Source organism: Rana temporaria, chromosome 1 (genome assembly GCF_905171775.1).
Source record: "Rana temporaria chromosome 1, aRanTem1.1, whole genome shotgun sequence".
Classification (NCBI taxonomy): domain Eukaryota; kingdom Metazoa; phylum Chordata; class Amphibia; order Anura; family Ranidae; genus Rana; species Rana temporaria.
In genome coordinates, this window is record NC_053489.1 from 483,521,282 (window position 1) to 483,665,460 (window position 144,179).

The 144,179-nt window shown below is 43.1% G+C and overlaps 1 protein-coding gene across 2 annotated transcripts; it reads left to right on the forward strand.

Moving 5' to 3' along the window:
* The first annotated feature begins 28,111 nt into the window (after nt 1–28,111).
* Nucleotides 28,112–118,520, forward strand: LOC120918390 (NACHT, LRR and PYD domains-containing protein 3-like). 2 transcript variants are annotated; one of them, XR_005744370.1, is made up of 8 exons: nt 28,112–28,370; nt 52,859–53,127; nt 56,983–58,672; nt 60,279–60,365; nt 94,162–94,245; nt 105,061–105,144; nt 117,621–117,691; nt 117,889–117,978. XR_005744370.1 is itself a non-coding variant. In XM_040329938.1 (7 exons), the coding sequence occupies exons 1-7, from the start codon at nt 28,306–28,308 to the stop codon at nt 118,244–118,246; spliced, it is 2,637 nt and encodes an 878-aa protein (XP_040185872.1). In that variant the 5' UTR covers nt 28,114–28,305; the 3' UTR covers nt 118,247–118,520. The 2 variants fall into 2 exon arrangements, 1 of the variants encoding a protein (XP_040185872.1); XM_040329938.1 differs by lacking the exon at nt 117,621–117,691 and having other exon boundaries at nt 28,114–28,370; nt 117,889–118,520.
* Nucleotides 118,521–144,179: the final 25,659 nt, after the last annotated feature.

Consider the following 144,179-nt stretch of genomic DNA (forward strand, 5'->3'; position numbering starts at 1 on the left):
CTATGTAAATAAAAATAAGGCCTATACTTTTTAAAATCAAATAATATGCCGCATACACACGATCGGACATTCCGACATCAAAACCGTGGATTTTTTTTCCGACGGATTGTTGGCTCAAACTTGTCTTGCATACACACGGTCACACAAATGTCGTCGGAAATTCTGAACGTCAAGAACGCGGTCACGTACAACACTACGACGAGGCGAGAAATTGCATCAAATTGATTCCGACACCAGCTATCAAACATTTGATGTCGGAAATTCCAATTGTCCAATGGAGCATACTGTAGGTGAGCGTGATATTGTGTCAATCTCGCTCCCTTTCTCGGCGAGATTGACCACCTACGAGCCCCGTCGCGGGAGCCAGCGCCGAGCCGCGATGGGGAAAAAGCCGTCATAGAAGCAATGGGGATCCGACTTGGATTCCCGCCAATTCTAGCCAAGGCGTTTTATATGAGTCATGAGGGGGAACTCCACGCCAAATTTTAAATAAAAAACCGGCATGGGTTCCCCCCCAGGGGCATACCAGGCCCTTAGGTCTGGTATGGATTGTAAGAAGAAACCCCTACGGCGAAAAAACGGCGTGGGGGTCCCCCCAAAATCCATACCAGACCCGTATCCAAGCACGCCGCCCGGCCGCTCAGGAAAGGAGTGGGGACGAGCAAACGCCCCCCCCTCCTGAGCCGTACCAGGCCGCATGCCCTCAACATAGGGGGGTTGGGTGCTCTGGTGTAGGGGGGCGCCCTGCGGCCCCACCACCCCAAAGTACCCTGTCCCCATGTTGATAAGGACAGGGCCTCTTCCCGACAACCCTGGCCGTTGGTTATCGAGGTCTGCGGGCGGGGGCTTATCGGAATCTGGGAGCTCCCTTTAATAAGGGGGCCCCCAGATACCGGCCCCCCAACCTAGGTGAATGAATATGGGGTACATCGTACACCAACGTCACTTCCTGCTAACGCTGGCTCTGAGTATTGCCGAGGTGGAACGCACGCTCCACAGAGGAAAGCGGCATACAGCGGGCAACTTTCGACACATAATCCTACGTGACATAGCCTCAGTGGCGGGTCCAAGGCACTTTTTACGGTAGGCGGCCACTTGGCTCCCTCTACTTAAAGTTTTTATATCTGCAATAAACGTATTACACTATTTTTGGCACCGTTCTATCTTTCATGCAACCACTGGGATATCCATGACTGTTACAAGCATTACAGCTAGGACGCAGCCGACTCTACAGGTGACCCTGTCACAAGCATTAAATGTCCCCTTCTTTGATACCAAATTAAGGGGCACATTTATTTGGTAAGGAGGCATTTCACTTATCCACTTTGGGTGTCTATTCTCATGGTGAAGGTGGATCGCATCGGAAGCACATATTTTTATTTCAACCTGAGGATATACTTTGGGACTTTTTATTTTATTTTATTGTTTTTTCTCTCAACTTCACATACATATAGGACTGGTTCATTTGAGCCCAGTTCTTGTAAATTGTTTGGCACAAAGTATCTGAGCTAAACCACTTAGCTCTGTTCACATGGACTTTCTTACTAGATCATCTAGTACCCAATAGGTGTTTCACTAATTCATATACTGTATCTGTTTATTTCACTATATTATATATGTATTGTTAATGTAGCGCACCCATCCTCCCACATATTCTTACTACATCGTACCCCTACCCATTCACCTGGAGGCAAAGTGTCAATAAAATAAACACACAACACAGGGTTTTAAAATAATTTATTAGTCAGTTCCGGTGGGTTTTCTCCGCTCTCCGGGGGGGTCTTCTCCACTCTCCGGGGGTCTTCTTCACTCTCCGGGGGTCTTCTTCCATCTTCTCCGCTGTTGTCTCGGCGCTTCCCGGTTCTTCTCCCGCTCACTCTCCGGTGCCTTCTTCGGGGGTTGGCCGCCGCTATCTTCTTTTTAGCTCTCTTACTAGCGGCAGCGCAGCCCGCTCTTCTTTGCCGTCTTCTTCCTTCTTCTTTTCTTTTTATGTTGACGCAAAAGCACATTGCATTACAGGTTGAGGAGGCAACCACTTAAGAGTAATTTATAATGTTTTTGCATCAGTATACGTTTACCTTTTTTATTTTTTAAGGCTTGTAAGTTTTTATCCAGTTTTATTTCTATTTTGCTATATAGGGAAGGTTTCTATTAGTATGCCACCTGCTCTTACTTCCCTTTCCCCGTCTGCTGCCACTTTCCTCCTTCTCGTTTGCAAATTTAGGACTACATTAGGTTACATCAGGGTAGATAACTGGAAAAGATCAGTAAATTAAGTGGTAGAGAACTGGTGGCACCAGTCTACTTAGGGGGTTCTGTGATCTACATTGGCTGAAAGCAGAGATGGCATCAATAAACTTAAAGGAGTTGTAAAGGAAAAAAAATGTTTTGCTGAAATGACTGTTTACAGGGTATGGAGACATAATAGTTAACTGATTCCTTTTAAAATTGATTAAAAATAGATAAAAAACAATCATATAATGTACCTCTAGTTTCGTTTTTGCATCTAGTTTAGTTTTTGCATGTTATCCTGCCTCTGTGCTACCGCGTTTCCCCGAAAATAAGCCCTACCCCGAAAGTAAGACCTAGCGTGATTATCAGGGCGGGCTGCAATATAAGACCTACCCCGAAAATAAGCCCTAGTAAATTTCATTAAAAATCCTATAATCCGTTTTGTAAAACTGTGGCAGTGTCTCTGATTGTTGCTGTATTGAAAATCTCATGTTTACACCCATCACTGACCCACCGAAGGTCCTCTTCTCTCCTCCTGGCTGACATCTGCTGCCCCTTCTTCTGTGCATGGAGCAGGCTCATGTCAGCGGCGAGCTCGGCTCTTTGCTTTCCCCCCTCCTCCCCGCTGATGTTGGCCGCCCCTCCCTCTTCAGTTCACGGAGCGGGCTGACAGCAGAGGGGATCTCAGCTCTTCTATTTCCTCCCTGCTGTCGCCCGCCCCTCCCTCTTCAGTTCACGGAGCGGGCTGATGGCAGAGGGAATCTTGGCTCTTCTATTTCCTCCCTGCTGATGTTGCCCGCCCCTCCCTCTTCAGTTCACGGAGAAGGCTGATGTCAGCGACACTCTCGGCTCATCTCTTTTCTCCTCTCCTCAGACTCAGAGAAGACGAGGGAGCTGTTACAAAGGTGTTATAAAAGGTACTTTAGATACTTTCTCCTGACATGACAATGAGGGGGGAGGGGGAGGCAGGGAAGGAGAAGACATAGGACATTTTTATAAAGATATTTTATTGATTTATTTCATGCTTTAAAGGGACAGGATTTTTTAAGGGTTACAGCCACTTTAAGACTGTCATCCAGGCAGACTTGAGACTTATTGCACACTTTATGCGTATACAATATTAATACAGTAAATCAATAAGCCCTACCCCGAAAATAAGTCCTAGTGTGTTTTTTGTAGCCAAAATTAATATAAGACCCAGTCTTATTTTCGGGGAAACAAGGTAGACATAGCCATAGAGCAGTGATGGTTTGGAAAATGAAACTAGAATCTCCCAGTACTGTGGTCATCAGGAAACAGAAAACCAGAAAGTGTGGAGATCAGAGAAGAATTACAGCAACATCAGAGCAAAAACGAACAATGAGGACATGAAACCAGGACTGCAGGAAGGTAAAGGAAGCTATTTAGCTAAAAAAAAAATCCTTTAGTGACCCTTTAAGTTAGCAAAGTCTTAGCACTTTTATTTATTGCTAATTTTAAAGTTTATATTTTATTTCTGTGTGCTAAAAAATTGTGGGGCATAAGATGTTTTTTTTAAAAATAAAGAACTACCTGATTACAGTTTTTACTACTTTGAAGTTTTTCTAAACCCAGTACCATTCACTATATCTGGTCTCCCACAGTACACATAACTTGGAAATGCAATTATTATAGAAAATATAAACTGCTAAATACCTTTTCTCATCAGCAGTATATATCAGTCTTGTGACTTCTATCAGTGTCTGCCCAAGCACTAGTTAAAGTTTGTAGGAGGAGTTTTCATTCCCCTCTAACTGTCCTGTAAGGCTGCAAGATCAGTGTTGATTAGCCCTGTGCTGACCACATGCACCCTCCCCCCCAAAAAAACTCTCTAGCAATGCACACGAAACTGAGCATGTGCAGAGTGCCTCCTAGGGCTTTGTTCTATCAGCAGATGGATTGTGGGCAGTAAAAGAAGGCAAGGATCAGAGAAGACAGGATCAAACAGCTGTTTGACACAATGCAAAGGATTAACCACTTAGGTACCACAGTGAGTAAAACAAGCATACTTTACTGCATATACGATTTTACTGTTGTAACACTTTAGTTCCACTTTAAGGAACAGATACTTACCCTCAAAAACAGTTGTGCAAATACAGCAATAAATAAATCATGCAAACCATTACCTCATTTCATATACAGTTAGATACATATATATATTTTGACACAGGTACAATTTTTTGGAAGATATTTTTAGGTATCTACCAAAAATTATTCAAGCTATAGTTATAAAATGGGTATGGGCTAAAAGTGCACACTCTCAGGTATGTACATCTAAATCAGAGGAAGGGTTTAGGAATTACAGCTCTTAAGAATAGTCACCATCCCCTTTTTCAAGGGAGCAAAAGTAATTGGACAATTGAATCAAAAGCTGTTTCATGGCCAAGTGTGGGCCACTCCTTTATTATTTCTTCATCCATTAGGCAGGTAAAAGGTCTGGAGTTGATTCTAAGTATGGTATTTGCATTTGGGATCTATTGCTGTGAACCTACAGCATGCATTCAAAGGAGCTGTCCATGCAAGTGAAACAGGCCATTTTAAGGCCTCGTACACACAACCGAACATGTCTTGTTTCAGCAGACGTGTTCCGTCGTGTGTACGGCCGACCGGACAGGTTTCCAGTGGACATTTGTCCAGCCGACCGTTTGTAGCGGACAAATGTTTCTTAGCATGCTAAGAAACATGTCCGCTGGAAGCCTGTCCGTCGGACATGTTCGGTCGTCTGTACAGACTCACCGTACATGTCCGATCGGCCACCATCCCTCGCATGCGTCAAAGTGATTCGACGCATGCGTGGAAGCTTTGAACTTCCAGGGCCGCGCACGTTGCCGCGTCATCGTCGCGGCGACGGCGCGGCCACGTCACCGCGGATCGTGTACGCGCCGATTTCTGGATATGTCTCCGGCCGGACATATCCTCTGAAAACGGTCCGGCGGACCGTTTTCAGAGGACTGTCCGGTCGTCTGTACAAGGCCTAAGGCTTCAAAAACAAAACAAATTAATCTGAGAGATAGCAGCAACATTAGGAGTGGCCAAGTCAACAGTTTGGTATATTTTGAGGAAAGAAGAATGCACTGGTGAGCTCAGAAACATAAAAAGGCCTGGATGACCACGGAAGACAACAGTGGTGGATGATTGCAGAATCATCTCTATGGTAAAGAAAAAACAATTCACAACATCCGGACAAGTGAAGGACACTCTCCAGGAGGTGGACGTATCATTGTTAAAGTTTACAATCAAGAGAAGACTTCACAAGAGCAAATACAGGGGGTTCACCACAAGGTGCTAACATTCATAAGCCCGAAGAATAGAAAAGGCAGATTAGATTTTGCCAAAAAAAACATCTAAAAAAGCCAGACAAGTTCTTTGGGCGGATGAAACTAAGATTGATCTGTACCAGAATGACGGAAAGAATAAAAGTGTGGTGAAAGCTTGGAACAGCTCATGAACCAATCCACATAGCGTCATCTGTAAAACACGTTGGAGGCAATGTGATGGCATGGGCATGCATGGCTTCCAGTGGCACTGGGTCATTGGTGTTTATTGATGATGTGACAGAAGACAGAAGCAGCCGGATGAATTGTGTATTGTTTAGAGATATACTGTCAGCCCAGATTCAGCCAAGGGCAGCAAAGTTGTTTGGATGGTGCATAAGTGAAAATAAGTGAAAGATTCTGCAATGGCTGTGTCAATCATCTGATCTCAACTCAATTGAGCATGCATTTCACGTGCTGAAGGCAAAACTAAAGGCAGAAAGACCCACAAACAAAGAACAGCTGACGACAGCTTCAGTTAGAGCCAGGCAAAGCATCAGAAATGAGGAAACCCTAATGTACATGGGATCAGGATTCTCAACTAAATATTAAAAATTAACATTTTATTTATAATTATTTTCATTTGTCTATTTACCGTATTTTTCGCACCATAAGACGCACTCCCCCCCCATAGAGGGGGGAAAATGTCCCTGCGTCTTATGGAGGGAATACTGAGCAGGCTCCACCCCCCCCCACTGCCGCCATGTCAGAATATCAGCGCTCGGCTTCTCTGTGGAGGAGTGAGGACAGGATGTGAGGCGAATCCTTGCAGGGGCATACCAAGGGGGAGTGGGGGGAGGTGATCTGTCCCAGGTGCCAAAACATGGTGGGTGTCAGTGTCATTGCTATAGTGGTGCACTCCGCACCCAGGTCAGTTGACACCCGCCAGATGTGACACCATCCCGAAAGCAGCAAGAGCCCTGGCTGTTTTTTCCAACCGGCGCCGTGGTCTTATCCAGTCTCACTTCCTACCTCTTTCCACCGGCCGCTGCTGCTGCAAACTATGTCCCCAGTCCTCCTTCCTAGCTGCTGCCCAGGTGCATCTGAGGCTGAGAGCCAGCCAGCCAGAAGGAGTTGTGCATTGTAATGGCAGTGTCCTCCACTGCTTGAATTGAGCTGGTGATAAGGGGGTGGGAGGTGTGGGCTGGCATGGTATCCACTGCCCAGTCACCTGAGCTATTGTGATAGAAGAGGCTGAAGGGATGTTTGTGTCTGCCCTGTCACCCTGAGCTGATCTGGGGAGGGGGGGTTGCTATGTCCACCCCACCACCTAGGTATAGTGTAGCTGAACTGATTTGATAGGGGGTGGTATTGCTGTGTCCACCAACCACCTATAGTAGTAGTATAATATTAAATATTTTAGTACACCATTTGGTTCAGATTTTTTTTTCTTGTTTTCCTCCTCTAAAACCTAGGTGCGTCTCATGCTCAGATGCGTCTTATGGAGCAAAAAATACGTTAAATTTTGAGCCCCTGAAAATGGGGGGACTGTGTATAAATATGGTTACAGTTCTTAAAATTTGTACTTGATATTTATGGTCAACCCCTTGAATTAATGCCTAAAGGCTGCACTTCAAATTAATTTGGATTGTTTTGTTTTCATTTTATTCTGGGGGCATACAGAGCCAAAAGTATGAAAATTGTGCCAGTGTCCAAATATACAGTGCATCTGGAAAGTATTCACAGCGCTTCACTTTTTCCACATTTTATTATGTTACAGCCTTATTCCAAAATGGATTCAATTCATTATTTTCCTCAAAATTCTACAACAATCCCCCGTAATTGACAACATGAAAGACGTTTGTTTGAAATTTTTGCAAATTTATTAAAAATAAAAAAGGAAAAAATATGGACTATATATACAGTACATGAGGTGAAACATCCTTAAAACCAATTAATGTTTCTTCCTTCAATTAATGTACAAATAAACAATAAATCAACTTCAATATTTGATATTCAAGTTCATATAGATGAAAAAAGTCAGGGAAAAGGAAATGTAGAGAAATACTCCCATGGGGTAGTATATTTAAAAATAGGGCATGTTTATTAAATGAAAAATTTGCACTTACATTTTTACAACTTGTACAAAGCATAAAATCCACTGAGAACGGATTACACTTCCTTGTACGTCACTTCCAGTTTCCCATCTGCCTCCGCTCACGCCCTACGCGTTATGTCACCGTCGCGTGACATCAGGGGATAGCAGCAGCCATAATTGACGTCTTTAAATGCCTTTCATATAGCTGAATGGCACGACGGTTATTTTGTTGAAGAACATGGTGTTAATGAATGGCGGCCATTTTATCTAAGATATAAACCCAGTTCCTGTTGCCATTTTTTTTAAGAAAAGCTGATAGCAGTCATGATTTTGGTTAGACAAAGTTTAGAATTGTAAACAACTAGTATCAATCGCACAGATTGCTGAGTGTATGTGTTCTAAGGTGACCAGAAGTACTACACACGGCATACCCTGCAGCTTCACAATGTCATTCCAGAACATGATATTCCCGTAAATTGTGTGTTACTATCCGTTATTAAAAATCTATTAGATGACAAATCGATCTATCTTTAATATTCATTAAAATTGATACAGATATATAAAATATAATATATATATATAAAATATACAGGTATGTACATCAAAAAATATGTAAATAAAAAAGTGTATTAAAATTATGTATGTTACAATAGTGAATGGAGCTTCAGGGTCTATATGTGGGGTAAAATATTTAAGAGGTGCAGGGGATGCATCTATGTTCTGGCTAAACTTAATGACAATTTAGTATAACATCAGTTTTTTTCTCTTAGCTGCCCATCTTATTCTATTTGATTAATATAGCAGTTGAGACAAAATTCTACATTCAAGCCATGGGAGTTAGGGTATTCATATTAAAAATCCATTTAGATTCTGCTTGGCTTAATGCCCTAATTTTGTGGCTACCGCACCAATGTTTTTCATTGGGTTCTATGCCCTTGACCTTGGCGAAGTGTTTTGATACGCTTAAAGTGGAGGTTCACCCAAAAAAATAAATTTTTAACATTAGATTGGGCCTAATTACGGGAAGCAGAATCGGGTGTTTTGTTTAAAATCACTGCAGTACTTACCGTTTTAGAGATAGATGTTCTCCGTGGCTTCCGGGTATGGGCTGCGGGACTGGGCGTTCCTATTTGATTGACAGCTATCCGACCGTCGTATACAGCGCGTCACCAGTTTCCGAAAGTAGCCGAACGTCGGGGGCGCAGGCGCCGTATAGAGCCGCACCAACGGTCGGCAACTCGTAACGCGCTGTATGCGACCGTCGGAAGGCTGTCAATCAAATAGGAACGCCCAGTCCCGAAGACCATACCCGGAAGCGGCGGAGAACATCTATCTCTAAAACGGTAAGTACTGCATTGATTTTAAACAAAACACCCGATTCTGCTTCCCGTAATTAGGCCCAATCTAATGTTAAAAAATGTTTTCGGGTGAACTCCCGCTTTAAGGCTATGTTATACGTGTTCTTTAATCCTTAGGCCTCGTACACACGGACGGACTGTCCGCCCGGAGATTTCTGTCTGATGGTTGTACACACCATCAGACAGAAATCCGCGCGTACACGATACGCAGTGACGTGGCCGCGACGATGACGCGGCGACGTGCGCGGCTCTGGAAGTTCAATGCTTCCACGCATGTGTCGAATCACTTCGACGCATGCGAGGGATGGCGGCCGATCGGACATGTACGGTGAGTCTGTACAGACGACCGAACATGTCCGACGGACAGGCTTCCAGCGGACATGTTTCTTAGCATGCTAAGAAACATTTTTCCGCTGGAAAACGGTCGGCTGGACAAATGTCCGCTGTAAACCTGTCCGGTCGGCCGTACACACGACCGAACATGTCTGCTGAAACTGGTCCGCGGACCAGTTTCAGCAGACATGTTCGGTCGTGTGTACGAGGCCTTACTTTCAGGGGTCTTTTTGTGCTTCCTATGTATTGCAATTCATGCATACATTCCTGTGCCCTATGTAGGGTGCAGCATATGAAATCTTAAATATTGTATATGGTTTTTGTGCTGGAAGAACTGACACTAAACTTTTTTTTATTTGTTTTTTTTTGGCGAGTTCAGATGCGTAGCACCTTCTGCAAGGGTAAAAGCCTTTGCCTGTAAACAAAATTGTAATTCTTCCTTCTTCTAACCACTTTATTTGTCCATCAGGGGGGAAAGTGCCCTGTATTGAAGTGGTTAATATTCTGCTAAAACTTTTGTGAATCGTACTGCTTGGACCTTAATGAAGGGGATATACCCCGAAAGCTTGTCCTGAAAAATTGTATGTTAGTGCAAATAAAAAAAGTATCATGGACAGTACTCAATTGTCTCTGTCACATTTGCACTAATACATCTACAATCGCCTCAAGCATTTCCAAGTCTAGAAACATTATTTTCTTTTTGCTGATGTCCCGAGAGAATTTAATATTTCTGTAAACTTGGCTCCCATCGCCACTTCAGTTTTCTGCTGGTAGAAGGTTTGGTTATACCAGAAGTAGTTATTCTTAAAGGGGTTGTAAACCTTCGTGTTTTTTCACCTTAATGCATCCTATGCATTAAGGTGAAAAAACACCTTGCAGTCACTGCCCCCCCAAGCCCCTGTTTTACTTACCTGAGCCCCGATTCTCAGTGGGCGTGATCCCGCGTTGCTTTCCCCAGCGCTTGATGGCTCTTTTTTGGATGATTGATAGCAGCGCAGCCATTGGCTCCCGAGTCATACAATTGGCTGCTATGGACACAGATTGTATGGCACAGGACCTTGCCCGCAAGCTAACCCCCTTGGGAGAGTGCTTCTCAGAGGGGGTTAGCTTTAGCGGGGAGGAGCTGAGACAGCCGCCATGGGATTCCAAAAGAGGATGATCAGGGGCCACTCTGTGCAAAACGAACTGCACAATTGGAGGTGAGTATGACATTTTTTTTTTTTTTTTAATAATCTGCGAACCTTTACAACCCCTTTAAGACTGCAGGCCTCAACATACAGTTGAAACTCGAAAAATTTGAATATTGTGCAAAAGTTCATTTGTTTTACTAATGCAACTTAAAAGGTGAAACTAATATATGAGATAGACTCATTACATGCAAAGCAAGATAGTTCAAGCCATGATTTGTCACAATTGTGAGGATTATGGCTTATAGCTCATGAAACCCCCAAATCCACAATTTTAGAAAATTTGAATATTGTGAAAAAGTGCAATATTCTAGGCTCAAAGTGTCCCACTCTAATCAGATAATTAAGCAATAACACCTGCAAAGGGTTCCTGAGCCTTTAAATGGTCTCTCAGTCTGGTTCAGTAGGAATCACAATCATGAGAAAGACTGCTGACCTGACAGTAGTGCAGAAAACCATCATTAACACCCTCCATAAGGAGGGAAAGCCTCAAAAAGGAAATTGCAAAAGAAGTTGGATGTTACCAAAGTGCTGTATCAAAGCACATTAATAGAAAGTTATGTGGAAGGGAAAGGTGTGGAAGAAAAAGGTGCACAAGCAGCAGGGATGACAGCAGCCTGGAGAGGATTGTCAGGAAAAGGCCATTCAAAAGTGTTGGGGACTTTCACAAGGAGTGGAATGAGGCTGGAGTCAGTGCATCAAGAGCCACCACACACAGACGGATCCTGGACATGGGCTTCAAATGTCGTATTCCTCTTGTCAAGCCATTCCTGAACAACAAACAACGTCAGAAGCGTCTTACCTGGGCTAAAGAAAAACAGACCTGGGCCCGGATTCAGAAAGATTTGTGTATCTTTAGGCGGGCGTAGCGCATCTCATATGTGCTACGCCGCCGTAACTTAGTCAGGCAAGTAGTGTATTCAGAAAGAACTTGCGCCCGAAGTTACGGCGGTGTAGCGTATATGGGCCGGCGTAAGCCCGCGTAATTCAAATAATCCAGGCAGTGGGCGTGTTGTATTGAATTGAGCCGTGACCCTGTGCAAATGAATAGGCAATCGAACGGCGCATGCGCGCGCATGATCAGAGTCACGTCGCAAATACTCCCCAAGATACGTCGGCTCAATGCTTTGTCGACGTGAACGTAACCTACGCCCAGCCCCATTCACGTACGACTTACGCAAACAACGTAAAATACAACGCTGTTCGTACGTTTCCGACATCCATACCTTAACATAACTTACCCCTGCTTTATGAGGGGTAAAGTTACGCCGGACCGACGCCTTACGTAAACGGCGTATATAGATGCGCCGGACGGAACTACGTTTGTGAATCGGCGTATCTAGGTCATTTGCATATTCAACGCGTAAATCAACGGAAGCGCCCCTAGCGGCCAGCGTAAATATGCACCCAAGATACGACGGCGTACTAAGACTTACGTCGGTCGGTTGAAGCCAGATTTCAGGCCTATCTAGCTTCAAGAATACCACGCAGAGATACGACGGCGCATCTTTAAACTTGCGCGGCGTATCAATAGATACGCCAGCGTAAAAGCTTTCTGAATCCGGGCCATGGTCTGTTGCTCAGTGGTCCAAATTCCTCTTTTCTGATAAGAGCAAATTTTGCATCTCATTTGGAAACCAATGACGCAGAGTATGGAGGAAGAACGAAGACGCACACACTGCAAGATGCTTAAAGTCCAGTGTTGTTTTGGGGAGCCATGTCATCTGCTGGTGTTGGTCAACTGTGCTTCATTAAGTCCAGGGTCAACGCAGCTGTCTACCAGGAGATTTTGGAGCACTTCATGCTTCCTTCTGCAGACAAGCTTTATGGGATGCTGACTTCATTTTCCAGCAGGACTTGGCACCTGCCCACACTGCCAAAAGCACCGAAAAGCTGGTTCAATGACCGTGGAATTACTGTGGTTGATTGGCCAGCAAACTCGCCTGACCTTAACCCCATAGAGAATCTATGGGGCATTGCCAAGAGAAAGATGAGAGACATGAGACCGAACAATGCAGAAGAGCTGAAGGCCGCTATTGAAGAATCCTGGTCTTCCATAACACCTCAGCAGTGTCACAGGCTGATATCTTCCATGCCACTCCGCATTGAGGCAGTATTTGCTGCAAAACGGGCTCAAACCAAGTATTGAGTACATGTTTATACTTTTCAGAGGTCTGATATTGTTCTATGTACAATCCTCGTTTTATTGATTGCATGTAATATTCAAATTTTCTGAGATTGTGGATTTGGGGTTTTCATGAGCTGTAAGCCATAATCATCGCAATTATGACAAATCACGGCTTGAACTATCTTGCTTTGCATGTAATAAATCTATCTCATATATTAGTTTCACCTTTTAAGTTGCATTAGTGAAATAAATGAACTTTTGCACGATATTCAAATTTTTCGAGTTTCACCTATATTTATGTAAGGTAGAGGAAAAAGCGTACAGCTACTTTTTAAGCCACCACTTTGTTCAGCAAGTCGAAACTTTCACTCTTAAATTGAAAAAAAGCCTGAAACTCCCCAGTTTCAGGCTTTTTTTATGTTTATTAAAGGTCAACAGCTACAAAAAGTGTAGCTGCTGGCTTTAAATAAACAGACACTCACCTGCTCCACGAGAGCTCCGCTCCTCTCCCCCCCTCTCCGGACGGTGCCTCCATTCCTAGTGTAGGCACCCGGCCATGACAGCTTTCAGCTTCATGGCCGGGCACTCACTGCGCATGCGCGAACGGCGCTGCGCTCTATGAGTGGTCAGGCGATCGCCGGGGACCTGTCAAGTGTCTCAGACGATTGACGTATCGCCTAAGCGGTCCCTGGGTGGGAGGAGGAAGTGGGACAGGAAGTCCCACTCCTACTGAAGCCCCCACCCCCCCCAAAAAAAATTACATACCAAATGTGGCATGTAAGGGGGCAAGGAGTGGTTTAAGCGGAAGTTCCACTTTTGGGTGAAACTCCACTTTAAATGGGGGTGGGGGGAGGCAGAGGACAGCAGATTAAAATGGCAGGAAGGCAATTGGAGGTAGGCGTGTGTACCTTTTTGGCAATACAATAAAATTTCCCCACCTAGCACACATGATTTCCCCCACTTAAAATCACCCCTCCCAGCACAAAGTCTCCCCTAATCCCCCATCCTAGCAGAAATCATTTTCCTCTGACCCCCCTCCCAACACAAATCATCACTCTTAGAACCCCCTCTCCAAAATGTCCCCTCCTAGAACAATACTTATCCCCTGCCACCTCCCAAATCCCCTCTTCCAATACAAATCCCCTCCACACCAATCTCCTTGTGGCACCCCTCCTCACCTTACATGATACCACAGTGCCCAGGGCAACCGTCCCTCCTGCCCACCCCTTGTCCCGGCCCTGGTACAAAGTTCAGTTACAGTACATACAGAGTGCAGGGTTCAGGGCACAGTGCATACAAAATGAAGGGTTCAGGGCGTAGTACATACAGAATGCAGGTTTTGGATGCAGTACATACAGAGTACAGGCTTCAGGGTGCAGTACATACATTTTTCAGGTCACAGTACATGCAGAGGGCAGGGTATGGTTCTCTTCCACCACCCCTTTCCACTGCGTTCTTAGGCTGAGGGGGCGTGTTTTATGATAATTTGCTTTGACCTGACGTGATTGACGTTTTTTTGGAACGGCACATGTGCCGTCCACCTACATTTCCCAGTGTGCATTGCGGCTAAGTACGCCGCACGGTCCTATTGATTTCGACGTGGACGTAAATGACGTAAATCCCTATTCACGGACGACTTACGAAAACAACGTAAAATTTTCGAATTTCGAAGCGGGAACGGCGGCCATACTTTAACATTGGCTAAGCCACCTAGGGGGCATCTTTATCTTTAGGGTGCCTATCTCTTACGGAAACGGCGTATCTGTACTGCGTCTGCTGGGCGTACGTTTGTGAATAGGCATATCTAGTGATTTACATATTCTACGCCGACCACAATGGAAGCGCCACCTAGTGGCCAGCCTAAATATTGCACCCTAAGATAGGACGGCGCAAGCCGTCGTATCTTAGATAGGTTTAAGTGTATCTCTGTTTGAGAATACACTTAAACTTAGGTCGGCGCAGATTCCGAGTTAGGTCGGCATATCTACTGATACGCCGACCTAACTCTATATGAATCTAGCTAATGCACTTTAATGGTATCAACAATTTATATTAATATTTTACTATGCCAAATGTATTCATTAATTGAATTATAGAACAGTGCCATATCTACTACTTCTACTCTACTACTATTTTTCTTCATACGCTTTTACTTAATTTAGGTGACAGTAACACGTAGAGGCTGTAGTTCTCTCTTTTTTCAACTCCTGCCAATTTACAACTCCTGCCAATTTAAAATATCCATAGCGCGGAATCACATGTTAACTCATTTTTCTATGAGAAGTGACCAGTTCATACCTAGAAAGTATATCAAATGGATCCATGGTGTTGAGGCAATCCAAACTATGTTGTCGGTATTCTTACAAATTATTTTTTTATGATTCATGCAACTCGTGATTTTATTAACTTCCTGAAATGTAAGATTTTGATACCGTATATCCAGGCTTGTGCAATAATGCCCATCTAGTGTGTGTTAAAATGTAAATAACTACTTTAACAATGTTGCTCTTTTATTGAGAACTGGAGACGTCACGCCACACCATACTAAGCTATATCATCCTGTTCTCGCCGTTCTCGCCATTCTCGCCATTCTGGGGGTTCAAGGATTTGAGCATCAGGTTTTTTACCCTTTATCTCTCCACTGTGGCTGTCTCGTTTCTTTTTTGGCAAGAACACAGCTTGACATCATGCCTTTGCGTTATTATATTTTTTAGATTCCCTTTGGCAGCCACCATTGGTTCAACAGTTCAACATGTTGTTTCCCCTTGAACATCAGCAATTCATGTTCCTGTGTCTGGGGGGAGGGCTTTGTTGGTGCACCCCGCCGGAGTGCGGCTATGGATCACCTCAGCTCCCATGACGGACCAATTTTTTGGTCAGGGCTCCATACTTACCACACCCACTCTACCACACCCACTGCCCAGATTCCATGTAAGTACCCAAGGTGGACCTTTGTGTCCCATCATTTATGTTTCTCTGGCCAGTAATTAGACCATGTAATTATACCTTATTATATTGTATATCCTTTAGATGTCCTGAGCATCAGCCCCTGATGAGTGTAACTATACACGAAACGCGTCGGGCTTCAGAGATGCAGTCATATGCCCTCAACATATCAACTCTGTTGACAACACAACTATCTACCTCCTTATAGTTTTACTGTTTTTTTATATCTTTATTTAGTGTTTTTTAGCGCTTGCTGCCATGTGACATCTGTATATATGTAAATTCATTGAATGTATCCATTTATCCTTACGGATCACTATGTGGCACCTGGTTACACACTGATGTACCTTGCTGTCTATATTGTACATGCTCATATTTTATGTGTGTGTGACTTTAGGGAATCACATTTACTAGAATGTTGTTTCTCCCATGTGATTTTTTGTTTGGAGATCTGTCATGTGTTACAATGAATAAATATGTACCCTTCTTTACCTACACCAAGTCTGCAGTCTGACTCAAAGTCCCAAACTCCTGCTTTATTTTCTTCAATTAGGGATGGAGGTGTACCACATATTCACCACATCCAAAGTCCGAAACCCCCCTTCCTTGTGTCTTTTATTGAGAACGGTTTTCTGTAAGTTTTAACTTATCGTTGAATTGTGCTTATTGGATTACTGACTGCAAACCAAGCTACTATAGTCCATTCTACTAAATATGCTGCATGGTGCCTATGAAAAGACACCTCCTGAAACATCTGAGGAAGTAAACTGTTATGCACACAATCAGGATTGTGCAGGTTGTGGAGCCTTTAAAGGAAGGGGGGAGAAGATGAAGGCAGTAGAGGGGGTGTGAACATGGGTCAGAGCTGAGGAGGGGTGGATGGGGGATCATGTGGAGAATACAGTACTTGCCTCTCTGACTTAAGGCGGCGTAGCGTAAATACGATACGCTACGCCGCCTTAAAGTTGCGCGGGGCTACCTGAATCTAGCTACATGTGTGTCTGTGTGCAATAGTGGAAAGTGCCCAATGTTGCAATAAATAATTTGTGCAAATAAACAAAGTGCAAATAGTGCAATCAAATATAGACCACTCATGTGATCATATAAAAATCCATGTGGCAGATAATCACAGAATCTGAATATTCCCACTCCTGCTGAGTGATATAATACATGCAAGTAAACAAAGTGCAAACAAATGTGCAATCAAATATAGACCACTGTTGTGATCATATACCAGTCCATATGGCAAATAATCACAGAAAATATTCCCACTCCTGCTGAGTGATATGATGCGTGCTGGGTGCCTTGTGAAAGATAACACTCTGCCTTCAATAGGTGAACACTGCAATCCGTGTCCCTGCAAAGCCCGCACTCACCGGATTTTCACCCCCTATGGGGTATGTAAGCCTTCACAGTGTGTGCCACTGTGTAGCACTGTGGCGATCAAATAACGTCCCTTGTTCCGCTGGTGTTAGCCCAGTATGGCTCATGTACAGGAAAAAAGAAGCCCCAAATAGTGTCTTATCATTTACAAACACATTTATTGTTAAAACTTAAAATGGGTACTAACAATTTTTCGAGTTAAAAAAGGCATGAAATGCTAGCAGTTAGAAGTCTGGCGTTCTGCTATCTGTGCTCGACCGGTTTCGTCTTGTGACATCATCTGGAGCATTTAGGTTTTGTTTCACACATCACTCTAAAGTTATTAGTCCACAGTTTTACAAGGTAAAGGTTGGTAACCACATGTAGCAAATTTAAAGCTGGAGATCGCCCTAAAACATTTTTTTAACCTTAGATTGATGCTCATTTTGTCTAGTTTTTTTAAAATCGAAGCTGTACTTACCGTTTTAGAGAGCGATCTTCTCCGCCACTTCCGGGTATGGTCTTCGGGACTGGGCGTTCCTATTTGATTGACAGTCTTCCGACAGGCGCATCCATCGGGTCACGAGTAGTCGAAAGAAGCCGAACGTCGGTGCGGCTCTATACGGCGCCTGCGCACCGACGTTCGGGTACTTTCGGAAAATCGTGACGCGATGGATGCGACCGTCGGAAGCCTGTCGGAAGACTGTCAATCAAATAGGAATGCCCAGTCCCGCAGCCCATACCCGGAAGCGGCGGAGAAGATCGCTCTCTAAAATGGTAAGTACAGCTTCGATTTTAAAAAAACTAGCCGATTCCCCTAGACAAAATGAGCATGAATCTAATGCCGCGTACACACCATCACTTTATGTGATGAAAAAAAATGACGTTTTTAAAAACGTCACTTTAATTGACCGTGTGTGGGGGAAAACGTCGTTTTATGTTTTCTAAAAAACGACCCAAAAAAATTGAAGCATGCTTCAATTTTATGTGTCGTTTTTCAAAACGTCAACTTTTACTTCACAGAAATTGACCGTGTGTAGTAAAAAACGTCATTTAAAACGACGTTTTTTCACCCGCGCATGCCCAGAAGCTACTTATGAAGCAAGCTTCAATGGAAAAACGTGGTGGAACGTAACCTCGCTTTGCTAGAACATTGTGAGAAAAACGATGGTGTGTAGGCAACTTCGTCTTTGAAAATTGAAGTTTCAAAAACTTCGTTTTTTACTTCACAGAAAATGTCGTTTTTTTTCATCACATAAAGTGATGGTGTGTACGGGGCATTAGGTTAAAAATTGTCATTTCCGGGTGAACCTCCACTTTAAGTGGATTTTTAAAAGATTTTGATTTGGTATATTTGAGTTTATTTTATGTCTTTGTTGAGAACTCTGCATCAACCCAACTATATTTGTACTGCTTTACTATTTTCCATTTGGAAATAGGAGATGTACAGCAGTTTACAACATTCTATTTTTCACATTATTTTCAGAGTCGCAGAGGTTCATTGCATTATATTAAGTATGGGGCAGCTGCCTGGTGCAGTGTGTGCATACACGGGAAGGCGGGCATTAACCACTTCCATACAGGGCACTTTTACACCATCCTGCCCATACAAATTTTCAGCTTTTAGCGCTATTGCACTTTGAATGACAATTGCGTGATCATGCTACACTATACCTAAACTAAAGTTGTATTATTTTGTTCCCACAAATAGAGCTTTCTTTTGATGGCATTTGATCACCTCTGGGATTTTAATTTTCTGCTAAAAAAATAAAAAAATTAACCAAAATTTAGAAAAAAAAATAAATAAATTGGTTTCAGTTACAAAACATTGTAAATAAGTACGTTTACTCCTTCACTGATGGACATTGATGATACTGCACTGATGGGCACTGATAAGGTGGCACTGATGGGCACCGATGAGGTGGCACTGATGAGGTGGCATTGATGGGCACTGATAAAAGGCACTAATATGCGGCACTGATAGGTGGCACGGATAGGCACTGATAGGCAGCATGGATGGGCACGGATAGGCGACATGGATGGGCACGGATAGGCAGCATGGATGGGCACTGATAGGTGGCATGGATGGGCACTGATAGGTGGCATGGATGGGCATGGATGGGCACTGATAGGTGGCACTAATGTACTGTAATGTGTTGTACTAATTTATGCCAATCAGTGCCAAACAATAATGCCTGCCAATCAGTGATGCCCATTGTGGGCACTGATTGGCATCCATTGTGGGCACTGATTGGCATCCATTAGGCATCCATTATTAATTTCTGATTGGCATCCCTGGTGGTCTAGTGGCATCCCTGGTGGTCCAGTGTGGGCATCCTCGGGGGGGCTACGCTGATAATCGATCAGCACAAACCCCCCCTGTCAGAGGAGCAGCCGATCGGCTCTCCTCTACTCGCGTCTAACAGACGCGAGTGAGGAAAAGCTAAATACCAGCTTTTTCTGTTTACATTGTGATCAGCCGTGATTGAACACGGCTGATCACGTGATAAAGAGTCTCCGTCAGAGACTCTTTACCTAGATCTGTGTTGCAGGGTGTCAGACTGACACCCCGCAACAATGATCGCTGCGATGCGCGCCCCCGCAGCGGCTCAATATCCTGAAGACGTCATATGACGTCTGGTCAGGATATTGAAACCACTTTGCCGCCGTCATTTTGTAATAGGGCGGGCGGCAAGTGGTTAAAACACTCTATTTTTCACAATATTTCCAGAGGCGCAGAGGTTCATTGCATTATATTAAGGGCAGGCCCCATACACACTATTTTTTGCAGATTTTTGTCTTCAGATTTATCAAAACCATGTCGTGCAAGGGCCTGCCTGATGGCATACAAATTGAAATGTTTGACCTCATATTACATGGTTTTGGTAAATCTGAAGACAAAAATTTGCAGAAAATCTAACAGTGTTTATGGGGCTTAAGGAAGAGACAGCTGCCTGGGTGCAGTGTGTGCATACACAGGAAGCTGGGCATCACTGCAGCCTGGTGCCTGGATGCCAACGCCCCCACCCAATGATCTTGCCACAGCTGCTTGCCAATGGTGGGTGAAGCAAGCTGTGAAAAGACTAGAGCTGAAATGGCTGCTGAGAGGTGCAAAGGATGAAATAGACCAGATAGCAAGGATAACCTGCCACACATTTGTGGCAGTGTTGAATTGTCTGTTGAAGTCTGTTAACTTGCTGCACATTTCCACAGGCAAGTTGTATACTTGCAGAGCACTTGAAGCACAAGTTCTAGTTGCCACTTTTCCTATTTGTAGCAAATGTGCGTCTCTAGCAAGAGCAAAGTTGCAGTGGTTAGTCTACAATAGGGATGAGCCGAACATACTCACGTTCGGTTCGCACCAGAACTTTCAAAACGGACCGAACGTTCGCACGAACATTTAGAACCCCATTGAAGTCTATGGGACTCGAACGTTCGAATTCAAAAGTGCTAATTTTAAAGCCCAATATTCAAGTTATTGTTGGAAAACGTCTTTGAGAACCCGGGTCTTGCCCCAGGGAACATGTATCAATGGAAAAAAAAGTTTTAAAAACTGTAGTTTTTTCTGGAGCAGCGATTTTAATGATGCTTAAAGTGAAAAAAACAGAACAAAAATTCCTTTAAATATCGTACCTGCTGGGTGTCTATAGTAGTGGCACGTGTTTAGAAATGTCCCTGCACAACATGACATTACTATAAGAAAAAAGAAATTAAATACTGCTTGCGGCTTTAATGTAATGTTTGGTCCCTGCAATATGGATAAAAATCATTGAAAAAAATAGCATGAGTTTCCCCGCCACCACTCCCCCCAGGTCATTACATGACACAGTGCCGATGCTGACCTCCCTGGGGCCCTAAGCAAAATGACATGGCACAATAAAAATGAGAAGCGGGGGGCGCTGATGACAGTGACATGTCACATTAAAGAAAGTTGAGAAGTGGGGCGGGGGGGGGGGTGTTTTGCTGCCGTAAATGACTCAGCCAGCGAGTTTAGAAGCGGGGTGAGGGTGCGAAAATGACTTCTCACCAGGTGGGGTCTCTAGTAATTTGGGGGGACCTTTTCAGCTTTGCGGGGCCCCTAAGCGGCTTGCATAGTGAGCCTTTAGGGAGGATCGGCCCTGACAAGACCCTTTGGCCCTATATACTTTGAACAGCAGTATACAGGCGGTGCAAACAAGACAAGGGCTGTAGGTTTGTTAAGTAGAATCTGAACCATGTCATACTTTGCTGCTGCATATTGCACAATTTCCTAAAGAGACCCTCAACAAACTACATGACACTTGTGCCTGGTGATGAGGCCATTGATGTTCCAGTGGTGGCCCGTGAGCCTGTGGCCATACAGGCTTGGCCTCCCAAAGCGAACGTGCTGTGTGGCAACAATATGTCGATTATTTTAGGGGTGGGGGGGCCATTACAATGCCAGATCTTGGCTTAATAAATAATTTTTTTGGGAAAGAAAAATTCTAGAAAAAAGGGGGGTTGTCATCCGGGGCCCCCTTTGAACAAATTCTGTGAAGAACTCCTGTTCTCTGAAGGCCTCCATTATTTCTGCAAGTCAAAATATAGCAAATTTGGGCAAATAAACAGGAACATGTGCAGTAAGAGCAACTGCGTTTATGGGCAAATAAATAGCACACGTGCAGTAAGAGCAACTGCGTTTATGTGCAATTAAACAGCACACGTGCAGTAAGAGCAACTGCGTTTATGGGCAAACAAACAGCACACTTGCAGTAAGAGCGACTGCGTTTATGGGCAAATAAATAGCACACGTGCAGTAAGAGTGACTGCGTTTATGGGCAAATAAATAGCACACGTGCAGTAAGAGCGACTGCATTTATGGGCAAATAAATAGCACACGTGCAGTAAGAGCAACTTTGTTTATGTGCAATTAAACAGCACACATGCAGTAAGAGCAACTGCGTTTATAGGCAAATAAACAACACGCGTGCAGTAAGAGCGACTGCATTTATGGGCAAATAAATAGCACACGTGCAGTAAGAGCGACTGTGTTTATGTGCAAATAAATAGCACACATGCAGTAACAGCAACTGCGTTTATGTGCAATTAAATAGCACACGTGCAGTAACAGCAACTGCGTTTATGTGCAATTAAATAGCACACGTGCAGTAACAGTAACTGCGTTTATGTGAAATTAAATAGCACACGTGCACTAACAGCAACTGCGTTTATGTGCAATTAAATAGCACACGTACACTAACAGCAACTGCGTTTATGTGCAATTAAATAGCACACGTGCACTAACAGCAACTGCCTTTATGTGCAATTAAACAGCACACGTGCACTAACACCAAGTACGTTTAGGTGTAAACTAAACAGCATACAGGCAATACAACACGTTAGAGCACTGCAGCTAGCACAATCTACTGCCTAACAAATAGGAATAGCTGATCTAGCTGATCTATACAATGTATAAATATATGTACAACTCCTAGGATGTATATATATCCTCTACACACTGTAAATTTAACTAAACTGACTAGCCTGCCTGCTCTATCTATCTATCTATCTATCTATCTATCTATCTATCTATCTATCTATCTATCTGGTAGAAAAGACACTGGGCCAGATTCATGTAGCACTTACGTTTTTTTGGGAGATGCGCGGCGTAAGTGCAGATTTGCGCCGGCGGATCGCTGCGCCGTACCCAGAGAACCAGATTACGCCTTCAAATCGACTTTTTCGCCTCGGTGTAACATTTCCACGCCGGCGCGGCGTTGGCGCAGATTTACGCTGGTCGGATCTGGCGCGGCCATGTTTTTTGTGTTTTAAATATGCAAATTAGGTTTTTGGGCCGATTCATCAACCTAAGCTTGTCCAGCGCAGGCTACTCCCGGTGAGCGGAAGAGAAAATTCCGGCGCCAATTTACCCCTCATAAAAGCAGGGGTAGCTTTGCACCAGACTTGCACAGGTCAGCTGGAGAGCAGCTAAAGCAGCAGCGTTACACACGACCTGAGCAACAACACTTGCTGGACAACACATCTGTGTGCCAACATGCCAGGGGCAGCCGTGGTCCTTGCACTATTGCGTCGACGGGCATGTAGGAGGGCACGGGAGAGAGTATTCCGCACGCGCATTGACGTCTTTGACATGGGGGAATTGGAGGTGTTTCGCATCTACAGATTCAGCCGTGAAGTCATCCTGGAAATAACCAGAACCCTGCAGGATGATATCACCAGCAAGACACACCGCACACAAGCAGTGCAGCCACTGGTGAAGGTCCTGGCAACACTGCATTTCCTGGCCACTGGATCTTTTCAAAGAACAAGTGGATTGTCGGCTGGGATGTCACAATCCACCATGAGCAGATGTGTGCACCAGGTTATCCCTGCAATCCTGAGACGCATGGCCAACCAAATCATAAAACCCACCCAGGAGGTCCAGCGGATGAAGACAATGACAGATTTTTTCCAAATTGCCAGATTCCCACGCACCATCGGGGCCATTGATTGCACCCATGCCCCCCCGTGACATGGAGCACATATACTGCAATCGCAAGCATTGGCATTCAATCAATGTCCAGGTGATTGCCGATGCCCAATGCCTCATATGGCACGTCCGTGCCAAACACCCAGGATCCAGCCATGACAGCTTCATCTACCGGCAAAGCAACATCCCTACAGAATTTGAACAGAACGTGTACGGGAACAGCTGGCTGGTTGGTGAGTGACATGGGTGTCAGGTATGACTGTCCCCCCCCATGATGCAGACATCACTGGGTCCCCATATGCTGACTCCATTCCGGAATCCCCAAACACCAGGAGAGAGAAGATACAATGAGGCACACGCACGCACCCGTGGAGTGGTGGAATGCACATTTGGCCTCCTGAAGTCCCGTTTCAGATGCCTGGATAAGTCTGGGGGTACCCTGTTGTATTCCCCAGACTTTGTGTGCCAGATCATCGGGGCATGTTGCATGCTGCACAACCTCGCAGTGAGAAGGGGCCTGGAGATTGACATACGTGATGACCTGACCCCCCAACCACATAATCCCCCCCTGCCAGAGGCTATCCCGTCTGCTGATGGAAGAGCCGTCAGGACACGCCTCGTGGAACGCTTCTTTTCTCGTTAAACACACACATTAATCATGGCACAATGAGAATGCACGCATGCACACCACTGTGGTCCCTAGCACACACACCCCACATCCACAATGAATTGGATTAGACCGAAGTACCCCCCATGGTACTAGGGAGCAGCAACGCCGCGCCAAGGCTCCAATTATGTTGCTGTCCATTCATACACCTTTCACACGGGTCGTGGGGATCACTTCTCCCCAACGACTGAGGGTGACAAACCTTAATGGCAGGATTGTCACCCCCCCACATTCACACACCATTCACACTGAAGCCTGCACTACTCCCCTTGTGCAGGGAAATAAATAAAAAAGACTCCTAACCTGAGTATCAAACAAATAAATAAGACTCATAACCTGAGTGCACAAAAAATAAATAAAAAAATCAACGTCCCTTGGTGGGCTCTTTCTTGTCCCTAAGGTTTTGGGCCGCTGTTGCCTGGTGCGAGCCGGGGCTGGGGGGGCTGGTGGAGCTGGGGGGGCTGGTGGAGCTGGGGGGGCTGGTGGTGGAACCTCCCCCAGTCTCTCCATAGCTGCCTGCCTGCCCTCCATTGCCACGGCTAGCCGGTGGAGGTAGCTATTCGTGGCAGCCTGCATCCGCAGCCGGCGGGTGATATTGCTGCGCTGCTGGCGCCTTGTCAGCCTCCCCTCCTCTCTGACAGCACCTGCCAGGCTCCGGACCTCAGTAATCAGCTCGGATGTGGTGTCCTGCAGGTCACCCATACAGGACAAAAGGGCTGCCCCGTTACCCACAACATTCTGCAGGCTCTCGTTTAGGAGCCGACTGTCCACAGCCTGCGCTGCATAACGGCCTCCTTCAATGCCACAGTGCAGGCAGCATGGCTCTCGGCAGAGGATGCCAGGCTACCTGCCACCCGGGTCAGATCCCCCGCAAGAGTCCCAATGTGGCGGGTCTGCCTGCTTTGGTCCCTTGCAAGACTTAACTCCAGCAGGGACTCCCCTCGTTTTTTTAATGACTTCCTCTGGGCAGGAGCGGCTTGAGGCCGGGTGGAAGGGCTGGCCCTGGAGGGGCTGGTGTCCCGTGAGGGGCTGGCCCTGGAGGGGCTGGGGTCCCGTGAGGGGCTGGCCCTGGAGGGGCTGGGGTCCCGTGAGGGGCTGGCCCTGGAGGGGCTGGGGTCCCATGAGGGGCTGGCCCTGGAGGGGCTGGGGTCCCGTGAGGGGGAATCCCTGATAGCGATAGCAAGCCCTGAGGGGGTAAGTCTAATGAGGGGAGAGGTTTGGGAGGGGCCAGCAATGGGGGTCTCCAACAATAAATAAACAGTCTCCTCCTCTAACATGACCTGCTCCTCCTCCACTTCCTCCATCACAGATGTAGGGGCAGTCTCCACCCTGGATGTGGTGGGTCGGTCTGCAGCCGATGATGGCCCAGCTCCATCCTGCACATCTGTGGAGGACACAAAACATTCAGATGTTGGTGGTCCCACACACTTGACACTTGTTCTCCCTCCCCCACACACACACATGCAACACACCCGAAAGAAGATGAAACACACTTACCTCTCCTCTAGGGCTGATCCCCAGAATCAAAGCCCTCCAGGCCCTCCACCAGCTCCCTAGCCAGGAACCTGGCCACAACAAGGTCCTCCGCTGTCAGGGTGATCTTTTTGGCTGGTCCTCCTCCAGTTCCACTGGCATGTTTTCTTTTTGCCACCAATTTCTCTTTGACTAAGCGACGCAAGTCATTAATTTTCTTCCAGATATGCTTGGGCTCCCTGTCCGCCACCCCCAAAGCATTCACCTGTGCTGTGATCTCCGCAAAAATTCTCACTTTGTCAGCCTTGCCAGTGTAGGCACTCTGTGGCCCATAGAGGCGGTCCCCATGTTGGGAGAGGCCCTCAATAATCACAGCCCTCTCCTCAGGGCTGAAGTTGGTCATTCGCCCACCTGATTCCTCATCAGCCATAACTGACCAACACACTGCAAACGACCTAGCTTTGAAAAAAAAAGCTTCAGTACATTTGCACCTGTAGGGCGGAAGTCTGGGCTGATTTATGGACTGGGCATTGGTAGTGGGCCGGCGGAGCTCAGGGCTCACGCCGGGGCGCAGTTCTGAGCATGTGCAGATTGGGGCATTTACCCCTGGATGTCACGGAGCATGTGTGGTCTAAAATGCACCCCGGCGTGACCCCTGCGCCACCGTCGGCACTTCATTAGCATAGGTTGACTCCCATTTGGCCTTACCCCGCCTTACGCCGTCTAAAATCCGCCCCGCTGGGGCATCGTAGACAAAAAATGTTTCTTGAATCACCTAACTGCCGCTCCGCGCTGGACCGGTGTAGTCTAAAAATGATGCACCACGCCGGTGCAAATCTGCACCATTGTACATGAATCTGGCCCACTGTGTCTCTCTCTATCTCTCTCTCTCTAACTGACTGACTGTCTGATCTATAACAACGCCGGAACACACTACACGCGGCCGCCTTGTAGGCGGCCTTATATAGTGTGGGGCGTGTACTAAACCCCCTGAGCCATAATTAGCCAAAGCCACCCTGGCTTTGGCCAATTATTGTTCTCCGTTTTTTGCGCGCTGTGATTGGCCAAGCATGCAGGGTCATAGTGCATGCTTGACCAATCATCAGCGTGCAATGCCGCAGTGAATTATGGGCCGTTGCGCGTCACTCGAATTTGGCGCGAACGACCCATTTTGTTCGAAATTCGTAGAACGTACGAACATTCGTTTAAATCGAACACAAAGCTCATCCCTCGTCTACAACAAGAGCTTTGCAAGTCTACAGCATGAAAATTCAGCCACAATGCCCCCTGTGGTGGGAGGATTATTGCACAACATAACTGAACCAGAACTTAGCGGTAGACTTGCAGAATGTTTGCAAAGAAAGTTGATCTGGAGTAATGTATGTAATGCTACTTTGCTATAAACCTGTGAAGCCAGGCAAGTCTAACGATAGATTAGCAAGTCATTTTCAAACTTGCAGCACAATTGCTTGCCATTTGGAAGGTCTATCTGCTTGATTACTGTGGCCCATGCCACTCGAGATGACTTCCCAGAAAGTATATTTTTCTCCATTCAAAAGGAGAACGAACACAGGGGTGGGCTGTACATTGACTGATCACCCTCATACCCAATCACAAACTATCGCAGTGATCATGCGATCAAGAGCTGGTCCTCCTGGCTAAGGTGACCAGATTTTTAAAATGAAATCAGGGGACATATTTTTTTTTTACTAGTAATAACGGCAATCAGTGACTCTCTGCCCGCCACTGCCCCCCTCACAGCCTGTCAAGTCTCACTCTCCGGGCCCCAGCTACTACTGGGTGGGGAGCGGAGGAAGATCAATCCGCCAGGGAAGGCAAGGAGATAAACAGGCAGGTGGCTGGCCGAGACGTGAGCCAAGGCAGAAGAACATGCGAGCGGAGATGAATTGGCATGCACCCGAAACTGAAGAAATATTCACTCCATTCTGACCAGCACATGATCATCAGAAAGGGGCACAGATAATGGAAAAAATACACATCCTTTAAGCTACTAGGCGCGGCGGAGCGGGGGTGTGTAATTCCGATTTATTTTTTAATTCTGCACTGACTGTCTTTGAAATTGCCCCAGCCCCTGTTCAAATCCAATCCGGGGAAAAAACTGGGGACAGACTTTGTCTGGGGACAGTGTCCTCAATCCGGGGACTGTCCCCTGAAACCGGGGATGTCTGGTCACCCTACTCCTGGCCCCAGATAATTAGCATAGGACCAGAGGCTGTCAGTGACAGCTCAGTCTCCACATTGGAACTTCTCTGCGCACTCTCTGTACAAACACATGTACATACATATGCGGGCCCACGTAAGAAGACCCACCTCTGTGAGGCCGCTTGTACATACTGTAGGACATATATGCGTACACACTGTGGGAAGGTGTAAATAGTAAGGATTTCTGTTAGACATAGTACTTCTAGAACCAAGAGGAAAGGAACCTGTTAGTGCTCACAAAGTAAACTAACAAAAGCTAAATTCACCTCAACCCATAAGCAAAGATATATGTAGCTGTCTCCTTATCTGGAAAGTTATGTGAAGCAGTTCATACTGCATTCCTTTATGATCTAAATCGAGTCACTGTGGCAGCTCTGGGTGTGTCAGGTGGACAACAAATGAGCCTGTCACATGATTTGAGTGAGGTGTTAGAAAAGAGGAAAGCATAGTTTCACACTGATGATTTCTTTTTTCTCTCCTGCGTTCTGAACTTAGGAAACTAGGACGATCCTATCTGGACACAAAAGCCTGGTTGCCACCATCATCAACCGATCAGACTTCCATTTCCAGCACAATATATGGGTGAAGAACTGCCAGGCAGTGGAGGGAAGGACACTGTATTAAACAGTTGGCACAACAGAGGGTAAGCATCATGTGATATGTCATGTTAGAAAATAATTAAGTTTACATTCGAGACTCGAGTGTCGCAATGTTTGCTCTCTTGAGAGCCAAAATTCTACATCACCAGACATAGTGACTTCAATGGAATTTCTTTAAAATGTATATTCAAATTTGTAAATGAAAACTTGACTAGGAGTACTGCATTTGTTTACAGTAGGGTTTCAGAAACCTTTGTTGTTCGGCTGAATAATTAGACTAAGGAAAGCGTGATTGCAGGTTTTAGCAGTAGGAAAGGGAAGTTATGATTCCTTTCTCACTGACTAGTTTGTTTAGAGAGCTCAAATAAAAATGCATGCTACTGTTTTATGAGGGTGATGTAAAAAATGATTAACTGACTTGTATTCACAGAAAGCCAGGGGTAGTTAGGTCAATTTTTTTTGTGACCAGATAGTCTCCAAATTCCTCAAAAGTCCAGAGTCTACAATAAAAACTGTACTATTCACCAAGAGTAACAAATACATGTTTTAAACCATGTGTATGTTTCTAAATTCTCCAAAAATGTGTGTAAAAAAAATAATGATGCCAGAGCCTTCCATTCCTTTATTTCAGTGGCGGCTGGTGGTATTTTGTTTGGGGGGTGGCAAACAGTACACAGGCCGAATACCCACCCCCTGGTCAGGTCACCTGCACACCCGGTCGGTCGCTCATTCGGCCGCAGCAATTACCCTGGGCGACCGACTTCCCTGAGTCTCCTCTCCTCGTGTCTCCTCCTCCCGGCGGCCAGCATAGCTTCTCCTCGTGCTTCCCTCTGGGCGACTGATGGGCAGCTGACTAGCTTCCCCTTTGTCTTCTCGTGTCTCCTCCCGGCTGCCAGCATAGCTTCTCCTCGCGTTTTCTCCCTCCTCCTCCCAGTGTCCAGCATATCTTCTCTTTGGGCTTCTCTCTGGGCGATGGATGGGCAGTCAGCTAGCTTCCCCTGTGTCTCCTTGTGTCTCCTCCCTCCACCTCCTCCTCCCGGTGGCCAGCATAGCTTCTCCTTTTGGCAAACCAGGAAACGGGTCCCAGGCCAGCTTTCTGATTGGCTGGGATGAGAATTAGTGTGACACTAGCGAATATTCATGCGCTAGTGTCACACAACTGGGTGGGCTTGGGGCGCAGTGCTCTGCGCCCCAAGCCCACCCTAATTTGCAGGCTATTAGAGCCTCTAGCTCTAATCCTGTGCTTAAAAAAAAACACCCCCCCCCCATTGGAATCCATGTGTCCGGTGCCCTGCATGTAGATTAGAGGCCGGATGCATGGATAGGAGGTATTGGCGCTCGGGCGTCCCTTATGGATGGGCCGCCACTGCTTTATTGTATGCAAATAATTATAGATGCATTGGGGAATTACATCCCGTTTTACATCTATCTATCTATCTATCTATCTATCTATCTATCTATCTATCTATCTATCTATCTATCTATCTATCTATCTATCTACAGTATATATACATACATACACACACATACAAACACACACATCCAATGAATCTAGACCCCTATTCCTGGGTATGTGATTGGAAAACAAGCAAAGAAAAGCAGTCCCATTCTGTGGCCACATTATACATATGCTAATGTCTGTATAATTGCTGATCTTGTATGCTAACTCTTTACATAAGCTGTCAGCTGCAGCTTCGCTGTGGACGCGGGTTCTTCTTTACAGGGCTAGATAGGTTAGTATAATGCCCCGTACATACGACCGGATTTTCGGTCGGAAAACAGTTGGATGGTTTTTCCGACGGAATTCCACTCAAGTTTGTCTTGCATACACATGGTCACACTAAATTCTCTAAACTTAGGAACGCGGGGGACGTACAACACAAAGACGAGGCGAGAAAAAGAAGTTCAATGCTTCCGAGCATGCGTCGAATTGTTTCCGAGCATGCATGTTTTTTTTCCCGTCAGAATTCCATACAGACGAACGTTTTTTCCGCTAGGATTTTTTTCCGTCGGAAAAATAGAGAACTGCTCTCTATCTTTTTCCGGCAGTTTCCCTGTTGAAAAAAGTCAGATGGAGCATACACACGGTCGGGATTCCTGACCAAAAGCTCTCATCAGACTTTTTCCAACGGGAAAACCGATCGTGTGTACGGGGCATTAGATCGTGGATGTCTGTAGATGTAGATGTTTTAGTGTTAAGGTGGACTTACACTTTATTGCAGCCCTCAAATTTTCCACTCGCCTACTCACATTTTGCGAGTGTAAAATGAGGGCTGGCGAGGAGCTGAGCTGCCTGGGAGTGGGGGGGCAGGCTCCACCAGCGGGCGGGGATGATCGGGAGCTGAGTGACTGGAGATAGAGAAGAGCCGCGGAATCACCGACCGGTAAAAAAGGCTGTAACAGCATTACAATGAAATTGTCTCTGCTCTGCTCTGATCTTACACAGCCCCACCTCCTCCTAACCCCACGCCTGTGATAGACAGAATACATCCCAGCATTGGACCCGCGTTCTGTCTATCACAGGTGCGGGGTTAAGGAGGCGGGGAAGTGTGAGATCAGTGAGCAGAGCGGAGACAATTTCAATGTAATGCCGTTACAGCTTTTTTTTACCACTCGGTGATTCCGTGGCTCTCCTCTAACTCCGGCCACCCCTTCCACTTCCTCCGTCCTGGCAAGGCTGCAATGGGGGAAATGCGAGACTGCAATGCGAGGCCGCAGTGGGGGGGGCAATGTGAGGCCGCAGTTGGGGGGCAATGCGAGGCCGCAGTGGGGGGGCAATGCGAGGCAGCATTGGAGGCCAATGCGAGGCCGCAATGGAGGCCAATGCGAGGCCGCAATGGAGGCCAATGCGAGGCCGCAATGGGGGGCCAATGCGAGGCCACAATGTGGGGCACGGTGAGGCCACAATGATAGGGCACGGTGAAACCACAATGATGGGCACAGGTCACGATGCATTGATAGTCACAGGTCACTCTGCATTGATGGGCACAGGTCACGCTGCATTGATGGGCACAGGTCACGCTGCATTGATGGGCACAGGTCAGGCTGTGCTGAGGGGAACTGATAAAGTTGTTGTTAATATTTATTTTTGTAACTTAATTTTGCATAAAACATTTAATTGTCATTTCATGAAATAATTTATGATGGCGTGAATAGGGACGGGATTGGGTAAGGGTTGGTGGCGAGTAACCCTTGAGACCTGGCTAGTAGCTCAGGACTTGAAATTTTGAGCCCTGCTTTATTGTATTATCTGTATTCCTTACTCAGCTGTATTCTGACCCTATATTTTTGATAACGGAGCATGTTGTCTTTAACTGGAGGTCCAGGGAAAACTTTTTTTTGTGCACCTGTAAATCAGTGGGTAAATCCAAATGCAAACAAAACATTTATTTATTTTAGTACATTTTCAGCACTTTTTTAAACTCTAGTAACTATAAAAAAAAATGGATACTTTTTGAAGACCCCCATGTATAACTATTTATTACTGATTGTATTCCTGTTGAGATGCTTTTTCCTTCACCATCTTTCTCAGAGAGTGCACAGAGAGGAGAAATCTCTCTAAAATATGGGGAAATCCCTTCAATTTGAGGGGTTGCTCTTTACCATCTGTAAAGAATTTTGGAATTTTCTCATTTACTCTCTTAGTGACAACAGTCCTGAGGCCAAACAGTGAAAGTGAATGCCCAACATGTCACAGGTAGCAATAAAACCTGAAATGTTCTACTCTTTCTATTCTTATTTTAATTAACATTAGAAAAAAAAAAGTTTTGTCTGGGGTTTCACTTGCAATCCCAATATACAGTATAATAAAAAATATTATTTTAACACACACTAAATTGAACACAATCACTATATTTAGACTAAATGTAAGAACTTTATGCATACATTCCAACTTTCTAAGATGGGAACAAGGCACACCTATTAGCAAAAGTATGTAGACATAGGACACACCCCCTACTACGCCCCATTGAAGGAGAATTATACAAAAAAAAATTATTAGTTAAACCCACAACTGCTTTTTTTTTACCACTGCTATTCTTTTATCCTTGCTTTTGAAATTGACAAATGCAGCAATTTAGAATTTGGATGAAAGGTTTAGCACCGTGAAACACTATTAGAAAGTTAAAAAGTGCATTTTTTATACAACTATGTAGATCAGACCATAATGAGGGACAAATGAAGGACAGTCCCTCGAAATCAGGGACAGTTGGCAGCTATGCTTTATATTTCTCTTGTGTAAGTTCATGCATTGGCACAATAAACACAAAAATCTACTGGAATCTTTTTCAAATAAGTTTAAGGATCTATTCACACTGCGACCTGAAAGTCACGTGACTTATGGTGCACCTTTGGCAGGCGACTTCCTGGCGACTTGAGACTGCATTTACACTTAGGCGTTTTGAATTGTGGGCAGATTTGCCATGATTCTTCCAGTGATTTCAAAGGACTAATGTGTGAATGACAAATCGCGGGACTCACATTTGAGACACCTAAAATCGCGGTGTGGGTCTGCCACGATTGTTGCGCTGCAATCGCGGCAACCTGCATCATGTGAAGCATGTCACCCAAAGTAGCTGAGCAATTTAAAAACTGCGCAACTCAGTAGCTCCTGAGCAACACAAAAGTGAGTCCCCCCATTTGTCATTCACACATCGGCGCTTTGAAATCATGGGCAGAATCACTGAAAATGTGCCCACGATTCAAAACACTGAAGTGTGACTGTAGTCTGAGTACTAGTTTAATGCGACTTGATACGACTTTAGAAGCAACTTTTGGGAAAGCCTGGGTAATCTTCCTGTAATGTTGGATCCAAATCACATCAATATAGACAAGGAATCCAACTTGAAGGCAACTTCTTTTAGGGTCTATGGGCACAAGTCAGATAGAAGTCGCCGTGAAGTAGTACAGGAACCTTTTCTAAAGTCAGAGCGACTTCAATAGTGCTAATTAAGACAGCTGTGTTTGACTAACATGAGATTTCACATGACACGTGACTTAAGCCCTGTACACACCGGTCAGAATCTCGTCAGGAAAAAAATATAATTTTTCCTGACGAGATTCTTGGCAAGAATCTCTTGCCGCCCGAGTGTACAGACACTCCTTTCAAAAGAACCGCGGTTCTTTTGGAAGGCAAGAACGCAGTGATGTCATCTCGTACGACGAGAATGCACTCGTCACATTCGATGCCGTCGCCGCCTTCTTGCTGCACCCTACCTATGCCTAGGAAGCTACCGCGCATGCGTCAAAGTCGTTTCGAGCATGCGCGGGTTTCCACGGCGACAGGTAAGTATACACACTCTCGGGTTTCTCAGCAGGAAAACACTGCAGAGAATCACGACGAGAAAATAGAGAACATGTTCTCTATTTTTCTCGTCGAGATTTTAGGCAGTTTTCTTGACGAGAAACCTGAAAGCCTCGTACACACGCTCCGTATACTCTTGCTGGCTCTTGCAGAGAAAACAGAGTGTGTGTACAAGGCTTCAGCGTCTCACAAGGTGGATCCCAAGTCGCGGCAGTGTGAACCGAGCCTAATGCCTTGACTTTCTTTGTGTTGTGATCATGCAATAAAACATCCGTTTGGACGCTATTTACGTCGTTCCATGGTGTGCTGGCAAATATTTCTACCCTAATGCCTTGTACACATGATTGGAATTTCCAATGAAAAAAGTCAGACGGAATTTTTTCATCGGATATTCCGAAATGTGTGGGCCCCATCCGTCTGGGTTTAGAAATAGAACATGTTTTATTTTTTTCCGATGGGAAGAAAATCCTATCCGAAATTCCGATCATCTGTGTGGCACTCCGACGGACAAAAAAACATGCATAATCAGAATCAAGTCGACGCATGCTCGGAATCATTGAACTTCATTTTTCTCGGTTCGTCATAGTGTTATACATCACCGCCTTTTGGACGATTGGAATTTGGTCTGACATTGTGTATGCAAGACAGCTTGAATGGAATTCCGACGGAAAATTCCATTGGATTTTATCCCATCGGAATTTCCGATCGTGTGTACAAGACATAAGACTTTGTTACCAGTCATACTATTGGCCCTGTCTCCCTTAGGCCCTGTACACACGATCAGTCCAAACTGATGAAAACTGATGAAAACTGATGAAAACGGACTGAAATTCAGTTAACCGATGAAGCTGACTGATGGTCTGATGTGCCTACACACCACCAGTTCAAAAACCGATCGAGTTCAACGCGGTGACGTAAAACACAACGACGTGCTGAGAAAAATGAAGTTCAATGCTTCCAAGCATGCGTCGACTTGATTCTGAGCATGCCGGGTTTGGAACCGATGCTTTTGCGTACTAACCATCGGTTTTGACCTATCGGTTACCAGTCCATCAGTTCAATTTTAAAGCAAGTTCTAAATTTCTGGACCGAAGGATAACGGACTGATGGGCCATACACACGGTCGGTTTGGACAGATGAAACTGAACTTCAGTCCGTTTTCATCAGTTTGGACTGATCGTGTGTACAGGGCCTTAGAGTTTGGTTACTACATGGTTTTTAATTGATATGTTTTGTATTTGGTATTGTTACCTTTACAATTATGCTTACATGAGATAAGTATACTACTTTACAAAAAAAAGTAAAGTGTAAATAGGTTACACTAGCCAGGTAAATGTCTCATTTAGACTTACAGGCAATGTGACAGCTGTCTGTCCTTGACCCGTCTCCTTATATAGATAAAGGGATAGATAAAGGGAAACCTGTTTGTTTGCAAGCAAAAGTAAAGCAAGCCAAATGCTGGCCTCGCAGTTTTGGTGCAGTTTGTTTTTACTATGAAATCACACATGGGGTTGTGAAAAAAGCAGAACTACTTAATGACTGCCAACCGCTCTTATACCTCCTTCTGAAAGTAGTATATCGTTAAATGCTTTTTAGACAGTGGTAAGCTTTGTCAGTTGCCTAAAAGAATAGGCAGTCTTAGTGCAGTTTTTTTGCCACAAAATCACCCTTGGGATTGAAAAAAATCTGAAAAAAATCTGATCCTGACACCCCCTTCTGAAAGTGGTATAACATTAAATGCTTTTTAGAGGGTGGTAAGCATTGCCACTTGCCTAAAAGAAGTGGCAGTTATAGTACAGTTTTTTGCCACAAAATCACCCCTGAGACTGAAAAAAAAATCAGATCCTGCCAACTGCCAACCGCTGCTATACTGCCTTACTGTATCATCTGTATCCCTTATTCAGCTGTATTCTGACCCTCTATTTGTGACAAATTTGCCGCGTCGTATCTTTAGTTTTAATCCTCAAACCAAGATATGACGGCTTTTGGCTTCGATCCGACAGGCGTACGGCTTCGTACGCCTTCGGATCGTAGGTGTAATACTTCGGCGCCCGCTGGGTGGAGTTTGGGTAGTTTTCCGTGTTGGGTATGCTAATTAGCATTTTCCATCGATCCAGGAAGGTACGCGCGGCCGTCGCATTCTCTTACGTCGTCGCTAGTCGGCTTTTCCCGGCATATAGTTAGAGCTGCTATTTTGTGGCCTATATTTAGACCTGCCATGTTAAAGTATGGCCGTCGTTCCCGCGTTAAATTTAGAATTTTTATTTTTTTTGCGTAAGTCGTCCGTGAATAGGAAAGGACGTAACTCACGTCGACGTTCAAAAAATGACGTCGGTGCGACGTCATTTTGCGCAAAGCACGGCGGGAAATTTCAAAACGGAGCATGCGCAGTACGTTCGGCGCGGGAACGCGCCTAATTGAAATGATCCACGCCCCCTACCCGGATCATTTGAATTAGGCGGGCTTGCGCCGGAGGGATTTACGTTACGCCGCCGCAACTTTACAGGCAAGTGCTTTGTGAATCAAGCACTTGCCCGTAAAACTTGCGGCGGTGTAACATAAATGCAATACGTTACGCCGCCGTAAATGTACCTGAATCTGGCCCATAGTTTTTTTTTTTCAAAATTGTCAGTCTTTTTTTGTTTATAGCGCAAAAAAATTAAAACTCAGTGGTGATCAAATACTACCATCAGGGGGGTACAGGCATTACACCTGTAAGGGGCCCTAATGTTCCCAGGGGTTCGGCCGCCCCCCTTATATACTCTCGCGGCCGAGAGGATAGGAGGTACGGCCGCCTCAGCTTCTCAATTCGCGGCAGGACCCCCCCCCGGTTCTCAAAAAAGCTCTATTTGTGGGAAAAAATTGCATACATTTTATTTGGGTACAGCATCACACGACCGTGCAATTGTCAGTTAAAGTAACACAATGCCAGAACCCAACGGATATGGGAGGCGTCTCCCTTCCGGACCTCCATGAGTATTACTTGGCCTTGTAGCTCTCTCACCTATTTCACTTCAACACATCGGAACTTCAACGCTATAGGTCTTTGGTTTGCGACAAACCCGGGCACCCGGCACATACACCCCTTCAGGCAATCCTCCGTGGGAAACAAACACAAAAACAGGCCTTGAGGTATAACTCAGGGATGTTACAGCATCACCAACAGATTTGGGAAATATCCCTTAAAAAACGGAATATTGGTAAATTTTACAATAGCCGTTACTATGGCCTGGGAACGGGACGTAGGCCCAATAGAGGGTGCAGACTGGGATGAAATACTTGAGGGGACCAAGGCTGCATCACCTAAACTGTCAGATAGACTGACGCAACTTTACATTGTTCACAGAGCCTACCTGACACCTCTGAGACTGGCCAAGTTCCAACGCACACCCGATCCGACCTGTCTTCTGTGTCAGTCCACAAGTGGCACATTTTACCATCTCATTTGGAGTTGTCCAAATATTCAGACTTACTGGACGCAGGTTGTCCGCTTTCTGCATGACAATATGGGTTCCCCTGTGGTACTTGACCCTAAGCTGTGTATTCTGGGGCTGCTGCCTGACGTAGAGGTGGATAAATATCACACAATTTTCATTTTGGAAACCTTATTCTTAGCTCGAAAAGTAATTGCTCAGAGATGGATGCAGGACCTGCCCCCCCACGCTACCGATGTGGAAAAAGGCTATTAATGACACTTTGCCATTTAAGAAGCTGATTTACACACACAGGGGCGCCACACAAAAGTATTCCAAGGTTTGGGATAGATGGCTGGAGGATGGGCAGGCGTGTGTCTGATCATGACTTGCCCGGAGGTTGTTCCATATTAAAATGTTCCTTTGCCCTGGTGACCATGTGATACTATGACTAGAGGTATATGAGTGAACAAGATGAACATGCATTTCACCGTATGACACTGTATTTTTATTGACAAATGTGTTTGACCTGCTTTGTATTATGTGCTTTGACTGAATAAAGTTGGTTTTTCCAAGTAAAAAAAAAAGTAACACAATGCCGTATTGCAAAAAATGGCCTAGTCATGAAGGGTAAATCTTCCAGAGGTCAAGTGATTAGGTTCACCCCAAGCCTGTTATTTATAGGAATTTGGGATTTTTAATGTTTCATTGTAAGTTTTTTAGCATTTTTTTTCTTGGTACATGTTCCCCAGTGCCATTCGTTTGGCAATCTCTTGCCTATTAGCCAAGTCCAAAACAGATTTTTAACATTTGGTCCCATTAACTTTAATGAGGTTTGAATTCAGCACCCAAACTCCTATATTTTTTGTCAAATCGGCTTCATTTTCAATGTGGCCTCAGGATTTTTTTTTAAATAATGGGACCATGTCCATACCTGGTTTCTTTCTCTCAACAAGATTGTGGTTCTGGAAAAGGGAGAGAGAGGGCAAAATTGTAAACATGAGATATTACACAGGAGATGATTGTGCTTAGACACTGTGGCTTGAGCCTTATAGCTGAATATCTACAGTATGAGTCTATGAGAGGCTGTTTGAGACTGTGGCTCATGAGAGATGGAGTGATATTTGGTGATGTCACCACTGTACTGCTCACAGTTGCTAAAAAAGAAAGCTGCAGTACAAGGACCTCCTTGCTCCTACTTCATTCTGGGGATCAGTGCTTTCTGCACTTATCCTGTTACTTCTCCTATTGGCCATCAAAGGAATGATAAGTCAGGAATGAGGAAAATGTGCGCTGCTAAGAGTCCAAGGACAATAATGGTGACTAGTCCTTTGCCTTTTGTTGCCCTTTTTGGCAACAGATTCTACAGTCAAGGTTCTTATTAAATGACTTGGGTGAAAAAAGGAGAACATAGACAGTGGTGATCACTGAAAAGGTACTGGAGAGGTGGGGCAGCTATAATCTTGGGATTAATCATTTTTAAAAAAACAGATTTTTACATACTGTCCCTAGTTTTTCTGAGGCTGGCAACCCTGATGGGGCCCCCTAGTGGCATGGGGCCCTCAGGCAGTGCCCAAGTGACCAAATGGTCAGTCTGCCCCTGATTGGCGCTAAGAAGCAAGAGTGGGCAGAAAAGAAAGACACTCGTGACATTGGGGAAAAAAGAGCATAGAATGCAAAAGAGGGAGGCACTTATGACACTTAGGCCCCGTACACACGAGGAGACATGTCCGATATAAACGGTCCGCGGACCGTTTTCATCGGACATGTCTCCTGGGAGCTTTTGGTCTGATGTGTGTACACACCATCAGACCAAAACCCCCGTGGACAGAGAACGCGGTGACGTAGAAGACACCGACGTTCTCAAACATGGAAGTGCAATGCTTCCACGCATGCGTCGAATCAATTCGACGCATGCACAGGATTTCGGGACGCTGGTTACACGTCATAACCAGCGGACATGTCCGATTAGGTGTACTAACCATCGGACATGTCCGACGGACATGTTTCCAGCGGACAAGTTTCTTAGCATGCTAAGAAACTTTTGTCCGCTGGAAACCTGTCCGCTAGGCCATACACACGGTAGGACATGTCCACGAAAACTGGTCCGCAGACCAGTTTCAGCGGACATGTTCGACCGTGTGTATGCCACCTAAGAGGAAATAAAAAGCAGGGAGTGTAGAAGAGGGAGACACTGATGACTATGGGGAGAAGGAGCAGATAGAAGGAGGGAGACTGATGCAAAAGTGGGAGACACTGATGACTTTGAGGAGAAGGAGGAAGACTGATGCAGAAGTGGGGGGCACTGATGACTATGATGAGAAGGAGCAGATAGGAGGGAGACTGATGCAGAAGTGGGGGGCACTGATGACTATGGGGAGAAAGAGCAGATAGGAGGGAGATTGATGCAGAAGTGGGGGGCATTAATGACTATGATGAGAAGGAGGGAGACTGATGCAGAAGTGGGGGACACTGATGACACTGGGAAGAAGCAGATAGGAGGAGGGAGATTGATGAGGGGGGGGGGGGGGTTGTGAATGAAGCAAGGAGGAAAAGGAGCAGAATGTGCAGAAGAGACAGACAGATGACTTCACATAAAAATAAAAAAAACAGAGTGTACCTATCTCGGTCCCGACATATTTTTTAAGAATAATGCAGTGTAAATTAACAACCTTTGCTTGGGGCTCTTCAAAACTTTACCTACCTAAGCATACATTATATCTTCCAAAACTTAAAGGTAGTCTCGGATTTCCTAACTCATTTGGCACAAATACCTAAATTCCATGCGACTACTGTAATTCCACTTTGGGTGGCTCTGGAATCTATAGATTGTGACCCATTATCAATATCCAATTTTTTGTGGTTACAACTAAGGATGAGCTGCAGGGTGTTTGCATAGTACACGTGCAGAGCCTGCCAGGAAGTCTGCACGGCGCTGCGCTAATCACAGCCTGGGAGACATTGTCCCGATGCTCGGCTGCAGAGATCGGGAAATGTCTCCCTGCCTGTGATTAGCGCAGCGCCGTGAAGACTTCCTGGCGGGCTCTGCACGTGTACTATGTGAACATGCTGGAGCTCATCCTTAGTTACAACCCTCCTGCTGAAAAAAAATTACAAATCTGATAAAGAAACAATCCCTCGTAATATGGGACAATTTTTAATTGTTCTGTGGCTTACAATCTCCTCATAATCCACTCTTATCGTTCCTTAAAAATCCTCTCTTTTATCCTGCCTGGAAATTTCCTAAAACCTTTAAAGCATGGACCGCCTCGAAATTTACCCAATTACATGATCTTACTTCCTCTAATTCCTTTTTTAACATTCTCTGATTTAGGTAACAGTCATGAACTTCCAAACTCAGAAATTTTCCGATATCTTCAGATTAAATTTTCTTTATATGCCTAAAATCCGAGAAAGACTTGCACTCGATAAATTATCATACTTTGAAAATATATGTAAACATGACCCCCATGCAAAAGGACTTATTTCGAACATATATGCCCAACTCATTTCTAAATCAGATTCTAGTCTGCCCACATATGTAGCTAAGTGGGAATCTGATCTTGGATTCTCATTGGAAATAGAGGTATGGGATAAGATTTTGATTACTACAAATTCTTCCTCTCAAAATATAGCTGCTTTAGAAACTAACTACAAAGTACTTACACGTTGGTACTTGGTTCCTACCAGAATTGTGAGATTTTCCCCCAATTACTCCTCCTCTTGTTTTCGAGGCTGCACTGAACCTTGAATCACATTTCCATATTAGGTGGACCTGTCCAATTGTCAAAAGATTTTGGGAAGACATATTCCGCATGAGCTAGACACTATTTTCAATGTCCATCCTTCCTGATCCTTTGATTGCGCTTTTGAATTTAAAACTGACAACTCTCTCTAATAATCAGTTCAAGCTTCTGCTACAGATCACTACAGCCGCGAAACAATTGCTAAAGCCTGGAAAACTCATACCCTGATATTAACTGACACTAATTGTAAAATTAATCAAGCCATGCTTCATGCCAAAACAGAGGCTGTAACACATGACAAAATTCCTAAATTCAAAAATATATGGCTTCCTTTGGACGACACGTTACCTGTCTTCTAATTTCGATGCAACCCTATTGATGCCTGGGTAAATTTCTCACGCATTTTCATTTTCTCATATTGAATATATGATTGGAAACACACGAGACAACTTTATTTGTAGTCATATTATAATGTTATACTGTACCTTACTATTGTATATACCAGTATCGCTTTTGAACCTGTTCCCTGACTTGTGGAATTTCAATAAACAAATATGACAAAGAAAAAACAGAGTGCGTGCAGATGAAGAGATCAGTGATAGTAAGATGAGAAGATATGACTGAGAACCTGAATAATGAGCAGGAACAAAGTATGGGAGGGAGTACATTGAGGAAAACACCTGAAGAATAGGCTCAGAAAGTTGGAGCAGACAGACAGGATAAGCGAGTCTGGGGAGCCACAGTAAAGGGAAGTGCAATTCTGAACATAAGAAACAGCTGGGGAATCTGAATGCATATGAGAATCCTCTGCCAACATTAACAGGAAGTAGAAAAGATCTATTATTTATTTATTTTTTTGCCCTTTTTTTTATGGTTGTGGTTTTTCGTAGAAAGTTCTGTGAAACACAGCAAGATGACTGTGGCTATATGCCCATTACTCCTTTCTTGTTTCACTTGTTCTTTGATTTTTTTTCCGTTTCAGGGAACTAATTCTATTTGTCACATGTGTCAGTTATTATAAATTGACCATTACTAAAAAAAAAAAAGTATATTTCATGGTATACTAAGGGAAGACAGGCGTCTTAAATCACTGCATAGTGTGAATGGGTCGTCACCGTAAATGAAAAAGGTTTTAATAAAATTGTGCTCTTTAAAGTCACAATGTGCATGTAACAGTCACCGCCGTTTACGACCTTCCATCAACCCACGACAGCTTATCTGACACTCCAACCATCCAACAGACATCAGACATCCCATTTGCAGAATAACGAGACTTGCTCTGTTACTGGTTTCAAATGTATGAACACTTTTAATGGTTAGCTCTCAAGTGTATATACAGTTTTCAAGGCGTGTTTTAGTGATCACAGGAACAATCACACTCTCCACCCACACATCACACCCTGGGGGGCTTCAATACACCTTCAGATGGGATAATTGCTAAACATTCCAGACATTTCGGCGCCGGTCTATAATTAACATGACCTAATCACTCCACCTGAGAAGTCACATTCCTTCATTAACAGAATTCAAACAAAACACCTTCACACAATGATTTCCCCTTAATCCACATCTTTAGACAGCCGTTCTGTCTCTGCATACAGCTTGACAAGTTCCATTCCACACACAAAACAGTATTTAGCATACATAATGAGAGATCCTGGACCAGATTCAATTAGCATGTCAACAGTCTACACAGAGAAATGAGTCACTATTGACTGGTTGGGTCAAAATTAACCAACAACTTGCAATATCTCAAGATCCTGCAATATGGACTATCAGTAATGTCCCCTGTCCTGTAATTTCTAATTAATATTTCTCAGTCACCCTATGGCCCTATTGGACATAAGGTGACCCTAGACATAAGACTCCTTGGTGACGCCGGTACAGGAGTACCCCTCATCCTTCCAAAGTCTCTGTTTGTCACGGGTCATTCCGTTACAGTGCACATCTGTGAAAACCAAAATTGAGTAAACTAAAACAGTTTTTACTAAAAACACTAGAAACTAAATCAAATGCAAATTGTACAGATACTAAGCAGTTTTCTGTCCAGCCCATAGTCAAATGACGACTGGGTGGGAGCTCTCTTGTTCTGGGTGAACATCATATGATATTCTCCCCAGTAAGCGCTTTGCGTGCGAACTGACAAGCTGCACTGCATCGCGATCTGCCATCCGCTGTGTCAACCGCTGCTGGTACCATCCCTGTGACCAATCACAGCTGATCACATGACAATTGTACACAATGGATGGCTTCCATTTATGCCATTCATTGTGTAATATTGAGTTGATCTCTATGATTGGTCACAGTGATCACAAGTTACAGACAGGGCCAGTCACAGCTCATCTGTACTGTGTGATTAGCTGTGGCCAATCACAGCTAATCACAATAGTAAACACTGAATCAATAGTTTCCATTCAGAAAAAAATGGTTGCTTATAATAACAAAACAGTAGATTTATATTATCGGTGGTTGCACAGTGGTCTAAAACTGGCACAAAATAGTAAAAATTATCATATTTTAAAATGTCGCTGTCTTTTTGTGGCTACTTCCATGACCTATCACCAAAAAAAGCATCCCAAAATGATTTTCTCCTACTCCTGACGACCGCAGTGACATCACATATGTGAATGTTATTTGCTGTCTGTACCTATAATAGGGCCCAGAAACAGTAGTGCATTTTTTTTATCCTACCTAAAACACACTGGGCCAGATCCACAGAGCAAGTACGCCGGCGTATCTACTGATACGCCGGCGTACTTTCAAATTTCCCACGTCGTATCGTTGTTTTGAATCCTCAAAACAAGATATGACGGCTTCTGGGTTAGATCCGACAGGTGTACGTCTTTGTACGCCTTCGGATCTAAGATGCAATACTTCGGCGTCTGCTGGGTGGCGTTTTCCGCGTCGGGTATGCAAATTAGCGATTTACGACGAGCCACGAACGTACGCGCGGCCGTCGCATTTTCGAATGTCGTCTGTAGTCTGCTTTTTCCGGCGTATAGTTAAAGCTGGTATTTTGCGGCGTATAGATAGACTTGCCATGTTAAGTATGGCTGTCGTTCCCGCGTCGAAATTAGAATTTTTTTTTTTTGCGTAAGTCGTCCGTGAATAGGGATGGACGTAACTCACGTCTAAGTTAAAAAAATGACGTCGTTGCGACGTCATTTCGCGCAAAGCACGGCGGGAAATTTCTGGACGACGCATGCGCAGTTCATTCGGCGCGGGGACACGCTTCATTTAAATGAAACCCGCCCCCTGATCGCCAATTTGAATTCCGCCGCCAGAAATACACTACGCCGCCGTAACTTACGGCGGCGTAGCGTATCTCTGATACGCGGCGCAAGTGCAATTTTATGTGGATCTGGCCCACTGACACTAACTGACACTGATAACTCATTTTTTTTAATCCTACCTAAAATATACTGACCTTGACCTTTGATTTGACCTTTGACTCTAATTTTGACCCTAACACTGGGTCAAGGCACTGACCTAGATCAAATTTTGACTCTTGATTTTTTTTTCTATTTATTTATTTATTTATTTATTTTTACACACACTTGTTTTATTTACATTATACAGTGATTGATAACTGTGATAGCCATTCAGAGGCTGTCAACATGATTAGGTGATTGGTAATCGGGCTTTCTGGTTTCTGATTGTTAGTACGGTGAGATCAGTGAGATCCCCCTTCCTGTGCTGGGAAAGAGCTGTGCAGCATGCTGCCTGGACATTCACAGGTATACATATATACTAGGGCTGTGGAAATTAACTATTAATTCATCGATTAATCTTAAATTTTTTTGATCGATCAAAATTTTTGTTGATCGATCAAAATTATTTTGATTGGTAATCACCTCTCTGCCGGCTTCCGTGTCTTCAGGGAGTTCTGTCGGAGATCCGGTGACGTCACGGACACCAGCGGGGCTTGCCGTGTCCATCTGAAGGGCTCCTTTGCTGTGCCTTCATATCTGCATGCTGGCGGGACCTTACTATCTGCCACACGCAAGGGCTGTTACACTTCCCTCTATCACTTCCCTCTATCAACCTGGGATTCTACAGTCAGCCATCCACTGGGAGTTGTGATAGTTCCCTTCACGGGACATCTACATGCCAACTGACTGATGTGAACCCCGCCTCATCTGGATTCAGCAGTGGCATCGTCGTACACATTTTTATACCAGTATCATACTTGGCTACATGTTTTTATGACTGCTTTTGCTACCGTTTGGTATTACTCGCACCATTTTTACAGTTCATGTAGCTACATCGATTTTATCTCCAGTGCAATATTTATTTTGTTACCTACTTGAAGACTATAATGCCCCGTACACACCATCACTTTATGTGATGAAAAAAAATGACGTTTTTGAAACTTCAATTTTCAAAGACGAAGTTGCCTACACACCATCGTTTTTCTCACAATGTTCTTGCAAAGCGAGGTTACGTTCACCACGTTTTACCATTGAAGCTTGCTTCATAAGTAGCTTCTGGGCATGCGTGGATGAAAAAACGTCTTACAAAACGACGTTTTTTGCTACACACGGTCAATTTCTGTGAAGTAAAAAGTGCACTTTTGAAAAACGACACATAAAATTGAAGCATGCTTCAATTTTTTTTGGTCGTTTTTTACAAGACATAAAACGACATTTTCCCCCACACACAGTCAATTAAAGTGACGTTTTTAAAAACGTCATTTTTTTTCATCACATAAAGTGATGGTGTGTACGCGGCATAAAAGTTTTAATGCTATTCCCATCGAGCGCTGCCTTTGTGTGTTTTTTGCATCCTGCTATCCATTTTTCCAGTGGCTGGTAGCTGCACTGGGAATCAGCGTGCAAGGAGGAGATCAGCTAAAAGTAGTCGGATCTGTATGTGCGTTATAATTAATCGAAATTAGTCGATTAATCGATTAAAAAAAAATCGGTTAATCGAACACAAAAATTTTGATCAGTAACAGCCCTAATATATACTGCTTGCAAAAATAAGACCCACTTGAGTGAAGCTGCATAAATGCATACCGTTGGCAGGAATTGATTAGGTCAGGCTCTAAGTTTGGTTCCATCCACTCCTGAGCCTTTTAGTTGGTTATTGAGGCCACCTTTTACAATGCAGGGCCTCAGGAAGCAGAAAAGGGTCTGACCTTTACAGGAAAAGTTGAGATTTGCATATAACTCCAGATGCTTATAACTCTGGACCAACTGATCACTTTGACACACGCTTGCATCTTTTCTTCATATGCTTATTTTAAGATGTGACAGGTTTACTTGAAATGTTTCAGTTCTTCTTCCTACTCATGATTGTTAGTGCCACTGGGATTCTATAAATACTATATATGCGTGATTTTATGAAATACGGAATTGTTTAACGTTTGTTCGGTGATTATGTAATATAACCAGTTTAGATGCAGTTTAAATCCAGTTTGGATGCAAATTTTGCTTTATTTAGATATTTTTCTGTAAAAAATAATAATCTGTACACATATGTAGCACCCCCTTGACCCCCTGGAATCATGGGGTAACCCCCAAAGACAGGTGAGCTGGCACTTCACCTCGGGGTAGATCACTTAGGCATAGTGGGACATGTAGACAGATAGGTGCCAGTCACTTTTAGATTAAACAAAAAGGGATTTTATTACTCACAGTCCATGGGCACAACAGAGAAAAAGAGGCTTTGAGTCAGGACTGACACTACCGTGTTAGAATTCTCTAGCAATCATCACCACTAGCGGTAGCATCGTTTTACTCTAGGGGAGTCAACCAGCCTCCATGGCACTCCATCCTATTTTTAATTCTCTGCATGTCAACAATCCTCCACAGCACCCCATTCTGCCTCCAGAGAATATTAGCATCACCAGGCCTCAGCTACAAGTCTAATCTCACCCCAGACCCACTTAGACAGGCAGGCCTAAAGCCTAAAGCCACAACCTTATCTTAGTAAAGATCCCCCTTAGCAGGGCTCGACAAATCCCGGTCGCCAGGTCGCCATGGCGACTAGAAATAGTGTCCTGGCGACTTGGCTTGGAAGGTGGGCAAAAAAAAAATGAGGCTGGTGGTGAGCCGTTGGTATTACAAGTTATTACCACCAGATGTGAGCTGGCGCCATCTGGTGGTGGCCGTTGGTATTACAAGTTAAGCATTACAAGTTAAACAGCAAGTCTAATGTCATTTTTCACTATTTTCACTGCCATCTTCTTCCCTCTAATTAAAACCCCCAAACATTATATATATTTTTTATCCTAACACCCTAGAGAATAAAATGGCGATCGTTGCAATACTTTCTGTCACGCCATATTTGCGCAGCGGTCTTACAAGCGCAATTTTTTGGAAAAATGTTTTACTTTTTTTTTATAAAAAAAAAGGCAACAGTAAAGTTATCCCCATTTTTTTTTAATATTATGAAAGATAATGTTACGCCGAATAAATTCATACCCAACATGTCACGCTTCAAAATTGCGTCCGCTCGTGGAATGCCGACAAATTTTAACCCTTTAAAATCTTCATAGGCGACGTTTAAAAAAATCTACAGGTTGCATGTTTTGAGTTACATAGGAGGTCTAGGGCTCTACCAATCGCGGCGATACCTCACATGTGTGGTTTGAACACAGTTTACATATGCGGGCGCAGCTCATGTATGTGTTCACTTATGCGCGCAAGCTCGTCGGGACAGGGTGCGTTTTCTGGCTCCTAACTTTTTTATCTGGCTCCTAGATTCCAAGCAAATTTGTCAAACCCTGCCCTTTAGAACTGTACAGAATCCTGGGGCACACCCGTCTGAGTGCTCGTTCGCACAAGGAGGTGCGTCCGAGCGTGAGCATTTTTTTGCCTATTCCCGCATGTTGCATTTTTGATTAGGCTGCTCTATGCTTGTGAAACACGCAAAAATATGCTGGCATAATTTTTAAATGAAGTAATAAAAGTGTGGTACCATGCGTTTCTAGTAGATGTAAACATATATGCGATTGGTGGCTGCGTGGGGGTGGCATTTCTTAATGGAAAATGGACACGTTACCGCACTGCACCTGGGGTGAGAAAGCCCTAAAATGTAGTTTGCAAGGCAGATTTAAAAAATGTCAAGTTGTAAATCCACCCAGCCCCCCCCTGCAAATCACCCCCTCAAAAATCCCCTCTTAGTATAAATCCCCCCAGCACAAATCCCCCCCCCCCAGAAAAATCTCCCCTCCTAGCACAATTTCACAATTTACACCAATCCTCCCCTCCTAGCACAAATCCCCCCCCCCCTAGCACAACCCCACAATCATAAATATGCCCACCACAAGTCTCCCTATCCCAACACAAAGCCCGAATGACTGAATGGTCCTTATACAGGTAGATCGGTCTGATCTATGTTGTTCTCCGTACTTTTGCTGGCAAAACTGAAAGCTTTGCAATCGGTTAGTAGGACACAGGCGGCAGCTTGCATAGCTGTCAGTTCTTCCAGCAAAAGTACAGAGAACAACAAAGAGGAGGAGAGAGGCGGTGAGGATGTGATCTCTCCCACTCTTCGGTACACAGAAGTTAACAGTGAAAATCTATAATGATCAGACAGTACAGGGCTGTATGTAATTTTCCTGCGGCACCCCAGTTGCAAAAACTCTGATTTAGACCTACTGTAAGATCTCACACGATTACCAGGTGACAGTGCCACCTACTGACAGAAGGGGGAACTGACAGACAGGCTGAACTTAGGGGAAGCTGTACAAGGCACAGACTAGTCATTGGCTGACTGCAGCCATGCAAAACTAAATTTAAGACACTTCTGCTTAAGGCAGAGTGGCTACTCATACACACATCTATTACATAAAAAAGAATCTTTGGCAGGATGCGATAATATGGTATTTGAATACAGTGTTCTTTTAGGACCCTTCTTTCTCAGTAAATGAATAATGTATATTTTAAGGAAGCAAGTAATATTTTTAGAAGTTTAAGCCAAAGAAACACCAAGAAAGATTAGTAGACTAAGGCCCCTTTTACACTTGTGCGACTTGTCCTGCGACTTGGGACTGCAAAGTACCCCATGATTTCCAAAGAGTACCATTCATATCTGTGCGACTTTAAGTCGCAGCGACTTCAAAGTAGTGTCTGCACTACTGTGGTCCGACTTTGATGCCACTTAAGGTCCATAGACCTCAAGCTTACACATTGCTTCAAGTCGCATCAAAATCGCGGCAAAAATAGTGGCAAAATATCGCTGCAAAATCGTGCACCTTTCAGGTCATACAAGTGTGAAAGGGGCCTTAATTTATTTTCATATGGTATAATTTGTTTGTAAACAACAGCAGAATCAGCATGAAGGTGCTTGCTGTCCTCATTGGACTGGAAACAGAATTTAGAAACACACTGGGGTCTATTTTCTAAAAGCAAATCCACTTTGCACTACAAGTGCACTGAAAGTGCACTTGGAAGTGCAGTTGCTGTAGATCCGAGGGGGACATGCAAGGAAACTAAAAAACAGCATTTTAGCTTGCACATGATTGGATGATAAAACCAGCAGAGCTTCCCCTCATTTCAGATCTTCCCCTCAGATTTACAGTGACTGCACTTCCAAGTGCACTTCCATGTTTAGTAAACTAAGGGAAGCTGTGGTCATTTCAATTAACTATTCATATCTAAAAAAATAAAAAATAATAATAAAAAAAATTGCAGAGTACTTTATTTCATATATTTCCTTACCTGCTTTGCCAAATGTCTTGCGCTGCATCACCCATACCCCAGAGACTGGGGGCTGAAGTTTGTGTGGTAATGCCTCAGCAGACATGTTCGGTCGTCTGTACGAGGCCTAAAAGGCATCACATACTGCACATTATGTGAAACTTACCTAAAAAACAAAGCCTTCTAGCGGTGCGCTGTCACTGCTGAAGGCGTTCCCATCTTCACCCGGCCATCCTTCTGGGTTCGCAGATTCCAGCTTTGCGCGAGAGCGGCACCGGCTGCAGCTACAGTAAATATCTCCTAAACAGTGCACGTATAGGAGATATTTACAGTACATATAGGTAAGTCTTATTATAGGCTTACCTATAGGTAACATTCATGAATGGGACTTTACTCCCACCTTAACCACTTGCACACTGGGCACTTAAACCCCCTTCCTAACCAGACCAATTTTCAGTTTTTGGTGCTTTCACATTTTGAATGACAATTACTCATGAAACACTGTACCCATATAAAAATGTTGTCCTTTTTTTCACACAAATAGAGCTTTCTTTTGGTGGTATTTAACCACTTCAGATCCCGCCCATAGTCAAATGACGTCCACAGATGGGATCCCCCATCCAGCCGTCTAGGGGACACGCTCGGACCGGTGCGTGTGCCCGGCGGCCGCGATGTCTGCCAGGCCATCTAGGAGTTGCTCGGAACCCGATGCGTGTGCCCGGCGCCCACGATGTCCGCCGGACACCTGTGATTGCCCACAATCATGGCAGTACTGTGAATCTGTGTGTGTAAACATCGGTCTCCTCACATCGTTCTCCTCACCTCTGACAGGACAGATCCATGTCCTGTCAGAGGTGAGGAGACTGATGTGTGTTCCCAGTACAAAGGAACACAGAACGGTCTCCTCCCCTTGTGAGTCCCAGCCCCCTACAGTTAGAATCACTCCATAGGGAACATATTTAAGCCCTTCAGTGCCCCCTAGTGTTAACCCCTTGCCTGACAGTCACATTTACACAGTAATAAGTGCATTTTTTTTAGCACTAATCGTTGTATAAATGTGAATGGTCCCAAAAATGTGTCAAAAGTGTCTGATATGTCCGTCACAATGTCACGGTCACAATAAAAATCGCAGATCACCGCCATTACTTGTAAAAAAAATTATGAAATAAAAACGAAATAAATCTATCCCCTATTTTGTTATATAAGTTTTGCGCAAACCAATCAATAAACGCTTATTTACCAAAAATATGTAGAAGAATACATATCGGCCTAAACTGAGGAAAAATAAATGTTTTTTTTTTTTTTTTAAATTGTGATATTTCCTAAATCAAAAAGTAAAACATATTGTGTTTTTTTCAAACTTGTCACTCTTCTTTTGTTTATAGCGCAAAAAATAAAAACCGCAGAGGTGATCAATTACCACCAAAAGAAAGCTCTATTTGTGGGAAAAAAAGGACATAAATTTTGTTTGGGTGAAGTGTTGCATGACCGCGCAATTATCAGTTAAAGCGACGCAGTGCCGTATCGCAAAAGTGCTCTGGTCAGGAAGGAGGTAAATTCTTCCGGGGCTAAAGTGGTTAACCACCGCTGGATTTTTTTTTTTGAGCTACTGTATAAGAGAAAAAAGACTGACAATTCTGTAAAAAATAATAATTTTTCTTTGTTTCTGTTATAAAATCTAGCAAATTAGTATTTTTTTCATACATTTTTGCCAACATTTTTACTGCTGCATATCTTTGGTAAAACATAACTCAAATTGGTGTATATTATTTAGTCTTTGTGAAATTTATAGAGTCCATAAGCTATGGTGCCAATCTCTGAAAATGTATCACACCTGAAGTACCGACCGCCTCATTTCTTAAGACCCTAACATGCCAGGAAAGTACAAATACCCCCCAGATAACCCCTTTTTGGAAAGTATACATTCCAAGGTATTTAGTAAGAGGCATGGTGAGTTTTTTGAAGTTGTAATTTTTCCCACAATTCTTTGTAAAATCAAGATTTTTTTCCTGTTTTTCCCCCACAAAATTGTCATATTAGCAGGTTATGTCTCACACACAGCATATGCATACCACAAATTACACCCCAAAACACATTCTGCTATTACTCCCGAGTATGGCGATACCACATGTGTGAGAGACTTTTACACAGCGTGGCCACATACAGAGGCCCAACATGCATGGAGCACCTCTAGGCGTTCTAAGAGACGCCCCCTGATGACGTGTTAAGCACGAAACATATGTTGGCGGCGAGTCTGACAGCAATCCTCCACAGCTGATCCCGCTCCTGGGTCCCTGCACAGACAAATCTCCGTTCTCCTTCACGGCAGCACACGAGATCCAAACAGGGTTTTATCTACCACGCAAGCAGTCCCAGTGCCAGGTAGGCACCTACACATGTAAGAGGCCATTCAGCTTGAATTTTTAAATGTTTTTAATAAAGCGGTAATACACTATAGTATTCTCCTGTTTTTTTGCGGATGAAACTCCTGGGATACCAATCAGTGCAACAATCTCCTAGCAATCTCCTAGTGTGATGAATAGTGTACAGGCACTTAACCTGTCAAGCCTTTAAGACCTACTTTTTCAGTAAAGTGGTCCACTGTTTCTGGTAAGCGCATGTCTTTTTAAGAGCACATCGGGTGAAATATCTATCAGATGGTGGTGGCTGCAGCATTACTAGAACTAATTGCTTGATCAACCATTGAAGCATTCTGTGAAAGGAATTTTTTCATCAGTGTCAATCACTGTGCTAACTGAGAGACACTTTTTCACTGTTATTCGATTTACATTTTCTGATTTTATCAATATTCACGTATATATTTGGTTGTGTTGCATATGTCTATTGAATTCACTTTGCAACATTATTTTTTGTATTCCGTCCGTGGAGGTCATCCACTAGGATTGGCATACAGCTTTAATGTAATTTTGTGGGCACAATCACAGTAATTTTATGTAGAGATGTACCATTGATGTCACTTATTGAGCGTTTAATTTATTATTATTGTATAGGCACTAATTATTATTAGGATTCTCCTGCTATTGTGTATCAATGAGTAGGAACACTTTTTGCTAGCGCCCTCTACCATATCTTTATCCAATTGCACAATATATTCACTTATATTTTGAATCAGAGGAGCAGCCAGTTAATTTAAGTAGTTAATTGTATCATTGGTGATTTAATTAATTTACTTTTCACATTTTGGCGCCAAAATACACCCCACACACATAATAACAGGGATGCCTTCCGAGGGTTGTGCTGTCACTGATTAATTGGGGTATAGGGGGCATTGTCTCTGTTGGCCAGCAAGAGAGACACAGGCTGGTTTGATGGTTACAATAAATGCTCTAGTACATAAGGGGTATACAGATGCAAGAGTTGAATTGTTTAATTTGTTGATGATCCAATTTTTTTTTTCTCTAGGGAATCTTCACTGTTGTTTTTACAGAAGCGCCGTGTAGAGCTTGTGGAAGAACTAGAAGATTGTATTGACTCTATTCTTTACCAGGCAAGACAAAAACATTTACTGTCAAAAGATGACTTTGAGGAAGTCACCCATGGAGCAGGGCCCAGAAAACAAATCAGAAGATTATTGGATATTATTGACTGCCTTGGGGAAGAAAATGCATCAGCCTTTTGTGATCTCTTCATTCAGATTAAAAACTCAAAAAATTATATGGCCTCAGAAAATGGTAAGTGCATTCCATTTTTTACATATAATGAAATAAAGTCTGCAGATGACCAAACATGTTAGACTCTAAAATTCCTATTGAAAATTGGGCACATCTCTGGGCAACACCCAGCAGGTATTCAAAATAAAAAAACACAGCCCACTCTGCAATGCTTATGTTCAATCTGTAGGTGGCCCTAATAATACTTATTTTTCTCAACAAGTTGTCCTCTTTTCTACAGGTCTAATAAATGCCCTGCATCACTTAACCAAGAAAACTGAAGAAATAGGAGATATTTTGAATGTAGGGCGTTATTGGTCTGCCCCATGAGGGGGCTCGCTGGTGCGCCCTTCATTCATAGTATAATGATGCAGACAGACACTCTCTGAGAGTGCCACACTGTATCATCCAGGACCACCCACAATCAGAGCAGAAGAAGGGGATACTGAACATTACATACCACTAAAGGTTGCTTGCTGTTATCTTTATTACCCTAAAAAAGCATCTTCTGTGATCCTCTTATATAGTTTCACTTTATTACTATGGTCTGACTACCTCTGCCTTATTGGCTAAGCCATGCCAAACGCCTTTTCCATTGTCCAGTGAGATCGCCTCCCTGTCCAGAAAAGCACTCTTACTGGAAAGGTGATGACAGGCCCCCGGACCATATTGCTGCCCAAAGACCAGAGTACTTTTTGTGATTCTGGACTGCGTCGCTTTAACTGACAATTGCGCGGTCGTGCGACGTGGCTCCCAAACAAAATTGGCGTCCTTTTTTTCCCACAAATAGAGCTTTCTTTTGGTGGTATTTGATCACCTCTGCGGTTTTTATTTTTTGCGCTATAAACAAAAATAGAGCGACAATTTTGAAAAAAATAAATATTTTTTACTTTTTGCTGTAATAAATATCCCCCAAAAATATATAAAAAAACATTTTTTTTCCTCAGTTTAGGCCGATACGTATTCTTCTACCTATTTTTCGTAAAAAAAATCGCAATAAGCGTTTATTGATTGGTTTGCGCAAAAGTTATAGCGTTTACAAAATAGGGGGTATTTTTATGTAATTTTTCTTAATATATTTTTTTTACTAGTAATGGCGGCGATCAGCGATTTTTTTTCGGTACTGCGACATTATGGCGGACACTTCGGACACTTTTGACACATTTTTGGGGCCATTGGCATTTTTATAGCGATCAGTGCTATAAAAATGCATTGGATTACTATAAAAATGCCACTGGCAGGGAAGGGGTTAACACTAGGGGGCGGGGAAGGGGTTAAGTATGTTCCCTCTGTGTGTTCTTACTGTGGGGGGGTGGCCTCACTAGGGGAAACACTGATCCTCGGTTCATACATTGTATGAACGGAAGATCAGCATTTCCCCCGCTGACAGGACCGGGAGCTGTGTGTTTACACACACAGCTCCCGTTCCCTGCTCTGTACCGAGCGATCGCATGTGCCCGGCGGCGATCGCGCCCACCGGGCACACGCACGGGAGTCGGGGGCGAGCGGGGGGCGCGCGCGCGCCTCTGGCGGCGCGCACGCGCCCCCTAGTGGCGGCTAAAAGAGAGGACGTATAGCTACGGGCTCTCGCCTAGGAGAGCCGACCTGCCGCCGTATAATGACGGTGGCTGGTCGGCTAGTAGTTAAAGGAGTGCACAGTAGAAGCTTTTCTTGACTATTAATATAATTGTGGGCATCTTGCAATGTCTGCTGTTAGACAGAATCTTTACTTTTAAATGTTTACAACCGAGTAAGGTTCATATCAATCCAAGGTGTTAAACAAAGGCAAAAATCAAATAAAAAAAAGGGGCAAATATATATATTTTTTTATGTAAGCTTGATCAGTTATTGTACATTAAAGTGGTTGAAAACCCCAGTCATTAAATATGGACCAAGCACATATATCTGTAGTGTTTACTTGTTTATCTCCAAAGCTCTTAGGCTTCGTACACACCGGCAAGAAGCTCGTCAGGAAAAAAACTTTGTTTTTCCCGACGAGATTCTTGGCAAAAATCTCTTGCCGCCCGAGTGTACACACTGACCTTTCAAAAAAAAACGCGGTTCTCTTGAAAGGCAAGAACGCGGTGACGTCATCGCGTACAACGAGCATGCGCTCGTCACATTCGATGCCGTCGCCGCCATCTTGCTTCACCCTACCTATGCCGTGGAAGCTACCGCACATGCGTCAAATTCATTTCGAGAATGCGTGGGTTTCCACGGCGACAGGTAAGTAGACACCCTCTCGGGTTTCTCGTCGGGGAAACAGGCCGACAAGAATCTCAAAGAGAAAATAGAGCGCAGGTTCTCTATTTTTGTCGTCGAGATTCTGGCCAGATTTCCCGACGAGAAACCTGAAAGCCTCGTACACACGAATGGTTTTCTCGGCAAGAAAGCTCTGCCAGCAGTTTTCTTGCTGGTTTTTGCCGAGAAAGCCGGTCGTGTGTACGAGGCCTAAGTGTTGTTTCTCTCTGGTGCTTAGTTTTTCTATTATCAGCTCTCACGCAGTGTAACTGCAGTTCTCCACCACCTCCTCTGTACTCCTTACAGATGCAGAAGAATTTAATCACAAATCAGCACTTTGAAGGGTTGTAGACAAAAGAAGACTGCAGTTAAACAAGTAAAACTTATATAGCAAGATTTGTTTCCTCTCTGTGTGTCCTCTGAGGCTGTTCACTTAACTGGGTATATGCTTTCACACTGAGGCGCTGGTGGTGCCGGTGGGAAAAGTGGAAGTGAGTGGAGAAACACTTTCAAGGTGCTTTGAATGCGTTATTTTTAGCATTATAGTGCCTGCAAAGCGACTCAGTGTCAAAGCAGCCTAAGGGTTTACAACCACTTTAAGCTTACATATTCAGATTCTTATGCAAGCTGTTTTATAACTGGTTCTATTTACAAGAAAATATTTCCTTTCATTAGGATCAGTTGGTGTTAGTATTAGCTACTACTGAGTGCTTTGTTGCTTTGTGAATCCCTTGAACATAAACTAAACATAATTTATAATTTTTGAACGCAATTCAGTAAAATAGTCTGACATCAATATCAGATTATCTCTTCAGTATGGAAAAATTAAAATCAAAAAAAGGAAAGTGTGTTTTTTGAGCTCGGACTATAAGGGATGTCTGAGAAAATTCCTGTTTCAGATGCTTTCGTAAATTAAGTCAAGGGTGCCCTTAAAATGCTCAGAGCAGGTCTACTCAGTAAAGGGACAGGAGGAGTGACATGTAGTGCCCTCAATTCATTTAAATAGGAATATGCAGTGGCCAACCTAAGGCCATAATAGCCAACAAGTAACATAGTCTCCTCTTTTGCACTCTCCTGACCTTATCCCTCCCCCTTTCCTGCTCTTATACTCTGTGGGCACTAGTAGCTGTCTATACTTATCTTTTTGTAAATGATGACTGTATAAGCTTTTAAAATGAGCCATTCCCTTGCTCATGCAGGACACATAAATGATTTACCTTGCTCCTCAGGGAAGCATATAATGTTTTTTGCGCCTCTGCTACTCCAATGGGGGCTAATAGCCAAGTGAAATACTTGCTGATTCTGAGCATGGATGAGCATGTTACTCCCCGTCTCTAATATGATAGCTCTGGTGCCTTCCTTGTGATAAGCCCAGTGCTGTTACAAGGGACCAAGGAAGAAGTCCAAAAGCCTATGTCATTTCTGACAAGTAGGTTTGGGACTTACACAAGCCTTCTTTGTTTGTACCCATTGCCTGAATGGAGCAACAAGGGTTCTCTGGAAATATGTGCTACTAGGAGAAGCTAGGCGAACCATGTACTTTGCTCTGCATGGGCAAAGATAAAGATTCACTTTATGTTATGTGATAATAATTTTTCAGATAACCTAATTAGTTGTTCTTTTTCTATTTTCCAGAGTATTTGAAGAGTATACAGAAACACAGAGATGTTCTTTTGCGCAGGAGTGACTGCATGAAGACATACAACTGCAGACTTGGGGAGAAATTAGTCTTCTCTGACTATTTTGTAAACCTTCTTCTTGTCAACGGACACTACAGCCTAGAAATTAAGAAAAATGAATTGTTGACATTTGGCCAACAACGTATAGACCTCCAGAACAAAAGAGAAAATAAGCTAAAACTGAGTCAGCTGTTTGAAAAGCCAAACGGGAGGAGACTGCCCAAGAAAATCCTTGTTAGTGGTGTAGCTGGGATTGGAAAAACTGTTTTTGTTCAAAAACTAATTTTTGATTTTTCTAATAGAGTATCACATCATAATTTTGACTTTGTGCTGAATTTTACTTTTAGGGACCTCAACTTAATAAATAAACCGGTAACTTTGCGAGAAATTATACTAAAAAAACATGGACATTTGTCACGGATTTTAGATGACATTTTCAAAAACAGTGATAAGTTGCTTGTGATCTTAGATGGATTTGATGAGTTTAAGTCCTCCAACCAGCTAGAATTAGATGAATATGTGTTTGATCCAGATGAGCAAGCAGAATTACCTAAGTTAATTGGGAGCTTGATCAAAGGAGAGCTTCTCTCCAATGCCAGTATTGTGCTCACTAGCAGGCCAACAGTCATTAACCACATTCCGGTTGATTTTATTGATCGCTTTGTGATAATTACCGGATTCTCTGTTACAGAAATTGAAGATTACTTTCAAAAAAATTTTGGAGACAAGAAAGTAGGAAGTGAACAATTTGTGATGGTTAAGGAGAACCATTTCTTGTTTACACTGTGTTATATCCCAGCTTTTTGCTGGATTGTCTGCAGTGTTATAAAAGGATGTTCTAATCTTCATATTGAAAGGCCAAAAACAATGACAGATATTTACTGCCACTACCTTATCGTCTTACTAAAATACCATGCGCATCAAGTCAATTTCACAAAAAATGAATTGGCATTAAAAGGAGTTTTTGGTTTGGGACAGATTGCGTACAGCTCCCTTTTAAAGCATGAAACCTTGTTTTATGAGACTGATTTTGAAATGTTTAACACACTCCCAAGTGACATTGTAAATAGTTTTCTTGATAAGACTTGTGTACCTGAATTGGGATATGTTGAGAACGTACTGTCCTTTACCCATTTCACCATCCAGGAATTTTTTGCAGCTTTTTATTACGTTCATGTAGAGGAACCCTTAGATGAAATCATGGATTTGGATGTGCAGAAACAACTTGACATTGATTCTGGATATCTGGATTTATTTCTAAGGTTTGTTTCTGGATTGCTATCAGTTAGAAACCAAACTTTACTGCAGAAACATCTGGGCCTTCACGCAACCAAGAAGTACGAAATGTATACCTCATGGCTGATAAAATCAATTATTGAGAACTGTGAAAATGGGAGATATATCCTGAACTTGCTTCACTGTTTATTTGAGCAACAGAACAGTGACCTGGCCAGTAGGATAACACCATCTGTTCTACGTCTTAATATTAGTGATAATGTGTTCTCACCTATTGACTTAGATGTATTGGCATATTTCTTAGACCTGGTTCATATGGAAATTGCTGAACTTGACTTGACTGCCACTCATGTGAATGCACACTGTTTGGAAAAACTTCAGCCATACCTTTATCGATGCAAACATTTATGGTTAGTAGTGAATCTGTACATGTATAAATTAATGCTTTCTTTGTGTAAAAATATGCATGAAATAACACATCAAGCTTATTAGAGTAATGTAATGGGAAAACTAGAAAACGGCACCCAAACAGAGATCCCAATAAAAAGGTAACCTAACCAAGTAAGGGAAATAACATACACTAGTTAGATTTGTACTGTATATGGCCATTGAACCGAGTCTTAATGTCCTTAAAATGTAAATAAGGAATAAGTTAACTAAAAGTCCCAACAGTTTAGCAAAAAGCTACACAAATTTCATACTGTTTTAGAGGAATTCGCTCAGTTGGGTGGCCTTGTCAGCCACCTTCTGTTCAAAATGTCTCAATTAAAAAATTGAAGGATTCTAAAGAATTTTGAAAAAAAAAAAAAAAATTGAAGGATTCAGGTGACAAACGCAGCTGCTATTCAGGTATTTTGACAACTAATGTGGGTGGCTCTTAAAATACAATATCCTGTATAGCATGGCTGGAGGAATCTTCAGTTTAGACTTTTACTGAATCGACACTGTCCTTTTTTACTTCGTTTTGCATGCAACAAACTTGTAGCCATATTGCAGCCCTATTACTATTTAATATTCCTGGTTCCAGGAGCAAACATGGCACTGAGGCACTGGATGTTAGTGGTAATAAGTGTTAACCAAGGATATGTGTGTGAGCCGCTCAGGCTGTATGGAAATTAAGTCCTGTGCCCACCACTGTGAGTGCTGACTTGGAAGGGAGCTTGTCTATCCTCCAGGAAATGGTAGAGAGTGATAGGTGTCCCGGGAGCCATACATTAAGTCAAGATCTGCTGTATAATGGTAAATAGCAGTCTCAGTCTGGACCTCTGCCAGGCCACGCCCCCAACATATTTCACGCCACCCACCGGGGCTTCTTCATGGGGATGGAGTTTCCAGATGGAAGGAATAGGTTAAATGCATTATCGGCCACCACACAAAAATCCTAATGAGAAAAGATAACCTTATAGGTCTATTTACTAAAGTTTATGTCACTAAATTCTGAATAAATGAATTGAATAAATAAAAGTCAAACTCTAGAAAGACCCTCTGTTCTTAAGAATAATGTATTAATGAATGAAAAAAAAAGGAACAGAAATTAAAAGTAAAAAAAAAAAAAATTAATAAGAATAAAAATATATGAAATAATTATCAAAATTCAAAAAGAACACAAAAGAATCTAGTTAAATCCAGGGAACTGAAAAAAGGAGAAATTTCATAATGATGATAATGGATGTCAGAGAGAAAGTAACCATGTATCAATTTATGGTCAATATTGTTGAGAGACTTGTGGCTACCCCATAGGGAGAGAGAAAGGGGTATTAGAACAATGAAAGGGTGACTCATAATACAAAATGCCACATTGCAGACTCTAGTGATAATACTGTATACAATCAGTGGTTAATACAGTAATTGATATCCCTTTCCTTAAGTAAAAGTGACCATACTTATTCAAAGTGCCAACAATGTCCCACTGTGTTCCCGTTTTCAGTCTGATGCATCATTTTTTTTTTTGCTAATGTGGTCTTAACTGTCTAGTTTCAGCCATATAAATCCTCCTGTTTTTCATTTTTTCCAAAGGCTTGGTGAAAATAACCTAGATTTAAAGGCAATCAGGATTATCTGCAATATATTGAAGTCACCAGACTGCAAGATCAACCTTTTGGGGTAAGGCTACAAGGTTTGCATGTTTTGTGTTTTATTGTATTCACAGTATGTTTGGAAATAATAGAATGCAGGTCAATTCTGGATAGGACCCACATCCAGACTGTGCCATTGTGTAAGGCTAGCCATACATATTTAAGTTTGTCTTGTTTAGCCTGCAGGCTGAATGTCAGAAATCACTTAGGGCCAGATTCATGTAGAATTCTGGTGGCGTAACGTATTGCATTTACGTTACACCGCCGCAAGTTTTCACAAAGCACTTGCCTGTAAACTTGCGGCGGCGTAGCGTAAATCTGTCCGGCGCAAGCCTGCCTAATTCAAATGGGGCGTGGATCATTTAAATTAGGCGCGTTCCCACGCCGAACGTACTGCACATGCTCCGTTTTGAAATTTCCCGCCGTGCTTTGCGCGAAATGACGTCGCACCGACGTGATTTTTTTAACGGCGACGTGCGTTACGTCCTTTCCTATTTACGGACGACTTACGCAAAAAAAAAAAATATTTAAATTCGACGCGGGAACGACGGCCATACTTTAACATGGCAAGTCTAAATATAAGCCAAGAAAAAGCAGGTTTAACTATACGCCGGGAAAAGCCGACTAGCGACGACGTAAGAGAATGCGACGACCGCGCATACCTTCGTGGATCTCTGTAAACAGCTAATTAGCATCCCCGACGCGGAAAACTACGCAAACTCCACCCAGCGGGTGCCGAAGTATTACACCTACGATCCGAAGGCGTACGGAGCCGTACGCCTGTCGGATCGAAGCCAAAAGCCGTCGTATCTTGGTTTGAGAATTCAAACTAAAGATACGACGTGGCAAATTTGAAAATACGTCGGAGTATCAGTAGATACTCTGGCGTATTTCTTCTGTGAATCTGGCCCTTAATTTCCCCATCCAAGCCGATGAATCTTCTCTGCCAGCTATTGTATTCAAGCAGCTTCATCAGAGTTTTCCATCCAGCTCAGTCTATTTTTTGGCTTCCTATTTTTTGGCTTCCTATTTTTTGGCTTCCTCCTGGGCCACCAATGGCACACATTTCCAGGCACAATTGTCTGAAAATTTTGTATGGTTAGCTTAACAAAGTAAAAAATACAACAATCAATGAAAAATAATAGTTCAGGTTTATATTTTATTTAACCACTTCCAGACCGCCGGCTGTCTTATACATATTTTGACGTTAAACACTAGGGTTATGGCAGCAGATGCAGCTGCCATAACCCAGGTCCGCTTTCAGATAAAGTGGTCTCTGTGGCGTATTCGCGAGATCACTTTTATCGGCGGCCCCTCCCACCACGTTCTGGTTGTCTCCGCCGCTTACCGGAGACATCGGTAGCGGCGGAGGCAATCCGGTCCTTTCCTCTCTGAGGCACTGTGTCGAGTGAGGGAATAATGGCCCCCACTCGACTCAGTGATGCTGGAGGACAGAAGCGACGCTAAACGTCACTTCCGCCCAATGGTCTTAAAGGGACATTTTTTTTCTAGTGAATTTAAGTGTAAATGTGAGAACATAGGACCAGATTCAGGTAGAAGTGCGGCGGCGTAACGTATCGTAGATACGTTACACCGCCGCAAGTTTTCATCGCAAGTGCCTGATTCACAAATCACTTGCGATGAAAACTACTCCGGCGGCCTCCGGCGTAAGCCTGCGTATTTTAAATGGGCGTGTGCCATTTAAATTAGGCGCGCTCCCGCGCCGGTCCTACTCCGCATGCTCCATTTTGTAACTCCCGCCGTGCTTTGCGCGAAGTGACGTAATTTTTTCGACGGACGGCTTACACAAACGACGTGAATTTTTAAATTTCGACGCGGGAACGACGGCCATACTTTATACAGCAATACGATTGCTGTGTAAAGTTAAGGCACCAAAAACGACGACTAACTTTGCGACGGGAAACTAGACTAGCGGCGACGTAGCGAACGCGAAAATCCGTCGTGGATCGCCGTAACTCCTAATATGCATACCCGACACTGGTTTACGACGCAAACTCCCCCCAGCGGCAGCCGTGGTACTGCATCCTAAGATCCGACAGTGTAAAACAATTACACCTGTCAGATCTTAGGGATATCTATGCGTAACTGATTCTATGAATCAGTCGCATAGATACTCTGAGAGATACGACGGCGTATCTGAGATACTCCATCTTATCTCCTTTGTGAATCTGGCCCATAGATCTTTCTAACTCCAGATCTCACATTAAAGAGGTCTCGTCATGCTATGTTTCTATTACAAGGGATGTTTACATTCCTTGTAATAGAAATAAAAAAGTGATCCAGAATATTTTTTTTTTTAAAGGGACAGTGTAAAAATAAAAAGTGAAATAAATAATAAAAAAATAAAAATGTTTAAAACGCCTGGACCCTCCGAGAACACATACCTAAGTCGCGCCCGCATATGTAAACTGTGTTCAAACTGCACATGTAAGGTTTTGTCGCGAACGTTAGAGTGAGAGCAATAATTCTAGTAAAAGACCTCCTCAAAACTGGTAACCTGTAGAAATTTTTAAATGTTGCCTATGGATATTTTTAGGGTCAAAGTTTGACGCCATTCCACGAGTGGGCGCAATTTTGAAGCATGACATGTTGGGTATAAATTTACTCGGTGTAAAGTTGTCGTTCACAATATAAAATAAAATTGGGCTGACTTTACTGTTTTCTTCTTTTTTTTTATTCAAAACATTTTTTTTTTATTTTTTTTTATTGTGTTTGAAAGACCATTATGCAAATACGGTGTGACATAAAGAATTGTAACAACCGGCATTTTATGGTTTAGGGTGTCTGAAAAAAATATTTATAATGTTTGGGGGTTAGTAATTTTCTAGCAAAAAAAAAAAAATATTTTAACGTGTAAACAATAAGTTAAAAAAATAGGCCTTGTCCGTAAGTGGTTAACCACTTTAGCCTCGGAAGATTTGGCTGCTCAATGACCACGCCATTTTTTGCGATTCGCGACTGCATAGTTTTAAGTGACAATCTCGTGATCGTGCGACGTTGTACCCAAACAAATTTGACGTTCTTTTTTCCCACAAATAAAGATTTCTTTTGGTGGTACAGTATTTGATCACCTCTGCGGGTTTTCATTTTTGCGCTATAAACAAAAGAAGAGCGTACATTTTGAAAAAAAACACAGAGGGGGTTATTTACCTACACTTCACTACAAGTGCAAACTACAAGTGCAAACTACAAGTGCAAAGTGCACTTGAAATTGCACTGAAAGTTCACTTGGAAGTGCAGTCGCTGTAAATCTGAGGGGTTGATCTGAAATGAGGGGAAGCTCTGCTGATTTTTTTATCCAATCGTGTGCAGGCTAAAATTATGTTTTTTTATTTTCCTTGCATGTCCCCCTCAGATCTACAGCGACTGCACTCCCAAGTGCACTTTTAGAGTAATTTCAAGAGCACTTTGCACTTGTAGTTTGCACTTGTAGTGCAAAGGGGATTTGTCGTTAGTAAATAACCCCCACAATCTTTTACTTTTTGCTATAATAAATATCCCAATTTAAAAAAAAAGCTAACTTTTTCCTGAGTTTAGGCCGATATGTATTCTTCTACATATTTTTGGTAAAAAAAATCGCAATAAGCGTATATTGATTGGTTTGCGCAAAAGTTCTAACGTCTACAAAATAGGGGATAGATTTATGGCATTTTTATCATTATTTATTTTTACTAGTAATGGCGGTGATCAGCGATTTTTATCGGGACTGCGATATTGCGGCTAACACATCGGAAACTTTTGACGCATTTTTGGGACCAGTGACAACTATACAGCGATCAGTGCTATAAAATGCACTGTTTACTGTATAAATGTCACTGGCAGTGAAGGAGTTAACACTAGGGGCGATCAAGGGGTTAACTGTGTTCCCTAGTGTGTGTTCTAACTGTAGGGGGGGATGGGAGTGACTAGGAGAGATGACAGATCGGTGTTCATACTTTGTATGAACACACACGATCAGTCTCCTCTCTCCTGAGAGAACCAAGATCTCTGTGTTTACACACACAGACCCTGGTTCTCGCTCTTTCACGAGGGATCATGGGTGTCTGGCGGTCATCGTGCCCACCGGGCACTTGCATCAGCTCCGGCGGCAAACCATGGGCGTGCTTGCGCCTCCTAGTGGCCAAAAGGCGAAACAACGTAAGGTAACGTTGGTTCGCCCAGGGTATCCAACATGTCGCAGTAAAACTGCAGCTAGTCCGGAAGAGGTTAAAGATTAAGGTCATCTTTAGAGACAAGACATGGAAATAAAATCTATATGATACCCACTATCACCCTAAGCATTTGCTAAAAAGTAAAATTGAACTACAATGTTAAAGATTTAAAAAAAATTTCTGAGGGTACCAGAGTGTACACGTAGCTCCCAACTGTCCCTGATTTCGAGGGGCTGTCCCTGAAGACAATTGGGTGAGACAGGTACATAAATAGGTGGTTCTATGTATATAAGTGAGTATACATGCATACCTCCCAACTGTCTTTCTAAACTAAACTAAACTAAACTAAACTAAATTGAAATTGTCTGCCAAAATGAACACTGGTGTACAGTATGTTGTAACATGGACAGAGCAGACAACTGTTTCTGTTCTCATAATGCAGAACTAGTGGAGACATGCATATGATGGCCAGGAATTTAGGAAGCATTTATAGTCCCAATTTAGCATCGGTCTGATGATGCATCTGCCCCTGCCACCTCTGCACTGGAAACCGAGCCACCGAACATCGCTGATGGCTTGGTTCTCTCACCTCCCGGAGCGGAGAGCTGCTGCCTGTCAGTCAGCATCTCTCCTGCTCAGCTCCTCCATGCTCATTGGAACGCTGAGCTGTGGAGGTGGTGGGGAGCGTCCCTCTCAGCGTCTCAGCATTTCGCTGAGAGACTGAGACTGCCATCAGTCCAGGCACCTGGTGGATCCAGACTTCCAGAGTCGGGATGACACAGTGCCTGGATTGATCTTGGTGGCGTCAGCAGAGAGCTACAAGACATGAGCTGTAAGCCATAATCATCACAATTATGACAAATCACGGCTTGGACTGTCTTGCTTTGCATGTAATGAGTCTCGCTCATATATTAGTTTCACCTTTTAAGTTGCATTAGTGAAATAAATGAACTTGTAATTTTTAGAGTTCTTTTTTGAGCAAATAACATGAAACGTGGAATATTAACTCTTCATAGGACTGAATGAAAAGTGCACTGGACATGCACAAACTTGGTTCAGCAGATTTTGTCAAGAGGCTTCATGGTCAATATCTTGCTGGGTCTGGGACAGCTGAGCATAAAGCCTCATACACACGATCGGACTTCCATCTGACTTTTCCGTGGATTTTGGTCCAAATGGGCGTTGGCCGTGAACTTGTTCTGCATACACACGGCAGAACATTTTCAGCCAACTTTCACCAAATCACATGGTTTTTCAGCTCTTTACCACCACCCTTTGGGCAACTTCTTCTATTGTTGTCTGATCTTTAGCATTGGTTCTGAGCATGCGTGTTTGTACTTTACTCTGATGGACTTGTGTACACACGATCGGATTATCCTCCATCAGACATTTGTTGTAGAGAAGTTTGAGAGCATTTACAGGGAACATTTGTCTGTTAAAAAAACGAAAACAATTGTCGGTTGGAGCATACACACGGTCAGATTGTCCGATAAAACACGTCTGTCGCACCATTGTTGTCAAAAAGTACGATCAAATGAATTGGGCCTTAACACTTGCAGGTTTTATTGGTCCAGCTGATGTCTCCCGTCGGGAGCTTAAGATGGACAGTGTGGTTCATTGCGTAATTAACTGAGTACAGTAGCCTTCTTTCTTAGTTGTTGTGGCTACCATTGGTACCTTTTCTCCAAGTTTTGTTTTTAGATCATGGTTTAAAGTGGTCTCCGGATTGTGGATATGTGACAGCTGCCATTGCTGCTATCTCCTTCCTAAAATGCTACTTAAAAACCCATTTATTGGCTTCTTTTGAGTAAATGATCTGCTACAAATAGGCAGATTAGCCATTCTGACTTTGCTGTGACTTCACTGGCTGCATGCTTGACCCAGGTCTGTGACTCAAAAAATACTGAAGGCCAGAGCCTGCCAGGCAACTAATATTTTTGGAAGAAGGAAGCCTTGCTACCTCTTTCAGTACATTTCTCCTTAAATTAATGTTTACAGCTTTTCTGATATTCTAAACTTTTTGCTCTTTTATAATAACAGCCATAGACATGTAGGGGCAGATCCACAAAAGGATTACGCCGACGTATCTATTGATACGCCGGCGTAATTTTAAATTTCCCACGTCGTATCTTTGTTTTGTATCCACAAAACAAGATACGACGGCATCTGGGATCGATCCGACAGGCATACGTCTTAGTATGCCGTCGGATCTTAAATGCAATTTTTCGGCGGCCGCTAGGTGGCGTTTCTGCGTTGAGTATGCAAATTAGCTATTTCCGACGATCCACGAACGTACGAGCGGCCGTCACATTTTTTTACGTCGTTTCTGTTCGGCTTTTTCCGGCGTATAGTTAAAGCTGCTATATGGTGGCGTACTCAATGTTAAGTATGGCCGTCGTTCTCGTGTCTAATTTTAATTTTTTTGCCTAGTTTTCGTAAGTCATTCGAGAATAGGAATGTGACGTCATTTACTTTCACGTCGAATCCAATGACGTCCTTGCGGCGTACTTTGGCGCAATGCACCCTGGGATATTTTAAGGACGGCGAATGCGCCGTTAAAAAAAACGTAGTTTACGTCGGGTCACGACGTATTTGCATAGAACACGCTCCCATCACTCCCATTTGAAATTGTGCGCCCTTACGCCGCAATAGATGCACTACGCTGCCGTAACTTACCGCGCGGATTCTTTGAGGATTCACGAGAAGAAAAAGTAAGTTACAGCGGTGTAGTGTATCTTAGATACGCTACGCCTGCCTAAAGATAGGCAGATCTTTGTGGATCTGCCCCGTATTGTTTTATTAGATCCAGTGAATAGAAATTTTAGTTACAGCTATGCAACTGTACTCTGAAAATTCAGGTGCTTTGTTAGCACGCCCTTAACTAGTTAACTTTAACTGGTTTCCTGTTTAATACTGTGGTTTCCTTGCTTCTGCTTTTTCACTGCATTTTAGAATCATCTATTCAAACATATTTCTTGTGTATGCAATAATAATAGTACAAATCCAAGGGGAGAAAACTTGTATATCAGAAACAAGATATACCTGTGCTCAGATCCCAATAGCTTGTACATGCATATAATCTACCAGGTTCTAAAGGGGTGTGACCACATATTGGCACTAAAAATACTGGCCCAGATTCAAGAAGCACTTGCGCCCGCGCAACCATAGTTGCGCGGCGCAAGTGCTTACTTGCTCCGGTGTAACGAGTGCTCCTGATTCAGGAACCTCGTTACACCGAATGCAGCCTAGGATGTGACAAACATAAGCCTCCTTATGCCTTCACATCCCAGGCTGCATTCTTGCGTTGGCCGCTAGGGGGCGCGGCCTTTGTGATCGGCGTGTAGTATGCAAATTGCATACTACCACCGATTCACAAAAGTTGCGCGGGCCCTTCTCACGCAAGGTACGGAGTTTCCGTACGGCGCCTTTAGCATAAGGTTGCTCCTGCTAATAGCAGGCGCAGCCAATGCTAAAGTATAGCTTTCACGTCGTTTACGTAAGTGAACCGTGAATGGCGCTGGACGCCATTCACGTTCACTTACAAGCAAATGACGTCCTTGCGACGTCATTTGCCGCAATGCACGTCGGGAAAGTTTCCCGACGGAGCATGCGTTGTTCGCTCGGCGCGGGAACGCGCTTAATTTAAATGATTCCCGCCCCCGGCGGGATCATTTACATTAGGCAGCCTTGCGCCCGGCTGCTTAGCATATTGCCCGCGCAATTTACGGAGCAACTGCTCCGTGAATCGCGGGCAAAGCGCAATATTTGCGTGGGCGCAGAGAAAAAAATTTGCTCTTTGCCCACGCAAATATTGCGCGATTCTACTTGAATCTGGGCCACTGTCTGGACCCTCTGCACACGGCTATACCCTTTCAAGCAAACTTTGCAATAAAAAATGCCACTGCTTTGCCACTGCAAATGCTCCTGTGGACACAATGCCAACCTGCCAACCTGTATATCAGAACATAAATGCACTGAATTGTACAGATCATTTTCTTATTTATTAGGTAATGATCATAGATAAAATGCACTGACCAACACCAACTTAAAGCCGGCATTAAAGGGGTTGTAAAGGTTTGTTTTTTATTTTCTAAATATGTTTCTTTAAGTGCATTGTTGGTTCACTTACCTTTTCCTTCGATTTCCCTTCTAAATGTTTTTTTTCTTTGTCTGAATTTCTCACTTCCTGTTCCTCCTCAGTAAGCTGTTCTGGCTGACTAACCCCCAGCCAGAACAGCTCGGATGATGGGGGCAAGCTTATCACCATACATCAGTCTTGAACGAATCGGATGGCAGACAATCATCAGCGGACACATCTCCGCTGACATCCGCCTGTCCATAGGAGTCAATAATTGGCCCGCTCGGATCTGCCTGAAAATTGGACAGGTGTATCCAAGCAGGATACGAAAGGCACCCAAGTCTAAAGGACATTAGTTCACAGGCATGGTTAGTCTGAAAATAGATTTTTTACCATCTGGGATGTTCTAATTTAGATCCTAGACTCAATAGCTTTTAGTTCCATCTCTTATCCTTAAATGGAATTCCTATTTATTAACTCTCATTTTTCTGTGAACGTAAGTTGAGAAATACATATAAACCTTTTCCAACACTAAAGACCACTTTAAGTGGTTGTAAACCTCAAACATGAAATATGAACAAAGCACATCCTTCTATACTGTGTATTTGTCTCTATCTAAAGCACTGAGTGTGATTTCTCTCTGCTGCCTCATTGCTCTGTTATCTCCGTCCCAACTCCAAGAGATAATTGGTGAGGAGTAGAAGAGCTCCAACACACAGCCTGTGATTGGCAGCCACAGCTGTGCAAATTCCTCATGTACTGTGAGGAGGGTGGAGTGTCCCTTCATTCCCATTGGGACTCAGGGCTCTCCTCACTGAGGTCTGCAATGTGAGACTTCAAATCTCTGAGCCCTGCTTTTCAGAGCTGGAAAATCTGGTGAAATGTTGTGTTTTAGAAGGCTATAGAGAAGAGAGGGCTACAGATAAACAGGCACAAACTTGAAGGAGTATTTGTTTCATCTCTGTGTATCATCTGATGCTAGTCGCTTTACTGGGTATATATAAGGGTTTTAAACCATGTAAAAGCAGAACTATGAACTCAATATAAAAACTTCATATAAAAAAGGAATTCCCTATTAAAAAGCAGCCCAAATTGTCCAATCAAGGATCCTCTATTTGGCGTTTGACAACCCCCTTGTGAATATACACCAATACATGCTTTGGTTCCCCCTCTAATTTGCCCCCCAGCCTAAGTCTGTTAATGTGTCTTAAGACAAAAATATTCCCCAAATCTTAACTCTCCACTGTTACGTGCCTGTATGAGGAGCCCGAGATGATGAGGATGGCCTCTTGCACAACTCTTGTCCAATCACCCCTGTAAATAGAGACAGGTCGTGCAAGGGTGCATAAACTGGTAATTTGAGAGCACTGCAATTCGATGTGCAGAAGAAAAGCTTGAAATACACTGAGGATGCACCAATTTCAGGTATCAGTAGAGTTGGGTCACTAGCCGTAGTCTTTTACTGGTGAGCAGCAAAGCACCAATTTGTAAGCAGAGTCGAGGTCAGGCACAAGCAGAGGTTGGCAAAAAGGTACCAAGTTGATAAGCAGAATCAGAAATCCTGACTATCCTGAGTAACAGAGATGAATAGGAGTCCTGAGCAGATAAAGTTGATCCAGGAGCAGATCAAAAGGAATTTGGGTGAACAACGAAGGTCAGATATACATTCTATAAAGAACGACTTGAAAACCAGAAAACGAGCGGACAGGAACGCACTGCAAAACAGATACGACATGACTACACACACTGAAAGATAGATACAAACCCACAAGCACAAACTGAACACCAGAAAACTATCTGAAAAGTCCGGAGACTGAAAAGCGCGAATCGGCTCTCACCCAACTTTTACTAACACGTGGTAACACGAAATCAGCAAAAGCAGCCAAAAGGGTGGTGCCGTTGGATTTGAACTTCCCCTCTTATAGTGGCGTCGTACGTGTTGTACGTCACCGCGTTGGACCCGATCGGATTTTTGACCGATGGTGTGTAGGCAAGACTGATAAAAGTCGGCTTCATCGGATATCCAACGAAAAAATCCATCGGATTAGATTCCATCAGATATCCGATCGTGTGTACGAGGCATTACATGAATATGTACATACTTATGTGCTTGAGCCTGACAGCTCACACAATGCCCCAGATTTCACACCACAAACTCTTTCTCCTACCAGAATCCAACTTTCCCTCTTGATCATCCCATCTCTCTTATCTCTAATTTTCAACCTTTTTCTCTAAGCCTACTTTATGTCATATTGAACCTGAGCATTCTTTCACACCTGTGTTGCACATTGTTATGCAAAATTGTGCAGTTCGGCAATTTAAAGTTGGCATTCGGCGATTTAAAAAAAAAAATGAAAAAACAAGAAAACAACAGGAGGTAGCAGTAGTGCCTCTAAGCATATGTGTGCACAGCCTGTTGCATTAGGATGTGCACCTGAAAGCTCAAAAACACAGAACCGATCTCTCACTGTCTTCATTCAGAAAGGGAAGGGGCCGGTAAATGACATTACCCCTTCCCCCACTCATCCTGAAATATCATCTATGTGTGCCCACTGCAGTAGCCAATGGGAGAGGAGGGAAGCCAGCCATGCTGTGGAAGGGGACACTGGACAGCAGGGGGAATCTGCACTGCCTTGGAGTGATTAGGGTGTGACTGGGCACACCTGGCACACCCTGTGCGCACGCCTATGCCTCTAAGTCAGGGGTGCCCAACCTTTTGAAGAGCGAGGGCCACTTAAGCAACTTGGTAACCAGTCGAGGGCCACAAAGAGCAGAGCGGGCGGATGACAGGTCAAGGCTACTCTATAGGCCCTCCGATCTGCCCTGATGGAAGGGGAAAAATTCCCTTCTGTTTTTCGGATGGGAGCTATGCAGGAGTAAACAGACATCTGTCGCTCTATAGAGGTGAATTGAGGGTCCCATTTAGTCGGGCTGATCATGTGAAAAGAGCCTAAGGCCCCGTACACACGACCGAGTTTCTCGGCAGAATTCAGCCAGAAACTCGATCGGAGCTGGATTCTGCCGAGAAACTCGGTCGTGTGTACACTTTTCAGCGAGGAAGCCGACGAGGAACTCGTCGGGCCAAATAGAGAACATGTTCTCTATTTCCTCGTTGTTCAATGAGGAAAGTCGGCCCGCTGAGATCGTCAGCGGCTTCAACACTGAACTCGACGAGGAACTCGATGTGTTTGGCACGTCGAGTTCCTCGGACGTGTGTACGGGGCCTCAGACTGCTTTCACATTGATGTGCTGTGGTTTACCCACACCGCGGGTGCAGCGTAGTGCACCTGTGTCTATACTGCGGGTTAGCTGAAGTTTGCCATAAACTCCACCTGTGGCAAAAGCTGACGCTGTAGGGAAGCATCGGTTTATGGGTCTCTGCTCCGCAGCCGCTTTCTTCCTATACCACCAGTTTTATTCACAACACTGGTGCTTTGGTATGGTGGGTCGCAACCTGCGATCTGGGCTTGCCAACCCACCATTCCAGAGCAGGTGGTTGATGGCCACATCAGAGGGCTCCCCCGGGCCACTGGTTGGCCACCTCTGCTCTAAGTCATTGCTATACTGCTCTCTTTAAAATGACTGCAGGTTGTTTTTCAGAGGGCGGAAAGCTTAACGCTTGTCTAAAACAACCCTTTGTGGCCACTTTTTTATAGACCTGGACAAAAATTCTCATAAATGTTCCTATACAAAATGCAATGTTTTCCAGCAGTATATATTGATACATTGGAGATTCTGGAGCTTGTGATATGCCACTTTCTGAAGATCTATAGGTAGATTCAGGTAGAGTTAGGCCGACTTATCAGTAGATAAGTCCACCTAACTCAGAATCTACGCCGACCTATGTTTAAGCGTATGCTCAAACAGAGATACACTTAAACATATCTAAGATACGACGGCTTGCGCCGTCCTATCTTAGATTGCAATTTTTCGGATGGCCGCTAGGTGGCGCTTCCATTGCGGCCGGCGTAGAATATGTAAATTAGTTTCTACGTCGATTCACGAACGTACGCCCGGCCACCGCAGTCGCTTTACACCGTTTCCGTAAGGCCTAAGGCGGCCTAAAGTTATTCCACCTATGAGGTGGAATAACAATGTTAAAGTATGTTTGCCGTTCCCGCCGCGAGGTTCGAATTTTTTACGTCTTTTGCGTAAGTCGTCCGCGAATCGGGAGTTACGTCGTTTACGTCCACGTCAAAATCAATAGGCCCGTACGGCGTACTTAGCCACAATGCGCACTGGAAAATGTAGGCGCCCCGCGCATGCGCAGTAGCCAAAAAACTTCAAAAATGTGAGGTCAAGCCTCATTGCCATTAAACACGCCCCCCTCCAACCCATTTGAATTAGGCGCCCTTACGCCCGCCGCGTTTACACTACGCCGCCCTAAGTAAGGAGGTAAGTGCTTTGAGAATCATGTACTTGCCTCTCTTACTTAAGGCGGCATAGTGTAAACACGCTAGGCTACGCCTCCGCAAATTAGCGCGCCCCTACCTGAATCTACCTACTACTTTCTCTAATTGCAGGAGCGATGGCAAAATTGTAATTGTAAATGTTTACTCACTCACTTTTATTTCTGTTTAAACTAACATACTTTCTGCAGCATGACAGTGCATGGTATGATATTATAGCTGATAGCATGATATGCCTTGATATGCTATAGCTATACTGTAGAACAAATGTAGTCACTTTATCTTTGGCCTGTAGTACACAAACATTCCACTGGGTGGTGCACAGTACCTGTCCATACAGCGTTTATCTTTATTGAACTGTGAATAGAGGGACATAAGTATTATAAAAAGTACTGACCACACATTAAATGCTGACAAGGTCTAGGTGAAATATCAAATTTTTTTTTTGCCCTGTTAACATTATTTCGAAGTAAAAAAGCTGCGATTCATAAAGCTCATTCATAAACCATCTTAGGGACCATCTCCTCTATATGTTATGAGACCCTGTCTATCACCCAATTAAAATTTCAGATTTGAATCTTATCAGCAGTACTTCATTATTCTGTTTATCCCCGCTTTTTGTTAAAGGGCTAGTTCACCTTTACTGACTTTTTTCCAAAAACATCCCCAAACATTACAACACTATCATTACATTACAATGCAGTACTCTCTTTTTTCCGCTTATTCTTTTAGCTGTGAATTTAATTGTCCTTCCCTCTCTGTCCTGCAGATTGGGCTACAGATGTTGAATATGTAGCCCAGAAAACTCACTAAAGGACACTCATCTTAAATCTGTACCTAAGCATACACAATCTGCTTTCTTTCATACTTGGAGAGTGCTTTGCTGGGGGGAGAAAGCAGACTGCGCATACGTGGGTAGGGAAAAAAGCTGAGTGCTTCTTTGTAAGTTTGTGGGGTTGTGCATCCAACACTCGGTACATCCTTCTATCTACAGATAATGATCAATTGTAAGCAAAGGTGCAACTGCTGTGCCGCTGTTTAAATCTCTGTTTATATTTCTGAGCTGGACTGAGAAGACTCCTGCTGAGAATTGCATACAAAGATGTGGGCTTTGCTTGCTGTTTATTTGTCTATGCTGAGTATGCATTCATGGCGCATACATGGGCGTCCGCTCCATAGGGCAAGGGAGGGCGCTTGCCCCCCCCTAGAAACCAGGACCATGATCCTCGGGGAGAAAATCAGCAGCCAGGAAGCAAGGTGGCGGCACGGCGAATCCAATTAGAGTCGCTCTCACTCTCTTTTAGCTCCAGCTGACAGAGAGGGGGAGGGGGCAATCAGGGGAGATATACAGTACAGCCAGCCCGCGGCTCTCCTCTTCCTGTCACAGCACCGCTGCCGAGTTCTCTGGCAAATGGAGCAGCGGCACTGTGACAGGGAGAGGAGAGCCGCGGGCTGGCTGTACTGTATATCTACCCCGATCGCCCCCTCCCCCTCTCTGTCAGCTGGAGCTAGAAGAGAGAGAGAGCGGCTCTAATTGGATTTGCCGTGCCGCCGCCTTGCTTCCTGCTTTCCTCACTATGATTGGCCACAGCAGAGGGCCAATCAGAAGACTCTGGGGACTGGGGACATCATGGGAAATGTAGTCCCTTAAGAGTGGCGGCCCCAGCGTGTCCACAGACGCCATGCTAAAGCCCCCAGCATGCAAGCACTCTGCTGGGGAGGGGGGTTACAAGAGGAAAAAAGAGAATACTGTGCTCATGCTGGGGGAAGCCAGAGAGAGAGCCACGCTGTACCCGCCCCAACCAAAGAGCCACGCTGTACCCACCCCAACCAGAGAGCCACGCTGTACCTGCACCAACCAGAGAGCCACGCTGTACCCACACCAACTAGAGAGCCACGCTGTACCCGCACCAACCAGAGAGCCACTCTGTACCCACACCAACCAGAGAGCCACGCTGTACCCGCACCAACCAGAGAGGGAGTCACGCTGTACCCGCACCACCAGAGAGGGAGAAAGACCGAGCCGCTGCCAGGGTACAGGCATGCAACACTACTGACTAGAGTCACCCCAGGCAACCCAGAGTGAGCGAACGTCCAGCCAGAGGGATCATTGTTGCGGTTTCACCAGGTCTGGTAAGAGGGCCTGTTGGCCATTATTCATTACTTATCCTAGGGACTGAGCCATTAGGAAGTGTCTAACCTGATATCCCCCTATCTATGCTGGGAGCAATTATTGCAGAAAATGACACCGAATGCTGGGAGTTTTTAGTGCGGAAACTGACACCAGTGCTGAGGGTCATTATTATGTACATTGGTACAGATGCTGAAGTTTTTATTCTAGAAATCTGCATCGATGTGGGGGGTTATTGTTGTTGCTACTGACACCAATGCTGGAGATTTTTATTGCGGAAACTGGCACTGATCCTGGGGGTTGTTATTTCCTTGGGGGGGCCTCCATTTTTTATGATATTGTTATTCAAAGTTGCTAGTTGCTTGATAGTTGCATCAGGTTTCTCAAACCTTTGCATGCCTGCGCTTTATGTGATAATGACTAAGCCCCTCCCCTTCATGACATTGTCAAAAAGGGACCGAGCATGGATGACCTTAAAATGATGACCCCCTCCTGAAAAAAGTTCAGCGGTAGCCCATGGGCGCAGACAGTGGTTTTGAAGCCTCTGAATGTAGAAAACGCTTTCTACATTCCCCTTACCAGGACATTTTTTGTGATACGGCATTGCGTTACTTTTACTGACAATTGCGCAGTCATGCATCGCTGTACCAAAATACAAATGATGTAATTTTTTCCACAATTAGCACTATCTTTTGGTGGTATTTGATCATCACTGCACTATAAGCGCTATAATCAAAGAAATTCAGAACATTTTGAAAAAAATATATATATATTTTTTACTTTCTGCTTTAAAGCATATCCAATAAAAAGATTTAAAAAATCTAATTTCTTTATAAATTTTGGAAAATGTATACTCTGTTACATATTTTTGTTAAAAAAATCCCAATAAGTGTATACTGATTGGTTTGCCCTAATGTTATAGCTTCTACAAAATATGGGCTATATACTGGAATTTTTTTTTCATACCAGTAATGGCGGCGATCAGCTACTTATAGCGATATTGCAGTGGACAATCATAGTTACATAGTACATAGTTACATAGTAGGTGAGGTTGAAAAAAGACACAAGTCCATCAAGTCCAACCTATGTGTGTGATTATAAGTCAAATTACCTTGTATATCCCTGTATGTTGTGGTGGTTCAGGTGCTTATCTAATAGCTTTTTTTAAAACTATCAATGCCCCCCCCACTAAGACCACCGCCTGTGGAAGGGAATTTCACATCCTTTCCGTTTTTACAGTAAAGAACCCTCTACATAGTTTAGGGTTAAACCTCTTTTCTTTGAATTTTAGTGAGTAGCCATGTGTCCTATTAAACTCCCTTCTGAGAAAAAGTTTTATCCCTATTTTGGGGTCACCAGTACAGTATTTGTAAATTGAAATCATATCCCCTCTCTTCTCCAGTGAGAATAAATTCAGTGCTCGCAACCTTTCTTCATAATTGACAATCAGACACTGACACATTGTGGAAACCAGTGACACTAATACAGTTTTTTAATTTTACCACTAATGGCAGTGATCAGCAATTTTTAGCGGGACTGTGACATTGTGGCAGACAAATCGAACACTAAGAGACACTTTTTGGGGACCAGTGACACTAATACAGTGATCAGTGCTAAATGTGCACTGTCACTGTACTAATAACACTGGCTGGGAAGGGGTTAACATCTAGGGCGATCAAGGGGTTAAATGTGTGCCTAACCAGTGTTTGTGTACTTTGTGTGGTGCTTTTATTAAGGGATATGATGATTTTCTTTCAGTGCTTTGCAGGAAAGAAAATCCATCACATGCCAGCTGTCAGAACAGAGCTCTGCCTTGTGTTTCCCAACTTCCCAATTCCACTGATCGGCTTCAGCTGTGACCAACTGCAGCAGAAGCAGCGAGCTGGCGGTGCGTGCACCCACTAGACTGAAGTGCAGAATCACATATATACGTGATTCTGCACAGAACGACCACCCTGTAGCAGTAAATCTGCTATAGGGCAGTCGTTAAGTGGTTAAAGTAAGCCCAAAGCACAGAGGTGTGGATTGGCTTTTATGGTGACAATATTCTCTGCTTTACAGGGAAAGAAAATCCATCACATCCCCGCTGTCAGAACAGAGCTCTGCCTTGTGTTTCCTGACTTCCCGATCCCGCTGATCAGCTTTTGCTATGACTAACTGCAGTAGCAGCAGCGAGCCAGTGGTGCGTGCACCCACTAGGCGCAAGTGCAGAATCACATATATATATATGTGATTCTGCACAGAACGGCCGCGCTGTAACAGTAAATTTGCTATAGGGCAGTCGTTAAGTGGTTAAAGTAGGCCCAAAGCACAGAGATGATCATGCAATGATCTTATAAGGGATCGAGAGAGCAGGGGACCTGTTCAAAAGAATTGTTAAAACAGGTTCAAAGAAACATGAGGTACATTTGGTAAAAGTAGCTTGTTGTTTATAGATCTAGAATAAGTCATCAGAGCAGAAACTCCTCCTTTATAAGATGTCTGAGGTTTCTGCTTCACTGGTAAGGTCAGCACAAGGGTGTATACTGATCTTCTACCGCTCTCCATACCCACACCTCAATAATGGTCCTGGGCACCTAAGAGGGACAGGAAAGCCCCAGACACATGATGGATAGGGTGACCACATGTCCCGGATTGCCCACATTTTGCAGGTCTGTCCCGGGCACATTCATTCCAGGACAATACAGTGTCCTGGAATGAAACTGACACAGTCACCCCCCCGGCCAATCTGATGCCCCCAAAAAAGGCCGCCACATCACTGCTTTACTCACAGAAAAGTACTTCTCCTGGCTGGGAATGCCTGGAGGAGCACAATCCCGCCCCCTGCTTGTGATTGGAGAAATCATAAATAACGCCTCTTGTGTCCAATCACTGTGCTGTGATTCATTACAGCACAAGCTGATTTTTGGGAAGGGAGGGTGTCCTGAATGGTAGTTTAGAAATGTGGTCACCCTAATGAAGCTATAAGGCCGTATTCACATAAGCAGTGCTCTCTGAACAACAATCCATGTTTGGATGCCACTGCATCTACAGCTAATGTGGGTAGAAGTTTGATGGGTGGTAAAACTGCAAACCACCTGAGAGGTTTTACACTAGACCCCCCACCAAGTGCAGCCAATCAATGTCTTTAATCGTCACACCAGTCACAGTGTTGCCAGACTAGTGTAGCTAGAAACAGTTTTCCTAATCACTGCCACACCAGTGCTGCCAGACCAATGTAAGCCATCAACAGATTTCCAGATCACTGCCACACAAGTCTCAGTGTCACCAGACCAGTGTATGCCAGCAACAGTGTTCCTGATCGCTGCCACACAAGTCCCAGTGTCGTCAGACCAACGTAAGCAAGCAACAGTGTTTCTGATTGATCACTGCCATTCCAGTGCTGGTGTCACTAGACCAGTGTAAACCAGCAACCATCAACAGGGTCCCTGATCACCAGGACACCAGTCCTAATGTCACCAGGCTAGTGTAAGCCAGCAACAGTGTTCCTGATTACCACCACACTAGTCCCCAGTGTTGTCAGAGCAGTGTCATCCAGCAACCATGGGCCAGATTCACAGAGCAGATACGACGGTGTATCTCCTGATACGCCGTTGTATCTGTTGTTCTATCTATGCGACTGATTCATAGAATCAGTTACGCATAGATAGCCATAAGATCCGACAGGTGTAATTGTTTTACACTGTCGGATCTTAAGATGCAATACCGCGGCCGCCGCTGGGGGGAGTTTGCGTCGTAAACCAGCGTCGGGTATGCAAATTAGGAGTTACGGCGATTCCAGACGGTTTTTCGCGTTCACTACGTCGCTGCTAGTCTAGTTTCCCGTCGCAAAGTTAGTCGTTTTTTTTGGTGCCTTAACTTTACACAGCAATCGTATTGCTGTATAAAGTATGGCCGTCGTTCCCGCGTCAAAATTTAAAAAATAACGTTGTTTGCGTAAGGAATTACGCTACGCGCATCGCCGTTCGAAAAAAATGACGTCACTTCGCGCAAAGCACGGCGGGAGTTCGGAAACGGAGCACGCGCAGTAGGTCCGGCGCTGGAGCGCGCCTAATTTAAGTGGCACACGCCCATTTGAATTGGCCCACCTTGCGCCGGAGGCCGCCGGCGTAGGTTTTCATCGCAAGTGCTTGGTGAATCAGGCACTTGCGATGAAAAATTGCGGCGGTGTAACGTATCTACGATACGTTACGCCGCCGCTCTTCTATGTGAATCTGGCCCCATGTTCCTGATTGCTTCTATACTAGTCTCTGGTGTTGCCAGACCAGTGTAAGTCATCAATAGTATTTCTGATCAATAGTATTTCTGAAAAAAATTACAAAATATTCCAACTTCCAAAAAATCACAATGCCTCTTCCTAAATACCTTGTAATTTCTTCTTTCCAAAAGGAGGTAATTATGGGGGGAATCTGTATTGTCCTGGCATTTTGGGGCCTCAAGAAATAAGATGGTCAGTACATTAGGATTGCTCAATTCTAAATTATACTGCATGGTTTGTAGACTCTTAGCTAGATTCACAAAGAGTTAAGCCGGCATATCAGTAGATACGCCGTCGTAACTCGGAATCTAAGCCGCCGTACATTTAAGTATATTCTCAAATTGAGTTACACTTAAATGTAGCTAAGATACGACGGTCTGCGCCGTCGTATCTTAGCTGTCTAGTTCTGCCGGCTGCTAGGGGCGTGAACGCTGATTTACGCCTAAAATGCGTAAATCAGCGAGATACGCCCGATTCACGAACGTACGCTTGCCAGTCGCAGTAAAGATACACCGTTTACGTAAGGCGTTTTCAGGTGTAAAGTTAGGCGAACAAATAGCTGGCCTAGCCAATGTCAAGTATGGACGTCGTTCCCGCATCGAATTTTGAAAATTTTACGTCGTTTGCGTAAGTTGTCCATGAATGGGGCTGGACGTAATTTACGTTCACGTCGAAACCAATACGTCCTTTGCGGTGTACTTTGGAGCAAATGCACACTGGGATATGTCCACAGACGGCGCATGCGCCGTTCGTTAAAAACGTCAATCAAGTCAGGTCACGAATAATTTACATAAAACACGCCCCCCTGTTCCTCATTTGAATTAGGCGCGCTTAGGCCGGCCCATTTACGCTACGCCGCCGTAACTTAGGAGGCAAGTGCTTTGTGAATACAGCACTTGCCTCTCTGACTTATGGCGGTGTAGCGTAAATACGATACGCTACGCCTCCTCAAAAACACGCCGCCCTACGTGAATCCAGCAGTCTATATCCTTTCCACAGACTGAATAACATACACCAATTTGTTTGTTTTCACCACGGAAATGTAGCAGAATATATTTTAACCTTAATTTATGAAGAAAGATCATTTATTTGCAACGTTTTATAACAGAAACAAACTTCTATTATTTTTACCTTTATATATGGCAAAAAAAAATAAAAAATCCCAGTGGTGATTAATTATCAACAAAATAAAGTACTTAAAAATGATATAAAATTAATGTGGGTACAGTATTGCATGACTGAGTAATTCTCATTCAAACTGAAAAATGGTCTGGATAAGAAGGGGGTGAAACAGTCTGGTCTTCGAGTAGTTAATAAGTGCAATTTTGCATGTTTCTTCAAAGTTTATTACTACATACAGTTCCAAAAAATACCCTCTATTAATTGGGACTATTATGGTCATAACATAAATGTGAACTCGTAAGCCTCAGCGTTCACTTATTTATGGTCAAGGTTGATGCCTGTAACCACCACTATGCAATCTATACGTATATACTGTATGTATGATGCGCCGCACTGTTTTTTAACAAACTTTTTTTATGTGTTTATATCAATATTTTTTTTTACATATTTTGTATACATATGAGTTCACGCGTACAGTATGGTGTATCCATAATAGTCCCAATTAATAGAGGGTGTTTTTTTGGAATTCTTGTTAAAGCGGAACTAGTCATTTTTTTCATCTTTCCATCTATTAAATCTTTTGCCCTTGTTGTTTTATCTTTAGATAGTAAAACATGTTTTTTTCCTGACGGTAAATACCTTATAGAGCCCACTTCCTGTTTCTTGTCTGGTAATTAGCCTAGGCTTATGACATCATGCACAGATCTGTCTCTAATGCTCGTGACAATTTGCCAGGAAGGGAGGGGGGAAGTCGTAAGAGGGCAAATGAGAGCTGCAGAGCTGGAGGTGTGTGTCTGTGTAAATCCAGGAAGTGAACAGGCAGCAGCTTCAGCTACCCACAGTTAAAATGGATGCAGCCAGACTCAGTGGAGGGAGATTTCTGCAGAAAATTTGACAGTACAGAATTACAATACCAGAACATAAAAACAAAGGTAGGCCTCATACGCACTGGATGTTTTTGATGTTGCTCTTAGGGGGATCTGGCAATTTGTTATGCCAATAAATGCCTTAGCATGTTAGCCCATGTGCCAATGCACACATAGGTGTTTAGAGGAGTTTACAGGCAGGGGTGTTTAGAGGCAGAAAAAAAAACACTGCCAGCTCATCCAGGAGCAGTAGTGTTTTGGCTGAAAAAGTGCTTGATGCCTGTATATGCGTGTAAATAATTAAATTATTATTCTAGCCAATAAAATGAATTAATGCCCACGTGTTTGACGCTCCTAAATATGCCTAAATGCATTATACGCATCAAGCATTTTTTCTGCCAGAACACTGCTGCCAAGAGAAAAGGCATCTAAAAGAGATAAAAAAAATGAAAAATCTAATGTGCACGAGACCTTAAATTAAAAGTAAAAGTGCAATTGACAATAATGCAGCATATAACATTACAAGTCAAAACTGTTTTGTCTAGCCTTAATAAAAATACCATGACTAGAACTTATGCAAGAAAACATTTAGGCCTGGATGAACTGAAATCACATCTGCATTGCTGGTTGTACAATAAATACAATAAAATGTGCTTCTTGTGTATTTTTATCCCATTCTTTACCCACTGTGTTTCTATGGTGACGCCTCTGTACAAATGTCTCTGCAAACAATTTTTTTTTCATGTTTTAACCTCTCTCGCTTTATTTTTCTCACTTCTAAAAATACATAAATCAAAGTCAATCTTATAAGTCCAGCAAATCTACGTACTGTATGTAACACATGCAAACGCTATCCGATAACTAGAAATGTTCCGTTTTGTTGCTGGGGTGAAAAATGTACAATGTTTCTTGGGTGCCAAGTACACCCTTACCAGAAGAGGATATCTGTTGTAACACAGCAACGTGCTAAGGGACCTTAAGTCTGTATGTTAGGTTCTTTAATGTCTTAATGGCCCAAGAAATGCATATTTTATGAAATTGTCAAGTTAGATCTGCAGTTTGCAGGTCAGATATTGGGTAGGTGGGAATAATGGAGTTGTTCAGAGAGTGTGTGTGTGTGTGGCATAGCCTAAAAGTGAACCTCTTACCATTTTAACCCTTTCGCTGCCAGGCCCTGTGCTCCATTTTTACACTCAGGTGGCCAGATAATTTTTGCAATTTTTCCTTTGTTTTTTAAATTTTTCACTTATAGCTTTCAGAGTATGTAAAAGACCCCCAAAACCATATATTTTTTGAAAGCACATGACCAGTAGAATAAAAAGAAGGTGTAACAGATTTTTAAGGTCCCATGATATTTGCGCACAATTTTGCTACAAACTCCACTAAAATCATTGTTAACAGATAAAAACACAGAAAATGTTGCAAAATTCTTACTAAATATAAAACCTTAACCTGTATTGAGTTAATAAAAAACTAATATTTGTAGCTTTTAAATTGCGAATTGGTGAAAATCGAACAGACACAAAAGTGTAAATGTAGGTAGGTTTCAGAGTTTGTAAAAGACCCCTCAAACCATATATTTTCTGAAAGCACATGACCAGTAAAATAAAAAGAAGGTGCTACTGTTTTTTTAGGCCCGCGGTATTTGCGTAAATGTTTATCAAAACAATATATTCGCAAAACATTCACTAAAATCATTATTAGCAGATAAAAACACAGCTAATTTTACAAAATTCCTGCTAGATACAGTATGTAAATATCTCCAAAAATCGTAAGGTTTTCATTTTTCCATATATTTTCTGAAAGCATGTGACCTCTAGAATAAAAAAATGTGCTACTGATTTTTAATGCTAAATATAAAAGCTTATCCTGTGTTGAGTTAATAAATAACAACTATTTGTACATTTTAAATTGCACCTTTTTTCAAAATGGCAAAAATCAAGGGATCATTCATGGCCAAGTCATCCAAGTCATCCATGGCCGCCAGGTTTTCCTATATTCCTCCTATCTACCATAGAAAAAGGCTGTCATGTTTTCCATTATCCTAATTTCATCTATTCTAGAGAACCAATGTTTCACAGGTGGCAATAGCAGATTTCCCTAGGTCTGAAATACATGCCCGGGCAGCATTCAGCATGTGTGCTACCAATGACTTTATATTTATGAAGGGGTATCACATTTAGGTGTAGGAGATATCCCAAAGGGTCCGAACCAAGGTCAACTGATGTCAAGTGTTTAATCCAGTTTCCCACATCCTTCCAAAATTGTATAATTAAAGGACACCCCCAGAAAATATGTAATAATGTTCCTGGCTCTTTCTTGCAACGCCAACATAAGTTAGAAATTTGCGGATAGAATTTGTTAAGTAGGGCCGGGACCCTGTACCACCTAACCAGCAACTTATAACCCTGTTCCTGATAGCGACTTGCTATAGAAGATTTATGGGCCAATGAAAAAAACCTTTTAACTTGCATGCTAGTAAAATAAATTTGAAAGTCCTCCTCCCAACGACGTATATACGGGGGTATACATGGCCTTCTGAGGGCTCAATAATCAATTTATACAAGAATGACAATGAATGTGGTACATATTCCCACGCGACACATATTCACTCAAAGGGTGTCAGTGGCCTGACATTAGTTCTGCATTCGGTATAGACCTTAAATAATGTGCCAATTGAAAGGCTGACCAGGAGTGCAAAGGAGGCTTTGAAAGAGTGGATAGATCTTGCATAGACATCCATCCCTTCTGGGTAGCAAAGTGCATACGTCTGGTTATACCAAGTCCTACTAGGCCCCAAAGCTGTTTATTTTCCTGCCCAGGCATGAAGTCTGGATTCTGAATCACTGTACTTTTGATTGACAGTGCACAGCAGTGGGCAGATCTATAGCTGCTACTCAGTCCAATAGGGAGAAATCACCCAGATAGCAAGCAAGTGAGCTGCAAGTTTGAAAATGACTTGCTAAGCTATTGCTAGACTTGCCAGGCTTCACAAGTTTGTTGCACAATTGCAGCAAGTCTGCATTGCATGATTCCAGATCAACTTTCTTTGCAAGTCTGCTGCAAGTTCTGGTTCAGTTATGTTGTGCAATAGCCATATCACCACAGGGGTCACTGTGACTTGCAGAGCTTTTGCTGTAGGTTCACCCTTGCAGTTTTGCTCTTGCTAGAGATTTTTCAAGCAAATTTGCTACAAATTGGAAAAGTGTCAACTAGAACCTGTGCTTCAAGTGCTCTGCAGGTGTACAACTTGCCAGTGAAAATGTGCAACAAGTTAACAAGATTTACTATTCAACACTGCCACACATTTGGGGCAAGTTATCCTTGTTATCTGGACATGTAGTGTTTGCAGGGAGAGATACAGTATCTCACAAAAGTGAGTACACCCCTCACATTTTTGCAAATATTTTATTATATCTTTTCATGTGACAACACTGAAGAAATTACACTTTGCTACAATGTAAAGTAATGAGTGTACAGCTTGTATAACAGTTTAAATTTGCTGTCCCCTCAAAAAAACTCAACACAGCCATTAATTTTCTAAATCACTGGCAAAAAAAGTGAGTACACCCCTAAGTGAAAATGTACAAATTGTGCCCAATTAGCCATTTTCCCTCCCAGGTATCATGTGACTCGTTAATGTTACAAGGTTTCAGGTGTGAATGGAGAGCAGGGGCTCTCACTCTCTAAAACTGGTCACTGGAAGTTCAAAATGGCACCTCATGGCAAAGAACTCTCTGAGGATCTGAACAAATTTATTCTTGCTCTATAGAAAGATGGTCTAGGCTTTAAGAAGATTTCCAAGACCCTGAAAATGAGCTGCAGCACGATGACCAAGACCCTAGAGCGGTTTAACAAAACAGGTTCCACTCAGAACAGGACTCGCCATGGTCCTCCAAAGAAGTTGAGTGTGCGAGTTCAGCGTCATATCCAGAGGTTGACTTTTTGAAAAATAGACTTATGATTGTTGCCAGCATTGCTGCAGAGGTTGAAGGGGTGGGGGGTCAGCCTGTCAGTGCTCAGACCATATGCCGCACACTGCATCAATTGGTCTGCATGGCTGTCGACCCAGAAGGAAGATGATGCACAAGAAAGCCTGCAAACAGTTTGCGTGAGACAAGCAGACTAAGTTCATGGATTACTGGAACCATGTCCTGTGGTCTGATGAGACCAAGATAAACTTTTTTGGTTCAGATGGTGTCAAGTGTGTGTGTGGCGGCAACCAGGTGAGGAGTACAAAGACAAGTGTGTCTTGCCTACAGTCACGCATGGTGGTGGTAGTGTCATGGTCTGGGGCTGCATGAGTGCTGCCGACACAGTTCATTGAGGAAACCACGAATGCCAACATGTACTGTGACATACTGAAGCAGAGCATGATACCCTCCCTTTGGAGTCTGGGTCGCAGGGCAGTATTCCAATATGATAAAGACCCCAAACACACCTCCAAGATGACCACTGCCTTGCTAAAGAAGCTGAGGGTAAAGGTGTTGGACTGGCCAAGCACATCTCCAGACCTAAACCCTATTGAGCCTCTGTGGGGCATCCTAAAACACAGGGTAGAGGAGCGCAAGGTCTCTAATATCCACCAGCTCTGTGATGTCGTCATGGAGGAATGGAAGAGGACTCCAGTGGCAACCTGTGAATCTCTGGTGAACTCCATGCCCAAGAGGGTTAAGGCAGTGCTGGAAAATAATGGTGGCCACACAAAATATTGACACTTTGGGCCCAAGTAGGACATTTTCACTTAGGGGTGTACTCACATTTGTAGTCAGCGTTTAGACGTTAATGGCTGTGTGTTGAATTATTTTGAGGAGACAGCAAATTTACACTGTTAGGCCCTGTACACACGATCGAACATGTCTGCTGAAACTGGTCCGCAGACCAGTTTCTGCGGACAGATCCGACCGTGTGTACAGCCTAGCAGACAGGTTTCCAGCAGACAAAAGTTTTAAAGGATGCTTTAAAACTTATCTGCTGGAAACCCGTTCGTCCGACATGTCCGCTGGTTAGTACGCTTAACCAGCGGACCGAAATCTCCCGCATGCGCCGAATGGATTTGACGCATGCGTGGAAGAATTTTACTTCCTGGTTTGTGGACATGGCGGCGTCAACGTCACCGCCAAGTCACCGCACTGTCTGTCCGTGGGGATTTTGGTTTGATGGTGTGTACAACCATCAGACCAAAATCTCCTAGCAGACATGTCCGATGAAAACGGTCCGTGGACCATTTTCATCGGACATGTTCGAGTGTGTGTACAGGGCTTTATACAGCTGTACACTCGCTACTTTACGTGTAATTTCTTCAGTGTTGTCACATGAAAAGATATAATAAAAAAAAATCTAAAATGTGAGGGGTGTACTCACTTTTGTGAGATACTGGATATTCTATACAGTGTTGCCAACAGTACATAATTTATCATCAGTGTATGTTGGAGACACTTGGAGTAAATAGGGATAAATCACATAGTGTTTGTTGGCAGGGAGAGATTTCTGCCATCCTATGCATGCTGCTGAAAACTGCTATATTTACAGGCAATACACACAGATATGAACAAGATCCTTTGCTGGTGTGAAAATAAATTATACTGAGATATTAAATCTCTCAATGGAGTGTGTTCATACTGTATTTAAAGTAATAAAGACAGTGATTGACAGTCTCTGTATTTAAAGACACCTCACATATAAAAGAAAAAATATGCTAACGGTAAAATATTATTACAATCTATATAGTGTACAGGACACCAGGAATTGGTCCTAAAAGGCATACCTGTTTCCCCTCTATTTTAGTTGTGGTCCCTTTAGACATAAAAAGCATTTTTGGAGCACCCAGGTGTTCTCACCAATCCAGGGTGATCTTCAGCTCTCTCTGGATTGGTAAATCCTGATTTGGGACCTGGAATTTAAAGGCTCAGGCCTCGTACACACGACCGAAAAACTCGACGGGCGAAACACATCGTTTTGCTCATCGAGTTCCTTGTTAGGCTGTCGAGGATCTCGGCGAGCCAAATTTCTCCATTGCCGTCGAGGAAAAAAAAGACATGCTTTTTTTTGGCTCGACGAGATCCTCGACAGTTTCCTCTTCGAAAAGTGTACACACGACCGGTTTCCTCGTCAAAAAAAAAAAACAGCACGTTTCTTGCTGTTTTTTGCCGAGAAACTCGGTCGTGTATCGAGGCTTCAGGGAGACTTTGGGTGGGAGAGAGCCTCCAAACCCTGATTACCGGGACTTTGTTCCTGAAAGGGTTAACCCATCTGCAGGGGCCTCCAGAAAAGGAACATGAAACAGCCAGCAGGTGTCTGTGAAGTGAAGTAAAGCAGAATTCAGCTGAGTGAGCAGTGTGGCCTGGCTTGCGAGTGAGACATGGTTGCTGGCAGGGCTTTTTTTTTCAGAGAATAGGTGCAGGAACTCCCTCCTTCTGAGTCACCTCTTGTGTCCACCCCTACCCACCTCCAAGCACCATTCCTTGATTCCACCCCCTCCCCACCTCCAAGCACCAATTATTTTCTCCACCCCCTACCCACTTCCGAGCACCATTCCTTGGTTCCACCCCCTACCCACCTCCAAGCACCATTCATTGGTTTCATCCCCTACCCACCTCTGAGCACAATTTCTTGTGCCACCCCCTACCCACCTCCGAGCACCATTTCTTGGTTCCACCCCCTACCCACCTCAGAGCACAATTACATACATTCAGAGCTGGAGGTGCCGAAACTGCGTTCCCCCACGTTCCTGCTGAAAAAAAGCCTTGGTTGCTGGACTGTGGAGACCTCCTCTTTGGAACCCCTGAGGTAGGTGGGAACTTTCAGAAAACCCTTTTAAGGGACAAGTGTTACTGGCGGTGAGCTGAGCCTTTAGTTTGTACCAGAAATCGATGGTCTGTTTTTGTTTTTTCCCACCTGAAGATTTCCTCGATTTTAACTTTCATTTAGGAGTGTCTTACACAGCTTGATAAAACTGCTTACCTACTGTGCATTGAGTGCACAATATTTCTGGCTATTTTTAATACTGGATATACAGTTTTATTTGATGGGTTAAATAAGATAAATCTCCACATTGATCTGGATTAAACCTCTGTTGTATGCGTTAATGATGATTTTCTGTTCTCTTTCATTGGGTTCCTTGGATGAGATATCCAACTCCTTTGAAACAGCAGCGTCCACCATTTTCATTATGCTATCAATAAACTCCACATTGTCATAAGAGCCCAGGGGAATAGTTGAGGGCAAATCGAAGAGCTAGTCTGATGCCGCGTACACACGACCGTTTTTTATGTCATGCAAAAAAAAAGTTTTTCTCGACGTAATTTGTTGTGATTCCTCTCAAGCCTGTCTTGCATACACACAGTCGTGAAAAAAATGCTCTAGCAAAGCGCAGTGACTTACAACACATACGACGGCACTATAAAGGGGAAGTTTCATTCGAATGGCGCCACCCTTTGGGATGCTTTTGCTAATTTCCCCGTCTCATAACTTGCTTCTGAGCATGCGTGTTTTTTTCCCCCTCGTTCAAGCTTACACACGACCGTGAAAAAGAACGACGCGAAAAACGACGAGAAAAAATAGAGCAGGTTCTAAATTTTTAACGTGCATTTTTCTCATCGATAAAAATGCTCTGGAGCATACACACTACCGTTTTTCACGACCAATTTAAAAAATGTAAGTGTGTATGCGGCATGAGAACCATGTGCAGATAACACCAACAGAACTCCTTGTCACCAACCACACCTTTATCAGGTTGTGTACTGGTTGTAGCCTGCAGGGAACCCATTACAAAATAAACATAGTAATAATGTAAAAGTGGGTGCTTTGGAGGTTAAAATCGCTGATCGCTGCCATTACTAATAAAATAACAATAACAATAAAAATGACACAAAACTATCCCCTATTTACGCTTATTGGGATTTTTTTTTTACCAAAAATATGTAGAAGAATACATATTGGCCTAAACTGAGATATATTTTTGGGGGGATATTTATTATAGCAAAAAGTTAAAAATATTGTTTTTTTTTTTTCAAAACTCTCGCTATTTTTTTGTTTATAGCGCAAAAAATAAAAACTGCAGAGGTGATCAAATACCACCAAAAGAAAGCTTTATTTGTGAGAAAAAGAGGACGTCAAATTTGTTTGGGAGCCACGTCGCATGACCGCGCAATTGTCAGTTAAAACTAAGTAGTGCCGAATCGCAAAAGATGGCCGGGTCATTGGGCAGCCACATGCTCTGGGGAATAATGGCTGACAAGTTTGCATAAAATATGCATTCATTTCATGGGTAGATATCGGTCATTACAACTGCTCAAAGCAGATTTTTTTTACAGGAACATCCCTATAATTTGCCAATACATGCAGTATATAAAAAAAAAATTGTGTGCATTGTGTGTTCAAGTAAATACTGAGCAGTACATTGTAATGTTTTTTTTTTTCTTATACCCCATGGTCTATAAATAAATAATTATTTCTTTAGAGGTTCTTACCTTGAACTTATGTCTCCTTGCAGTACCCTAATTTTTCTTGCAATATTTATTTGAATGGCTTATCATTGAATGAATTAATTATATAGCACTACACATGTGAACTGAATCTCCTCTAGGCGCTTTTTGCAGCTGGCTGGTGCGGTCATTTACCCCGTAGGATCTCGACTTGAGGCACACAGTCGTACACACATATATACATATATACTGTACTGGGCCAATTTGGACAGAATCCAATTAACCTACCAGCATGTCTTTGGAGGGTGGGAGGAAACTGGAGTACCCAGAGGAAACCTGCGCAGACACAGGGAGAACATGCAAACTCCAGGCAGATGGTGTTGTGGTTGGTATTAGAACCAGTGACCACTACAACACTGTGCTGCCCTTAACAGGAACACCTGCTGATATTTTGCAGAGAACCAACTAGTTACCAATATGGTCTTCTCTCTTTTTAGTTGAATATATAGAACATGTCTTTTATTTTATTTTAAAGCCACCCTGTAATTTTACTATATTTACTAGCAAGGCTGTTGACGTTTTTGCCAAGAACAAGATGACACGATCAAGGCTAAGTGTACATATAGTGCCTCTTGCTTTTCCTGCCCTTAGCCTCAGAGCTTATTGCATGATTTATGTTAGCAAAGTTAAAAGGTTGCTTTAGGTATAACAAGCTAAATGTATACATAGCATACCGTACATATCAACATTCTGTGACTAAGTGGATCCTGAACATGATAAACTGCATGGAAATCAACCACTCTACCTAAACAGGCAAATGAAGTACAGAAATTACAAAAAGAATGTATACATTTTAATCCAGGGATTGTTTTTTTTATCAGCAGTTGTAAAAAATGAAATAAAAGATCCAAACAAAATGTTTAACCGCTTGGCGATCAGGCGCTGTCATTATACTGTGGCAGGTTGGCACATCTGCAAAAATCGTCGTAGCTGTACGCCGGCCGATTTAAGAACAATAGGAGAAGCGCATTTGCCTGCGCCGCTTTGCCAGAGTTGATGCTTGTGGCCCGGCAGCTGTGATGTCTGCTGGCCACCTGCGATCGCTCCACGGAGAGCCAGAACAGGGATCCCTGTTCTGACAGGGAAGTACAGAGAGATCTTCTGTTCCTATTGATCAGGAACAGCAATCTCTCTACTTCCTGTCAGTACACTCCCCCCACAGTTAGAAACACCTTCTAGGGAACACTTAACCCCTTGATCGCCCCCTAGCTTTAACCCCTTCCATGCCAGTGCCATTTATACAGTGATCAGTAGCTATTTTTAGCTCTGATCGCTGTATAAATGTCACTGGTCCCAAAAAAGTGTCAAAAGTTTCTGATCTGTCTGCCGCAATGTCGCAGTCCCACTAAAAATCGCTGATCACCAACCAATATATGCTTATTGTGATTTTATTTTACCAAAAATATGTAGAATAATGCATATTGGCCTAAACTGATGAAGAAATGTTATTTTAATTTTTTTGTGGGATATTTATTATAGCAAAAAGTAAAAAAAAAAATATATATATATAAAATACAGTATACAGTATATACAGTATATATATATATATATATATATATATATATATATATATATATATTTTTTTTTTTTTTTCAAAATTGTTGGCCTTTTTTTGTTTATAGCGCAAAAAATAGAAACCGCAGAGGTAATCAAGCTCTATTTGTGGGACATGTTTGTGTACAATGTCGCATAACTGTGCAATTGTCAGTTAAAGCGACGCAGTAGGGGAAGGGATCACTGCTCCAGGTGGATGAGTGGAAATGGCACTCTCCTCAAGGTGGAAGCAACAGGTGCAGGATAAGCATATAGCAATTAGAAAAGGGAAGGTCTGGACAGCCGCACTCCAATAAAAATGCTTTTATTGTGCAAAATAACAAAAGTACAAACCACAGCAGGGTACAGGATAAAAAACTGACACGTTTCACACTCTCAACAGTGCTTAGTCATAGCTATTTGTGAGGTCAGGCACTGATGTTGAAGGAGAGGCCTGGCTCTCAGTCTCCACTCCTAATTCATCCCAAAAGTGCTCTATCAGGTTGAGGTCAGGACTCAACTCAACTCAATAATGAACCCTACGCACTAAGACTTGGTTGCCATTAAAGTTCATGTGCATGTAAAGGCAGGCATTTCAATGTGTAATACCTGGTTACTTCCAAGTACCGGTGCTAATGACATTTAGAGGGTGATCTCTGACTCTGACTCTGATTCTAATTACAATGTACAAGTAGGGTCTCTGTTTCAGCTTAGCTGTACTGTGGGCTCATTCTGTTGTGCTGGGGTGTTCTTCCAAACCCACTGCAGTGGATGGCAGCAATGGAGTTGAGACTTGGGTGTCCTTAATAGTGTTGCTCACGAATATTCGCATTTCGAATATTCGTTACGAATATGGCATATTCGAATATTCGCGAATAACTCGAATTTCGCGGCCAAAATTCGCTATTCCGAATATTCGTATTTTTTCAAATTTATTTTTAAAACAGATCACATCCTATCGACGTCTAAAAGCATTGCTGGTATGATTAGAGACCCTGGGCCGAGTAGCTAAGCTGAGGCGATCCTTTTATGTTGCTGAATATTCGCAATCGCGAATATTCAATTTCCGAATATTCGCGAATACTTTCTCCGCCCTTCTTTTGCATCAGAGCCAATCAGAGTTGTCAAAATCTCGCAATCAATTTCGCATTCGCATTAGCGAAATTTCGATAAAATATCACCAATATTCGATTTCCGAATATTCGCGAATACTTTCTCCGCCCTTCTTTTGCATCAGAGCCAATCAGAGTTGTCAAAATCTCGCAATCAATTTCGCATTCGCATTAGCGAAATTTCGATAAAATATCACCAATATTCGATTTCCGAATATTCGCGAATACTTTCTCCGCCCTTCTTTTGCATCAGAGCCAATCAGAGTTCTCCTACCACAGTTGTCAAAATTTCGCAATCAATTTCGCATTTGCATTAGCGAAATTTCGCAAAATTATTTTTTTTTATAAAATATCACGAATATTCGATTTTAGCGAATATTTCACGAATATTCGTCTATATATTCATGATATATCGCGAAATCGAATATGGCGTATTCCGCTCAACACTAGTCCTTAACCAGCAGCCAATCAGGAGGGAGTGTCCTCGCTGGGAGAGGGTACTTATGGAACAGACGCCATTGAGTCTGGGTTCTTCTTGCAGTGCGGCATCCACCTTTAGGGTGTCTGCATCACGCAGTACCGGCGTTATGGCCTACCTGGCCGGGGCGTGCGTGCCTCACAGTGTTCCTGGTTCCAGGACCATGTTGGTCCGGGAACATTTGAGCAGTGACGGGGATCCAGTGATCGACTGGGTTACCACCTTTGAGGATCCCAAGCGGTATAGCTGTTCGGTGGGGAGTCTGTCTGAGGAGCGCCAATGAGAGGCTGGCGATCCAAAAGGATTTCGACAATCCACCGGGGATCAAGGTAGCCAGACACTGAAGGATTGATCACCTGTCAGTCGGTACCTGGGTGACGTTAAGAAGGAGATCCAGGCGTAATTCACTTAGGGAGGATTATCTCCGTAACTGCAATCAGAGAGGGCCTGTGGCAGAGGTGTCTCCCTGACGTCCATTTCAGGAGGGTCTGTGGCAGAGACTTTTTCCTCAAGTCCAAGTTCATTTCAGGAGGGTCTGTGGCAGAGACTTTATCCTAAAAAGGTTTGAGTGATACTCCCGCTGCCAGGTCAGTGAGAGAGGCCTGTCCGGGTACGCTAAGCCCACTCAGGCAGGAGTGGTACGGAAAGTGTTACATACGGGAGCAGGAGTGTTCCAAATGCTACGCCTGAATCTGCTGTTCTCCTTCTTCTTTCAAACTCTATCCTTTCACCACCAGTTCATTTTTTTTTTTACCCGGCTGGGTTATAAAGAGCACAGAAAAGACACTTGTTGTGGACATTTCTTTACTACTGCTATACGCACCATTCATCCCTAGGAATTCAGAAGAGCCACAAGGTAAATGTGCCACCCAAAACAAACCAGCAGCTCCTCCGGGGTTAGTGCTACAAATTCATTTGACAATATAGTTTAAGTACCGTTTTAAGCGATCTTTTACATTGATGCAGCAATGCGTAGACCTGCATTCTGTAAAGACGTCAAGTTTGTTTTATGGCTGTGAGAGTCGCTTGACTGGAAACCTTTATTTTTTATACTTCATTTATTTTGTAGCACAGTGTTAGAATTTAAGTGAAAAAAACAGAAAAACTATTACATGTCAACCTTAATATTAGTGTATTACAAATGATGGCACTAACCATGTAATTTATTTTATTTTATAGTCTTGGGTGGACACAGTTAGAAGATGAAGAATTTTTAGAACTTTTCAAATGTCTCCCACACAATCGCTCCTTGACAGGATTATGGTAAGAAAGAGAACACACTCTAATTGAGATTACTTTAAACATTTCCACTTTCAGCAGCCTATTTAAGTCACTAGATGTTGTCTGCAGCATGTTTTAAATCAGATGCTGGCCACCACTGAAGATGTACTATGAATAAAACATCCCCAATGTCTAAACATAATGTGGCCCTGCCTGTAGAATGTGCTTGTGCATGTCAAACAGGACTTTTTAGAATATTCCCCCTTTCCTTTAACACCTTATGTGGATTTTATGCAGATCGTTGTTGCAATACAATAGAGATGTTGCTGCGGAACATATACATACATTATTGATGAAAGGACGTGCAACATCGTTCTTTACAAAAATCCATTCTCTGGAGTGCGTCTTGCATAATAAAATGTATTAGGCAGTTTGCTTTGTACTGAGAGATAGCTGTGAGATGCTCAATGATTTCACCTATTGTTTTGTCAAGTTTTTACCTTACACAGCTTGTGTTTTGTATATCCGTGAACTAAAGGAAGTGTGTTTATTTACAGATGTGCCTTTGTTCCTTTTATCAAATTAGCTTGTAGCATTTGACCATAGACAGAATGCGAAATCAAAGTCCCTTAACGACACTGAAAGCCAGTGGGTGAATATGTCAATTCAAACATAAGTAAATATTGGTTACAGATGAACATTATTACACTAATGCCTTGTACACAGGATCGGAATTTCCGATGACATGTTTTCATCGGATATTTTGTGTGTGTGCCTCATCGGATTTTTTTCCATCAGAAATTCCGACGGACTTAGAAAGAGAACATGTTCTCTTTTTTTCCGATGAAAAAAAATTCTATTGCAAATTCCGATTGTCTGTATCGAACTCCGACGGAGAAAAAAACACACATGCTCAGAATCAAGTCGACGCATGCTCGGAAGCACTGAACTTAATTTTTCTCGGCTCGTCATAGTGTTGTACGTCACCGCATTTTGGACGGTAAGAATTTGGTGTGACAGTGTGTATGCAAGACAGCTTGAACGGAATTCCGATCGTGTTTACGGGGCATTAGGGTATTTTTATTAAAAAAATGGGGCTGTGCAACTGTCTTAAAGTGGTTGTAAACCCACTTTTTTCGCTTTTGCCTACAGGTAAGCCTATAATAAGGCTTACCTGTAGGTATAAAGAATATCTCCTAAACCTGTACGGTTTAGGAGATATTCCCCTCGCAATGCGCCGCTGATTGCAGCGGTGCATGCGCAGGGGGGATCCTCGGCTGAAGGGCCGGCCCCGCCGACCCATGCCGGAAAGGAAATCTCCCGCGCGCATGCGCGGGAGTGACGTCATCGCCGCTCCAGCCAATCACAGCGATACCCGGAAGACACGCTGAGGCTCGGCTTGGCGTGGACCAGGTGCATATTAGCTCATGGCTTTTTCCTTGCAGGTGTAAAAAAAAAAAAAAAAAATTATATGCAGGTTTACAACCGCTTTAAAATTATCACACCCATTGTGAATAATTCCTGTAATGTGTATAAATAAGTTTATTTTCTATAATCTGCAGTTCCATCTAGTGGCCATAATGTGGAATTTTTCTGACATTATATAAATATTCCCACACTGTGGTGTTACTAACTGCATGTGTTTAGTATAGCTGCTAACACACCTTGCTATATACCCTTTCCAGGGGATATACAATAAAAAAATATATATATATATATACAGGTGAAACACTACAATGCACTTCCCTCCTTTTCCTTCATACACTGCAATAACCCACAACTACATGTGCAAAAAATTTAAACCATATGAATAAATCAATCCACAAAACCTATGAGAAAATTGTATTAAAAAATTAACCATACTATAGTATACCTACTTCCTTCCCAATATCTTGAAGTGCATTTGCTATAAAACCTGTACCAAAATTGAGATGGGAATGAGGGACACCTATCAGCAAAAGTATGCATGCATAGGACACACCCCTTGTCACGCCCCCTTAAAGAAGAATTGTACAAAAAGTAAAAGATTGGGTAAACCCACAAGTGCTTTTTTTTTACCGCTACTATTTCTTTATATTGGCTTTTGGAATTTACAAATGGAGCAATTTAGAAAACAGATGAAAGGTTTAGCACTGTAAAACACTTTTTGATAGATAAAAAGTGCATTTTATATACATCTATATAGATCAGACCAAAATGAGGGACAAATGAGGAGGAATGAGGGACAGGAGGACATTGTGCCAAATCAGGGACAGTCCCTCGAAATCAGGGACAGTTGGAAGCTATGTGCTATGTGCAGATGACTAGCATCTCTCTGCAAAAACCTTTATGAAAAATATATATTAACTTATAAAAGTCAGTTAACCAGCACTTATGATAAAGTCCATATTAAAGTGCTCTTAAATTAAGGTGCCATTTCACACACTTTACTCCCTTCCTAAATCAGTGGGTTTATTTGCGCTTTAAAAAACTCCTTCTCCCACTTCAATCAGTATCCCATTTCACCCCTATGTTTTTTCTCCAGGTCTTTATCTGTTCTCCCTCCTCTTCTCCTCAGCATCAGGTCATATAGAACAAACCAGAGAGGCAGCCCCCAACAGGGTAATTATGAGTTAAAAAAGCTAATTTCATAAATAAACCGTGCTGCTCTAAACCTTCATAGACAAACTATAAAGTATGTTTATAAAAGAGGGTATAAGTGCAGCGCAATAAAATATTCCAAAATAGTAAACAAATTCCAAATGATGTAAAAGGTGGAATAAAGTCCAGAGAAATGGTGGACAACAGGTTCCAGAAAGCCTTCACCAGTGACGTTAGATCTATATTGAGTGATAATTCCTCCACCTCTGGTATGGTTGGCTACTCTCACCTTAAGGCATGGACCCCTGTGTTACCAGGCAGTCACGCAAGCAGATACCAATATCACAGGTTTAACACGAATCCTATGCTTGTTTCAGTCTCCTCGGATCTCAGCAGAAGTGTCAGACCATATTAAATAGAAAAAAAGATCTAAGTGCTCACTGTTTGCCCAATACGTTTTATTTGTGTCATAACACAAACTACTCACATGAATATTGCTTTAGTAGCAGCATGTAATGCAAACATAACAGTTTACTTCCGAAGGATGGCAGCGGGGGACGTCAAACACAGCCCCTCCCCGTACGCATTACGTTTCCATGAACTTCCTCAGTGGGGCGGAGCTACGGCGTCACCCATCTACCCATATATAAAGAGCCGTAGTTACGACAACCGCCGAAGCCAGACGCAATGGAGCTATGCTGAAACGTCACTCGACAGCCCAGGGAAAGCACCGCTGTCATAGCAACGGCAGATGCCAAAGAAGACAGAATAAATTCACAGCTTAGCGGCAAATTAGATAAACTCAATTAATGTGTAATAGATGAACGATCACTCTTATCTACACTTAATAACATTACTGTATATTTCTACACAGCAATAATAGAGAATAAATAAAGAATTAAAATGAACCGATTATGTAATCTGCAAGGATGAAATATCGCCATGTGGCTAATAATAAAAACACATAACCTACAACCTACATAATCAATCTATCAAATATAGTTAAAAAATGTCATATTTAGTCACCCGATGCCATCCTTCAGAAACTTAATAAACATTGAAAATCCTTCAAATGTAAAACTAATATAAAGAACTAATATAAAACACCTCCTAACAATAAAACCAATAAAAAAAAGACACATGTAAGCATTATAAATCCTATTAAATTATCTGTAATTAATAGACTAATTCATAAAAAAAAAAAAAAAAAAAATTATCCGAAATAAAACAATTAAGATCGAAATTGACATTTAACCCGCCAGGTGTTAAAACCTTAGCCTCTTCGATCCAATAAGATTCTCACTGGCTAATGTGACGGATATAATTTCCACCCCTCCAATGTTGATCCACCCTTTCTATCCCCAAAAATTTCAGACATCTCGGATCCCTATTATGGCATTGCCTAAAATGTCTAGAAACACTGTGGGTACGGACTCCCCACTTAATATTATTTACGTGCTTCCCAATCTGAACACCCAACGATCGTGAGGTACGGCCTATATACTGGAGCCCACAGTTACACTCCAGCATATAGACAACACTGACCGTACAACACGTGATGAGGTTCTTAATCAAATAGGATTTTTTGGTGGAAAAGGAAGTGAACTCCTTGCGTTTCTTAGTATTGAATTTACACTGTTTGCACGCTTGACAGCGTCCACAAGCATAAAAACCTGTGAGAAATTAGAAAATTCTGCTCTCTTTAAAAACAGGTGGATCAATAACACCTGGGGCTATAACATCCCTAAGCGTAGGTGCATTTTTATATATGAATAGTGGGCGCGGAGGACATGGTTCCAGTAATCCATGTTCTTAGTCTGCTTGTCTTCAGAAAACTGTTTTTGGTCTTTCTTGTGCATCATCTTTAGAAGAGGCTTCCTTCTGGGATGAAAGCCATGCAGCCCAATTTGATGCAGTGTGCAGCATATGGTCTGAACACTAACAGGCTGACCCCCACCCCTTCAACCTCTACAGTAATGATGGCAGCACTCATACTTCTATTTCACAAAGTCAACCTCTGGATATGACACTTAGCACGTGCACTCAACTTTTTTGGTCGACCGTGGCAAGGCCTGTTCTGAGTGGAACCTGTCCTGTTAAACCGCTGTATGGTCTTGGCCACCGTGCTGCAGCTCAATTTCAGGGTTTTGGCAATTTTTTTTTTAGCCCAGGCCATCTTTATGTAGAGCAACAATTCTCTTTTTCAGATCCTCAGAGAGTTCTTTGCCATAAGGAGCCATGTTGAACTTCCAGTGACCAGTATGAGAGAGTGAGAGCGATAACACCAAATTTAACACACATGGACATTTTGACTCAGTGGTGTATTCACTTTTGTTGCCAGCAGTTCAGACATTAATGACTGTGTGTTGAGTTATTTTGAGGGGACAGATAATTTACACTGTTATACAAGCTGTACACTCACTACTTTACATTGTAGCAAAGTGTAATTTCACATGAAAAGATATAATAAAATATTTACAAGTGTGAGGGGTGTACTCACTTTTATGAGATACTGTAAATAGGAGATTTGACATTACAATAAGTCCAAAATCTTGACATGTGAAGATCTACAATATGGGGGTCACCATAGTACCTCCCCAAAATTCTAAGTCCATATAAGTGACAATGGGCAAGCATCTATAAGCAATCACTCTGTGATTTCCAATTCAATTCAGTGATCCACCACCAAAAGTGAGGCTTACCAGAAAATGTGGACCCGTATACCCTAGGTAATGAGTATATTTCCACATACTGTATATCCGTAAAATAGACTGATCTGCTAATGTCGTGTTTGACGACAACGTCAACGTGTTGGACCTGAAACGGACCAAAAGACACACAAGGCTCCTGTGCAAATTTTCACCAGAGCTGCATCGGAGATATGTGAATGTTCTCCAATTCGCAATAGTGTGAACCCGGCCTTAGACAAGCCTGGGAAATACTAGAAGAATATAGTCTAGTCAGATGAGACCAAAATTGAACTCCTTTGTATGCCATAATACACACCATGTTTAGAGGTCAAACGGCACTGCACATCACCCCAAAAACATCCCATACCAACAGTGAAGTTTGGAGCTGGGAACATCATGATGTGGGACTGTTTTTCAGCATACAGTACTGACAAACTTCATGTCATTGAAGGAAGGATGAAAGGAAAAATGTACCAAGGCATTCTTGATAAAAATATGTTGCCTACTTCCAGAATGATAAAGATGAAACAAGGGTGGACATTTCAGCAAGACAATGATCCCAAACACAAAGCCTAGGAAACTCTCAATTGGTTTCAAAGAAAGAAATTGAAGCTGTTAGAATTGGCCCAGCCAATCACCTGACTTAAATCCAATAGAAAATCTATGGAAAGAACTAAAGATCAGAGTTCATAGACAGGAAACCTTCAATATTTAAAGACTACTTGTGTGGAAGAATGGACCAAAACCACACCTGACAATGCATGCAACTAGTTTCGCCATACAGGATTCATCTTGAAGCGGTCATTACCAACAAAGGATTTTGTACCAAGTGTTAAATAAATTCCAGTTAGCGTGTTCAACACTTTTTCCCTTTTTCCCTTTGTTCTTACATTTAAAGGGGTTGTAAAGGTACAATTTTGTTTTCCTAGATAGCTTCCTTTACCTTAGTGCAGTCCTCCTTCACTTACCTCATCCTTCGATTTTGCTTTTAAATGTCCTTATTTCTTCTGAGAAATCCTCACTTCCTGTTCTTCTGTCTGTAACTCCACACAGTAATGCAAGGCTTTCTCCCTGGTGTGGAGTGTCGTGCTCGCCCCCTCCTTTGGACTACAGGAGAGTCAGGACGTTCTCTATGTTGCAGATAGAGAAAGGAGCTGTGTGTTAGAAAGCCTTGCATTACTGTGTGGAGTAAGAAATTGCTAGAAATTCCATACAAAGATGCAAATATAGAAAGTAATAATTTTATGGATACAGGAAACCTTTTAATAAAACATAAATACTAAGAAAGAAATATTAAGTTCTTACTGCTTTTGAATACGCTGTAAATAATAATGAGAGACAAAGAGAAAATTAAGTAACAACACAGGAAAAAACGCATTTATGACAGTAACATATTATATTTCAGTAAAAAATACTGTGGAACTGATGAATGTTAGATTAGAATTCAGCTTTGAAAGTATAATTGGGTTGTGCCCATGGCTGAGTTTTTGCCAAGTTTCTAAAAATCCTTAATTGAATACATGCAGATTCTCACTTGGATCCTTTAATCTAATTCAAACTGGTATCTGTAGGTTTATTTTAAAATGGTGTACACTGCCAGAGATAATTAGTGCCATTTTAACCGTTTTGAACTCTGCTAATATTTTCAAGAAATTGAAAAACTGCATTAAAGTGGCCAGTTTGTATTATTATATCAAGTTTGCTCAAATATAAGGTAATTATTACATTTATTTTTGATAAGGAGTTTAATGGTGGGCAGCCACATGTGTATTATTAAAGGAGACTAGCATGGAGAGAAATATTGTAATTGCTAATCTCACTTGAAAATTCAAGTTGCCTGGCTGTCATGATGATACAATGGCTTCAGTACTTTCTGAATCACTGATCCAGAACAAGCATGTAGATCAGGTATTTTAACTTCATTAATGTATGTTTGTTAAGATCCGCTGACTCAAAAAGTACTGAAGCCATTAAAACAGTATAACAGCAAGAAACTTGTTTTAAGGAGGTCAGCAATCATGTCCTTCATAGTTCTCTTAGTACAGGTTTCCATTATATATGTCAGTAAGCTCATCTATATATTTCATATATACATAGGGTCCTTTAAAAATGTGCTTAGCTAGTATATATTCCAAACACAATGAACATCACTCTGTGAATCAAAACAGTTAAAAATTTGATCAAATTAATCCAGTGAATGGTCCCACTTTGTAAATAAATTGCTTGTGCATATTCTAGTTAAAGGTGGTTCAATATTCAATGTGCAGACAGAAGTGCCCCACATAGATGTACACTCACCCTTACACCTTACCTATTGCTAGGATGGTCACTTGCGCTTTGTGGGATTATATATCCCCTGGATGATGTGTTCTAGGTCAGCTGCATTTAAGATGATCCTCCATGGAGAGGGAGTGAAATAACAGAGGGGGGCTCCCATAGTGTAAAACTATAATTTATTAAAACAAATAGTAGTACAACTATGATACACTCACATTGTATGGTGCCTATGCCTGGCACCCAGTGTGATCAGCATGTGCAATCAGAATAGGGTAATCCGGCTCAGTCTCTGTTGGAACGCTGCTTGTTGGTGGTGAGGCTCGGTCCCTGTGTATAATTTCCGGGCATATGTGTGGTCGCGATGACGTGATCAAGTCTCAATGTGTTTCAGCCATTAGGAATGGCCGTCATCAGGAAGCTTCCTGATCACGGCCATTCCTATTGGCTGAAACGTGTCGAGACTTGATAGCGACCACACATCTGCCTGGAAATCAAGCACAGGGAACCAAGCCTAACCGCCAACAAGCAGTTGCTATGGTACTATGGTAACACTGCATTGCTCTGGTCACCGTATGTAAAAATAAATTTGGAAAAAAAAGAAAAACATATATATATATACATTTTTAAATAATTATTAGCATTTTTCTGAGGTTTTTTAATGTATTTTTTTACATACTGTCACCAGTCAGTGCCTATGATCACTAACACACCAGGTATATGATAATACTATACTGCAGTGCTGACAGTATGTAAAATATTTTAAAAAAATGTGAAAAAACTCACATGCTACTTGCTAAATAGATTGTCTACTGTCTTCTCCAAAACTGAGAAATTTGGGGGTTATTTGTATTTATCCTCTTATATCCCTCTGTATATATGTAAAGATTGTGTTTTAGGCTTATAACAGAGATATTATTCTGCCCATTAGGCATTTGAAATGTTAAAGTCAAATTCCCATGATTTTTGGCAATGCTTTACCAACTGCTGAACTCTCCTTCTTGTTTAACAAGAGTTCTCTTATTGAGTTGGTCTTATTGGGCAGCAGAATGGTAGTCATGCTCCAGCAAGAAGTGAAATAAAATCGGTGAAGGTCACAGAAGTGGATTTTCTGGCTAATAAAGAGCAGGCATCTCCTGGTGTGTGATCATAGAAAGCACTCTTACTTCCAAATGTTTAAATTTAGTACAGGCCAACTTAAAAAAAAAAAGAAAAATCAGAATATTAAGTAGGGAACTGCTAAAAACTGTATATACAGTACCTGCTGGCAGGACTGTATTTACAATAATAAATGCTTGTACTTGTAGGCACCAGAGGCAAAGAGGCAGCTTTTCCACGTTGGATTATTGACCACACATTTCCATCATTAATAGGAATGGTGATCTCATTTAAGGTTATTTACACATTATCATACTATTCTAAGCTAAGTTAGGGCCAGGAAAACAAGGAAAAGCTCCACGTAAAAGCTTGATAGTAATAATAGAGATGTGTTGAATAGGGCACCAAAAGTTCTGTGCCTACAGGGACCAATGATACAATTCTGACTCTGTACTACACAGAGGTGAAGGATAGCACAGCTAAAATAGAGCAGATTACAGGAAAATAATTGTGTTATGGCAGTTGGCTGTTGGGATGCATAAATAGTAAGACTCCATCCATACCAGAGAGAGAACGTGAAGCTCCAAAACGTTCAACATTCAAAACTTGAAACTTGTTGCTCAAAAAAAGTACCTGGCCTTCTTTTGAGCTTCAAGTTTCGCTTCAAGTGTTTTTGTCCCCAATAGATTTCAATAGGAGCACATGAAAACTGAGCGAATATGGGTGAAAAAAAAAACACACGTGTTTTTATTCCCCAGTGACTTAGCTTTTCCTTGATTAAAAATAATTTAAAAAAATGCTCAAGCCTTAGATGCCAGCAACAACACCTGCATGAATGCTCAAGAAAAAGCCTGCAAAATAACCAAAGATGCCCAGCTTAACCCTTCTCTTGTGTTAGAGTCAGAACCGACCCGTTTTCAGGTTTTGAATGTCTATAAGTATCACATAAATGTGTTTATTGCATCAAGATTTTTTTACTTTGTCAGGAACCTCTATTTAAACAATGTAATAGAAAAAGAATCCCTTTCACTAAATTATAAAATACTGTGGTGAAAATTAAGGCGTTTATGGTGTTAGGGTCAATTATGACCCTGTTATAATATAGGATTATAGGACACTAATAAGTGCCAAAACTGAAATCATAAACATTCTCTCTGCTTAGTAACACTGACAGCCAATGACCTCTCAACCCTGTGAGTTGTAGTTAGGGAGGGGCCTATCTCTTTGCCTGCTTGTCTGCTTCTCTAAATAAAGTAAAGAAACATAGGAACAATGTATAATATTCTATTGAGGTTTATTTTACCATTTTTAAAATTTGAAAATGAGAGGTATGCTATCAAAAGAAAGGTCTAAGGGGCCACACCAAAAATATTAAAACCAATCTTTTCAAGGATAAAGAAGCCTAACAAGGTAACCAAGAGGTAAGAAACAAATTGGATGATAAATAATTGTTCAGAGGGTATTTTATGGCTGATTTAAGACATGGGTCAAAACCGACCCGTTAACATCATGGATAGTAACAGAAAGCTAACATAAGAGGAGGGTTAAGTGTGTATGCAGTGTAAGTTGTTTAAAAATGTATTGAGGTTTCTAAGTACCGACCCGCAACATATATATATATATATATATATATATATATATATATATATATATATATATATATATATATACACACACACACACACAAAAACACAGTGAACCATCTGATCAAGTTGGACACATATATGACTGTATGGAGTGGAAACTATTTTGCTAAGCTTTATTAAGTGCAAGCATGGTTCTGTTTCAGAAATTGCTCTCTGCATTTTAATTTAAAATCCACATACTCAATGACAAAACCATGTCTGTAAATACAAAGCCATCTAAAAATGACACAAGATTTCAAAGTGACAGTGTACAGTCCCACTGTGACCACCTACATGTGTAGCTAAATCAGCCTGGAGTCTGATTACTAACACTTTTGTTGTGATTAATTGTACCATGATATTTTCAACAAAAGAACCTATTTTTATTAAAATAAAAGCATTATACATAGAGTGAAGCATCTAAAATGTGAATTTGTATGGATTTGATACCTAAGATTTGTTGACCAAACAGGATCAGCAACAGCCCTGGTAGGAGAGCTATTTAAGTATGCTCAAGGCTTTGTGAAGACATAACCTTTCATAATATTGGCATGAAGAGCACTAAAACTTTCAAAAACATTTATTTACAGGCTTGAAGGTAACAATATCAGTTACAAGGCCATTGAACAAATTTCTGACATATCTTCTATCAACTCTAACTTACAACATATTGTGTAAGTATCCATGTTTTTTAACTGTTGGAAAACCATTGTGCTTTTCTTAGTAATAAGTAACGTCTTAACGTGTTAAAATGTCCATACATGTGAAATACAGTATATATGGAGAGTACCCAACTTTCCTTCCCATTTGTTTTTGCTGCAATACTGTTAGTTTGGAAAATCAGTTTGTATCTGTTGAATCTGTTGTATCTGGCTATGTATGCACATTTTTATTGGCCCAACCTACCTTCCCTGATGATCCAGAAGTACAGCATTTGTAAAGTATGTCTGAGGCCGGGTTCACATATGTGAAAATTGTGTGTGAACGACTCTCAATGGAGACGGTTCACACATGTCTGGCATGGCTGCTGTCCAGATTCCAAAAGGGTCCTGTGCTTGTTTGGGTTCAGTTTCATTTGGGAATTCAGGCTTAAATTCTGACCTGATTTGCACATTGAACAGGAACGCACCAAGCCCTGGGCTGCAAATGACTGCCAGACATATGTGAACCCGGCCTGAATCATTAAGAATTTAACATACACTAGACTTGAATGGCAAAGCCTTTTACAGTTTTGGAAAGCCAAAGTTAAAATGTGTCAATAGCCAAAACTCTTTTTTAGTTTTGGATAGAGTGTGGAAGGATTAGAACTCATGTCACGTTTTACTGCAAGCGGAGGTTCCATTGGAGAGATTCCTTCACTTCCTGTGAGGGAAAATCTTTCTATCTGTTTCCCTGTTGCATATTTTCCCTTACTTCCTGTGTGGAAAAATGCTGTCCCCAGAGCACAAATCAAGGGGAAATCTAATCTACAGATACATTAAACCTAACAGGGGTTCTAACGTTTTCTCATTTTATCTAAAAAAAATAATAAAAAAGGGAAAAACTTGAAAAAGTATTCATACCATTTGATATTTTTCACATTTTGTCATGTTATAACCAAAAACGTAAATATATTTTTGGGGGATTTTATGTGATAGACCAACACAAAGTGGCACATAATTGTGAAGTGGAAGTAAAATGATAAATGGTTTTCAATTTTTTTTACAAATACATTTCTCAAAGTGTGGTGTGCATTTGTATTCAGCCCCCTTTACTCTGATACCCCTAACTAAAATCTAGTGGAAGCAATTGCCCTCAGAAGTCACCTAATTAGTAAATAAAGTTCCCCTGTGTGTACTTTATTCTCAGTATAAATACAGCTGATCTGTGAAGCCCTCGGAGGTTTGTTAGAGAACCTTAGTGAACAAACAGGATCATGAAGGCCAAGGAACACACCAGACAGGTCAGGGATAAAGTTGTGGAGAAGTTTAACCACTTAAGGACCGCCCACCGCATACAGTAACTCACAAAAGTGAGTACACCCATTACCCTTTTGTAAATATTTTATTATAGTTTTTCATGAGATAACACTGAAGAAATTACACTTTGCTACAATGTAAAGTAGTGAGCGCACAGCTTGTATAACAGTGTAAATTTGCTGTCCTCTCAAAATAACTGAACACACAGCCATTAATATTTAAACCAATGGCAACAAAAGTGAGTACCCCCCTAAATTAAAATGTCCAAATTGGGCCCAAAGTTTCAATATTTTGTGTGGCCACCATTATTTTCCAGCACTGACTTAACCCTTTTGGGCATGAAGTTCACCAGAGCTTCACAGGTTGCTACTGGAGTCCTTTCCACTTCTCCATGACGAGCTCTGGATATGATGCTGAGCACGTGCACTCAACTTATTTGGTCGACCATGGCGAGGCCTGTTCTGCGTGGAACCTGTCCTGTTAAACTGCAGCAGATCAGTTTCAGGGACTTGGCAATCTTCTTATAGCCTAGGCCAGCCTTTAATAGCGGGGGGGCGACCCCCGCCGTTGGCCCGGTTTGTATTGCCTGCGCCCCAGCGATAGGGGAGTGTAGGGGATGAGAGAGGAGAGCCGCCGCCGCTGCCTGGCTAATTAGAGCACTGGGGAACATGACAGCTTTCTTTACAATAGCTGTGTGTTTCCCCGCCGTGCGGCGACATATACAGTCCCTCCCCCTTGTCCGGGCACTTTGATAGACAGATTACCGTCCAATCCTGGGACGGTGATCTGTCTATCAAAGTTCCCCCGGACAAGGGGGAGGGGCTGTATTTGGCGCTGCATGGCGGGAAAACACAGCTATTGTAAAGCAAGCTGTCATGTTCCCAGCACTCTAAGCCAGGCGGCGGTGGCGGCTCTCCCCTCTCATCCCCTATGATCGCTGGAACACAGGCTAAAACTGGGGGGAACACAGGCTGAAACTGGGGGGGGACACAGGCTGAAACTGGGGACACATGCTGAACTGGGGACACATGCTGAACTGGGGACACATGCTGAACTGGGGACACAGGCTGAACTGGGGACACAGGCTGAACTGGGGACCAGGCTGAACTGGGGACACAGGCTGAACTGGGGACACATGCTGCACTGAGGACCGGGACACAGGCGGCATTGGCGGACACGGGCTGCACTGGCGGACACAGGCTGCACTGGCGGACACGGGCAGGCTGCATTTTTGGGTATGGATAAAGTTGTTGTTAATATTTTTATAACTTAATTCTGCACAGAACATTTACTCTAAGTGTAATTTCATGAGATAATATATGAGGGCGTGTTTAGGGGCGGGATTAGGCGCAGGGCAGGGTAGGGGTTGGGTGGGGCAACTGGTGGCGAGTAACCCTTGAGGCCTGGATAGTAGCTCAGGACTTGAAATTGTGAGCCCTGGCCTAGGCCATCTTTATGTTTGAGCAAAATATTTTTTTTCAGATGCTCAGGGAGTTCTTTGTCATGAGGTGTTGAACTTCCTGTGACCAGTATGAGAGAGTGAAAGTGATAACACCAAATTTAACACACCTGCTCACCATTCACACCTGAAACCTTATAACACTAACGAGTCACATGACACGGGGAAAGGGAAAATGGCTAATTGGGCGGAGCACTGTTCAATTCATCATCCAAAAATTTAAAGAGTATGACACAACTACAAACCTACCAAGACATGGCCATCCACCTAAACTGACAGGCCGGGCAAGGAGAGCATTAATCAGAGAAGGTAACTCTGGAGGAGCTGCAGAAATCCACACCTCATGTGGGAGAATCTGTCCACAGGATAACTATTAGTCATGCACTTCACAAATCTGGCCTTTATGAAGGCATGGCAAGAAGAAAGCAATTGTTGAAAAAAGGCCATAAGAAGTCCCATTTGCAGTTTGTGAGAAGCCATGCATGGGACACAGCAAACATGTGGAAGAAGATGCTCTGGTCAGATGAGACCAAAATTTAACTTTTTGGTCTAAAAGCAAAAGGCTATGTGTGGTTGAAAACTAACACTGCACATTACCCCGAACACACTATCCCCACCATGAAACATGGTGGTGGCAGCATCATGCTGTGTGGATTCTTTACTTCAGCGGGGACAGGGAAACTGATCAGAGTTGATAGGAAGATGGATGGAGCCAAATACAGGGCAATCGTAGAACAAAATCTCTTATGCCACGTACACATGATCGGAAATTACAACAATGTTGGCTCAAACTTGTGTTATGTACACACAGTGTTTGGGAACCAGCTCTGCCAGTCACTGAATGGCGCACATGCACAGTGGAACAGCGCTCCGGCGCATGCCTGTGCGCGAACCTCTCCAGAACCAATCAGAGGCCTGACCGGCCTATTTTAACCAGCCCCTATCTCATGACAGGTTGCTGGTTTGTCGTCAGCTCCTGCCTGAACTCTCTGTTGCTGTACCTGCCTTGTTTGACCCGGATTTCCTCACAACTCTGCTCTCTCTCCTGAACCTGACCTCTGGCTTACGTCCCTGGATTTGCTGTTGTCTCCAACCCCTGATCTTTGGCCTGTGTCTCTGGACTTGCTACCTTCTCCTGCCCTTGACCCTCGGCTTGCACCCTGGACCCGCTTCCAGTCTTGCCCCAGAAACTTGCTCTGTGTACCTGAAGCTGTCTTGCTGCCTGATCTACAACCTGCCCAGTCTTCTGTCCAGCACCTGCTATCAAGTCCAACTACCTCGCTGGTACCGGTGCCTCCGCGTGCCTTCCTCCCCTGTCTCAACTCCAGGGGCGGAGTGCGCTGGGTCGCAAAGGTGAGCCGCCCTCAGCATCTCGGTCTCGTTAAGTACGTACCCGACAGTACAAACCAGCCAGATGTCTGAGGCCGACAGGGCGCGCTCGCCTTTCGAGACCCTCTGCCAGCAGTACTCCGCTCCTACCGAAGCTGTACAAAAACTACAAGAAGGATATATGCAGATTGACGGCCTTCTCCAGCAATTAGCCTGTTCTCCTGGGCCCTCACCTCCACCTGGGGCTTCGACATCTCAGACTTCCTCAAGCCTGGCCCTGAACCTCGGGTTCCCACTCCTGAGCGATTCGCAGGTGATCGCAGGAAGTATCGAGCCTTTAAGAACGCTTGCTCACTGTACCTAGCCCTCCAACCCAGAACCTTCTGTTCGGAAGCGGTGAAGGTGGGGTTTGTGATATCCCTTCTGGCAGAGGAGCCACAAGCATGGGCCCACAGCTTAATGGAGCAAAGAAGTCCGATATTGGACACTATAGATACTTTCTTCGAGCACATGGTGAAATTGTACGACGATCCTCAGCGCACAGCCACGGCCGAAGCCACCCTCCATAATCTTATTCAAGGGAGGAGATCTGTTGAGGATTACACCGCCGAATTCCGAAAGTGGTCGGCCGACTCGGGTTGGAACGAAGCAGCTTTGAAATACCAGTTCCGCCAGGGACTCTCGGAAGCCCTTAAGGATGAGTTGGCGAGGACTGAGTCTCCCGCCTCCCTGGAAGACTTGATTCAGTCCGCCACCCAGTTAGACATGCGCCTACGAGAGCGGCGCTCCGAGCGTTTTCAAGCTGCTCGCCCCAACTGGATACCTCCGAGGCCAACCCCAGTACCACCGCCTCCCTCTGCTCCTCCAACCACCTCCTTTCCTGATCCTGAGCCTATGCAGCTCGGTCTGGTACGAGCTCCTCTTACCTCCGAGGAAAGACAATGTAGGCGCCAAGCCAACCTGTACCTCTATTGCGGAGGTGCTGGTCACTTCCTCCGCAATTGCCCAGTGAGACACAGTAAGTCAAAGCCTCAACCTGCCTTCAATTATCATGTTTCAAGTGTTCCACAGACTTATGTTGTCCTTTTTATTTCCCTACAGTTACCGGAAGGGGCAACCCGCCTACCGGCCATTGTTGATTCAGGAGCTTGCAGCTGCTTCCTGGATTCCACCTTGGCTCAGAAGCGGCATGTTCCTCTTCATATCAAGGACCACCATTTACAAATCCATTTAGCAGATGGTTCTCTCCCTCGTTCTGGACTAATCACACAGGAGACTGAACCCATCTGTGCCACTACCGACTCCGGACACCAGGAGTTCTTACGATTAGACCTCATTCCATCTCCTCTGTTTCCCATCATTTTGGGCCTTCCCTGGCTACAGGCACACCAACCCTGCATAAATTGGCTCAAGAGGGAGGTTAGCTTCACGTCTTCCTATTGCTCTCAACATTGTTTCACGTCTACAGTTGCCGGAAAACCTTCAACATGTCCCCTCCGTTTACCTGGAGTTCAAGGATGTTTTTGACAAACAGCAGGCCGACCGCCTTCCACCTCACCGGCCGTTTGTCTGCCCCATTGACCTCCTACCCGGTTCTGAGGTCTCCTTCGGCCACATTTTTCTGTTGTCTGAAACCGAATTAAAGGTCCTCAAGGCATATATTGATGAAAATCTTGAAAAACACTTTATTCGCCCGTCTTCCTCCCCAGCCAGAGCAGGAATCTTTTTTGTTGAAAAGAAAGAGGGCTCTCTAAGACCTTGTATCGATTATCAATGAAATAACTGTCAAAAACAGGTACCCGTTGCCTCTGATCCCGGAACTATTCCAGCGCTTCCGATCAGCCCGAATTTTCTCCAAGCTGGACCTTCGAGGCGACTACAACCTTATTCGAATCAGGGCTGGAGATGAGTGGAAGACTGCCTTCAGGTCTAGGTTTGGGCATTACGAATATCTCGTAATGCCTTTCGGACTTTGTAATGCTCCCGCCACCTTTCAGCATCTGGTCAATGACATCTTCCGTAAACATCTGGATGACTTCTAATGCCGCGTACACACCATCACTTTATGTGATGAAAAAAATTACGTTTTTAAAAACGTCACTTTAATTGACTGTGTGTGGGGGAAAACGTCGTTTTATGTCTTGTGAAAAACGACCAAAAAAATTGAAGCATGCTTCAATTTTATGTGTAGTTTTTCAAAAGTGCACTTTTTACTTCACAGAAATTGACCGTGTGTAGCAAAAAACGTCGTTTTCTAAGACGTTTTTTCATCCACGCATGCCCAGAAGCTACTTATGAAGCAAGCTTCAATGGTAAAACGTGGTGGAACGTAACCTCACTTTGCAAGAACATTGTGAGAAAAACGATGGTGTATAGGCAACTTCGTCTTTGAAAATTGAAGTTTCAAAAACGTCATTTTTTACTTCACAGAAAGTGTCGTTTTTTTTCATCACATAAAGTGATGGTGTGTATGCGGCATTAGTCATGTATCTGGACGATATTCTCTTTTTCTCAGCCTCAATTGAACTGCACCTGTACCATGTCAAGAAGGTTCTCACCATACTCAGAGATCACAAACTGTACCTAAAAGCTGAAAAGTGTGAATTTGAGAAAACTTCCGTGCAATTTCTGGGGTTTATTATCTCCACCAGTGGGGTTGCCATGGATCCACAGAAGGTCAAGGCTATTCAAGAGTGGCCAGCTCTGGTACCGGTGCCTCCTCGCGCCTTCCTCCCCTGTCTCAACTCCAGGGGGCGGAGTGCGCTGGGTCGCAAAGGTGAGCTGCCCTCAGCATCTCGGTCTCGGTAAGTACGTATCTGACACACGGTCACACAAATCTTGTCGGAAATTCTGACCATCAAGAACGTGGTGACTTACAAGGCGTACTACGAGCCGAGATCAATGAAGTTCAATAGGCAGTTCGGCTCTTCTGCTTGATTCTGAGCATGCATGTTTTTTTGCGAGTCTGAATTGCATACAGGCGAGTGGATTTTCCGATAGGAAATTATTTCTTTGGAAAAATAGAGAAACTGCTCTCAATCTTTTGCTGGCGGAAATTCCGACAGCAAAAGTCAGATGGAGCATACACACAATCGTAATTTCCGATCAAAAGCTCACATCAGACTTATCTTGTCGGAATTTCCAATCGTGTGTACGCGGAATTAGAGTCTGCAAAAGACTTGAGACTGGGGTTCACTTTCCAGCATGACAATGACACTAATCATACAGCCAGAGCTACAATGGAATGGTTTATATCAAAGCATATTCATGTGTTAGAATGGCCCAGTCAAAGACCAGATCCTAAATCCAATTGAGAACCTGTGGCAAGACTTGCTGTTCACAGACACACTCCATCCAATCTGTCAGAGCTTGAGCTATTTTGTGAAGAAAAATTGGCAAAAAAATCACACTCTACATGTGCAAAGCTGGTAGAGACACCCCCTAAAAGGACTTCCAACTGGAATTTCAGTGAAAGGTGGTTCTACATATTATTGACTCAGGGGGGCTGAAGACAAATGCACACCACACTTTTAAGATATTTATTTGTAAAAAAAAATTAAAAACATTTATTAATTTCCTTCCACTTTACAATTCTGTGCCACTTTATGTTGGTCTATCACATAACATCCTAATAAAATACATTTTTGGTTGTAACATGACAAAATGTGGAAAATTTCAAGGTGTGTGAATACTTTTTCAAGACACTGTAGGTACACTTACCTTTTTAAGATGTCTTCAAGCCAGTTATAAGAGAGGTAAGGTCCTCTATCTCTGGTTGGTCCTCAATGATGGAGAAAGCAACGCCAAGATAATGTTGTCAGCAATGTGCGCTGCATCATTGAAATGTATGTGCAGGATGTCATAGTGATGCCTCCCAGGAGGGACTTGTGATGCCTTGCACTCAGGCTGCATTCACACCTAAGCGACAAAACGCCCGACGCGGGACGCTTCTGCCGCTAGGGGGAGAATTCCCATTGCTGTCTATGGAGATGGTTCACATCTCATAGACGCGCAACGCCTGTCGCCTGAAAAAAAGTCCCGGACCCTTTTTTTCACGCGACAGGCGCGTTTTCCCATAGACAGCAATGGGAATACTTTTAGGAAAAAAAAAAAATTGAAACATTTGTACTCGCGGCAAATCTGCCGCTACACGCGAACGCGGCTGTCGCTTAGGTGTGAATGCAGCCTCACAGGTATTAGGCTGAATTAGGCTGGGTGCCATTCAGCCTGTAAAATAACTGGTGCTGGATTGCAGAGCAGGGGACAGTGCCATACAGAAGGTAATGCGGTGAGAGCTGCTTTTTGTTTAAAAAAATAATGACAACTATTTAAAAATATGAAACTGGATTTGAGTTTTAAAGCCTGTCTTGTATTAAAGGCGTTGTAAAGGCAGAAGGCTGTTTATCTTAACCACTTAAGGACCGGACCAATATGCTGCCTAAAGACCCAAGGTGTTTTTACAATTTGGCACTGCGCTGCTTTAAGTGGTAATTGCGCGGTCATGCAATGTTGTACCGAAACAAAATTTGCGTCCTTTTCTTCCCACAAATAGAGCTTTCTTATAACAAAAAAGTATCGAATAAACTAAATTTTAGTCAAACATTTAGGCCAAAATGTATTCAGCCACATGTCTTTAGTAAAAAAAATTGCAATAAGCGTATATTTATTGGTTTTCGCAAAAATGATAGCGTCTACAAACTAGGGTAAATTTTCTGGAATTTACACAGCAGTACAAAACCCCCCCAAATGACCCCATTTTGGAAAGTAGACACCCCAAGGAAACTGCTGAGAGGCATGTTGAGTCCATTGAATATTTTTTTTTTTGTCCCAAGTGATTGAATAATGACAAAAAAAAATAAAAATTACAAAAAGTTGTCACTAAATGATATATTTCTCACACATGCCATGGTTATATGTGAAATTGCACCCCAAAATACATTCTGCTGCTTCTTCTGAGTACGGGGATACCACATGTTTGGGACTTTTTGGGAGCCTAGCCACGTACGGGACCCCGAAAACCAAGCACCGCCTTCAGCATTTCTAAGGGCACAAATTTTTGATTTCACTCCTCACTACCTATCACAGTTTCGAAGGCCATAAAATGCCAAAATAGCACAAAACCCCCCCAAATGACCCAATTTTGGAAAGTAGACACCCCAAGCTATTTGCTGAGAGGCATGTCGAGTCCATGGAATATTTTATATTTTGACACAAGTTGCGGGAATATGACAAACTGATTTTTTTTTGCACAAAGTTGTCACTAAATTATATATTTCTCACACATGCCATGGTTATATGTGGAATTGCACCCCAAAATACATTCTGCTGCTTCTCCTGAGTACGGGGATACCACATGTGTGTGACTTTTTGGGAGCCTAGCCGCGTACGGGGCCCCGAAACCAAGCACCGCCTTCAAGATTTCTAAGGGCATACATTTTTGATTTCACTCCTCACTACCTATCATAGTTTTGAAGGCCATACAATGCCAAGATGGCACACAACCCCCCCAAATGACCCCATTTTGGAAAGAAGACACCCCAAGCTATTTGCTGAGAGGCATGTTAAGTCCATGGAATATTTAATTTTTTTACCCCAAGTGATTGAATATTGACCAAAAAAATTAATAACAAATAAATTACAAAACGTTGTCACTAAATGATATATTTCTCACACATGCCATGGTTATATGTGGTATTGCACCCCAAAATACATTCTGCTGCTTCTCCTGAGTACGGGGATACCACATGTGTGGGACTTTTTGGGAGCTTAGCCGCGTACGGGACCCCGAAAACCAATCACCACCTTCAAGATTTCTAAGGACATAAATGTTTGATTTCACTCACACAGATCTTGAAGGCAGTGATTGGTTTTTGGGGTCCCGTACGCGGCTAGGCTCCCAAAAAGTCCCACACATGTGGTATCTCCGTACTCAGGAGAAGCAGCAGAATGTATTTTGGGGTGCGATTCCACATATAACCATGGCATGTGTGAGAAATATATCATTTAGTGACAACGTTTTGTAATTTTATTTTTTTTGGTCAATATTCAATCACTTGGGGCAAAAAAAAAAAATATTCCATGGACTCAACATGCCTCTTAGCAAATAGCTTGGGGTGTCTTCTTTCCAAAATGTGGTCATTTGGGGGGGTTGTGTGCCATCTTAGCATTTTATGGCCTTCAAAACTATGATAGGTAGTGAGGAGTGAAATCAAAAATGTATGCCCTTAGAAATCTTGAAGGCTTTTCGGGGCCCCGTACGCGGCTAGGCTCCCAAAAAGTCCCACACATGTGGTATCCCCGTACTCAGGAGAAGCAGCAGAATTTTGGGGTGCAATTCCACATATAACCATGGCATGTGTGAGCAATATATCATTTAGTGACAACTTTGTGCAAAAAAAAAACTTGTGTCAAAATATAAAATATTCCATGGACTCGACATCCCTCTCAGAAAATAGCTTGGGGTGTCTACTTTCCAAAATGGGGTAATTTGGTTTTTTTTGTGCTATTTTGGCATTTTATGGCCTTCGAAACTGTGATAGGTAGTGAGGAGTGAAATCAAAAATTTACACCCTTAGAAAGCCTGAAGGCGGTGATTGGTTTTTGGGGTCCCGTACGCGGCTAGGCTCCCAAAAAGTCTCACACATGTGGTATCCCTGTACTCAGGAGAGGCAGCAGAATGTATTTTGGGGTGTAATTCCACATATGGGGGGAGTATGCTTTGCGCGTGGGTGTAAGCGTTACTGGCACTAACTAGCTACCTAGCGGCACCAGCGACACTAATACAGCGATCAGAAAAATGATCGCTTAGTGACGCTGGCAATAGGGGGTGAAAGGGTTAACTCTAGGGGCAATCAGGGGTTAAAACCTTTATTAGCAAATGTATGGGGGTACCTAACGCTATAAAAACCTGGCGGGCGAACCTCAAAAAATAACTAGCTACCTAGCGGCACTAGCGACACTAATACAGCGATCAGAAAAATGATCGTTTAGTGACGCTGGCAATAGGGGGTGAAAGGGTTAACTTTAGGGGCAATCAGGGGTTAAAACCTTTATTAGAAAATGTATGGGGGTACCTAACGCTATAAAAACCTGGCGGGCGAACTTCAAAAAATAACTAGCTACCTAGCGGCACGAGCGACACTAATACAGCGATCAGAAAAACGAATATACCGGCGGGAGGAGCGGTGACATCACTTCCTCCTCTGCCTGTGTTTACAATGCAGGCGGAGGAGGGCGGGGGAGGAAGCGGATTGGCTGGGGAGCGATCCGGAGGGGGCGGACAAAAACGAACCGCCGCCCCCTCATCCCGGATCGCTCCTGAAGCCAACCATACCACCGCAAGCACCGGGGGGGGGGGGTCCCGATCATACCCCCAACCCACGTCAAGCAGAGCATGTAAAGGTACGTACATGTGCCTGTCCGTGCCATTCTGCCGACGTATATGTACATGAGGCGGTCCGGAAGTGGTTAATGCATTAAGATAAAAAAAACTTCTGTGTGTAGCTGCCTCCCCAGCACCCCCACTAATTACTTACCTGAGCCCTTTCGGCTCCGGTGCCCCCATCCAAAGCTGCTGGCTGAGAGGGCACTCGATAGGAGGGAGGAGCCATGAGCAGCAAAGAGTGACCCAAGAAGAGGAGGATCCAAGCTGCTCTGTGCAAATACAACTGCACCGAGGAGGTAAGTATAAGATGTTTGTTATTGCTTATATTTTTTTAAACAAGACTTTACAATCACTTTAAAGCGGTGGTTCACCCTTAGAGAGAACTTTTTAGCCTTAGATTCCTGCTCGTTTTGTCTAGGGGAATCGGCTATTTGTTTTAAAATATGAGCAGTACTTACCCGTTTACGAGATGCATCCTCTCCGTCGCTTCCGGGTATGGGCTGCGGGAATGGGCGTTCCTTCTTGATTGACAGTCTTCCGAGAGGCTTCCGACGGTTGCATCCATCGCGTCACGATTTTTCGAAAGAAGCCGAACGTCGGTGCGCAGGCGCAGTATAGAGCCGCACCGGCGTTCGGCTTCTTTCGGCTACGAGTGACGCGATGGATGCGACCGTCGGAAGCCTCTCGGAAGACTGTCAATCAAGAAGGAACGCCCGCTCCCGAAGACCCATACCCGGAAGCGACGGAAGAAGATGCATCTCGAAAACGGTAAGTACTGCTCATTTTTTAAAACAAATAGCCGATTCCCCTAGACCAAACGAGCAGGAATCTAAGGGGGAAAATTTTTTTTTTTAATAAATGGGTGAACTCCCGCTTTAAGATTTGGTTTAGTGAATTAAGCATTTGACATACATAAAGCAAAATACCTTTCTGTGTACAGAATAGATGGATTATGGACTTTCCATTGCTATATCAAGACTAAATTAGATTGGACTAACACATTTGTCTTTTTTTTTAAAGAAGAAGCAGTTCATAATAACTGATACAGCATTTGTTACTGGCAATTGGGCTCTTTACCTTCTTTAACTAAGGTAAAGTAATTTTAGCTTAGGCTTTATTAAAAAAACAAATTCCCTCTTAATGTGATTTTAATTAGCATTTACATTTGAATTATATATATAATAAACACCCAATACATATCCAATAAAGGTAGTATTGCCCTTTCAGTAAATCATCTCCAAATATTTAAAATGTTTTACCCACATCTTGATTTTTTTTTTTCATTTAGACTTCTAGGAAATAATCTCCAAGAAGATGACATTACAGCTTTGAAGAAAAAATCTCTGAAAAGAGTCATCGCTGCCCACATAGATGAGAATTTTGGCCAGGTGTTTTGGGAAGGGTGGTGGGATTGGATATTTCAACGTTGCAAAATGTGCAATGATGAGAAAATTGTCTCCTTCCTGACCAAAGTTTACAGAGGACTTAGCCTTTGCAATGGAAAAGAAACAGAGTGGATGAGACAATGGTATACTCAACTGGATTCCTTTTTTCAGGAGAGGATACATCGTTGTGCAATAAAGAATATTAGCAAGAGAATGGAGGCTCTCAGATTGATGTTTCAGGAACAGTTAAGAAAAATGTGAAACATGAACCTATCCTGGAGATTAAATCTAAACACTGCTGAGATATTTCAATTTTAATACCACCATCAGAAAAAAGTACATTGTTCATATTAAAATTTGAAATGTAAGTTGAAATGACAGTTCCGTGCCCTGTATTTCAAGAACATAGCATACATTTACACCGTTAGATGACTGCTGCCTAATTTTGGTGTTTGTCATTTTAATATCTGAAAAGTATCAGAATGTAAAAAATATGGCACATAATGTTCAGATTAAATACTGATTCTTACACCTACCTGATATGGTTAGCGAGCTTTGTTGTGTACTATTACAAACAAGAGGTTACTGATACAATATTTTGCTAGACCTTGACAATTTTTGGGGAGTTTAATAATGACTCCTAGGTAATAAAAAGCTATCCTTTAAAAATTGTGCTTTAGGATTCTGCAGCCAAATTCACACTGAGTAGTGTGATAATGGAAAATACAAAATGCTGGGTGGACAGCTTTTTTTGTTTGTTTTAAATTGGAACCATTTACATGTTTGGTACTCACAAACTCAATGGGATGAATTAATAAAAAATAACTTACTGAGATTGTGTCTCAACTAGCCAATCATCTTTTAGATTTTGTATTTTCTAAGCTGGAAAAAATATAAAATGGAAGCTGATTAGTTGATATTGACAATAGCACTAGCTGAGAGATGCTTTTTATTAATCCTCCCAAATGTGTTTAAGGTTTTCAAAATCCTGCTAAAACCTTGACTATTTTTTTTTCTGCTGTCCCAGACTGTTAGTACCACTCAGAGCTCACACCTGTGAGATACCTCAGATATGTGGTGCGATCACCATTTACATATGCGTGCGGGACCTAATGCCCTGTACACACGATCGGTCCATCCAATGAAAACGGTCTAAAGGATTTTTCCATCAGTTATCCGATGAAGCTGACTGATGATCAGTCGTGCCTACACACCATCGGTTAAAAAACCGATCGTGTCAGAACGCGGTCACGTAAACCACGTACGACGGCACTATAAAGGGGAAGTTTATATCCAATGGCGCCAGCCTTGGGGCTGCTTTAGCTGATTTTGTGTTAGTAAAAGACGATTCGCGCTTTTCTGTCTGTTACAGCGTGAGGAATATGCTATCTCCATAATGAACGCTAGTTTTACCAGAACGAGCGCTCCCGTCCCCTTAACCGATGGACATGCCTACAGACGATCGTTTTTTTTCTATCTTTTAGTTAACCATCAGATCATTTTAAAACAAGTTCCTATTATTTTAACCGATGGTTAAAAAAACGATGGGGCTCACACACGATCGGTTAGTCTGATGAAAACGGTCCATCAGACTGTTTTTCATCAGACAAACCGATCGTGTGTACGCGGCATAAGTGTATATTTGCATTTGTACCTCAGCATGGTGGGTGGGGCACTTTAAATTGATCAGATGCTTTCACAATCTAGTAACACTGTTTATATCAGACCTAACCTGGAAGTGACAAAATCCTTGTCCCTTCTGGTTTCTGATGTCACACAGTAGGATGAACAACAATAGTTCCTCTCACTGTGTCTGGGGAAGCCAATGGCACGGTCGCATCTTTACTAGGCTCCCAGATGGGACGGGAGAGCCTGGTTGCGGGGGTCCTTCTGCAGCTCGGATCACTTTTACCTAAAATTGAAAAGCACTAAAAAGAACAATACCAGGATCATGACCGTAGCTGCAGTCATGATCCTGATACAAATGTTGCTCCAGGGAAGGGCCACATGATGATGACTGGCCCCTGTTGCGGTCACGTGTTACAAAAAAAGGAGGAGCTGCTGCCAATCACAATGTTTTACATGCCTCTGCAGCTTGGGTAATTTGTGTCATGTAGAACGGCTAGCAGGGAAAGGGCGTTATCAATTATTCTGGCTAGATCCACTCTGCATGACACAATGGTCATGTTGAGAAGCAGGGAGAAGGAGAACATGCACATTTGAGTGCTCTAGCTGCCCCTGCAGCTGATGAAAAGTCACATGGGGCAGTTTGCAGCAAGAATAAATGAAGTGAATTGATTTCTCTGGATATAATAGTGGAGCATGTGCATTAAGTGTCACAATGCTCAGCTGGGGAATCGGCTCTATTAGGTTCCCATCCAACAATTAGAAGGTGAAGAGAAAGGACAGGAGCAGTCCGGTATTTACAAATGTAGAAAACATGAAAGATTGCAAGGTTCTTCTAAAAGGTACACTGACTATTTTTATAGATATGTACAATTAAAATATTTCAGAATATAATGGCACTTTAAGCAGTGGTATAGCCACAGTATGGCCCCATACTAAGGACAACACTGCTCTAATATTCATTAGGTTTTCCTATAAGTCCCTCACTGGCTCTGTGTGTGATTAGGTAACACATTGTATAAGTAAGCGATTAACTGACTGACAGAAGGTACATTGCCGTATGTTAGATAGAAATGTAGACCATACTGCTTTTAGGATTCTTTTTATCTGCTTTGTCACTGAGCTCTACACACTGTAAAATGAGCCAGGCAAATGAACAGATGGCACAATAAAATATTTATGATTCTATGATTTGTACTTTAGAGATTTCTGCAGAATGTACAGTGCAACGTTGTATGAGATTAATAATGCTATTGAATATGCTATACAGTTTAAGGCTATATTCTGTGTCTTTAATGAGTCTCATTTGTCATACCTCTATAGTTTATTAGAAACATACATAACATATGTAATTTAAATGACCTTTAGGGTAAACTGAAGGATAAAAAATTATTTAATTTCTGTGGAACACAAAGTATATACACTGGAAACATAAGCTCCTGGGGAAATCAGGAAAAGCATGTAAAGCTATGTCAGGCATCAATAAGCCAGACAAATGTATTTTTTGTTTTGAATAGGGGGAAAGTTTTGAACCCCTGTCAACTTTTCATTATTACTATCCAATGGGAGCGCCAAGAAAATGTGCAAATGTCCAAGAACTGAAGGTATTTGAATGATATGAGTGTTTCAAGGGTCAAACACACTCCCCCTTCTTTAGGGCTTAAGAATTTTCACTGTGTCTGTATTGTCTCCGGTGAGAAGATACCGAGCATACCCAACAGATCTGCATTGGAATTTACTGCCTGAAAAGTACCTGGTGGGCAGGTTGTGTCAGTGATAAAAGTATACAGCATGAATCAATTTTACCATTAAAATCCTTTGCCCCTTGGACGTTTGTTTGGCGCCGTCATTGGATTGCATGCATGGGGATTCTCAAATCTTGGACCTTTCCCTTTTCCTAAAGGGAATCCCCAATTTGTGCAGTGCTGCTGAATTGGAGTTAGTGTACCCAGTGACAATTTTAGTGACCCTTAGAAAATCAGATTACAGAGCCCAGTTTGTTGTCGTGTTTAAACTTTTCAGTAGACATGTGCACAGAATTTTTTTTAGTTTTTTTTTGTTCTGTTTCGTATCGTTCCGTAGGTTCGTTTCCGTTCGTTTTTCGTAAGACGCCCGTTTTCCTGTTCGTTTTTCGTACGACGAGATTTTTTCGTATTCCGATCGTTTCGTATTTTTGTTACCGTTTTATTTTCGTACATGCGGGATGGTTCGTTATTCTGTTTAATTCATGTTCGTTACTTGTTAGACAATAATTTTCGTGAAGTTTCGTCAATGATTTGCATTCTGTGTTTTGGATTCCTTTTTCTGTTCGTGTTTTCGGTCGTGTGTTCGTGTGACATCTATAACAATTTGTTGTGGATGTCATGTGGGCATGCGACTGAAGATACGAACAGAAAAAGGATTTTCGTCATTTTGTACTTTCGTAAATATATCGCGGGATTCGCGGCACTTTCAACACGCGGCTCATCCATATTAACGATTGTTAACCCCAATACACTTGGTCAGACTTTTTTAACAACAAACATAAAAACGATCGTTTTCCGTTCGTTCTCAGAAAATTTGTTTGTTTTTAAACTCCATCAGAAAACCATTTTTGGGTTCAAAAGTCTGGCCAACTGATCTCCCTTCAGATGAAAATCCACAGAAAAGTTTATTTGGCTTTACTGTACTACTCAGCACAAAAGAGAAGCTGGTTTACTAACTACACTCATTGCCCATTCAAAAAAACGAAAATTACATCTGTGGCAAGGGATTTGCATTCTGTGTTTTGGGTCCTTTTTCTTTTGGTGTTTTCGGTCGTGTGTTCGTGTGACATCTGTGGCAAAAGATTTGCATTCTGTTGAATCCAAAATACGAACAGAAAAAAGGAATTCAAAATACAGGTGCAGGTCTTTTGTTGTGGATGTCGTGTGAGCATAAGACTGAGGGTGCGAACAGAGAAGGGATTCAAACAGGATACAGAATGTAAATCTTTTGTTGTGGATGTCGTGTGAGCATAAGACTGAGGGTGTGAACAGAGAGGGGATTCAAACAGGATACAGAATGCAAATCTTTTGTTATAGATGTAATTTTCATTCTTTTGCCGTTTTCTGTTTTGTCGTATTTTCGTCAGATCGTTCGGTCGTATTTGCGGTTGTTCGTTATGCTGCTCATTCGTAATCCCGTCATTTTCGTATTTTGGTGCTTTCATTTTTTCGTATGTACACATTATTCTGCGGGTACGAAAATGAACATTTTCGTACGAAAATAACATTCGTACGAACGGGAATGCACATATCTACTTTTCAGTGTTATCTGTGTCCTAATTTGGGAAATGGGAGTGTATGTAATAGATGTGAAGCAAAGCAGGAAGTAAAAATAAATCCCCCTTACATAGGCATCAACTTAAAGTGGTGTTCCACCCTTAAAAAAATAAATAAAAAAACAGCAGCTACACATACTGCAGCTGCTGCCTTTTAATAAATGGACACTTATCTGTCCTTGAGTCCAGATATGTCGGCACCTGCAGCTGATGTTTCCATCAGCTGTTGGGTGCTGCCGCCGCCATTGCGGGTAAGGGTACCCAGCAGTGTAGCCTTCCAGGTTCACGCCAGGAACCCTACTGCGCATGATTGAGGTCCACTCCTCTCTCCTACTGGCCCGGAAGCTGGGGGAGAAGGAGGGAGCCCCATGCTGACGTCACGGACCATGGCCCAGACTCCCGAAAGTGGGAAAGGATACCTGTCAAAGACAGGCAACCTGTCCCCCCTCCCCCCCAAAGGTGCCAATTGTGGCACTGGAGGAGGGAGGAATCTGATGAGTGGAAGTTCCACTTTTGGGTGAAACTCTGTTTTAAACATATTTTCTGGTAAAGTACAAAAAGTATGAATGGAATTACTGATTTTACTGATTTAGGTTTAGGCTGAATCTTGCTTCTTTGAAGGTTCAGCAAATGGTTGAACTAAATTAATGTTCAGGCAGGTCAAAACTCCAAGCAAAGGGGTGGGGTTTGTATTAAAAAAAATCTGTGTGGGCACACCACCAATATTCATACCAAACCCCTCAGCTCTTATATGGATTTTGAGGGGGACCCCATATAAAAAAAAAAACTATATGGCAGTGATCAATATTCATACCAGACACTTTGTTAAGGATTGTAAACAGGAACACCATGCAAAAAACAAACAAAAAAAGTGTGAGGTTCCCTCCCAAATCCCACACCAGACCCTGATCTGGGTATGCAGCCTGGCTGTCCAGGAAAGGGGGGGGGGCGTCTGAACTATACCAGGCCACAGTCCCTCAACAGAGATCCTTCATGTTCATATTTGATCAATGTGATCACCTCATCTCTTTGCTTTGAGTCTAGTAAACCAAAAAACATTGCACTGTACCTTTAAATAAAATAATAATACATTTGTGCAACTAAATAAATGGAAATCACAAATGTGACCAGGGTGACACTCATAATATTCTGTGCATATCCCCTTGTGTGTTCCTGCACCAAAGAGTATATCTGCAGCTTACCAAAAGAATAGATCCCCACACTGTCAGGCCCCGTACACACGGTCGGACCAAACCGATGAGACTGGCCCGTCGGACCGTTTTCATCGGTTCACCTCTGAAGTGGCCGTACAGCCTGATATGTGTACACACCATCAGTCCAAAATCCGAGTGGGTCAGAACGCGGTGACGTCAAACACACGACGTGCTGAATAAAACAAAGTTCAATGCTTCCAAGCATGCGTCGACTTGATTCTGAGCATGCACGGGTTTTGAACCGATGCTTTTCTGTACTAACCATCGGTTTGGTCCGATGGGGCAGCGGTCCATCGGTTCGGTTTTGAAGCATGTTTAGAAATTTTTGACTGAAGGAAACCAGACCGATAGCCTATACACACGGTCGGTTTGGTCCGATGAAAATGAACTTCGGTTCATTCTCATCTGACCAAACCGACCGTGTGTAGGGGGCCTAAGAGGTCTCATGAACTCAGTAGAAGCCTAGGCACCTTCATAATGAATATGATAGCAGCCATGAACCGCTGGAGTAACTAGTAGGATCCAGATGTAACCAGAAGCTCCAAAGTGTAAAGCACTTTTTATTTCATAAAATAAAAATACTCACATTTAAACAGTAAAATTGAGACACCTCAGAAAACCCCCATAGCAGGTGTAAAGACATCAGAATAAGGCTCTACCTTGATGTATTTCATCATAGAAAACTTTCTCAAGGGGTCGGTTGATAGTGCCTACTGCTGTATTAGCTTATATACAACCCATGTATGGCACTCCTTGATTAAGTACATAAATGCCAACTTATAAACCATAAGCTATTGCTATATTTGTGTTTCAAAATGCTCACATAAATCAATAATCAGTAAACAGAACATGTTCACTAAAAAATAATAATTATTAAATAATACTCAATCCACTTCATCTTTAATTATTTATAAAAGGTAACCCACTAGAATCTCTAGTGGACAGAAAAAGGAATCATAGCTCAACATCCAAAAACCATAATCACAGTAGCATTGCAATAAACATTGAAATATGTTAGAATCCATTAAACATATAAAAAAATAATATATTAAACCGAAATTCATATTTTAGCTATACAGTGAATAAAGTTCAAAATGTGCAAATAAATGCAATAATCCAAAACAAGTGAATAAAGTCAGAAATATGGAAATACTGTAAATACAATACAGTAACTCTAGTCTCTAAATAATAAAAGGACCACCCCAAAAAGGCCCCTATTACAATGCAGATTCCTTGTGCAATTGATGGTGATTAAAAGGCTTGGTGCTATGGAGATTCCTTTAAACAGTGCTTGTGTACTCAAAACTGCTCCTTCAAAAGAAAAAGGATGACCGCCTACCAAACAGTATTGATTCTAAATTATAGGGATCAAGATTGCATAAACTCCATCTCCAGGCAAGAAGCTACCATAGACAACCGAACCACGATAATATGTTTTCTCAGTAGACTGCAATGGACTATGAGAACCGGACCTTATGGCATTAGCAAATCAATCTCCGCAAAAGCCTTCATGCTGTTTTGGTCCAGCAGCCCAGTGAGTAAAAGCGTTTCCATTGACAGGATTACCCAAATAAGGTCTTTTGATTTGCAACTTTTGAACAGATTTCTTTACATCCGTAAATCTTCCGAACTTACTAAGTTTCCATGAGGGAACATTTAAGACCTTTATTCAAAAATAAATTTCAGACCGATGCCACTTAAAGTTTTATCAAAATATAAAGTACTGTGTGTCTGTTTTTTTTTCTTTTATTCTAATTCTAAATACCTTCTCTCACAGCACCTCTGTGCTGTCACGTGTCCTCCCCTCTACTTCCCCGATCTAGGGAGAGCATAGTACTTTACCTGACCCTAATCAGGATAAGAGTTGGGTGTGTTTTTTTAGGAGAATTCAATGCCGTTTTTTTCTGTGGTGTCCTGGAGTCCCCCATTATTATCTAGGACATGGGTCTTCAAACTATGGCCCTCCAGTTGTTCAGGAACTACAATTCCCATAATGCCTAGTCATGTCTGTGAATGCCAGAGTTTTACAATGCCTCATGGGATGTGTAGTTCTGCAACAGCTAGAGGGCCGTAGTTTGAGCATCCCTGATCTAGGATGAGGACCTGGTATAGGTGAGGGGAATCCCTGGTCACTTTGCTAACAAACAGAAGTAAGCTGCTGGGAGCTAATGTTTGAAACACCATTTTTTGTAAACATAATTTTGCTGCCCTAGGTTGTATACATTGTACAGAAGCGCCCCTGGCATGTTATTTAAAATAATTATGCTTTTCTTAATCTTTCACTTAAATGTAACTAAAGGCAAAACATTTTCTTTTCATTTTGGATTGAGTAAGGCAGTTTTTTTTTTTTTGGCCATCTGTGTCCCATTTACCTTCACCAAATATCCCATATCCCATTGTTCTGGCGTCAATCTGAAATTTGTGATTTTCTTTTATTTTCACTTTCGATGTTCACAGTAAACAGGACAAATAGAGAGGGAGAATCTCCTTAATGGGGACACAGACCGCAATAAAAACTGACAGGTGTACTGATCCTTCTCCACTCTATCGAAAACCCCCAAAAATAGATATGCCTAAAGTGATGCCGCGTACACACGATCGGTTAAACTGATGAGAATGGTCTGATGGACCGTTTTCAACGGTCAAAACCGATCATGTGTGGGCGCCATCTGTTAGTTAACCACCGGTTAAAAAAAGGCAGCTTGTTTTAAAATTAACCGATTAATTCCTAACCGATAGGACAAAACCGATCGTTAGTAGGCACAACCATCTGTTAAAAATCCACGCATGCATGCTCAGAATCAAGTCGACGCATGCTTGGAAGCATTGAACTTCATTCTTTTCAGCACGTCGTTGTGTTTTACGTCACCATGTTCTGACACGATCGTTTTTTTAACCAATGGTGTGTAGGCCGCGATGGACCATCAGTCAGCTTCATCGGTTAACCGATGGACCGTTTTCATCGGATGGACAGATTGTGTGTACGCGGCATTACACTTTAAAACTTGGTTAAAATCGCTGCTACTCACCAAACATTTTTAGAATTGTTTTTTGCCTGGGTAGATGTTCCCAGGTGCAATGCCCAACTCCCATACCATTTGTTGGACTCCCTTGTCTATTGGCCTAAAAAATGCCCATTAGTGTTTTTTTAACATTCAGCTCCCATTGACTTCAATAGGGTTTGTAATCGGCATCCAAACTTTAATAATGTTAGCCAAATCCTACTCAAGACAAATCAGGTATGTTTGGCACATTCCTTCTCTTTACGTAGAAGGTGTATTCATTTTGTGTCTGAGTTAGTGTAATTTATATAATTTAGGGGCACATTTATAAAACAATGAATGTGACTTTCACCAAACATTCACTGGTAATAAATCAATCACTGTCATTTAAAACACACTGTATGCACCTAAAAGATTCATCTGCAGTAAATATTTGGTGAATGAGCAGTTTCACTGCTTTATAAATATGTCTCTAGTGTTATTTGCATTTGTGTTTTTGTCCTTTTTGTATTATTTGGTCATTGCGCGTGTACTATTGCTTTACTATTTCATTTTACCTTTGTCACTGTTCATTTCTTTCTTTCTGTAAAAACGCCAAAAAACGAATAAGCCTAATTACTACAAGAATATGTCTAGGATTACATTTTTTGTTGGATGGATGGTTTTTGTCATCATATACAACTAAGAACTTATTAATATTTATCTATAGACTGTTATGTGTGTTTACCACTGGTGGCAGTAGTGGCATGTTACTATATTTATGACACTGGAGACTTGTTTTGACATGATCCCCAGGGTGTTTTTACATTTTTATATATATTTTTTTCTGTTTTGTTTTACCTAGTATTAAATAGGCTGGGGTTGAGACATAAGGTTAATTCCTAGACATTTAGGCTTATTTGTTCTTTCCCTTAAGCCGTAGTTGGCTTTTCCCTTTTCCAATATGGAGATTTTAGGTCTGCCCACCTGAGGTTCAAACTGAGGCGTGGTTCTAATTGTATTTATTATTTAAGAGTGAGTCAGCACGTCGCCCATGCCCCAGGACAATGTCATATTGTGACAAAACGTGTCGGGAGGAGGGACTTGCTGATGTCACCGCAAGGACGGGCATTTGCTATAGCCGGCCAGCTTATTTACTTCATGCTGTTTTTTAGGCTTCTTGAGTAAGTGCATTACTTTTTTTTTTTAATAAATTGGTCCATTGGTTTTATGCTATGGCGAGACTGTTTTCTCTTTGGGTGACTCTGATTACCCTCCTTGACTGAGATTGGTCTTCTTGGGATTTGCCCTCAAGTCCAACACTGTCTGTCCAGCTCCATCATAGGTGGCCCCCTGGATGAGAGTTGCTGTTCAATTCTACCCGTGAATAAAGGCAAAGGCTGGGTTATTAGCCGCAAGCGATGCACAGCTTAATGTCTGGTAAACTTGAATTTTATATGGTAGAGAGATTGTCGTGTTGTGAGTCACTGAAAAATGTGGCATGCATTTTTATGCAGCCCCCTTTACTCTGATACCCCTAACTAAAATCTTGTAAAACCAATTTCCTTCAGAAGTAACCTAATTAGTAAATAAAGTTTACCTGTGTGTAATTTAATCTCAGTATAAATACAGCTGATCTGTGAATCCTTCAGAGGTTTGTTAGAGAACCTTAGTGAACAAACAGCATCATGAATTCCAAGGATAGGAACCATGACTCATATATGGTGGACCTGTCCCAAGATCCAAAAATACTGGGGAGAGGTAAGACGAGCAATTAAGAAAATAACCAGCTTAGAAATCCCAGATGACCCGGGAATGTCTGGGGATGTCTGTTCCACAGGGTGAAAATACTAACTAAGATATATATGAGTTCATTAGTCCACCAGCTACTAAATGCTGCTAAAAATGTAATACCGAGACAGAGGCAAGATCCAGAGAGGCCCACAATGAAGAGTTGGTGCAATAGAGCAAATTAAATCTATAACTTAGAGTATTTATGGTTCAGTGGCGAGGGGGGAACGGAGGGGTCCAAAGTTAAGTGGAGAGACTGGATAAAATATAAGTATTCAACAAGATTTGCTTAACTTCTAGAAATATAAATCCGAGGGAGAAGAATAGGAGATACATTAGAGCGTTGGAAGAGATAGAAAAACAACAAAAAAGGAAAACTAAGCATCATAGGAGTGGGGTGCAGGGAACTTAGGCGGGGGGTGAGGGGGGATCATAAATATATTTATTGTACTGTAGGTCCTATAGTGAATTCCATTGTGATCCTAACATCTACTGCTTAAGACCTGAATAACGGGGACGCCTTTACCTAAAATGCATTGGCTGTATTTAATGCATTGATTTCATCTTTAAAAATACTTTAATGCATTAATAAATCTATTCCTGCACTGATGTGTGTCTTTTATACATATTTATCCACATTTTAGCTTTACAAAATGTTTAGTTTTTTATTATATTTAAATATTTTTAAGCTGCAGACAGACAATCTTAGCAGAGATATAGCCAAGAGTTTCTATATACTATAGACTTCTGCTGATATGCTATATTTCAGTTGCTGGTACATAATTAATTAGGCTGATTTATGCTCTAGCACTATTACTCTATGCTGCCTTTTATTGAATCATGCATAATTTATTTTTAAAGCATCTTTGTCAGCCATTTTAAGACCTTATTTTATAGCTTTAGCCACACATTAGTGATTAGTGGTGGTCTATCAAACATGTCTGTATAGTTGTTTACAACAATTGCTTCTTAGGAAAACAGTAATTTTATCACTGGACAGAAAAAGAGAAAGTTTGGTCAGGGGGACTTTAAATGAGGCCAATCACTATGTAGAGTAAGCATGTGGGATATAAAACACAGTATTGCTTATATGGGTTCCAACAAAAAAGGGGGGAGTTTATTAGGGACTTTGAATGAGAGATGTATATCAAGGAGCATACTTAGCAAAAAGCATTTTAACACTGGGTTTAGATTAATATTCAGTAAAACCTTGGATTGCGCGCATAATTTGTTCCGGAAACATGCTTGTAATCCAAAGCACTTGTATATCAAAGCAAAGCCCTTAGTTTATAGTCCATATCAAATATTATAGCAATGTTATAGGTTGTGCAACCATAACTAAGTACACAGGCATCCGGGGGAAAAGCTGTCCACATAGACCTTCCTCCACACCACCGGCTCTTGCTGTCAGTCTGCAATCGTGACCGGGAAGACTACCCTGGAGTAGAGCGATTTAAAAATGAGGGAAGGATGATGTCGAAGGTGGTGAGTAGAGATGGCCTTCCGGTTCGCCAGGCGGTCATTTCGCGGCAAACTTTTGTTGTTCGCGGTCCGCCAAACCGTCGGACATCTGGCGATGTTCGCGGCGGGCCGCAATGTTACATGGGTAAGAACTTTGACCTATGACACATCCATCAGGTGGTGCAAGACAGCCAATTGAGACATTTCAGCACATGGACATACCCCCTACCTTAGAAATAGACCTGATCTGGCGGCCATCTTACATTCTGCTGTTTGTCAGTGTAGGGAAAGGGTGCTGTGTTTGGAGCAGGCTGTATTATTTCAAATAGCTATCTAAAGGTCCACAAAAGTCCTTTTAACCACTTCCATACCTGGCACTTACGCACCTTCCTGCCCAAGCCAATTTTCAGCTTTCAGCACTGTCGCACTTTGAATGACAATTGCGCAGTCGTGCTACACTGTACCCAAACAATTTTTTTATCATTTTGTTCCCACAAATAGAGCTTTCTTTTGGTGGTATTTGATCATCTCTGCGGTTTTTATTTTTTGCACTATAAACAAAAGAAGAGCGACAATTAAAAAAAAAAACACAATATTTTTTACTTTTTTATTTAATAAATATCACAATTTAAAAAAAAAAAAATTTTTTCCTCAGTTTAGGCCGAAACGTATTCTTCTACATATTTTTGGTAAAAAAAAAATCACAATAATCATATATTGATTTGGGACCATTCACATTTATACAGCGATTAATGCTATACATATGCATTGATTACTGTGTAAATGTGACTGGCAGGGAAGGGATTAACCACTAGGGGGCGAGGAAGGGGTTAATATGTTCCTTAAGATGTGTTATAACTGTAGGGGGGAGGGGACTCTCAAGGGGAGGAGACCGATGTGTGTTCCTCTGTACTGGGAACACACATTGGTCTCCTCACCGCTGACAGGAGGTGGATCTGTGTGTTTACACACACAGATCCACACTCCTGCCATGATTACCGACAATCGCGGGCACCCGGCGGCAATCGCGGGCGCCGGGCACCCACGCCGGGTCACAAGCGTCGCCGAGGGCGCACGCTCGCGCCGCTGGCGGCACGCACACGCACCCCAGATCGCCGGGAACGCAGGACGTCATATGACGTCCACCCGGATCGAGGAGGGGTTCCTGCTGCCGTCATTTCACAATGACGCGGTAGGGATGTGGTTAAGGACTGGTATAGGTGTGCTACTTGCTCTAGTATATAGGTGTCTAATACATTCATATACTTTTTGTCAGTGTAGGGCGAGGTTGGCGTTTCCAGGAGGGACAGCGTTTAGCGGCACAAATCGCTACCTAACAGATCCACAAAAGTCCTTTCAAGCACTGGTATAGGTGTGCTACTTGGTCTGCACTGCAGTACATGATAGTGTGTAATACATTCATATACTTTTTGTCAGTGTAGGGCGAGGTTGGCGCTTCCAGCAGGGACAGCGTTTAGCGACACAAAACGCTTTCAAGCACTGGTATAGGTGTGCTACTTGTGGTGCACTGCAGTATATAGGTGTAATATACACTTATAATATACTTTTGAATATAGAAAGCATATTATAGTGGATTTGTATTGTGCAGCATTGTGACTGGCGGTGTATTTGGTTACTGCTGGATTTTTGCCTCTTTCGCTGCATTTCCTCTGCTACACACATTAAAAAAAAATCTTGAAAAAAAGTTTCATAACTGGTGAAATAAACCAGTGGCCCCCCAAAACGACAGGTTTTGTTATATACCTTCTTCCACATATACTGCGCTTCTCTAGAGGCTTTTGTCACAGGGTCATTTAAAAAAATGACAGGCAGAGGAAGAGGCAGGCCCTTCCGCAGGGGTGGTAAGGGTAGGGCAGGAGCACCAGGCCGGAGCCAAAGTGGGAAGTGGCACAATGTTAGTTCGATTACGTCAAAGGACGCACCAGACTTTGTTGAGTGGCTCGCCACCACCACCATATACCCTCCGCTTGAGTCACAGGAATTATTTTCCGATCCATCAGTAGACATTTCGAATGCGCAGCCATTCTTGGCATTGGATCAGGAAGAGGAGGTAGCAACACTCAGCCGGCACTCAGCAGTCTGACGACAGTACTCAGATCAGGCCAAGTAGGTTGGTGCCCGCTGTTGCTGCCTACTCCAAGATCTCTACTGTTAGTGATGGAGAAGGTGACGTCGATGATTACGTGTCTACAGACGTCACGTGGGTGCCCACAAGATAGGGAGAGGAGGGGAGTTCAGAGGGAGAGATGGACCAACATATAGGCAGGAGAAGCAGGCCGAACTTACATTGCACAGGAGGGACAAAGCAGACTCCTAATGTATCAGGAGCGAGCCATCAACCATGTACGGTCACATCTGGCGCTCCCAGGACGCTGGCCCATGGCTCCGCAGTGTGGGCTTTTTTTAACGTGTCCGCTGCAGACAATAGTGTTGCCATCTGTAGCCTTTGCAGTCAACGCATAAGTCGCGGTAAGCCCAACACTCACCTAGGGACGACCGACTTAAGAAGGCACCTGACCTCCCATCACCGAGCCCAGTGGGAGCAACGCCATCAGAACCCACAAAGCCACACTCCAGGCTCTCACCGTCCAGCCTCTTCTCCTTCTCCTTCCCCTCTATGCTCACAATTGTCCTCCACTCCACCTTCCATCATGCCTTCCTCACGTTTTTCTGCAAAAAGGCAGGCTTCCGTGGCCCAAATGTTCGATCGTAAAAAAAAGATGACGCCGGATAACCCTCTTGCCCAACGGTTGACCGCTGGCTTGTCGGAACTGATAGCCCGCCCACTACTGCCATATAAACTGGTGGAGTCGGAGGCCTTTCGAAAATTTGTGGCCATTGGAATACCACAATGGAAGGTCCCAGGAAGGACATTTTTTTCACAGAAGGGCATCCCAGAGCTATATGGCCATGTTCAGCGGCAAGTGAATGTATCTCTGGCACACAGTGTCGGTGCCAAGATACATCTGACCACAGACACATGGTCTAGCAAACACAGGCAGGGAAGGTATATAACTTTCACTGCCCTCTGGGTGAACCTTCTGACGGCCGTCAAGCATGTAACCCGTGCCACAAATGTAGATTTGGTTTTACCGCCACGGATTACATGCAGGCCTGCCTCTTCTTCTCCTCCTCCTACTCCATCCTCCCTCTCCTCCTCGATTGACTCCTCATTTTCCGATGCTACCGTCTCTTCCGCTGTGCTGCCAAAGATCCCCAGAACCTATTCGAAATGCCAGGTGAGACGTTGCCATGCTGTGCTGCGTCTGTTGTGCCTGGAAGACAATAGTCACACTGGTCCTGCACTCCTTTCAGCTTTGCGTTCACAGGCAGATCAATGGCTAACACCGCTGACAGTTGGTAAAGTGGTGTGCAACAACAGTGCCAATCTGCTAAGCCCGCTGAAACAGGGCAAAATAACACATGTGCTATGCATGGCACACGTCGTGCAGCGATTCGTTGCCAAATACCCTGGGCTCCAGGACGTTTTGCGGCAGGCCAGGAAAATCTTGGCCCATTTCAGAAGATCTTACATGGCCATGGCTCACCTTGCTGACATTCAGCGGCGACACAACCTGCCCGTCAGACGTCTTATTTGTGACTACCCGACGCGATGGAACTCAACATTGTATATGCTTGATAGGCTGCTCCAGCAGAAACGTGCAGTTAACGACTACCTGTACGAACTCTGTGGCAGGATAGGTTCTGGGAAGCTTGTTTTTTTTCACCGCGCCAGTGGCCGCTCATGCGCGACTCATGCAGGCTTTTGATGAGATCACCAAACTGGTCAGTCGCAGCCAGGGCGCCATCAGTGACATCGTACCTTATGCCTTCTTTCTGGAGCATGCATTGCGTTGTGTCATTGATCAAGCTGTCGAGGAGCAGGAGCAGGAAGATAAGGAAGTCGCAATGCTGGATGAATTCCCAGGGGGGGCTACTCCACCTGAGACAAGTCAACAACGGGAGTCTGAAGAGGAGTTAGAGGAGGATGGGGCCGGGGCGGAGGAGGAGCAAGAAGAGCATGCTTTAAACCTTTCTGGGATACCTGGTGTTGTCCGTGGATGGGGGGAGGAGAACGAGGACGATATTATCCTGGATGATGAGCAGTTGCCAGGCCGGTACAGCACTTCCAGTTTAGTGCACATGGGGGCCTTCATGCTCAAGTGTTTTAAGAGGGACCCCGTATAAAAAGCATAAAGGGCAAGGACCAGTACTGGGTGGCAACGTACTTGGACCCCCCGTACCAACAAAACAAGGCGGAAATGTTACCACCATCACAGAGGGCTACCAGAATGCAGCACTTCCAGGCCTTGCAATGAGAAATGCTGCATTCTGCTTTTGCGTCCGCTGGCAGAGGAATTTCCACTCACAGAGAAACAGTTTCGGGTACCAATCCAACAGCTTGCCCCTCATCCAGTGTCCTGTCTGAAAGGACGCTCAGCGCAGCAGGGGGGGTCGTGACCGATAAGCGCACTCACCTAGCTCACAACAGTGAATAAATGAAGCATGGATCTCAGAGGAATTCAACACATGTGACCAGTAGACCATGTTTCATTCAAATTCAGGTGAACGCCTGTGGGCTAATTTTTGGGGCCTGTAATGGCCGACACTTACTTCTGTATCCGGTGAAAAGCTTAATGTACCTCCAGCCACAGAATACAAAGTTGTTTTCTGTCAGGTGAACGCCTGCCAGATAATTTTTGGGGCTTGTAATGGCCGGCACTTACTTATGTATCCGATTTTTCACTTAATACTTCTGGTAGGTCAGTGTCCATATTGTGGCACTATTTGTGCACAGCTAGTAAGTATTTTGTGGCTGCAAATATGACCTGAAGGTTTTTAATATTCGCCTGCCATTAAAGTCAATGGGGCCCGCCCCGAACTTGCGGTTCGCGGACATTTGCGAAAGTTTGCGGTTAGCAAATCTGTCCCTTCGGATATTCGTCCATCACTAATCCTGTTGTATATGATTGGTAAACAGAGTTATGTTACAGAGGCAGTATACATTCCACCTCCTATTTCGGTGGGAGTTCTGAATGAGATAATGGAAAAAAACATTCAGTATCTCCCAGCGAAGCTGGTATTAATTGGAGACTTAATGCGGTTCTGTCACCAGAGCTGGATAGACCAAAACCCCCTAAACAACATTCAGCAGATTTGTATAATGGGGCACAGGCGATGGGGGTAACGGAGATTTGGAGATGGAAGAACCCGGGGAAAAGAGCATACTCCTGTTTCTCTACCTCCTATAAAACCGCGTCTAGAATAGATCTGGCATTTACGGATTCCACGATGTTAGCAGACATCGCAGAAGCCATATATTTACCAAGTGGTCTTTTAGACCACTCTCCTTTATTCCTGTCAATACGTATTCTTACCCCAAGAAATGCATCCTTGTGGAGATTAACTCTGCAATGGGTGGGACATCCGGAAATAGCAGAAAAAATTACATCTACAATAATGGAATATTGGGAGAATAATGCCGGATCATCCTCGGTGAAGATTGTTTGGGATGCGTTTAAAGCGTATCTAGAAGGGCAATACATATCAAACATTTCAGCAGTTAATAAAAAACAGAAGGTTAAGAGACAAGAGTTGAACATACAGATTGATTTCCAGAAGGAAAAATATAGTCAAGACCCCAGTAGTGTAACTTTGATGAAATGATGGCTGCACAAAGAGATCTACATTTGCATACGGAGGAAATAACAAGATTGAAATGCATAGAAATAGACTAATACAATTCTTGCAAAACGCTCTTCAACCAAGTTACTCTCAAACCGAGGTTTTACTGTACTGTATTATAGGGAGTACTGTTTCGTACTATCATTTGTTTTTAAACTCCTTGAAAATACTCTTAAAGGTTTTTTTTTGTGACTGGTCCCTCAAAGTCGCAGGTCACAACTCTCTGATAATAATACCAATCAGCAGTCCTACATTTTATGTAAGGATGCAGAGGACCACCTATAATATGGGATTGTCAGATAGCAGGGGAAAGCACAGACTGCAGAGGGAGTAAGTTATGATGTTGCCTTATTTATCATCACCTAGGCAAAATGAGCAGCAAACCCTTGCAGTGCAGAGGTAAAGGTTTGCAAAACGAACAAAAAACACTCCTCAAAAGTGACACATAAGGAAGAATAGTCTCTAGTCAATTCTAATGGCTCAACTAGACCAATAGGTGAAGGGGTGTAGCAGAAACACAACTCATAAAAGACATGTGTCGTAGCTGTCACCACAGGAGTTAGGACAAAGAGCACAGGGCAGCCAGTCATGTCAATGGGATGGCAGAGCTGGTAAAGGAAAATGTGGGGCACAGAGCAGTGAAAAATAAATCAGGGAATTAAGGTTCACAGTGTCTGCCAGGGGTGTACCCAGGACTGGGAACAAGAAAATGCTCATCGAGCCAGATCAGCTGAGTAGCTCACAGAAAATGTATAGTTGACCCAATAATACCCTATTTGCGAAATTTCTCCTACCTGTGGTTGGAAGACACCAAGATCTCTTGCAATGTACAAATATCACTCATTTTTTACCTCCAGGTCCCCATAGGGGATGGGATTGTCGGTCGCCAGAACAGTGAAATACATGCCTTAGCTGCATTTATTCTGTGTAAGGTGAGGGAGCATTTGTATTGCTTGGGTGACATGAGCGCCAGATTTCAATCTGTAAAATTGTGACAGAACTGAGCAGGTTCAGAAGATATGGAGGTGGATGCCCTCTTGGTTAAGGCATCTCCAACATTGGGGAGAAATTTGAGGAAAAATTTTGTGGAGAGTCGAAGTTTTGTACCAACACGTCAATATTTTAAAAACAGTTTCCTGTATTATACTGAAGACACAGACCGTGTGTGTGAAGCGAATGATACATTCTTCTTGTTTTTCAGAAAAGTCAACCCCCCGGTCCAATAAATGTATTACTCCCACACTGCCAGATAAAGATTAAGGGTACATTGCAGCAAAAACCTGGTAAGCTGATCCTTAACAGATAAAGTGGAAAAAAATGGGTAAAATTGTGATGTTGCGCTGTGAACCTACTAAAATGACTATAATAAAGTGCTGGTGCAAAGTTAGAACACACAATGCGTATCAGTGCAATCTTGCCACCACAATATTGCCGCGTACACGCGATCGGTTTGTCTGATGAAAATTGTCTGATGGACCGTTTTCATCAGACGAACCGATCATGTGTGGGCCCCATCGGTTTTTTATCCATCGGTGAAAAAAATAGAAACTTGTTTTAAAATTATCTGATGGTTAAAAAACGATAGAAAAAAAACGATCGTCTGTGGGCATGTCCATCGGTTAAAAATCCACGCATGCTCAGAATCAAGTCGATGCATGCTCGGAAGCATTGAACTTCATTTTTCTCAGCACGTTGTTGTGTTTTACGTCACAGCGTTCTGACACGATTGGTTTTTTAACTGATGGTGTGTACGCAAGACTGATGAAAATCAGCTTCATCGGATATCTGATGAAAAAATCCATCAGACCGTTTTCATCGGATGAACCGATCGTGTGTACAGGGCATAAGAGGTGATGGTAACTTGAAAAAAAATCACATATTGATAAACAGTGAAATAAACTGCCATGCAATCTTAAAATGAGTAACTATAATAAGCGTAAATTAAAAAGTCCAAATGTAACTACAAAGTCCAAGTGTAAACTCAGTGCTCGTGGAGCACTAATTGTATTTTTTAACTAAAAGTGTGTGTATCTACATTTTTATTTGAATAAATTGGCTTGTTTTAAATGGGATTACGCTATTGGGATTTCTCTTCTATTTTACATCCCCCATACTGAGCCTGTAAGTGAAGAAGGGCATACTACGATACATCTCTGGAAACATCAAAGAGGGACCCTCTGCAGATTTCTGCATTTGATTTATTCATGCTGTAACCTTACAGCAGTAAGGTAAGGGGCTGGAACACATTTAGGTGTCACTACAGTGGATTGGCCTTGCATTGGCTGTTGCTTTCACGTGGAGGGATTTACCACTCATCTTAACTGCATTTGATTTTCACAGTATTATCTGGCATTGGCTTACATGTCATAATACTCTTATACAGGGTTTACACTTGGACTTTTTACTTACACTTATTATAGTTACTCATTTTAAGAATGCATGGCAGTTTATTACACTGTTTATCAATATGTGATTTTTTTCAAGTTACCATCGCCTGTTATTGTTGAATATTGTTTCACTTTGCACATTAGCACCCAGCAATATTGCACTGATACGCATTGGGGCTGATTTACCAAGCCTTTACTCCATGACTCATGGAGTAAAAGCAGGAGTAGCAGCCGTTTGGCCATTTACTAAAGAAATACGCTGCTAGTGCAGTGTATTTCCCTAGTTACTAATGTGCTCCGTGCGCCCAGGAGAGGGTGCATTGTGCACCAGTACAGACCTGGCGCACGGCACATTGAAATGCAAATTGCGGGGGTTTGGGCGGGAGTTTATTAGGGGGGAGGTGGGGGGATGCAGGGGAAGTGAAGTGACATGTGTTTGAATGTGTTTGGCGGGCCGAATTGAAAGGGAAAGTGTTTTTTGAAAACAGATCCTCGTACGCTTGCACAGTGCGCCTGAACCTCGGGAGGTTTATTTGCATACTGGGCATGCGCAGAGAGAAATTTCGGTGCTTCCCGTGCGCCTTGTCAGTACGCCGTGAAAATCTTGGTAAATACCAAGCGGCGTACCCGTGAATACGCTTCGTGACGCGGGGCACGGGAATCTCCGAGCTGTTTTCAGCCATGAAGGGGAACTCCGTGCCAAATTTCAAACTTGTAATCGGCGCGGGTCCCCCTTCAGGGCTACATTGGGCTCTTGGGCTTGGTCCGGAACGTGAGGGGTTAAACCCGCGCCGATTCGGCGCGGGGGTCCCCCCCCAGATTCAAACTTGAAATCGGCGCGGGTCCCCCTTCAGGGCTACATTGGGCTCTTAGGCTTGGTCCGGAACGTGAGGGGTTAAACCCGCGCCGATTCGGCGCGGGGGTCCCCCCCAGATCCAAACCAAGCCCTCATCCCAAGCACGCAGTCTGGCCCGGACAGGAATGGGGGTGGGGACGAGCGAGCGCCCCCCCCTTTCTGAGCCGTACCAGACCGCATGCCCTCAACATGGGGGAGTGTGTGCTGTGGGGGAGGGGGGCACTGCCTCCCCCCACCCCACCCCACAGCACTCTTGTCCCCATGTCGATAGGGACAAGAGCCTCTTCCCGACAACCCTTGCCATTGGTTGTCGGGGTATGCGGGCGGGGCTAATCGAAATCTGCGAGCTCCCTTTAATAAGGGGGCCCCCAGATACCGGCCCCCCACCCTATGTGAATGAGTATGAGGTACATCGTACCTCTACCCATTCACATGGGGGAAAGTGTAAAGAAAAATAAAACACCACACAATAAAATATTTTATTAATCTGCTCCGGAGCCCCCCTTTCTTCTTTAGCTCTCTTACAAGGGGGGGTTTCTTCTCTCCTGATCTTCTGCCGGGACCCTGGGCTTCGGTGATTTCTGCCGGGGGAGGGCGCCATCCCTCGGTCCTCTCCGCAGCCTTCCGCCGGATGCCCCCACCCCATTTAAGCTCTTTTACATTAGGGGGGGCATCCGGACTTCGGGGTCTTCTGCCGGGGGATGGCGCCTATCCCCCGGTCTTTCCGGTGCCTTCCGCCAGGGTTACGGTCTTCCTGGTCTTCTGCCGGGGGTGCGCCAACTCCCCGGTCTTTTCTCTGCTCCCTCTTCTGCCTGGCTCCCCCGCGGAGCCAGGGCTTTCTTCCGTCTTCTTTCTTCTCTCTTCCTTCTTCTGCCTGTCTCCTCCGGGAGCACAGGGCTTGTCTGCGCTGTCCTCTCCCTTCTCTTCCATTGGATGTTGACACGACGAGGTTCCGCGCTGACATGCCGTGTCAGCGGCGGGCATGGACTTATATAGGGTAATGCCACCATGTGACCTCAACCCATGTGACATCACATTCCCTGGGCATGATGGGAATGTGATGTCACATGGGTTGAGGTCACATGGTGGCATTGCCCTATATAAGTCCATGCCCGCTGCTCAGACGGCATTTCAGCGCCGGACCTCGTCGTGTCAACATCGAATGGAAGAGAAGGGAGAAGACAGCGGAGACAAGCCCTGTGCTCCGCGGAGGAGACAGGCAGAAGCGGAAGGCATCGCAGAAGCCCACGGTGAAAACACCGTAGAAGCCCGGTGAAAACACCGTAGAAGCCCGGTGAATTACGGCGCTGAAGACGGGGGTGGGGTGCAAGTGCACCCCCCCGCAGAAACCGACGAAGCAACCGACGAAGCAACCGACTTACGCAAGTCCCGCCCACATATATAAACATTGTTCAAACCACACATGTGAGGTATTGACGCGTGCGTTAGAGCGAGAGCAATACTTTTACCACTAGACCTTCTTTGTAACTATAAACTGGTAACCTGAAAAAAAAAGAAAAAGGTCGCCTATGGGGATATTCACGGAATGAATTTTGGCCCCATTGCAGGAGTGTTTCCAATAGTAAAGCGTGACATGTAAGGTATCTATTTACTCGGTGTAACATCATCTTTCACATTATCACCAAAAATTGGGCTAACTTTAGTGTTTTGTTAATTTTTAACCACTTGAGCCCCGGACCATATTGCTGGTCAATGACCGGGCCAGGCTGGAAAGCATGAGATCAGGGGGAAAAAAAACAAAACTCTCATGCCATTGCAGCTTGGTTCCTACATGTGTGATGAACTGAGTCTGCTCAAACACTTAGAAAAAATCCTTTCTTTTTAAAAGGTGAAAATCACTTGGATGGTCATAGAGCGTGGGTTGGGTTAATTAACCAGGTGTAAGCTCACCCACACTAGAGACTGCAATTTGTTCATGTGATTTCATTACTAGCACATGTTATAAAAACCGTGCATCGATCAGTCCTCAGCTGCCCTCATAGGGGCAGGCAGAAATGCTGTTGCGGAACACAAATGTGGTTTGTTGCATGGGTTTTTATTTTGCCAATGGTTTTTGTTTATTTTTAAATGATGTTCACTTTGATGTATTTGTCTCTGTGGCCTTATTTTATGAAAAAATTGTGAAGATGTTGTGACTTTAAATCTGTTTATTTTGAGTTTTGAAATGTATTTTTGTTTGTGTGTGTTTGTTTGTTTGTTTTCTTTCCTTGTTTTGTTGACCAATAAAAATTACTTTAAAATTTTGAAGTTTGTTTTTTGTTACTTTTTCATGCAACATATTTTGACAGCTGCAGCTGAAATAGGTTTGGGCCTAACAAATTAGGTGTGATTTTTGTCTAAGCTTCTTTCCTGGTGTGTAATCATGAAATGTTTGCCATGTTTATTCCCCATGACTTTAAAGACAAAACTGGTAAGTATTTTCTTTTTTCTGCAGTGGTCCTCAGCCCTCAAGTACCCCCGACAGGACATGTTTTGTGGATTTCTCTTATCAAGAATTGCTGTCCAGACTGTCTTTTAAAGCACATGTGCAAGATGAAGGAAAACCTGCAAACATGGCCTGTGGGGGGGGGGGCTATTGGTGGACAGGCTTGAAGTGCTGATTTACAGCACTGTGCTTAAATCTAGGGCAAGGCAATCCTATTCTAATTGTGGGTGTTTGAGGGAAGCCAAGTGAGTGTTAAAACCCCTGCTTGTGTTTTTTTTTTTTGGGTTGAGCTTTGTGTCCCTTTTCTTAAAATTGGCTTCACTTCCTGTCACACAGCTGAACAGGAAGTGAGGTTAAAACCCTACCAATGTCTTTTCTTGGCGACACAGGTCAATCTAACTATTGTCCCCATTAAGCAAATTGCACTCTAGCACTGCTGTGTACACCCCAAATCATGGGTCTTCAAACTACGGCCCTCCAGTTGTTCAGGAACTACAATTCCCATCATGCCTAGTCATGTCTGTGAATGTCAGTGCATTACAAGGCCTCATGGGATGTGTAGTTCTACAACAGCTGGAGGGCCGTAGTTTGAGGATCCCTTCCCCAAATGATTATTTAGTTTGGGGTTTAGTAAAGGCAAAGCCACTCTGCAGTACAAGCATAGTTGCTGAAAATGAGAGAGGAAGCACTGATGGTTTTAACATCCAATCCTTTAGAAGCAAAGTTGTTGTTTTTTCTTCCTTGCTTTGCACTTGTAGTGCAAAGTGGATTTGCCTTTAGTAAATGGACCCCAAAGTCCAAGATCCCTAATAATTTGGGGTGTACACAGCAAAATGCTAGAGTGCAATTTACATAATGGGAAACTATTTAGATTGATCTCTGTGTCCCCAAGAAAAGATATTAGTAAGGTTTTACCCTCACTTCCTGTTTGGCTATGTGACAGGAAGTGAATGAATTTGAATTAGAAAGGGTGAAGACACCTCACAAATGTTGTCACTATCAGGGGTGCAGACATCCCCAAAAAATGAGCAGATAATACTTATTTGCAAATTAATAATTTTTTAGTTAACATTGGGTGGGGTGCTCTAACACACACATTCCTACATATTAGCAACGCTGTATCCTGGCCTATTGGCATGGTTATATTTTCTTAGGGCTCTCAATAAAACTCTATGAAATTTGTGCTTAAACTAGAACCAGGGGCGGACTGACAACTCATGGGGCCCCCGGGCAATAGAAGAGTATGGGGCCCCTCTGGCTTACAGATGGCCACCACGCCAGGAGGTAGTGCAGAGGCGGGCAGCTAAAATCTTGGGATATTCACATTAAAAGCATGTCATTTTCGGACATATCAGGGACAGATCTAAAAAAAACACAGATTTTTACATACTGTCCCTGGTTTTACTGAGCCTGGCAACCCGGATGGGGCCCCCTAGTGGCATGGGGCCCTCGGGCAGTGCCCGAGTGACTCAATGGTCAGTCCGCCCCTGACTAGAACTATAATCAACACGTTTTATTTTCTTTAATTTTGGATAGAGTGAGGGAGGGTTATAGGCCCTGTCAGTTTATTTTGTATTATCTGTGTCCAATTGGGGAGATTTGCCTTCACTTCCTGCCCCATAGCCAAACAGGAAGTGAGAGAAAAACTATGCAAATTAACCACTTCCCGCCCAGCCTATGGCCGATTTACGTCCGGGAAGTGGTTACACAATCCTGACAGGACGTCCTGCAGGATTTCATGCCACGCGTGCCTGTGGGGGCACGCAGCGCGGCGATCGGTGATGCGGGGTGTCGGTCTGACACCCTGCATCTCCGATCTCGGTAAAGAGTCTCTCACGGAGACGGAGACTCTTTACCACGTGATCAGCTGTGTCCAATCACGGCTGATCACGATGTAAACAGGAAGAGCCATCGATGGCTCTTCCTCACTCGCGTCTGACAGACGCGAGTATAGGAGAGCCGATTAGCGGCTCTCCTGACAGGGGGCGTTCGCGCTGATTGTTTATCAGCGCAGCCCCCCCTCGGATCACCACACTGGACCACCAGGTATGCCCACCCTGGACCACCAGGGTGGGCAAAAAATAAATAAATATGGTAAAAAAAAAAAAAAGCATTAAAAAAAAAGAAAAAAGATGCCAATCAGTGCCCACAAATGGGCACTGACTGGCAACCTGGGAAAATCAGTGCCACCCCACAGTGTCCATCAGTGCCACCCCACAGTGCCCATCCATGCACAGTGCCCACCTATCAGTGCCCACCTGTGCCACCCATAAGTATCCATCAGTGCCACCCATAAGTGCAGCCCATGAGTGCCCATCTGTGCCGCCCATCAGTGCCGCCTATGAGTGCCCATCAGTGCCGCATACCAGCGCCGCCAATCAATGCCACCTCATCTGTGCCCGTCAGTACTACCTCATCGATGTCC

Coding starts and splice junctions, on each gene's coding strand:
- LOC120918390 (XM_040329938.1), top strand. CDS start 28,306: ATGGGTGAAGAACTGCCAGGCAGTGGAGGGAAGGACACTGTATTAAAC. Junction 28,371..52,858: donor AACAGTTGGCACAACAGAGG/GTAAGCATCATG, acceptor TTTTTTCTCTAG/GGAATCTTCACTGTTGTTTT. Junction 60,366..94,161: donor TGCAAGATCAACCTTTTGGG/GTAAGGCTACAA, acceptor TTTATTTTATAG/TCTTGGGTGGACACAGTTAG.